The following is a 144,179-nucleotide window of genomic DNA, read 5'->3' on the forward strand; positions in this document are numbered from 1 at the left end:
TTCCATATTCTCACTGCTCTTACCGTAAAGAACCCCTTCCTATGCTGGTGCTGAAACCTTTTCTCTTCCAGTCTTAGTGAATGCCCTCTTGTTACCGTAATATCCCTCCTTTTGAACAAATCCCGGGCAAGATCTCTATACTGTCCCCTAACATATTTGTACACATTTATTATGTCCCCCCTCAACCTTCTCTTTTCCAGGCTGAATAGTCCTAGTTTTGCAGTCCCTCCATTCCCTTTATTAATTTTGTTGCCCTCCTTTGTACCTTTTCAAGCTCATTTATATCCTTTCTATATATTGGGGCCCATAACTGAGCACAGTATTCCAAGTGTGGTCTGACTAGTGCTTTGTACAGTGGAAGAACAATGTTCTCATCCTTTGCAGCTATACCTCTTCTGATAGATCCCATTACCCTGTTTGCCCTTACAGCAGCGGCCTGACTTTGGGCACTCCAATTTAGTTTGCTATCAATCAAGATGCCCAAGTCCTTCTCCATCTCTGAATTCCCCAATGGTTTCCCATTCAGTGAGTACTGGTGACTTCCATTTTTCCTTCCCATATGTATGACCTTACATTTCTCCTCATTAAACCTCATTTGCCATTTAATGCTCCACCTACCCAGCTTATCCAAATCCCTCTGTAGGTCTGCACTGTCCTCTTTTGTATTAATTGTTTTACATAACTTTGTGTCATCTGCAAATATTGATATTTTACTATTTATCCCGTTGACTATGTCGTTAATAAAGATATTAAATAACATTGGGCCTAGTACAGACCCCTGTGGTACCCCACTAGTGACGCTTACCCAATCTGAGTATATTCCATTTATAACCACCCTCTGCCTTCTATCCTTTAGCCAGTTAGCTACCCACTTGCAGACATTTTCCCCCAGCCCCATCATTCTCATTTTGTATACCAACCTATTATGTGGCACGCTATCGAACGCTTTTGAGAAGTCGAGATACACGACATCCACTGGTTCCCCCTGATCTACTCGAGAGCTAACCTCCTCGTAGAAGTCAATCAGGTTTGTTTGGCAGGAGCGATTCCTCATGAATCCATGTTGGTTCGGGATTAGAAGATTATTAGCATCAAGATGCTCCGTAATTGCCTCTTTAATGAAGCTTTCAAAAATTTTGCCCACAACGGATGTCAGACTCACCGGCCGATAGTTTCCGGCGTCACTTTTCGCTCCCTTTTTGAATATTGGCACTACATTCGCCTGTCGCCAATCAAGTGGTACAGACCCAGTCTCAACAGAGTCCTTAAATATAAGATATAACGGTCTGTCTATCACATTACTTAGTTCCCTTAGTACCCGTGGGTGTATGCCATCAGGTCCTGGTGATTTGTTTATTTTAATGTTACTGAGGCATTTCTGTACCCCAGCTTGGGTTAGATTTGTCATACTTAGTGGAGGATTAAGCTTGTCACTTCTCATTTCTCCTGTTAGTTCTATTTCCTTTGTGAAAGTTGTCGAAAAAAAAATATTTAATAGATTAGCTTTATCCTCATCTTTCTCTATGATTTTGCCTTCCTCACTTTTTATCGGTCCAATATTATCCGATTTAATCCTTTTACTATTTATATACGTAAAGAACAGTTTGGGATTTGATCTACTTTCCCTAGCAATACGTTTCTCTGTTTCCTCCTTCGCTATTTTTATTTGTTTTTTGCAGGTTCTCGTTTTTTCCTTGTAACACATTAGTGCCTCCTTACTGTTTTCCTGTTTTAATCTCTTGAATGCCTCTTTTTTGCTATTTAACGCCCCTTTTACGTTCTTGTTCAACCATATTGGTTTCCTCTTATTTCTGGCCCTTTTATTCCCATACGGTATATACCTCTCGCACTGAGTATTCAGAATTCTTTTGAAGGTTTCCCATTTACTATTCGTATTCCATTGATTAAGTACTTTGTCCCAGTCAATAAGTTGAAGGTTTTCTATCAGCTGATCAAACTTCGCCCTCCTAAAGTTTAATGTTTTTGTTGTTCCCTTATTGATAACCCTACTGAAGGGCATTTTGAAGTCGATAATATTATGATCGCTATTCCCTTTTTATTGATTGTGCCACAGTCTGGGGATGTCAGTGCAGAGGTCTTTATAAACCTGTACTTACCATGTCATGACTGTGGGCATGAGTGGCGCTCAGGTCTGATGCCTGCCATGTCATGACTGGGGGCAGGAGTAGCGCTCTGGACTGGTGCCTGCCATGTCATGACTGTGGGCAGGAGTGGCGCTCAGATCTCATGCCTGCCATGTCATGATTGGGGGCAGGAGTGGCGCTCTAGTCTGGTGCCTGCCATGTCATAACTGGGGGCAGGAGTGGAGGACTGGTCTGGTGCCAGCCATGTCATGTCCAGGTGTAGGAGTGGCGCTCTGATCTGATGCCTGCCATGCCATGTCCAGGGCAGGAGTGGCGCTCTGGTCTGGTGCCTGCCATGTCATGACCGGGGGCAGGAGTGGTGCTCTGGTTTGGTGCCTGCCATGTCACGACTGAGGGCAGGAGTGGAGCTCTGGACTGGTGCATGTCATGTCCGGGGGGAGGAGTAGCGCTCTGGTCTGGTGCCTGCCGTGTCATGACCAGGGGGCTGGAGTGGCGTTCTTGTCTAGTGTATGGGAGACATTGTACGGAATAACCTTGGTGAGGCTGGGGCGCTTACACCCCGGCTCACTGCACATGACTAAGGCATTCTAAGCCTGGACCCTAATGCTCTGTGCTCACAATAAGGATTTGGTGAGTTTTTGATGCTGCAGATTTTCTGCACCCATTAGGTGACATATTTTTATTGCATTTTTTGCTTTGCTTTTTGTCTCTTTCGTGTCATGTTATAAATAAAGCTGCTTTGTTTCTCATACTTCCATGTATTTGGCTTTGACAGCACTATAGTGATATAGTCATTTGTCGATTACATGCTTTTTTAATGCATTTTTGCAAAGTTCACGCATTGAAAATACATGTGCATCTTTTATCCTTTGGATTTTCCGCATCTAATGCAATTCTATGGAGAAAACTGCAAAAACAACCAAAAACTCAAAGTTCCAGAAAGATAAATGGACAGAAAAGGCCAGTGTGCATGAGTATTCTATAAATCCCATCCACTTTGCTGGAATTGTAAGACAATGCGTTTTTACAAACGAGGAGGTAAAGTTTTTGTTGACTACAGGACTCCATTAAAACCAGTGTGTACTCGCCTCTTACAGCAGCGCCATTCCAGCTAGGTCAGCGCCACTGTCCCCAGAGAGTGACGTGACATTGCTGTGTAATGTGCTGCTGTCCCCACTGAGCAGCCGCTATTTGCCTGCAGCTCATCAGTATTCCATAAGGGCAGACATCCGCTTGGGCTGGGAGAGAGAGATAAATATGTGCTGAGCATTATTTTGACATCATACTCAGGGTCATGATGAATAAAAAAAAAGATGAAAACACTAACTACTTAAATGCCTCAGTCAGTAGAAACCAAGGCATCTAAGCAGTTTTCTCTTCATAAATGAATAATACAAGCAAAAATAACAAAACTTTGTAGTATATCTTATCTGAGAAATCAGGTTTTTTTCTCCTGTAGGACTGTTCATTTGTTCTCAATTCTAACATTAAAGGCCAAGTTCACAAGTTCAGTATTTTACATCAGTATTTGTAAGCCAAAACCAGGAGTGGGCGAAGAATGCAGAAGTGGTGACGTGTTTCTATTATGCTTCTCCTCTGATTGTTCCTCTCCTAATTTTGGCTTACAAATACTGATGTAAAATACTGAACGTGTGAACGTGGCCAAATTCTGTCTTCAGTACAGACATATTTTCACATTACTGAGGGAGGAGATAACACTGCTGTGAAGACCCGGGTCTTCCGTAGGTGTAACACTACTCAGACAACACAGGGTGAGGGTAAAACAGCGTGGCAATACTTTATTGAACCACAAAAGTGGACAATAAACACACAGAACAGTCCCAGCTAATACCCAAGATGGTACAATATTACAGTCTCACCCTTCTGCTCCGCCGGCCTGGGATAGAACCGCTGCAACTTTGGGACTTCCAGGGCCAACTACCTCAACTAGTGGCCCCCCGCTTCTGGCGGGCCCCCACAGAGAGAAGGTAGCGGCAAGCTTAGGAAACTACCATCGAGGTACAAGGCGAGGAGACCAGAGGGTCCCACCCTGGCCTCTCTGAGAGTTTCCATGGGGCCAGGTGATCGGTAGTTCCCAATCTGGCTTCTCCGAATGTCTCCATGGGTTCCAGGCGACCGGTGGGTCCCTTCTGGCAACCCTAAACAACATATCCATGGGGCCAGGTGACTTCTTCGTCCCAACCTGGTCTCCCCAAATGTATCCATGTCTCTCTGATAGTCAATGGAGCAGATCCGTATCTTTCCGTCAGGGCCATACCCTTAGGCCAGAATCATGTAGAATACAAATCTGTGTCTCTTTGGTTAAAGCTATACTACCAAGCTGATGGTGTGAAGAGAGACTGATCTTTGACTCTCCCTGTAAAGTCTCTTTCCAATTTCTGTTCCAAGTCTCTCTGCTACAGAAGCACATGTCCTTTTTACATACACATCCACAGGTTGGGGGGGAGGGCAGCCTCATGTCTCATTGTTTGAGCATTTAATGAATTTGCTTAGTTTGTCCTCCTGTCTTGTGAGTCAATAAGCCAAAGGGTCAACAAAGGTTAATCAATTCACATAGTTGGCATACAGTGGGCTCTTTAAATCAACATCATTGTTTCAGAATCAAAGAGGAGACAATAATCAGGGTTATACAAATACTGGTCTGTTCTTATTGACCAGGCACATAAATACACATACATTCACAAGTCAACAGAAACACAATAGTGTATATCTCTTGGATTAACAAATCTAAACGTCTGGGTTATTAGGATTATAGGTTGTATTGTCACAGCTGCTTATGGATAGGGGTTCAAGATGGAGGACCTAGATGCAGGGACAGATAGGCTGCTGCAAGTTCACCTGAAAGCGGAGAAAGAGGCTCTGCTATGAGATGCTACCTCTGCTCTGGACTGTAAATCAAGGAGTGTAAGGCACTGCCAGTGGGGAAAAGTTAGGAATTGCCGAGGACTGTGCATTGATGCCTCCACCAGTGCCTTTGTGAGCCTATTGTTTATCCCCTTTTAGTATGTGCTCCATTGACAGTGCTACCAGGTGTGCGTCTTGTGATATGTATGCATGCCTGAGGACAAGAAAAAAGACACTGCATGAAGATGTACACACCTAGTATCATGTAATATGCAGAAAAGTTTATTAAACCACAAAACACTACATTAAAAACATTTAAAAACCAAGCAATGGTGCACAGAACATCCCCAAACAACAATTAGCCCATGTAATATACAGCAGTCTCCATAGACCAATATTGTGGAGAACAATATCCCCAAATGTTTAGCGTGGCCTAAATATTTAAAGCATAAACAGCGGTATCCGCAGCCTTAGGAATAGAGGCTGTGTAGCATCGGCGTCTCTGCCCCGTACTAGGCAGAGACGCCGTCCCTCTCACCTCCCCGCTCCTGGCGCGGCGTCCTCCAGCGCTTCTCTCCCCGCTGCTTCCGGCACGCGCTCCTTCCCCGGCAGTGCTTAGGGCGCGCGCGCGCTCCCCCTCTCTTAAAGGGACCGCGCGCGCCGTCCTAAGGAGTCCCCGGCCAATTGCCGGAGGACCTCCCATATTTAAGGCACCTCCTCCAAAATGGAGGTGCCCGAGCAATGTTGTTGCAAAGCCTTCACTCTGCTTCAGCCCTCAGGTCCCGTTACCAGTTACCAGCCAGTCACCTGCCAGATTCCTGCTTGTTACCTGCCAGTCACCTGCCAGATTCCTGCTTGTTACCTGCCAGTCACCTGCCGGATTCCTGCCTGTTACCTGCCAGTTACCTGCCTGATTCCTGCTTGATACCTGCCTGATATCCGTTTACCTGCTTGCAAGCCTGCGGTCCGACGGTCTGCTTTCCTACACCTGTCAGTCTGTCTATGGACCAGCCTGCTCGCTCACCTGGGAACGCTCATCTGCTACCTGCCTGCTAGCCTACCTGGAGGCTCCGCCGTCACTTGCCGTGACCACCTGCCTGTCCAGAGACTCTCGCCTGCTCACCTGGGAGCGCTCATCTGCTACCTGTCTGCTAGCCTACCTGGAGGCTCTGCCGTCACTTGCCGTGACCACCTGCCCGTCCAGAGACTCTCGCCCGCTCACCTGGGAGCGCTCACCAGCCACCTGCCTGCTGTCCTTCTACCCAGAGACTGTCCCTGTCACTTGCCGTGAGTACCCGTCCTTTTACCCAGAGAATGTCCCTGTCACTTGCCGTGACTACCTGCCCCTCTACCCAGAGACTGTCCCTGTCACTTGCCGTGACTACCTGCCTGTCTTCCCTGGGAGCCACCCGCTTCCTTACATGGACTGCCCCCTTGTATAGTTGCACAGAGGTTCCACCTCCCAGACCCGTTACAGTTTGCTCGGGCCATTGCATTTTGCCAGAATTTGTTGGTTTTTGTTTGTCCACCCGTCTCTTGATGATTGACCACAAGTTCTCAATGGGATTAAGATCTGGGGAGTTTCCAGGCCATGGACCCAAAATCTCTATGTTTTGTTCCATGAGCCATTTTGTTATCACCTTTGCTTTATGGCAAGGTGCTCCATCATGCTGGAAAAGGCATTTTTGGGCGCCAAACTGCTCTTGGACGGTTGGGATAAGTTGCTCTTGAAGGACATTCTGGTACCATTCTTTATTAATGGCTGTGTTTTTAGGCAAGACTGTGAGTGAGCCGATTCCCTTGGCTGAGAAGCAACCCCACACATGAATGGTTTCAGGATGCTTTACAGTTGGCATGAGACAAGACTGGTGGTAGCGCTCACCTCTTCTTCTCCGAATAAGCTGTTTTCCAGATGTCCCAAACAATCGAAAAGGGGATTCATCAGAGAAAATGACTTTGCCCCAGTCCTCAGCAGTCCACTCCCTGTACCTTTTGCAGAATATCAGTCGGTCCCTGATGTTTTTTCTGGAGAGAAGTGGCTTCTTTGCTGCCCTCCTTGAAACCAGCCCTTGCTCAAAGAGTCTCCGCCTCACAATGCGTGCAGAAGCACTCACACCAGCCTGCTGCCATTCCTGAGCAAGCTCGGCACTGCTGGTAGTCCGATCCCGCAGCAGCTGAAACAGTTTTAAGATACAGTCCTGGCGCTTGCTGGTCTTTCTTGGGCGCCCTGGAGCCTTTTTGACAACAATGGAAGCTCTCTCCTTGAAGTTCTTGATGATGCGATAGATTGTTGACTGAGGTACAATCTTTGTAGCTGCGATACTCTTCCCTGTTAGGCCATTTTTGTGCAGTGCAATGATGGCTGCAAGTGTTTCTTTAGAGATAACCATGGTTAACTGAAGAGAAACAATGATACCAAGAACCAGCCTCCTTTTAAAGTGTCCACTGATGTCATTCTTACTTAATCATGACTGATTGATCGCCAGCCCTGTCCTCATCAACACCCACACCTGTGTTAATGGATCAATCACTAAAACGATGTTAGCTGCTCCTTTTAAGGCAGGACTGCAATGATGTTGAAATGTGTTTTGGGGGTTAAAGTTCATTTTCTGGGCAAATATTGACTTTGCAAGTACAGTAATTGCTGTTAAGCTGATCACTCTTTGACATTCAGGAGTATATGCAAATTGCCATTACAAAAAATGAAGCAGTAAACTTTGGAAAAATTACTATTTGTCTCATTCTCAATACTTTTGGCCATGACTGTATGGGGAGTTAGCTGTGTGTGTCTGTGATGTGTACAGGGTGGAACTCTGGATGTGTGATGTGTACAGGGGAAAAGCTGTGCGTTATGTACAGGTCAGTGGCTTGAGTCTGCGCGTTCTGTGTGTATGGGGCGAAGCAGTGCATGTGCGCGATGTGTATGGGGCAGAGCAGAGTATGTGCGCGATGTGTATGGGGCTTAGCAGAGTATGTGCGTGATGTTATGGGACGGAGCCATGCAAAAAAATTGCAAAAAAATAACGTTTACATTTTTTTTTTTAAGGATGATCTTTATATCTCTTTTTTTTTGTTGTGGCTTAGTAGAAGGGTGTGGTCATCATTAGCCCATCAAATTTACTGTAATTTACTCCAGAAAGTGCCGTATGGCTGTGTGCCCACGATGCGTTTTTTAAGCGTTTCCGCAGCGGCAAAAACGCTGCAGAAATGCTTAAAAAACGCATGCTAGAAGGCCTGCCATGTTCCCCAATGATAATCCGCATGTGCTGTGCACATGCTGCGGAAATTTCCGCTGCGGATTATCATTGCGGAAAAAAACGCAGCACTACCAATTATTTTGCGGAAGTGCTGCGTTTTCGCCGCCATTGACTTACATTAGAACACATGGATTCCGCATCTCTGTATATGTAGATGCGCATTCCATGCGTTCCAATGTGCGGATGGTACCCAGGTCTAGAGGAGAGGAGACTCTCCTCCGGACCCGGGTACCATAGCAACTGTGAAAAAAAGAATAAAATAAAAAATAAATATTATACTTACCTTCTGACGGCCCCCGCTGCACTCGTCCTTTCATCCCGGCAGCTAGCGATGGACTGAAGGACCTGCGCTGACGTCATAGTCATGTGACGCGTCACGCGACGCTGACGTCGGCAGGTCCTTCAGTGTACCGCTGCTGGCAGCCAGGACGGAGGGAAGCAAGGCTGCGGGGGCCATCAGAAGGTAAGTATAGATTTATTTTTTTACCATTCTTTCGGTCACAGTATATAAATCCATGCCATTTGCATGGATTTATATAGTGTGACCAAGTTGTCAAGCACTTTCCAAGAGATGCTAAAATCGCTTGGAAAGTGCTTGTCAACCCGCATGCGGAAATGCATGTGAGGAACGCTTCACTTCCTCATGTCCCTGGCAGGAAAACGCATGTACAATCCGCATGCATTTTTTTCTGCCAGGGAGATGCAGAAACGCTCAGGAAAAAATCCAGAGCATTTCTGCATCGTGGGCACATAGCCTAAATTATCACCGGACCCTACAGAAAATACGTCCATTCATAGTAACATAGTAACATAGTTTGTAAAGCCGAATAAAGACTTGCGTCCATTAAGTTCGACCTGTTAGTTCTGTAATTGCTAAAGTTGATCCAGAGGAGGGCAAAAACCCCAAATGATTTAGCCAATCTTCACCTGAGGAAAAATTCCCTCCCGACTCTGAAACCAGCAGTCAGAATAAATCCCTGTATCAACCTACTATTTTATTTTATTTTTAAGTATATGCTGAAATCTGCTTGATATCTAGAAATGCATCCAGTCCCCGCTTGAACTGGTGTAGTGAATCTGACATTACCGTCTCCTCACTCAATGAATTCCATATTCTCACTGCTCTTACCGTAAAGAACCCCTTCCTATGCTGGTGCTGAAACCTTTTCTCTTCCAGTCTTAGTGAATGCCCTCTTGTTACCGTAATATCCCTCCTTTTGAACAAATCCCGGGCAAGATCTCTATACTGTCCCCTAACATATTTGTACACATTTATTATGTCCCCCCTCAACCTTCTCTTTTCCAGGCTGAATAGTCCTAGTTTTGCAGTCCCTCCATTCCCTTTATTAATTTTGTTGCCCTCCTTTGTACCTTTTCAAGCTCATTTATATCCTTTCTATATATTGGGGCCCATAACTGAGCACAGTATTCCAAGTGTGGTCTGACTAGTGCTTTGTACAGTGGAAGAACAATGTTCTCATCCTTTGCAGCTATACCTCTTCTGATAGATCCCATTACCCTGTTTGCCCTTACAGCAGCGGCCTGACTTTGGGCACTCCAATTTAGTTTGCTATCAATCAAGATGCCCAAGTCCTTCTCCATCTCTGAATTCCCCAATGGTTTCCCATTCAGTGAGTACTGGTGACTTCCATTTTTCCTTCCCATATGTATGACCTTACATTTCTCCTCATTAAACCTCATTTGCCATTTAATGCTCCACCTACCCAGCTTATCCAAATCCCTCTGTAGGTCTGCACTGTCCTCTTTTGTATTAATTGTTTTACATAACTTTGTGTCATCTGCAAATATTGATATTTTACTATTTATCCCGTTGACTATGTCGTTAATAAAGATATTAAATAACATTGGGCCTAGTACAGACCCCTGTGGTACCCCACTAGTGACGCTTACCCAATCTGAGTATATTCCATTTATAACCACCCTCTGCCTTCTATCCTTTAGCCAGTTAGCTACCCACTTGCAGACATTTTCCCCCAGCCCCATCATTCTCATTTTGTATACCAACCTATTATGTGGCACGCTATCGAACGCTTTTGAGAAGTCGAGATACACGACATCCACTGGTTCCCCCTGATCTACTCGAGAGCTAACCTCCTCGTAGAAGTCAATCAGGTTTGTTTGGCAGGAGCGATTCCTCATGAATCCATGTTGGTTCGGGATTAGAAGATTATTAGCATCAAGATGCTCCGTAATTGCCTCTTTAATGAAGCTTTCAAAAATTTTGCCCACAACGGATGTCAGACTCACCGGCCGATAGTTTCCGGCGTCACTTTTCGCTCCCTTTTTGAATATTGGCACTACATTCGCCTGTCGCCAATCAAGTGGTACAGACCCAGTCTCAACAGAGTCCTTAAATATAAGATATAACGGTCTGTCTATCACATTACTTAGTTCCCTTAGTACCCGTGGGTGTATGCCATCAGGTCCTGGTGATTTGTTTATTTTAATGTTACTGAGGCATTTCTGTACCCCAGCTTGGGTTAGATTTGTCATACTTAGTGGAGGATTAAGCTTGTCACTTCTCATTTCTCCTGTTAGTTCTATTTCCTTTGTGAAAGTTGTCGAAAAAAAAACATTTAATAGATTAGCTTTATCCTCATCTTTCTCTATGATTTTGCCTTCCTCACTTTTTATCGGTCCAATATTATCCGATTTAATCCTTTTACTATTTATATACGTAAAGAACAGTTTGGGATTTGATCTACTTTCCCTAGCAATACGTTTCTCTGTTTCCTCCTTCGCTATTTTTATTTGTTTTTTGCAGGTTCTCGTTTTTTCCTTGTAACACATTAGTGCCTCCTTACTGTTTTCCTGTTTTAATCTCTTGAATGCCTCTTTTTTTGCTATTTAACGCCCCTTTTACGTTCTTGTTCAACCATATTGGTTTCCTCTTATTTCTGGCCCTTTTATTCCCATACGGTATATACCTCTCGCACTGAGTATTCAGAATTCTTTTGAAGGTTTCCCATTTACTATTCGTATTCCATTGATTAAGTACTTTGTCCCAGTCAATAAGTTGAAGGTTTTCTATCAGCTGATCAAACTTCGCCCTCCTAAAGTTTAATGTTTTTGTTGTTCCCTTATTGATAACCCTACTGAAGGGCATTTTGAAGTCGATAATATTATGATCGCTATTCCCTTTTTATTGATTGTGCCACAGTCTGGGGATGTCAGTGCAGAGGTCTTTATAAACCTGTACTTACCATGTCATGACTGTGGGCATGAGTGGCGCTCAGGTCTGATGCCTGCCATGTCATGACTGGGGGCAGGAGTAGCGCTCTGGACTGGTGCCTGCCATGTCATGACTGTGGGCAGGAGTGGCGCTCAGATCTCATGCCTGCCATGTCATGATTGGGGGCAGGAGTGGCGCTCTAGTCTGGTGCCTGCCATGTCATAACTGGGGGCAGGAGTGGAGGACTGGTCTGGTGCCAGCCATGTCATGTCCAGGTGTAGGAGTGGCGCTCTGATCTGATGCCTGCCATGCCATGTCCAGGGCAGGAGTGGCGCTCTGGTCTGGTGCCTGCCATGTCATGACCGGGGGCAGGAGTGGTGCTCTGGTTTGGTGCCTGCCATGTCACGACTGAGGGCAGGAGTGGAGCTCTGGACTGGTGCATGTCATGTCCGGGGGCAGGAGTAGCGCTCTGGTCTGGTGCCTGCCGTGTCATGACCAGGGGGCTGGAGTGGCGTTCTTGTCTAGTGTATGGGAGACATTGTACGGAATAACCTTGGTGAGGCTGGGGCGCTTACACCTCGGCTCACTGCACATGACTAAGGCATTCTAAGCCTGGACCCTAATGCTCTGTGCTCACAATAAGGATTTGGTGAGTTTTTGATGCTGCAGATTTTCTGCACCCATTAGGTGACATATTTTTATTGCATTTTTTGCTTTGGTTTTTGTCTCTTTCGTGTCATGTTATAAATAAAGCTGCTTTGTTTCTCATACTTCCATGTATTTGGCTTTGACAGCACTATAGTGATATAGTCATTTGTCGATTACATGCTTTTTTTAATGCATTTTTGCAAAGTTCACGCATTGAAAATACATGTGCATCTTTTATCCTTTGGATTTTCCGCATCTAATGCAATTCTATGGAGAAAACTGCAAAAACAACCAAAAACTCAAAGTTCCAGAAAGATAAATGGACAGAAAAGGCCAGTGTGCATGAGTATTCTATAAATCCCATCCACTTTGCTGGAATTGTAAGACAATGCGTTTTTACAAACGAGGAGGTAAAGTTTTTGTTGACTACAGGACTCCATTAAAACCAGTGTGTACTCGCCTCTTACAGCAGCGCCATTCCAGCTAGGTCAGCGCCACTGTCCCCAGAGAGTGACGTGACATTGCTGTGTAATGTGCTGCTGTCCCCACTGAGCAGCCGCTATTTGCCTGCAGCTCATCAGTATTCCATAAGGGCAGACATCCGCTTGGGCTGGGAGAGAGAGATAAATATGTGCTGAGCATTATTTTGACATCATACTCAGGGTCATGATGAATAAAAAAAAAGATGAAAACACTAACTACTTAAATGCCTCAGTCAGTAGAAACCAAGGCATCTAAGCAGTTTTCTCTTCATAAATGAATAATACAAGCAAAAATAACAAAACTTTGTAGTATATCTTATCTGAGAAATCAGGTTTTTTTCTCCTGTAGGACTGTTCATTTGTTCTCAATTCTAACATTAAAGGCCAAGTTCACAAGTTCAGTATTTTACATCAGTATTTGTAAGCCAAAACCAGGAGTGGGCGAAGAATGCAGAAGTGGTGACGTGTTTCTATTATGCTTCTCCTCTGATTGTTCCTCTCCTAATTTTGGCTTACAAATACTGATGTAAAATACTGAACGTGTGAACGTGGCCAAATTCTGTCTTCAGTACAGACATATTTTCACATTACTGAGGGAGGAGATAACACTGCTGTGAAGACCCGGGTCTTCCGTAGGTGTAACACTACTCAGACAACACAGGGTGAGGGTAAAACAGCGTGGCAATACTTTATTGAACCACAAAAGTGGACAATAAACACACAGAACAGTCCCAGCTAATACCCAAGATGGTACAATATTACAGTCTCACCCTTCTGCTCCGCCGGCCTGGGATAGAACCGCTGCAACTTTGGGACTTCCAGGGCCAACTACCTCAACTAGTGGCCCCCCGCTTCTGGCGGGCCCCCACAGAGAGAAGGTAGCGGCAAGCTTAGGAAACTACCATCGAGGTACAAGGCGAGGAGACCAGAGGGTCCCACCCTGGCCTCTCTGAGAGTTTCCATGGGGCCAGGTGATCGGTAGTTCCCAATCTGGCTTCTCCGAATGTCTCCATGGGTTCCAGGCGACCGGTGGGTCCCTTCTGGCAACCCTAAACAACATATCCATGGGGCCAGGTGACTTCTTCGTCCCAACCTGGTCTCCCCAAATGTATCCATGTCTCTCTGATAGTCAATGGAGCAGATCCGTATCTTTCCGTCAGGGCCATACCCTTAGGCCAGAATCATGTAGAATACAAATCTGTGTCTCTTTGGTTAAAGCTATACTACCAAGCTGATGGTGTGAAGAGAGACTGATCTTTGACTCTCCCTGTAAAGTCTCTTTCCAATTTCTGTTCCAAGTCTCTCTGCTACAGAAGCACATGTCCTTTTTACATACACATCCACAGGTTGGGGGGGAGGGCAGCCTCATGTCTCATTGTTTGAGCATTTAATGAATTTGCTTAGTTTGTCCTCCTGTCTTGTGAGTCAATAAGCCAAAGGGTCAACAAAGGTTAATCAATTCACATAGTTGGCATACAGTGGGCTCTTTAAATCAACATCATTGTTTCAGAATCAAAGAGGAGACAATAATCAGGGTTATACAAATACTGGTCTGTTCTTATTGACCAGGCACATAAATACACATACATTCACAAGTCAACAGAAACACAATAGTGTATATCTCTTGGATTAACAAATCTAAACGTCTGGGTTATTAGGATTATAGGTTGTATTGTCACAGCTGCTTATGGATAGGGGTTCAAGATGGAGGACCTAGATGCAGGGACAGATAGGCTGCTGCAAGTTCACCTGAAAGCGGAGAAAGAGGCTCTGCTATGAGATGTTACCTCTGCTCTGGACTGTAAATCAAGGAGTGTAAGGCACTGCCAGTGGGGAGAAGTTAGGAATTGCCGAGGACTGTGCATTGATGCCTCCACCAGTGCCTTTGTGAGTCTATTGTTTATCCCCTTTTAGTATGTGCTCCATTGACAGTGCTACCAGGTGTGCGTCTTGTGATATGTATGCATGCCTGAGGACAAGAAAAAAGACACTGCATGAAGATGTACACACCTAGTATCATGTAATATGCAGAAAAGTTTATTAAACCACAAAACACTACATTAAAAACATTTAAAAACCAAGCAATGGTGCACAGAACATCCCCAAACAACAATTAGCCCATGTAATATACAGCAGTCTCCATAGACCAATATTGTGGAGAACAATATCCCCAAATGTTTAGCGTGGCCTAAATATTTAAAGCATAAACAGCGGTATCCGCAGCCTTAGGAATAGAGGCTGTGTAGCATCGGCGTCTCTGCCCCGTACTAGGCAGAGACGCCGTCCCTCTCACCTCCCCGCTCCTGGCGCGGCGTCCTCCAGCGCTTCTCTCCCCGCTGCTTCCGGCACGCGCTCCTTCCCCGGCAGTGCTTAGGGCGCGCGCGCGCGCGCTCCCCCTCTCTTAAAGGGACCGCGCGCGCCGTCCTAAGGAGTCCCCGGCCAATTGCCGGAGGACCTCCCATATTTAAGGCACCTCCTCCAAAATGGAGGTGCCCGAGCAATGTTGTTGCAAAGCCTTCACTCTGCTTCAGCCCTCAGGTCCCGTTACCAGTTACCAGCCAGTCACCTGCCAGATTCCTGCTTGTTACCTGCCAGATTCCTGCTTGTTACCTGCCAGTCACCTGCCGGATTCCTGCCTGTTACCTGCCTGATTCCTGCTTGATACCTGCCTGATATCCGTTTACCTGCTTGCAAGCCTGCGGTCCGACGGTCTGCTTTCCTACACCTGTCAGTCTGTCTATGGACCAGCCTGCTCGCTCACCTGGGAGCGCTCATCTGCTACCTGTCTGCTAGCCTACCTGGAGGCTCTGCCGTCACTTGCCGTGACCACCTGCCTGTCCAGAGACTCTTGCCTGCTCACCTGGGAGCGCTCACCTGCTACCTGTCTGCTAGCCTACCTGGAGGCTCTGCCGTCACTTGCCGTGACCACCTGCCCGTCCAGAGACTCTCGCCCGCTCACCTGGGAGCGCTCACCAGCCACCTGCCTGCTGTCCTTCTACCCAGAGACTGTCCCGGTCACTTGCCGTGAGTACCCGTCCTTTTACCCAGAGAATGTCCCTGTCACTTGCCGTGACTACCTGCCCCTCTACCCAGAGACTGTCCCTGTCACTTGCCGTGACTACCTGCCTGTCTTCCCTGGGAGCCACCCGCTTCCTTACATGGACTGCCCCCTTGTATAGTTGCACAGAGGTTCCACCTCCCAGACCCGTTACAGTTTGCTCGGGCCATGGAACCCGGTGGCCCCCAGATCTCCGATCTGCACCAGGAAGTCTTACGTCAGAAAACTCAGCAGGAGGTGGTACTGTCCTATCTACGGTCCGTTAACTCTCGTCTAGGCGCATTGTGTGACTTGTCTATGTCTACCTCTGGTCCAGCCGTGCCCATTCCTGCGGTACCGCAATCCAGTCCCTTCATGGTACCCGACTATGGACCTCGGCTTCTGGCACCTCCACGCTTTACCGGCGAACCTACTTTAGCTCGGGGTTTCATAAACCAGTGCACCCTGCACTTTGAGCTATTGGCATACCAGTTCATCTCCGACCGAGCCAAGGTGGCCTTCATCATGTCCCATCTTACTGGGGAGGCACTGGCATGGCTAAATCCCCTGTGGGAGAGAGGGGATCCCCTGGTGTCCGACCTGCCGTCTTTCCTCGCTGCTTTCTGGAAAGTCTTCGATGAACCTGGACGGAAAACCTCTTCTGCCTCCTCACTGCTACGTCTCCGCCAAGGGAGTCTCACCGTGGGCCAATATGCCATACGGTTCCGCACCCTCGCTTCTGAGCTTGCCTGGGAAAATGAGGCTCTGGTGTCCGTCTTCTGGGAGGGTCTTTCCGTTCGAATTAAGGACGAGTTAGCTGGTCGGGACATTCCTACCACTCTGGATGACCTGGTGTCACTAGCTACCCGGATTGGCATTCGGTTCCAAGAACGTGCCAAAGAGACTACCTGGGAGAAAGACTTTTCTTGCTCTGCTCCTACTTCCCTGAGACCTGCCTCTCAATCAGTCACTCCGCGGGCGCCCTCGCCTGAACCTATGCAGATCGACCAGACCAAGATGGTCAAATCTCGCCAAGAATCTCGCCGAGCCGAGGGAAGCTGTTTCTATTGTGGCAGTATGGAGCACTTCATCCGTTCCTGCCCGGAGAAGCCGGGAAACGCCAGTGTCTAGGACAGCTCGGAGAGGTCGTCCTAGACAAAAGTAAGCCCTCTCCGTCTCTGACTTTACCGGTCTCTATTGCTTGGGGAGAAAACCGTCACTTTGAACTTGCCCACCTGGATTCTGGAGCTGCTGGAAACCTCATCTCCCAGTCTCTGGTAGAGAGATACCGTATTCCCACCAAGTCCCTGGCTGAACCATTATCAGTCGCCTCTGTGGATGAAAGACTTCTCTCGGAGACCATCCTGCTCGTCACTGAACCCATAACCCTGCAGGTGGGAATGCTGCACTCTGAGGAAATCTCATTCCATGTGTTGTCCGGACTTTCTCACTCCCTGTTGCTAGGTCTACCTTGGCTCCAGACACACGAACCCGTATTGAACTGGCGATCCGGTGAAGTACTCCGATGGGGTCCAGACTGCCATAGGACCTGCCTGGTTCCGGTCCGCCCAGTTCGCCCTCCGCCTACTCCAGCTAATTTTCCAGGTCTCCCGGCTCCTTACTGGCCCTATGCGGACGTCTTCGGTAAGAAGGAAGCAGAGACGTTGCCACCCCATAGGCCATATGACTGCCCGATCGACCTGGTACCTGGCGCCACTCCTCCCCGTGGGCGTATCTACCCGTTGTCTGCAGCCGAGACCCGGGCCATGTCTGAGTACATTGAAGAGAATCTGGCTAGGGGATTTATCCGGAAATCTACCTCCCCGGCTGGAGCCGGATTCTTCTTTGTCAAAAAGAAAGACGGCTCGCTACGCCCCTGTATTAACTATAGAGGACTCAATCAGATCACGGTTAAAAATAAATACCCCCTTCCGCTCATCTCTGAGTTATTTGATCGTCTTAAAGGCGCCAGGATCTTCTCCAAGCTGGATCTACGTGGAGCTTATAACCTGGTCCGTATCCGTCAGGGAGACGAGTGGAAAACAGCATTTAATACCCGGGACGGACACTATGAGTACCGTGTGATGCCCTTCGGTCTCTGCAATGCTCCCGCCGTCTTCCAAGAACTGGTCAACGACATCTTCCGTGACCTTCTTTACTCCTGCGTGGTGGTATACCTGGACGACATCTTGGTCTTCTCTCCGGATCTTCCCACACACCGGAGGGATGTTCGTCAGGTCCTGCTTAGGCTCAGGCAGAAACACCTCTATGCTAAATACGAGAAGTGCCTTTTTGAGCAGACCTCTCTTCCTTTCTTGGGCTATGTTATCTCCCAGACAGGCTTGCGAATGGATCCCGAGAAGCTCTCTGCTGTCCTAAAGTGGCCCCGTCCGGAGGGCTTGAAGGCGATACAGCGATTCCTGGGCTTCGCTAATTACTATCGTCTCTTCATTCCTCACTTCTCGTCACGGACTGCGCCCATATCTGCGCTCACCCATAAGGGAGCAAATCCCAAGGTATGGTCATCCGAAGCTGAGGAGGCCTTCCTTTCCCTGAAACAAGCCTTCTCCTCTGCCCCTGTGCTGCACCGTCCGGACTGCAACAAACAGTTCTACCTGGAGGTTGATGCCTCCTCCTCTGGAGCCGGAGCGGTGCTCACCCAGAAGTCTTCCTCCGGGAGAATGGTAACCTGCGGCTTTTTCTCTAAAATCTTCTCCTCCTCTGAGCGCAATTACTCCATAGGAGACCGAGAACTGCTTGCCGTTAAATTGGCGCTGGAGGAGTGGCGTTACCTGCTTGAAGGGGCTCTATACCCGGTGATCATCTATACGGATCACAAGAACCTGGCATATCTCCAAAATGCCCAGAGACTTAATCCACGTAAAGCCCGGTGGTCTTTGTTCTTTGCCCGCTTCGATTTCATCCTTCATTTCCGCCCGGCGGACAAAAATGTCAAAGCTGATGCCTTGTCCCGATCCTTCCTGTCCTCCGACCAAGAGGAGGAGCCTATGCACATTATCGACCCCTCCAAGGTGATGAATGTGGCCCCCTTGGATTTGACTCGTCTTCCACCCGGCAAGACGTTCGTGGCACCTCCAGACCGTGAGAGGGTTCTTCGCTGGGGTCATTCTTCTAAACTAGCTGGCCATGCCGGCCAAAAGAAGACCTTCCTACTCATTTCCCGGCATTACTGGTGGTCTACCCTGCGTAAGGATGTGGTAGACTTCGTCTCTGCCTGTTCATCTTGTGGCCGCAACAAAATTCCCAGACACTTACCAGCTGGTCATCTCCTGCCGCTTCCCATACCTGTTGCCCCGTGGCAACACATCGCTATGGACTTCATTACCGATCTTCCTGTCTCTGCCGGGTGTACTGTCATTTGGGTGGTCGCAGACCGCTTCTCTAAAATGGCCCACTTCATTCCCCTGCCTGGTCTTCCGTCTGCACCTGAGCTGGCTAAGGACTTTATTCGCCATATCTTCCGTCTCCATGGCCTACCCCTCCACATCGTGTCGGACCGAGGGGTTCAGTTTACCTCACGCTTCTGGAGAGCCACATGTAAACTGCTGGACGTCACCCTGGACTTCTCCTCCGCTTACCACCCTCAGTCCAATGGTCAAGTGGAGCGGATCAATCAGATCCTTACCAGCTATCTCCGGCACTTTGTTAATGCCCACCATTCTGATTGGGTGGACCTCCTTCCTTGGGCCGAGTTCTCTTATAATAACCACGAGAGCGAATCCTCTTCCAAGTCCCCGTTCTTTATTGTCTATGGCCAGCACCTCCGGATTCCGCTCCCTGTCTCCGTTTCTGTGGACAACCCTGCTGCGGAGTCTCTTGTCAGCGAATTTTCTACTATTTGGGAGAGTACCAGGTCCACTCTTCTTCTGTCCTCTGAGCGGATGAAGAGATATGCTGATAAGAGACGTCTGGATCCGCCTCAATTCCGTCCGGGAGACAAGGTTTGGCTCTCGTCCAAACATGTGCGGCTCAAAGTACCCTCCTTCAAGCTGGGCCCTCGATTCATCGGTCCCTTCGAAGTCCTCAGGCAAATTAACCCTGTGGCCTACAAATTAAAACTCCCGGCCACCCTACGGATTCCCAACTCCTTCCACGTATCTCTCCTCAAACCCGTTGTCTTTAACTCTTTTTCCAATAATCCAGGTGCCTCTCCTGCTCCGGTTTCCGCTGATGACGTCTTTGAGGTAGAGAGTATTCTGGCCTCCAAGAGGGTAAGAGGAAAGACCTTTTTTCTGGTAGATTGGAAGGGGTTTGGTCCTGAGGAGAGAACTTGGGAACCCAGGGAGAACATCAACGCCCCGCTTCTCCTTGAAAAATTTCTTTCTGGCCAAAAAAAGAGGGGGCTTAAAGGGGGGGGTACTGTAGCATCGGCGTCTCTGCCCCGTACTAGGCAGAGACGCCGTCCCTCTCACCTCCCCGCTCCTGGCGCGGCGTCCTCCAGCGCTTCTCTCCCCGCTGCTTCCGGCACGCGCTCCTTCCCCAGCAGTGTGCTTAGGGCGCGCTCCCCCTCTCTTAAAGGGACCGCGCGCGCCGTCCTAAGGAGTCCCCGGCCAATTGCCGGAGGACCTCCCATATTTAAGGCACCTCCTCCAAAATGGAGGTGCCCGAGCAATGTTGTTGCAAAGCCTTCACTCTGGTTCAGCCCTCAGGTCCCGTTACCAGTTACCAGCCAGTCACCTGCCAGATTCCTGCTTGTTACCTGCCAGTCACCTGCCAGATTCCTGCTTGTTACCTGCCAGTCACCTGCCGGATTCCTGCCTGTTACCTGCCAGTTACCTGCCTGATTCCTGCTTGATACCTGCCTGATATCCGTTTACCTGCTTGCAAGCCTGCGGTCCGACGGTCTGCTTTCCTACACCTGTCAGTCTGTCTATGGACCAGCCTGCTCGCTCACCTGGGAGCGCTCATCTGCTACCTGCCTGCTAGCCTACCTGGAGGCTCCGCCGTCACTTGCCGTGACCACCTGCCTGTCCAGAGACTCTCGCCTGCTCACCTGGGAGCGCTCATCTGCTACCTGTCTGCTAGCCTACCTGGAGGCTCTGCCGTCACTTGCCGTGACCACCTGCCTGTCCAGAGACTCTTGCCTGCTCATCTGGGAGCGCTCACCTGCTACCTGTCTGCTAGCCTACCTGGAGGCTCTGCCGTCACTTGCCGTGACCACCTGCCCGTCCAGAGACTCTCGCCCGCTCACCTGGGAGCGCTCACCAGCCACCTGCCTGCTGTCCTTCTACCCAGAGACTGTCCCTGTCACTTGCCGTGAGTACCCGTCCTTTTACCCAGAGACTGTCCCTGTCACTTGCCGTGACTACCTGCCCCTCTACCCAGAGACTGTCCCTGTCACTTGCCGTGACTACCTGCCCGTCTTCCCTGGGAGCCACCCGCTTCCTTACATGGACTGCCCCCTTGTATAGTTGCACAGAGGTTCCACCTCCCAGACCCGTTACAGGCTGGATGATATAGCTCACTGTGGAGACTGTGCCAGCCTTTCAATTAATAAGTATAACATCCGACTATATCAATATTGTAAGTGTGCAGACCGTGTCAAATAAAAAATATAATAATGAAATCCATAAAAATCCAACTAGCATACACTATGTCCAATGATGGTCAAAAACAGTTGTCCAAGCTATAATAAAGTGACCAATAGTCAGAGAAATATTAGTATCAATGCATATACTGCTTGTGCATGTCTTCATCCTCTCCTGCCTCGACTACTGCAACATCCTCCTCTGTGGCCTACCTACTAACACTCTTGCACCTCTCCAGTCTATCCTTAACTCTGCTGCCTGATTAGTTCATCTCTCTCCTCACTACTCCTCTTCTATCCCCCTTTGCAAATCCCTTTACTGGCTCCCAATTCCGCAGCGTATCCAGTTCAAACTACTAACACTGACCTACAAAGCCATCCATAACTTTTATCCTCTGTACATCTCCGAATAAATCTCCTAATATCTTCCCTCTCGTAATCTCAAGTCCTCCCAAGACCTTCTGTCCTCCACACTTATTCATTCCTCACCCAATCGCATCCTCTGGAATTCTGTGCCTTAACAAGTCCGATTAGCCACCGCATTCGTATCCTTCAGACAGAACCTGAAAACCCACCTCTTCAAGAAATCTTGGCCACGTCACCTCACCAACACTGGAGCTGCTGCAACCTCCCGTCTCCTTCCCAATCATCCTGCAGAATGTAAGCCTGCAAGGGCAGGTTCTTCTTCCCTCTGTATCAGTCTATCCTTGTTAGTTCATTTACTGTAAGTGATATCTGTACTTTGTATGTAACCCCTTTCTCATGTACAGCACCATGGAATCAATGGTGCTATATAAACAAATAATAATATAGTCCCCAATAGCTACGGAGTTTGAATAACCCAGAGTTGAGGTATAGGACGAAGGAGAAGATACTAAAAAAGTTTGTGGATAAATATGAAATAATAATCTTTATTTTTATATAGCACCAACACATTCCGCAGCGCTTTACATACATTATTGTCGCTGTCCCCATTGGGGCTCACAATCTAAACTTCCTATCAGTATGTCTTTGGAATGTGGGAGGAAACCGGAGAACCAGGAGGAAACCCACGCAAAAACAGGGAGAACATACAAACTCCTTGCAGATGTTGTCCTTGGTGGGATTTGAACCCTGGACCCCAGCGCTGCAGTGCTAACCACTGAGCCACCGTGCTGCCCCTAAATGATAGTGAAAGCACTGACAGAGTAGAAAAGAAGTAGAGTGGAAAAAGTCGGAGTATACCTGCTGGCATCTACATGGTAGGTACTGAATGGTAGGTAGGAATGAAGAGGGATGTAGGTGCACGTAGGGAGAACCCCACATGTATTGCAATGACGCGCATGGCTTCATCAGGGGAGTATGGTCTCCCAAGTGGTTGAGCAAACATTTATATGCTATCCAAATTACTTAAGTACATATCGGTGGCAGAGTGTGCAGCAGGGATCCAGCGACCGGAAGGGGTCCTAGTGAAACACTCATTAGAATGATGTTCAGCTGTTCATGACAGGTGTATCGTATGCACACTACATGATGTGCGCAGAAGAGGTGGGCCATTAGAGCACCGATTCAATTCCTAGTAAAAATACAGGACGAAGCGCTCGGACGAAATTCAGGCAGTGTGCTTGCACAACACAGAAGGACGGCTAGACATCCCCATATGGTCGGCGCACATTTCTCAGGGATGCGTGAGCACAGCAAGTGAGGGAGGTGGCATGATCGCATGATGTAATGGGCGTGACCATCGCCTATACACAAAGTTCCACATAGTCAGGACTCTTGCTACTTAAGTGGTGGTATCATACGGTTTATTTCCGTTTTTTTGTCAGATGCCATACATATAACTGTAAATTATTTGATAGTGGAACATTACCTCCTTGAACGTATTAAATCTAACGGGTGGCGATCATATGAGACGACTGCGCACCAGGGAAGCTTTTTGGATTTACAATCTGGGCTTGTATGTTCCACTGGGTCTAAACTTGCGCAGAGAGGTAATGTTCCACTATTAACTAATTTAGAGAGATACACTACCGTTCAAAAGTTTGGGGTCATTTAGAAATTTCATTATTTTTGAAAGAAAAGCACTTTTTTTTCAATTAAGCTAACATTAAATTAATCAGAAATACACTCTATACATTGTTAATGTGGTAAATGACTATTCTAGCTGCAAACGTCTTGTTTTTATTGCAATATCTACATAGGTGTATAGAGGCCCATTTCCAACAACCACCACAGCAGTGTTTTAATGGTACACTGTGATTGCTAACTGTGTAAGAAGGCTAATGGATGTTTAGAAAACCCTTGCACAAGTATGTTAGTCCAGCTGAAAACGGTTTGGCTGATTTGAGAAGCTATAAAATTGACCTTCCTTTGAGTTAGTTGAGAATCTGGAGCATTACATTTGTTTGTTCTATGAAACTCTCAAAATGGCCAGAAAGAGAATTTTCATGTGAACCTCGACAGTCTATTCTTGTTCTTAGAAATGAAGGCTATTCCATGCGAGAAATTAACAAGAAACTGAAGATTTCCTACAACGGTGTGTACTACTCCCTTCAGTGGAGAGCACAAACATACTCTAACCAGAGTAGAAAGAGAAGTGGGAGACCCCGCTGCACAACTGAGCAACAAGACAAGTACATTAGAGTCTCTAGTTTGAGAAATCGACGCCTCACAGCTCATCAACTGGCAGCTTCATTAAATAGTACACGCAAAACGCCAGTGTCAACGTCTACAGTGAAGAGGCGACTCCGGGATGCTGGCCTTCAGATCAAAGTGGCAAAGAAAAAGCCATATCTGAGACTGGCTAATTAAAGGAAAAGATTAATATGGGCAAAAGAACACAGACATTGGACAGAGGTAGATTGGAAAAAAGTTTTATGGACAGACGAATCAAAGTTTGAGGTGTTTGGATCACACAGAAGAACATTTGTGAGACGCAGAACAACTGAAAAGATGCTGGAAGAGTGCCTGACGCCATCTGTCAAGCATGGTGGAGGCAATGTGATGGTCTGGGGTTGCTTTGGTGCTGGTAAAGTGGGAGATTTGTACAAGGTAAATGGGATTTTTAATAAGGAAGGCTATCACTCTATTTTGCAACGCCATGCCATACCCTGTGGACAGCGCTTGATTGGAGCCAATTTCATCCTACAACAGGACAATGACCCAAAGCACACCTCCAAATTATGCATGAACTATTCAGGGAAGAAGCAGGCAGCTGGTATTCTATCTGTAATGGAGTGGCCAGAGCAGTCACCAGATCTCAACCCCATCATTGAGCTGTTGTGGGAGCAGCTTGACAGTATGGTACGCAAAAAGTGCCCATCAAGCCAATGCAACTTGTGGGAGGGGCTTCAGGAAGCATGGGGTGAAATTTCTCAAGATTACCTCAGCAAATTAACAGCTAGAATGCCAAAGGTCTGCAATGCTGGAATTGCTGCAAAGGGAGCATTCTTTGACGAAAGCAAAGTTTGAAGGACAAAATTATTCTTTCAAATAAAAATCATTATTTCTAACATTGTCAATGTCTGGACTATATTTTATTCATTTTTCAACTCATTTGATGAATAAAAGTATGAGTTTTCATGGAAAACACAAAATTGTCTGGGTGACCCCAAACTTTTGAACGGTAGTGTATGTACCGTATTCTCTTCTTGTCTCTATGTTTCTCCTCAGATGGGGTCTTTGGATGTTTTTTATACTCATTCTTATTCTTATTTGTCAATTGTATATTTGTTTCTTATTTTTGTATCTGCACTTATTGACCATGTGCCACTGCATATATATGTTTGAGTTTCCTTCTGGCAGCAATGTCGGCTTAAAATCTGATAATGTGAACTAATTATTCCACCAGTATGCAATTCTTGAGCGTACTCATGATACAATGGTCCGGAACCTACGTTGATTTCCTTCCAGTGACGATGTCTGTGGACATGCTTAGCCATGTGATTAAATCAGCAGACTAGATTGTATTCATCAATGGAATTTAAGATGTACCGACACGCTGCTTCAGAAGCAGTGATAAAAAACGCTAGATCGTTCAAAACGCGTAGCACTGTCCACCTACCCCACATTCCCTTTTCTTATAGATGTCATTTTTAATATGGACTAATTAAATGCATGTTTTTACTTGGAGCTAGATACTACAATTTTCTTTAGCATGTCATGGTAACTGGGGATACCGAACATAAATGGGGCATGTTTAAGGAAATACTACTAGAATCTGGTAGAAAACTTACACCCTCTGGTAATAAAATGTCAAGGAATAAAAAGAAACCATAATGGATTAATAAGGCAGTACAAAGTTTAAAAAGACAAAAACAAAGGCATTCAAAATCTTGAAGGCCAAGCATACAGAAATAGCATTTCAGGAGTATAAAGATCTAAATAAGAAATGTAAAAAGAGATCATGCTAGTAAAAAGAGATCATGCTAGCAAAGTTATCTACAGAGAAACAAATTGCCAGCGACCTTAAAATAAATTCCAACAATTTTTATAAATACATCAATGCCAAAAAGAAAAAAAAACAGATAGCATCTGCCCCTGAAAAGACGATAATAACAAGATAAGTATAGAGGACAAAGAAAAGGCTGAGATATTGATATGAAATTTTCATACATGTTCACCAATGAACTGTTTGTTCCAGGGATCTTTCAACAAGGCAAAAATCACCACCTGATTATAAGTAGTTTAACAAAAGAAGAAGTACGCCTGCATCTGAGCAAATTAAACATTGATAAATCCCCTGGCCCAGATGGCATTCATCCACGGATACTGAGGGAATTGAGCTCAGCAATTGACAGACCACTGTATCTCATATTCTTAGACTTTCTTGTAACGGGTGGTGCCTCAGGATTGGAGAATTGCTGATGTAGTACCGATATTTAAGAAAAGTAAGAAAGTTGATCCAGGTAACTACCGTCCAGTAAGTCTGACATTGGTAATGTGCAAAGTTTACGAGGGCATCAAAAGAGATGACCAGAGTTATATCACAAAGAATAATATAATAAATGATAACCAGCACGGATTCATGAAAAATAGGTCGTGTCTAACCAACATGTGGGGGTTCTATGAGGAGGCAAGTGCAAATATGGATGTTGGTAATGCGGCTGATGTGATTTATCAGCCTTATACTGAAGCTACAGAAGCAAGGGCTATGGGGAACTATATGCAGATGGGTAAAGAATTGGCTAAATGACAGGAAACAAAGAGTGGTAATAAATGGTACATTCTCTAAATGGGATATAGTCAGCAGTGGGGACCCCAGGGATCTGTGCTAGGACCGATTTTTTTAACCTCTTTATTAATGACCTGGTGGATGGGATTGAGAGTAAAGTGTCAGTCTTCGCTGACGACACCAAATTATGTAGGATATTAAAATCTGATCTTTACATTACAATATTGCAAAATGATCTGGATAAGATGACTGAATGGGCAAACACTTGGCAAATGAGGTTTAATGTAGGTAAATGTAGAGTAATGCACCTAGGACTGAGTGATCCTATTGCTGCATATACATTAAATGTCTTTCCTGTCCTTTCTAAATGTAGTGTATCCCTCCATGTTTGTCACGCAGTCATGGCTTTCATCCAGCCAGGTTTCCGTAATACCCACCACATCGTATTCTCTGACCAACAATGGAGTGTCCAGTTCAGCCATTTTGTTTGGTTGGACCTTCCACTTCCCTCTAACTTTGTCATTAGTACGGATGTGTACCAAGACCACTGGGTTTTCCCCAGCCCCATCCAGCAATCTGTCTATCTGATCCGCAATATGTCGAACCCGAGCACCCGGCAGACAACACACTGTTCGGCATTCACGGTCTCGGCGGCAGATGACCCTGTCTGTCCACCTTATTACAGAGTCCCCTACCACCCTCATCTGTCTGGCCTTTGCTACACTCCTATTTCCCTCCTTCCTACAGTAGTCGTCTTCCTGGTTGCTAGGAGCAACGTTCTGCTGCAGTGCTGGGCCTGCATTTCTAATATCAGCCATAGCCAATAACATAGTTTAAAGCAAGATCATAGTTTGGTGTTTTCCTTGCTTGCCTTCTATTTAGTTTTTCCGCTTTTACCTGTATTGTTTATCCCCATTTAATATGTGCTCCATGGACAATGCTGCCAGGTGTGCATCTTGTGAGATCTATGCATGCCTTGAACAGCCGTTTGAGGGTGAATATGTCTGCGCTCAATGTCAGCGGGTTACATGTTTGGGGCCAGTGATATGGAGGAGGGTGGAGGTGGGGAAGATCAGGACCCAGAAATAGGTACCTGGGTAACAGTTAGAAGGGGTAGGTGGGAAAGTGCCAGGGAGCCCAGCCCTGATCTGGCACAACCTAGTAAATATGCCTGTTTGGCTGATATTAGGAATGCTAGCCCAGGGCTGGGAACACTGCAGCAGGACGTTGCTCCTAGCAACCAGGAAGACGACTGATGTAGGAAGGAGGGAAATCGGAGTGAAGCAAAGGCCAGACAGATGTAGGTGGTAGGGGACTCTATAAGGCGGACAGACAGGGTCATCTGCAGCCGAGACTGTGAATGCCGAACAGTGTGTTGTCAGCCAGGTGCTCGGGTTCGACATATTGCGGATCGGATAGACAGATTGCTGGGTGGGACTGGGGAAAACCCAGCGGTCATGGTACACATCGGACAAAGAAAAGGCTGAGATATTAAACAGGCACTTTTCATCCATGTTCACCAATAAACCGTCCGTTCCAGGGATCTTTCAACAAGGCAAAAATCACCAACCTGGTAACAGGGAGTAGTGTCACAGGATTGGAGGATGGCCGATGTGGTACGATATTTAAGAAAGGTAAAAAGGTGGATCCAGGTAACTACCATCCGGTAAGTCTGACATCAGAAATGTGCGAAGTTTTTGAGGGCATCGTAAGAGATTACTTGCAGAGTTATATCGCAGAGAATAATATAATACATGATAATCAGCATGGATTCATGAAAAATAGGTCATGTCTAACCAACATGTTGGAGTTCTATGAGGAGATAAGTGCAAACCTGGATGTTGGTAATTCGGCGGAAGTAATTTATCTGGACTTTGCAAAGGCATTTGATACTGTGCCACATAGCAGCCTTATACTCAAGCTACAGAATCAAGGACTTGGGGGAACCATATGCAGATGGGTAAGGAATTGGCTAAATGATAGGAAACAAAGAGTCGTCATAAATGGTACGTTCTCTAAATGGGATATAGTCAGCAGTGGGGTGCCGCAGGGATCAGTTCTAGGACCGCTTCTTTTTAACCTCTTTATTAATGACCTTGGGGATGGGATTGCGAGCAAAGTGTCAGTTTTTGCTGAAAACACCAAACTATGTAGGATATTAAAATCTGATCTTGACATTAGAATATTGCAGAACGATCTGGATGAGATGACTGAATGGGCAAACACTTGGCAGATGAGGTTTAATGTAGATAAATGTAGAGTAATGCACCTAGGACGGAGTAATCCTATTGCTGCATACACATTAAATTGGAGTATACTCGAAACTACAGAACAGGAGAAGGACTGGGTATTCTGGTTACAAGTAAGCTGAGCAGCAGTACTCAATGTCAAGCAGCAGCCACAAAAGCAAATAAGATTTTAGGATGTATAAAAAGAGAAAAAAAAATCATCCTGCGATCCCAATGTACTGTCACCCCTTTATAAATCACTGGTGAGGCCACATCTGGAATATGTGATCCAGTTTTGGGCTCCACATTTTAAAAAGAATATTCAGAAGTTAGAGTCAGTTCAAAGGCGGGCAACTAGATTATTACAAGGCATGGAAGGCCTCTCATATGATGAGAGGTTGAAAAAGTTGAGTCTGTTTAGCTTAGAAAAGATACCTCAGAGGAGATCTCATTTACATGTATAAATATGTGTGTGGTCAGTACAAAGGACTAGCACATGACTTATTCCTTCCAAAGACCATACTAAAGGACCAGGGCGCAGTCATTACGGTTGGAAGAAAGGCAATTCCGGCACGTAAACAGGAAAGGGTTCTTTACAGTCATAGCAGTTGGACTGTGGAATTCCCTACCACAAGAGGTAGTAATGGCCGACACTATAACAGCTTTCAAAAAAGGGTTGGACGATTTCCTAGATACACATAACATTGTGGGCTACAGTTAAATTAGACAAAATATTACACCTATAGTAGTACATTTAATACAATAATAGTAATTGCATAACAAGTATCATAATTAGGTTTGATCCAGGGTTCTAGGACTGATCGCCTTTTCTCGGGGTCAAGAAGGAATTTTTTCCCGTGATGCAAATTGGCTGAATGTGTTCTGGGGTTTTTACCTTCTTTTGGATCAACAGATTTAGGCATAGGGATTTTAGTAATACCATTAATAGAATCACAATAGTAATACAAAATATAAAACAAATTAAAAAATTATAAACGGGTTCATTTTTAATTGTAATAGTGCATCAATAATAAAAATGGTAATAATACATTTGTGAGGCCTAGCCCCAGTAAGTTAGTTAGTGTAGGGAGTACAATTGGGGGAGAAAGATTGAACTGGATGGACCTAGGTCTTTATTCAACCTATGTTACTATGTGGTTAATATAATTTGTAGTAAAAATTAATCTGGTTAGTCATATTGGACTGCTATTATTTTGAACACTAATGTATATTAATAATTTCATAAGTTTTAATTCAAATGTAAGTTCTAACTTAGTTTCTTGTTTACTTCTTTGTCATTACTTTGATTCTATTATGTATTTTCTTGTACAGTTTGTCACAATTATACGGTTTATACCTGTGTGAGAGTTTTCCTTTGCGGTCAACAAAATATGATTTTCAAGTAAAACATTTCCCACCTTCTAGGTATGATAATGGTTTCTCAATTTGTGAGATATTTGATGTCTAGTAAGATTCCTTTTGTTGGTAAAATATTTCTCACATTCTAAACATGAAAATGGCTTCTCTCCTGTGTGAGTTCTCTGATGAGTAACAAGATGTGATCTATTGGCAAAACATTTCTCACATTCTGAACATAGAAAAGGCTTCTCTCCTGTGTGCGTTCTCTGATGTTTAATAAGGACTGATTTATTTGCAAAACATTCCCCACATTCTAAACATGAAAATGGCTTCTCTCCTGTGTGAGTTCTCTGATGTACAACAAGATTTGATCTTTCTGCAAAACATTTTCCACATTCTGAACATGAAAATGGCCTCTCTCCTGTGTGAGTTCTCTGATGTGTAACAAGATGTGATCTTAATGCAAAACATTTCCCACATTCTGAACAAGAAAATGGCTTCTCCCCTGTGTGAGTTCGCTGATGTGTAACACACTGTGATTTCTTTGCAAAACATTTCCCACATTCTGAACATGAATAAGGCTTCTCCCCTGTGTGAGTTCTCTGATGTTTTATAAGAGTTGATTTATCTGCAAAACATTTCTCACATTCTGAACATGAAAATGGCTTCTCCCCTGTATGAACTCTCTGATGTCTAATAAGATGTGATTTTTTGTTAAAATATTTCCCACATTCTGAACATGAATATGGCTTCTCCCTTGCATGAACACTTTGTCTAACATGCTCTAATTTTGGGTTAAAATATTTCCCACACTCTGAAGAAGAAAATGTTTTCTCCTCTATGTTAATTTTTGGATGTGTAAAAAAAGTTTTTTTAAGGGAAAAACTTTTTTCATATTCTACATTTGAAAATGGCTTTCTTGCTATAAGAGTAGTTACATTTTTAACTCCACTTTTGTGACTTTTTTTTTTTTTATTAGTCTGTAATGAATCAGAAGATAGGACTTGTTTAAAAGGATCAGATGATAGATCTTTGCTGTGAAAGAATGACTGTATTTCTGGAATAGTGGCATAGACGTCAGTTATATCTTGAGAGATATCAAGGTCATCGGATTTAAAAATTGAAGATGTCAGTTCTCCCTCTGATCTCTTGATGCAGTCACCTGCCAAGAATAAAGATTATTTTTGAAAAAAAGATGCTGAATTATATTTTTATAACGTTTCCAAAATACCCAAAGAAATTGAAAGTTATGTAGGAAAATCAAATTATTTACCAAGACAAAAATAGTTAATAATTTAACAGTGGACCTTGAAAAGCAACATGGCTTCCAGGAACCAATCCAGCAAAATCGAAGCCAAATATTCCCCTTGCTTCTGAGTCCTGCTGTGTGCCCAAATACTGTTACCGTCCACATTTTTAGCATTGATGTAGAAGAAAGATACCACTTAAAAATTGATGGTGGTCGTGTCTCCAGAAGAACAAGCTGGGCACTAACCTATTGGGCATAAAGTGGCTTACATGCAATTTTCACTCTCCAGCATTCACGGCGTGCTAGTTTCCCAGACATTACCGCTGGAGTCAAAATAGTCACTATTCCTAAACTACTATTTGATCAGCTGTGTTGTGCCCCTAACAGCCGTGGGTGGAATCGCGATCCACCCATGGCTGTTAACTAGTTAAATGCCGCTGTCAATCTCTGACAGCAGCATTTAACATCGCTGCGCCGGAAGCGCGTCACAAGTCCCGCCCATCAGCGCCTGTGTCACATGACCGGGTCTGCGCTTATAGCAAGTGAGCATTTCTGCAACACACAGCAGGGCTCAAGTCCTGCTGTGTGTTGCACTGGCAATCAGACGACCGCAGGTTCTAGTCTCATATGGAGACAATTGAAGCAAGTGTAAAGTAAAAAAAAAAAAAGATTTTAAAAAAATATACAGTTAGTCCTCGGGTTACGACGGTCTCGAGTTACATCGTTTCGTGGTTACGACGCTTTATACGACGCTCATTCCTACTTACGAGGCCCCTCTTGACTCAGCTGCCCCAGTATCTCCAGCACCTTCTGCAGCTTCCTCCCAATAAGTAAGCCTGTTCTCTCTTTGGAATTGTTATCTTTGTTTATTATAGTACTGTACACTGTTTATTACTGGTACAGCACTACAGTACAGTATTTCATTCTTAAACGTACTGTACTGCACAATATTTTACTGTACCTATGTTTATTGATAATTATGTAGGGTACTGTGTTAGGATAGGTGTTTGGATAGGCTAAGTGTTTGCAGTACTGTACTATTATTATGGTACAGTACTGTATGAACTTATGATCCGACTTACGTCGAAATTCGGTTTACGACGCCGCGTAAGAACGGATCAACGTCGTAAGTCGAGGACTACCCGTAAGTTCAAATCACCCCCCTTTTGCCCCATTCAAAATAAAATAATAACAAAAAAAAGTCAATTATACACATACTTGGTATCGCCACGTTCAGAATCGCCCGATCTAGCAATATAAAAAAATAATTGATCGCATCGGTAAACGGTATAACGAGAAAAGAAATCAAAACGCCAGAATTACATTTTTTTGGTTGCCGCAACATTGCAATAAGATGCAATAACAGGTGATCAAAAGATCGTATCTACTCCAAAATGGTATCAATAATGTCAGCTCGGTATGCAAAAAATAAGCCCTTATCCGGCCCCAGATGCTGAAAAATGGAGACGCTACGAGTCTTGGAAAATGGGGACTTTTTTTTTTTTTGCAAAGTTTGGATTTTTTTTTCACCACCTATACCTATACATGTTTGGTATCCACGAACTCTTAATGACCTGGGGAATCAAAATGGCAGGCCAGTTTTAGCATTTAGTGAACATGGTAAAAAAAAAATTAATTGTGGAATTGCACTTTTTTTTGCAATTTTACCGCACTTTGAATTTTTTTCCTGTTTTCCAGTACACTATATGGTAAAACCAATGGAGTTGTTCAAAAGTACAACTCGTCCCGCAAAAAACAAGCCCTCACATGGCCATATTGATGGAAAAATAAAAAAGTTATGGCTCTAGGAAGACAGGGAGAAAAAAACAAAAATGCAAACAGTGAAAAACCCAAGGTCGCAAAGGGGTTAAAGCTTAAAAATCCTCAAAACTTAGATTTGAGATTATGAAAAGGACTTGGCAAGTTTATGCTGCAAAAACTCAGTTTAAGTTGGCGTGTGTTCATACTGATTTTTTTTGGGGAGCAGAAACTCTCCAAGTCCTCCTCAAATACTCAAAACTTGGTTCTAGTGATGTATTAAATGTTTTTTGTGGCCCTTGTTCAGTATGGCAATGCAGCCTATGGAGCAAAAAATGTGCACCCCTAAATTAGAGTATGTATAGTACTTGGCAATCCAAACTATCGTAGGGGACAATATTTTATGTTTGATGAGTTGTTTTTTTTTTAAGATATATTAGACATTTAGAGAGAACCTTTCAACATAGTGCACTAATCCGGAGTTGCACTCATTTATGATGGACCATTGGAGCTACTATAAGTCCTGACTAGAAAGGTAGAAAAAGTGTTAGTGCTCCTCATTTTAGGAGAGATTGTGCAGTAATTTTCATTCCTTAGGATCGAAAACATCATGAAATTCATGAAGTAGAGTCATTACGGTCCTCTCTCCTCCTGTACCAGTCGCCAACGCATTTTTGCTCAAATTATTGTACTTGTTGTTTGTTATGTATACCCCTTTTAAACATGTAAAGCGCCATGGAATTAATGACGCTATAATAATAATAATTACAGCCATCAACCACGCACAGCTTAGAGATATATCATAGCATAGGTGTAATGTGTTTAGTGTAGATTATCGTGAACCTCTCTGAAGTTAGACAAGTCTTTTTTTCACAGAAACTGAATAGTCAGGAAAAAGGGAAACTCTGGTAATTTTTATTTTCAGGTCTTGCAGATTCAACAATGGATGGCTCCTGTACAACTTCTTATTTACATACTCAAATTGATAGGGTGGAGGAGCATGCAGTGGTATAGTGGCAGAAAGGTGAACTACACCGCCAATAAAGCAGTGACAGCCAGGGACTGAGGAGAATTTGTGACTTCTCTGCATTTATTAGTTACTACTCACCTGGGTCATTATCTGTAGGAATCTCCTCTTTACACCACTCATCACCTCTCATATTTATCTCTGTAGTATTAATATGGGTCAGATCTTCACCCTGAAACAAATATTGTAAAAGTCACAGACAGATGTAGAAGTCACATCTATGATCTGCTCTAATCCTGCCATCTCCACCGTTCTCATTACACAAGTATAAAACATATAATACTGGTGGATAAAACAAGACTGAGCACAAGACCTTCACAGATGTCTACACATCATAGGGGAGATCTCATGACACCTTCTCTCCATCTACCTGATGTTCCTGAGGAACATTGGGATCTTCTTGTTTACAGTCCTGTGGGAGAAGAGGACGGGGACATCTCTCTGGTGTTATCCTCTTACTGGATAGAACTGGAGGAAACACATACAGGAACTGAATTCATTCTTTACATACAGATCATTATAGGCCATGTGTATTTAGTCCTGTCTATTACCTGTTGATGTGAGGGGCTCGGGAACCACCATCATGACGTCCTTGTACAGATCTTTGTGTCCTTCTAAATACTCCCACTCCTCCATGGAGAAATAGATGGTGACATCCTGATACCTTATAGGAACCTGAAACAAACAAAGATACCGTCATCCCCCTGATCCCTTCATAGCATTACTGTATAATGTCCCAGCATTCCCAGCAGTGTCACCTCTCCAGTCAGCAGCTCAATCATCTTGTAGGCGAGTTCTAGGATCTTCTGGTCATTGATGTCCTCATATATCAGGGAGTGAGGTGGAGGTCTTGTGATCGGCCTCAGGGGTGTTCCCCATCCCTTAGATACAGGGGCCTGGCAGCACTCACTAGAGGTCTTCTTCACTACTGTGTAATCCTAGTAATGGAGAGACACATTAATAAATCCTACTACAGATATTTCCAGAGTCATTACCTCTCCAGTTCTGTCCATCTGTTATTCCCATAGATAAGAATGATGCAATGTGACGTCATCAGAATCTCTCACCTCTCCAGTAATCCGGAAGAGGATCTCTAGGGTGAGGTGTAATATCCTCTCCGCCATCTTCTCCTTGTCCATATCCATCCTCGACGGATCAATTAGGAATATGCTGTTATATTGAAAATCTCTGCTGACAGGATCCGATATTGTAAGGACCTAAATGGGGAGAAGATGACTATGTAACATCATAAAGATCCCATGTAAAAACACAATTACAGGAGATAAGGGGAACATACTGTGCTTCTCACAAAATTAGAATATCATCAAAAAGTTTGAAAAAAAAGTGCTTTTCTGTCCATTTATCTTTTTTGGAACTTTGAGTTTTTGCAGTTTTCTCCATAGAATTGCACTAGATGTGGAAAATCTACAGGATAAAAAACGCACATATACAGATGCATCTCACTAAATTAGAATATCATCAAAAAGTTAATTTATTTCAGTTCTCCAATACAAAAAGTGAAACTCATATTATATAGAGTCATTACAAACAAAGTGATCCATTTTAAGTGTTTATTTCTGTTAATGTTGATGATTATGGCTTACAGTCAATGAAAACACAAAAAGTCATTATCTCAGTAAATTAGAATAATTAACAAAAAAAACATCTGCAAAGGCTTCCTAAGCATTTAAAAAGGTCCCTTAGTCTGTTTCAGTAGGCTCCACAATCATGGAGAAGACTGCTGACTTGACAGATGTCTAGAAGGCAGTCATTGACACACTCCACAAGGAGGGTAAGCCACAAAAGGTCATTGATAAAGAAGCTGGCTGTTCAAACTGTGCTGTATCCAAGCATATTAATGGGAAGTTGAGTGGAAGGAAGAAGTGTGGTAGAAAAAGGTGCACAAGCAACAGGGATAACCACAGCCTTAAAAGGATTGTTAAGAAAAGATCATTCAAAAATTTGGGGGAGATTCACAAGGAGTGGACTGCTGCTGGAGTCATTGCTTCAAAAGCCACAACACACACACACACACAAACACACACACACGTATCCAGGACATGGGTTACAAGTGTCGCATTCCTTGTGTCAAGCCACTCATGACCAATAGAGACAAGGCCAGAAGCATCTTACCTGAGCAAGAGAGGTGTTTTTTGTTAATTATTCTAATTTACTGAGATAATGACTTTTGTGTTTTCATTGGCTGTAAGCCATAATCCTCAACATTAGCAGAAATAAACACGTAAAATCGATCACTCTCTGTTTGTAATGACTATATAATATATGAGTTTCCCTTTTTGTATTGAAGAACTGAAATAAATTAACTTTTTGATGATATTCTAATTTAGTGAGAAGCACCTGTATGAGGAGATAGAACGTGTAGATATTGTATTCTCAGATCGTATAAACTGGAATGTCATAAACATCACCCACTTGCTGCACTCGTGACTTAGATGTGATTGTAAAAGGACACTCCACTTCTCACAATCACTTGTTCATTTAACTAGCACAATAGTGAGATTAGCGCACCCTACACTCATCTCACACATCCACACCACACTTCCACACTTCTTGCAGCCACCATTTGCCATTTTGATAGGCCACCAAGACTCCTGCCCTGGATGGCACACTAGCGCACACACACACAGCTAACTTTTCGAAGCACCCGATAAGTACTTCTTGCACTTTGGCATACACTGGTTAAAAAAAACAAGCTATACTTTTCCTCTTTGATGTGGGTGTGTTTAGAACAGAAAGGATCAAACTTATTAAACTTTATATTTAATATATAAAAAATAAAGTACAGTGCTTAAAAAAAATGACAAATAAATGAAATGATAAGATTTACATACAAGGAAAAAACAGTACAAAAATAAACGCGTTGAACACAGAAACGTTTTATGAATGAACAGTCTTCTGGCGGAGGAGATCACCGCAGAAATTAGGACAGAACTGCATTTCTTGTTGTCCCCCCTGGATCTCACAATTTTTCTAGAGGAGATATTGTAAAGGGTCTCAGGTGAGAAGAGGATGGTTAATTGTATGCACAGAAAGATGGTAGAAACACTTAATATTATATTTTGGGGTTTCCAAGGCTGAAAATTCTGTCCGCTTTAACCCACAGAAGTAATGATGTCTCCAGACTACAGATATATCCGTGGATACTGTTGGTTATCAGATTTTTGATAATATGTGTCATAGAAAATATTAAAATCTCTGAAACCAGTAGAGAAGGGGCATTCACCCCCTCCCTCCTCCACTATCACAGAGATTTCCAGTAAGGAAATCAAGGGCTGACAGCATGCAATCTCTTAGACTTAAACAAAGGACATAAAGAAGTAGTAAATTGGGAAGTGACGATCTTAATTACATGTAGGCAGATCCTTTCTAAAGTGAAAGCCCCCAGGTCATTTCCTTTCAGTCAGTGTTTGAAAATCAATAAAAATTTACTTGATTTAAAAAAAGTGAAAGACCCCGGCAGTACCAACGTTTGGACAGGTAATTGAGATTTAGAATATACAGGAGAAGTCTTTTCAGAGGATTGGACAACAACAGGGTACCTGTGTTTACACATAAATAGCAAAGTGGAAGGGTCTTTGTCCCTTGGAAATGCATTTTAAATTCAAGTGACACTGTGGTTTACGGTAGGGGAAATGCTACAATAGCCGGCCCAGATGTATGTCTCTGAAAGAATATTAGGAATCTTGGAATTTGTATAAATCTGACAGTGATGGGACATACATTTTCAGTTTCAGGGCGAATAGAGGAAGAATATGCATATTTCTTCATAACTGTAACCCCTGCCCCTAGGCCACAAATTGATAATGCGCAAATCGCTGACAGCAGCCATGTCATATTTGGTCTTGGGGTAATGGTAAAATCCCAATAAAAAATATGGCGTCGATTTTAAACTTCTGCGATCACCCTGAGAGAAGTTATCACATAAGTTGAGAATTTAATTAAATTCTGAAGGGCTGAGAACAATACACAACCCGGCCTATGTGAGGTTATCAAAGGGGGTGTGTGGATGTAACTCAGGTATTGATTAAAGGTCACACCAAATTATGATCTGGGTTCCTGTAGAGAGAGATACACAACTGTGTATGCATGAATCCCGCTCCCTGAACGTCCCCAATCAAAGTGCTCTCCTTCGGCTAAGTTGACTCATCTCTTGTGAGCGGCGTAGTAAGTTTCCTTCCTTACTCTTTTTTATTTTATGCAATTGCACATGCTGTATTTTTTGGCCCCTTTGTAAAATCTATTGGATATTTTTTTATAAACACTGCCTATCGTTTAGATTAAATATAAAATTTAATAGTTCTGCTCCTTTTGCTCAATAAACCACACCTTGAAGCCATACCTACCAGGCGTCCACTCGGAGGGAATATAAAAAAAAACAACTGGTGGTGGCAGCTATTAGTCTTTCTTGGGTTATTGTGGAGTTCGCAGTGACCATATCGGAGGTATATACATATATTCCATGCGTTGGAATCGGAAGTGTATATACCATACACTCACTGTTAGTTCCTCAATAACCGGCCTATTAGCAGCCTGCAGCCTCCTCAGTTAATCATCAGACAATTGAGTAATTTTCCGGATGACAGGGGCAGCAGAGAGCTGCTCGCTCCAAAGACAACAGCGGGTAGGTAGAGATACAATTCCCCTGGCTGCGATTATCTTGACAAAATGGCATCAAAATAATGCATTTCTATTGTGCCATATGATGCTACAGATGTCCAGTCTGCCTTAGGGACAATTATCTTCACCATTGATGTAGCACCTATTTGATAATGAGGAAGTACAAAGTAAAAGTTTGTTCTTCCAGAAACTGTCAGCTGCTCGCTAATTTATTAATTTACACACAGAGGATGCGGCTTTAGTGATTTAGAATTTTGTTTGATTTATCTGATCCTTAACTCATACAGTGGTGTAAAAAAGTGTTTGCCCCCTTCCTGATTTCTTATTCTTTTGCATGTTTGTCACACTTAAATGTTTCAGATCGCAAAACAAATTTAAATATTAGACAAAGATAACACAAGTAAACACAAAATGCCGTTTTTAAAATGAAGGTCTCTATTATTAAGGGAAAAATAATTCCAAACGTGCAGGGCCCTGTGTGAAAAAGTGATTGACCCCTAAACCTAATAACTGGTTAGGCCACCCTTAGCAGCAACAACTGCAATCAAGCGTTTGCAATAACTGGCAATGAGTCTTTTACAACGCTCTATAGGAATTTTGGCCCACTCATCTTTACAAAATTGATGTAATTCAGCCACACTGGAGGGTTTCCGAGCATGAACCGCCTTTTTAAGCAGGGCTGTGGAGTCGGAATCTGTATAAAATGGACCGCCTCCGACTCATAAAATATATAATAAATTGGGTACAGTAGTTCAATGCAGTTTGTGGGGAATATTTTTTCATAAGAATTTGGGAAAGTTATGAAATGTCCTATAAATGTCTGTCCTATTGCTGACTTAAGGGTCTAGACTTTTAGCTGAGATGAATCTGTGCTACAGTAAATTTATCACTTAAACATGAGCCATGTATGAGGGAGTTGGAATCGTGGAAACGGAGTCGGTGTCATGGAAATTGAGGAGTCGGAGGTTTGGCTTACCGACTCCGCAGCCCTGTTTTTAAGGTCATGCCACTGCATCTCAATTGGATTAAGGTCAGGACTTTGACTAGCTGGTGTGTTATGGATCATTGTCCTGCTGCATAACCAAAGTGCACTTCAGCTTGAGGTCACAAACAGATGGCCAGACATTCTCCGTCAGGATTTTTTGGTAGACATAAGAATTTATGGTTCCATTTACCACAGCAAGTCTTCCAGGTCCTGAAGCAGCAAAACAGCCACAGACCATCACACTACCACTACTTGGTATGATGTTCCTTTTCTGAAATCCTGTGTTCCTTCTACGCCAGATGTAATGGGACATACACCTTCAAAAAGTTCAACTTTTGACTCATCAGTCCACAAAGTATTCTCCCAAAGTTCTTGTCGATCATCTAGATGTTTTCTGGCAAAACTGAGATGAGCCTGTATGTTCTTTTTGTTCAGCAGTGGTTTTCATCTTGGAACTCAGCCATGCATGCCTTTTTTGCCCAGTCTCTCTCTTATGGTGGAGTCATGAACACTGATGTTAACTGAGGCAAGTGAGGCCTTTAGTTCTTTGGATGTTGTTGTGGGGTCTTTTGTGGCCTTTTGGATTAGTCGTCGCTGTGCTCTTGGGGTAATTTTGGTCGGCCGGCTACTCCTGGGAAGGTTCACCGCTGTTCCATGTTTTCGCCATTTGTGGATAATGGCTCTCACTGTGGTTTGCTGGAGTCCCAAAGCTTTAGAAATGACTCTATAACATTTTCCAGACTGATAGATCTCAATTACTTTGTTTCTCATTTGTTCCTTAAAGGGAATCTGTCACCCCCTGGGACCTTCAAACCGCTAATATCGGCATACAGGTGATAGAAATGTGAATCTATACTTACCTGTATGGCCCATATTAGCGGTCTGGTTGCTGTGTAATAGCAGAAATAATTTAATAAAAAAAGCTAAGCTTCACATCCCCCGCCAAAAAATCCCTGCCTACTAGCCCTATTTCCATACTCACTCCACCTCCCCTGCATGTCAGAGGGCCCTGTGACGTGCAGTTCCCGGCCGGATCCCGCTCCTGCGCTGTTTCCTCTGTACAGTTGGCGCTCTTCTCCCTACCGTCAGTGTAGTGTTTTGCAGCAGGGAACTTGTGCGCAGGCGCTGGGAAGCCAGAGTGACTCACTGTGACGTGCAGGGGAGATGGGGTGAGTATGGAAATAGGGCTAGTAGGCAGTCATCTCTTGGCGTCCGGGGCACAAGAAACTTAGCTTTTTATTAAATTATTTCTGCTATTACACAGCAACCAGACCGCTAATATGGGCCATACAGGTCAGTATAGATTCACATTTCTATCACCTCTATGCCCATATTAGCGGTCTGAAAAGTCCCAGGGGGGTGACAGATTCCCTTTAATTTCTTTGGATCGCAGCATGGAGTCTAAGTTTTGAGGATTTTTTGGTCTATTTCACTTTGTCAGGCAGGTCCTATTTAAGTGATTTCTTGATTGAGAACAGGTGTGGCAGTAATAAGGCCTGTGTGTGGCTAGGGAAATTGAACTCAGTTTCCCAAAGATGTAATAAACCACAGTTAAATTTTGATTTAAGGGGGAAGGGCAATCACTTTTCCATACAGGGCCCTATAGGTTTGAATTTCTTTTCCCCTTAATAACAAAGACCTTCATTTAAAAACTGCATTTTGTGTTTACTTGTATTATCTTTTAAATTTGTTTTGTGATCTGAAACATTGAAGTGTGACAAACATGCAAAAGAATAAGAAATCATTAAGGGGGCAAATACTTTTTGACACCACTGTATGTCACACAGTGACAAGAGACTGTGGGCACATAACCAATCCCTCGAACTAAGGGTGCCCTAGGCTATCCCTGTGTGACGGGGTATGCGGCAGAGCAAGAAGAGACCACCGGACTAAGAACGATCCAACGGGATTTATTAAGGCAGGCAGCATACCAAATCAAAAATCCATGTTATTCCTAAGGTCCATAATAAGTCCACAATCACCGACGGGCGTGAGGTCTTGCCGCAGCTAAGAGCCCCCACACTTCTTCCTCCAGAGATCTACCAACACAACACTGGTCACGCATAAGTCCATTGTCTTGGGCTACCGGGAACAGCCCAAGGGTAGGGGAGGAGAGGTTTCCCCCCTCCTAGTCGATGGTTTAGTCCATGGCATGGCTCCGATGTGTCTATAAAGATGTGTACTGTGAGTTCTCCCTCTGCTTAAGAGAACAATGGGGAGTCCTCTAGCGGTGTTGACACAAGCCCAAGTTAAATTATGGTTGAGGAACAAAGATCTGGGAAAGGGCATGGGTACTTACATCACATCATGACATTTTATACAGAAATGCAGGATAGGGAAAACTATGTACCATGACAATTCCTTCCCCTCCAATTTTGTGTACGTACGAGGGACCTCTACAGGTCGCTTGTTAAGTACACACAGGCAGGGCTGACCGGACTCGGGGCTCCTTCTGCCTGGACAGTCCATCAGCATTTTGGTGTTGGCTGCCTCTTCTATACTGTACTGTAAAGTTATAGGGCTGCAGAGCCAGGCTCCATCGTAGTAAGCGTCCATTGTCCCCAGAGGCTCTGTTCAGCCAAGTGAGGGGATTGTGATCAGTAACCACAGTGAATTCTCGTCCATACAGATACGGCTTTAGTTTCCGGAGGGCCCACACTATAGCCAGACATTCTTTTTCCACAGTTGCATAGGCCACTTCCCGGTCCAGCAGTTTCCTGCTGAGGTAGGCGACGAGGTGCTCGTCCCCCGCTGCATTCACCTGGCTGAGTACAGCTCCCAATCCATAAGCAGAGGCTTCCGTCTGCACAATGAATCGCCTCTTGTAGTCCGGAGCAGCCAGAACAGGGTCACAGACCAGGGCGTCCTTCAGCCGGTTAAAAGCCTCCTCACAGGCTGGAGTCCAGATTACCAGCCTGGGCATCGTTTTCTTGGTCAGGTTGGTAAGAGGCTTGGCCACAGTGCTAAAATGAGAAACAAATTTTCGGTAGTAGCTAGCAGTGCCCAAAAAAGCCATAACTTGTTTCTTAGTTTGGGGTACAGGCCAGTCTCTAATAGCCTGGATTTTTGCAGGTTCTGGACGGAGCTTCCCTCCCCCTACTCTATGCCCTAGGTACTGGACTTCACCCATCCCCAATTGACATTTTTCGGTTCGAATGGTTATGCCGGCTGCAAGAATCAGGTCAAGAATAACGGCTACTTGATTCAGATGTTCCTCCCACGTCTGGCTGAAGACGGCGATATCATCTAAGTAGGCACAAGCAAAGTCCCCACATCCCCGGAGGATCTGATCTACCATTCCCTGGAAGGTTGCCAGGGCATTTTTCATTCCAAAAGGCATGCTTAGAAATTCATACAGACCAAAGGGGGTTATAAAAGCGGACCGTCCTCTCCCTTCCTCCGTCAGAGGAATTTGCCAGTATCCCTTACTGAGATCTAAGGTAGTGACATATCGGGATCCAGCCATTCGGTCTAGAAGTTCGTCAATACAGGGCATTGGGTAAGGATCACTGACAGTATGGTCATTAAGTCGTCTGTAGTCCACACAAAATCGAGAACTCCCATCCTTCTTTGGTACTAACACCACAGGAGAGGCCCAAGGGCCATGAGAGGCCTGGATTACCCCCAGCTGTAACATCTCCTCTAGTTCGTGCTGCATGGTGTTTCGAACTGATTCAGGTACCCGGTAAGGAGTCTGTTGTATGGGACGGATACCCTGAGTGTCTACATGATGTTGGGTGACGGTGGTTCGACCTGTTTGAGATGAGAAAGCAGCCCATCTCTGTTGAAGCACTCCCAGCATCTGGTCTTTCTGTAAGGGGTCCAGGTGATCTCCCAGAGGAACCTGTTCCACAGTGGACGGGGCTCTCGTGGCTTCCACGAGATCCAGTAGGGAGTCCTCTTCCTCGGGACCGTCTTCTGAAGCTAGCCGACAGCTTGCTATCATTGGAAGGTTCCGGTTGTGGTATTCCTTAATCATATTCACATGGACAGTCTTTTGTCTTAGTCCCTGATCATATAGAGCAAGAAGGTAATTGGTGTCATTTAGTTTCTTGAGAACCCGGAAGGGACCCTCCCACGTGGTCTGCAGTTTATTTTGTGGATGGGGAATAATCATTAAGACCGGTTGTCCTTCTACAAACTCCCGATAGCGTGCTTTACGGTCATACCAGGTCTTGAGCCATATGCACATGACTCTGGGCGAAACTAGCAAGTTGACCCAGGGTTTCTCGCAGCTTTAGGACATAAGGGACAACAGGGGCTCCTGTATCTTCAACTTGCCCCGCCCAGTATTCATTGAGCAGAGTTAAGGGTCCTCGGACCTTTCTTCCATAGAGGAGTTCAAAGGGGAAAAACCCGGTGGACTCCTGAGGAACTTCCCGATAGGCAAACAAGAGATGGGGTAGGTACTTCTCCCAGTCTGAATCTCTGTCCGTGAAGGCCCTCAGCATATTCTTCAGAGTGCCGTTAAATCGTTCACAAAGTCCATTTGTTTGTGGATGATACGGTGTCGTTCGAATCGCTCGTACTCCACAGGTGCGCCACCGACACTGGACTAGTTCTGACATGAACTGGGAGCCTTGATCCGACAAGATCTCACTGGGAAATCCTACTCTGGTGAAAATGGTAACCAGGGCCTCGGCCACCTTGGCTGCAGAAATACTGGACAAGGCCACAGCTTCCGGATATCGGGTGGCGTAGTCCACAACAGTGAGAATGTACTGCTTTCCTGATCTAATTGGCTTAGCTAGAGGCCCAATGATATCGACAGCTATTCTTTGAAATGGCTCTTCTATGATAGGGAGTGGTTGCAGAGGGGCCTTTGGGTGATCTCCGGGTCGCCCTCTACGCTGACATATATCGCAAGTTCGGCAGAAATGCGCCACTGCCTAAGAAATCCCTGGCCAATAGAAGGTTTGAGTCAATCGTCTCTCGGTGCGGGTTTTGCCTTGATGGCTAGCAGTAGGGATATCATGAGCAAGGTGTAGTAGGGGAATCCTGTATTTCTCAGGAACAATCATCTGTTTGTTACAAGTCCAGGGCTTATCTGGGGAGGCAGCATTGGTAACCCTATACAAAAGTCCATTTTCTCGGATAATCCTTTCCCTGTTCTCCCCTAACTGCCCTGTCTCAGCTTGTGCTCTAAAACTAGCTAGGGTGGGGTCAGTATCAACCTCTTGTCGAAACTGAACTCTATCCCAGGTATCACTCACATTGTCCCCACAAGAAGAATCACTCACCGGCGGTGTCGGCGGTTCTGGTGGCCTCATTTCCATGGATGAGTTGTATGCGTCCCCATCTGCTGCTTTCTTGGCTTGACTTCTGGTTACCGCACCGACGAAGTGGCAATGCAGATGTCCCACATCATTTCCTAAAAGAACGTCTGCGGGGTGGCCGCTCATCACACCGACCACGCATTGTTTGGCCCCAAAGCCATAATCCAGGGTCACCCTCACTCTTGGAATATATCTCTGGGTGCCTCCAGCCAATTCAATGGCAATTCCTGGTCCCTTTTGAATTGCTTCTGGCTGAAGTACGCGGGGATCAGCTATAGTGAGAAAAGCCCCAGTGTCACGGAAGCCGGCAACCTTTTGGCCATCCAGCACGACCTCCTGTAGATGTTTGTGCTGACGGTCAGAAGAACAGGTGGCTGGGGCTCACACCCCATAGACTCCTGGTATGGGAGCCAGGGTATCAGAGTCACTAGTTGCTAGGGAAAGTAGATCAAATCCCAAACTGTTCTTTACGTATATAAATAGTAAAAGGATTAAATCGAATAATATTGGACCGATAAAAAGTGATGAAGGCAAAATCATAGAGAAAGATGAGGATAAAGCTAATCTATTAAATAAATTTTTTTCGTCAACTTTCACAAAGGAAAAAGAACTAACAGGCGAAATGAGAAGTGACAAGCTTAATCCTCCACTAAGTATGACAAATCTAACCCAAGCTGGGGTACAGAAACGCCTCAGTAACATTAAAATAAACAAATCACCAGGACCTGATGGCATACACCCACGGGTACTAAGGGAACGAAGTAATGTGATAGACAGACCGTTATATCTTATATTTAAGGACTCTGTTGAGACTGGGTCTGTACCACTTGATTGGCGACAGGCGAATGTAGTGCCAATATTCAAAAAGGGAGCAAAAAGTGACGCCGGAAACTATCGGCCGGTGAGTCTGACGTCCGTTGTGGGCAAAATTTTTGAAGGCTTTATTAATGAGGCAATCATGGAGCATCTTGACGCTAATAATCTATTAACCCCGAACCAACATGGATTCATGAGGAATCGCTCCTGCCAAACAAACCTGATTGACTTCTACGAGGAGGTTAGCTCTCGAGTAGATCAGGGGGAACCAGTGGATGTCGTGTATCTCGACTTCTCAAAAGCGTTCGATAGCGTGCCACATAATAGGTTGGTATACAAAATGAGAATGATGGGGCTGGGGGAAAATGTCTGCAAGTGGGTAGCTAACTGGCTAAAGGATAGAAGGCAGAGGGTGGTTATAAATGGAATATACTCAGATTGGGTAAGCGTCACTAGTGGGGTACCACAGGGGTCTGTACTAGGCCCAATGTTATTTAATATCTTTATTAACGACATAGTCAACGGGATAAATAGTAAAATATCAATATTTGCAGATGACACAAAGTTATGTAAAACAATTAATACAAAAGAGGACAGTGCAGACCTACAGAGGGATTTGGATAAGCTGGGTAGGTGGAGCATTAAATGGCAAATGAGGTTTAACGAGGAGAAATGTAAGGTCATACATATGGGAAGGAAAAATGGAAGTCACCAGTACTCACTGAATGGGAAATCATTGGGGAATTCAGAGATGGAGAAGGACTTGGGCATCTTGATTGATAGCAAACTAAATTGGAGTGCCCAAAGTCAGGCCGCTGCTGTAAGGGCAAACAGGGTAATGGGATGTATCAGAAGAGGTATAGCTGCAAAGGATGAGAACATTGTTCTTCCACTGTACAAAGCACTGGTCAGACCACACTTGGAATACTGTGCTCAGTTATGGGCCCCAATATATATAAAGGATATAAATGAGCTTGAAAAGGTACAAAGGAGGGCAACAAAATTAATAAAGGGAATGGAGGGACTGCAATACCCAGAGAGGTTGGCAAAACTAGGACTATTCAGCCTGGAAAAGAGAAGGTTGAGGGGGGACATAATAAATGTGTACAAATATGTTAGGGGACAGTATAGAGACCTTGCCCGGGATTTGTTCAAAAGGAGGGATATTACGGAAACAAGAGGGCACTCACTAAGACTGGAAGAGAAAAGGTTTCAGCACCAGCATAGGAAGGGGTTCTTTACGGTAAGAGCAGTGAGAATATGGAATTCACTGAGTGAGGAGACGGTAATGTCGGATTCACTACACCAGTTCAAGCGGGGACTGGATGCTTTTCTAGATACCAGGCAGATTTCTGCATATACTTAAAAATAGAATAAAATAGTAGGTTGATACAGGGATTTATTCTGACTGCTGGTTTCAGAGTCGGGAGGGAATTTTTCCTCAGGTGAAGATTGGCTAAATCATTTGGGGTTTTTGCCCTCCTCTGGATCAACTTTAGCAACTACAGAACTTACAGGTCGAACTTGATGGACGCAAGTCTTTATTCGGCTTTACAAACTATGTATCACTATGTATCACTAGGCAAGTCGTCAGGGACTGAATCCAGCTCTTCTCCTGGTGAGGGTGTCTGTAGATAATGAACCGGTAAAGGCGGTCTGTAGCTGTCCTGCCTCCGAACACCTGGACATTGGAATTGTAGATGCCCAGGCTGCCAACATCTATAACATCTGTGCTCTGGGACTCTTCCTCCACGTTGTAGTCCCGAAGGCGGAGCAGGAGTAATGCGAGGCACAGTCACACGAAGGTCACCATGAGTGGATGGTCTATTGGGATGGTGAAGGACCAGGGGCCGCCATCGTCGGGGGGCTGGTAGTTCTTTTCTCACTGAGTAGTAGTTTTTTCCATTGAGGCTTGATGGTGAGAGCCTCATCCGCTAGAGCTGCAGCTTCCTCCACCGTGGCTGGTCTCCTTTCATGCACCCATTCTCGGATCTCAGCGGGACACTTGAAGTAAAACTGCTCTTTCAAGATGACCTGGAGGAAGGCCCCCCAAGTTAAGGCCTCCTCTCCCTCCAGCCAGCGATGACATATTTGTTTGAGTCTGTGGGCATACATCTTGAAGGCCACCTCCTCATCACAGGCCAAAGTACGAAACTGGGTCCTATAAGTGTCTGGGGTCACAGCGTAGTGTTCCAGAATAGTCCGTTTAATGTCTGCATACTCACAGTCCCCCCGAGGGTCCATAGCTCTATAGGCTGCGGCAGCTCCACCTTCTAAGAGCCCCACCAGATGTCGGACTCGCTCCCTTTCTGGGACTTCCATTAATCGACACTGAAGCTCAAAGTCCTGGAAGAAGCCCTCAATGTCACCTACAGCCTCCTGGAACGGCTTGAAATCTTTGCGGGACACTCTGGGGAGTTCCCTCATGGTGGGTGCTGGGGTTACAGTCTGTCTGGCGCTTCTAGCTGCTTCCAAAGCTATCTGCCTCTCCAGCAATGCCATCTCCTTAGCTCCTCGCATGACCTCCATCTTATAGTCTATGGAGACCTCCTCTCCCATCATTGCCATCTCCTCCTCGTACCACACAGCCCACTGACTTTTTTGGGTATTTATCTCTGCCTGTCACCTTTCCTCCATTGGCCGTGAAGGTGCTTCCTCAACGTCCTCTTGCAGGCGAACTCCTTCCAAAGCCTCAGTTAGCTGCTCCATTGAGAGTCCCTTGTAGCTGACCCCCAATTCACGGGCCTTTATTTGTAAGCTCACCACAGTCCAGTTCTTGTACTCTGAGGCTCTGGTTCCAGCAGTTGATGGGCCGTTGTCCTCCATTCCTTCTGCTCTGATCCCACCGCTGCCAACCAGTTTGTGACGGGGTATGAGGCAGAGCAAGAAGAGACCACCGGACTAAGAACGATCCAACGGGATTTATTAAGGTAGGCAGCATACCAAATCAAAAATCCATGTTATTCCTAAGGTCCATAATAAGTCCACAATCACCGACGGGCGTGAGGTCTTGCCGCAGCTAAGAGTCCCCACACTTCTTCCTCCAGAGATCTCCCAACACAACACTGGTCACGCATAAGTCCATTGTCTTGGGCTACCGGGAACAGCCCAAGGGTAGGGGAGGAGAGGTTTCCCCCCTCCTAGTCGATGGTTTAGTCCATGGCATGGCTCCGATGTGTCTATAAAGATGTGTACTGTGAGTTCTCCCCCTGCTTAAAAGAACAATGGGGAGTCCTCTAGCGGTGTTGACACAAGCCCAAGTTAAATTATGGTTGAGGAACAAAGATCTGGGAAAGGGCATGGGTACTTACATCACATCATGACATTTTATACAGAAATGCAGGACAGGGAAAACTATGTACCATGACACCCTGTCCCCCCGGATAATCCTGGATGGTGGAGATGTTGTGGTCTCGCACCTTGTTATATTTCTATCTTACCCTTATCTGGTCCCTTCCCCATCCAGGGAGGTATGAGGACAAAGTGTATAGGCAAACACTAACCAGACAGACAGGGGAAAACAGACAGGGATAGATGAAAACTACAATCATACAAATACACTCACAAAACAATTGTCACAGGTTTACCACGATAGAGAGGGGCCAGAAGACCGCTGTCTGATTTCTCGTACTCCTGCACTTCTTAGAAGCACTTCACTTTCCTATTAAACAGTGCCGGCTTCTGCTAGCAGTGCAGGGGTTAATCTGTTCAGCTGAGAGATCCTGGAAGATTTCCTGCTTTGATGGTCTCAGCTGTTCAGTGTTGGCCACTACCCTCTCCAAATATACTCGCCTCTGGCAAGCAGAGATTGCCTCTGTTAGTTTTATACAGTCTGGGACTGGAGTTGAAGGTTTGGTAGTTTGAGGAGGTGTTTGGAGTGTTGTTCTAAATATAGTTGCTTGGTGATTGATCTGTGTGCATATGCTCATCTTCTCCTATTTGGTTTTTCGTCCTATACTTCCCAGTGTTCCTCTGTGTTGTTCGTAAGTGCATATTTGAATAATTGGTATTTTTATTTATCCCTGTACGTCTACCCTTGCTATTCCCTAGTTCCCTGCTGGGGGAGTGGACAGATAAGGACTGATTTAGGAGCTCAGTAAGGCATGTGGCCCCAGTGTCTTCACCATCAGAAGGAACCAGGGAGCAGGGATAGCTAGATCGCCCCAGCTTTAGAGATAGGGAAGGAGGCCCTAGTCCCGGGATCTATGGCAACTGTGCTGTGATAACATAGAGCCGTGAAAAGAAAAGAAAAAAAACACATTTTTCCCACAAAAATGTTCTTTTAGCCCCATTTTTGTTTATTCTCACAAGGGTAACAGGAGAAAATGGACCACAAAATTGTAGTGCAATTTCTCCTTAGTATGCCGATTCTCCATATGTGGGTGAAAACTTCTGTTTGGGCGCACGGAAGGGCTCAGAAAGGAAGGAGTGACGTTTTGGAATGCAGAATTTGATTTAATGGTCTGCGGGTGTCATGTCGCGTTTGGAGAGCCCCTGATGGGGCTAAAAAGGAGAAAACCCCCACAAGTCATCCTATTTTGGAAAGTAGACCCCTCAAGGAATTAATCTAGATGTGCTTCACAGAATTTTACAACGTTGATCTATGAAAATAAAAAATATCTTTTCATTTTCACAAGGATAGCATGAGAAAATGGACCCCAAAATTTGTTGTGCAATTTCTCCTGAGTACACCAGATGATACCCTATATGTGATCGAAAACTACTTTAGAGCAAAGCTCAGAAGGGAAGAAGTGCAATATTGGAGTTCAGATTTCGCTGGACTGGTTTGAGGGTGCCATGTCACATTGGCAAAGCCCCTAAGGTGCCAGAACAGCAGAACCCCCCATAAGAGACCCCGTTTTACAAACTACACCTCTCAATGAATTCATCTAGGGGTGCAGTGATCATATTGACACCACAGGTGGGTCACAGAATAAATTTTTACCAGTGACCAGTACGTTGTGCCCAGCTCATGCTTCTGGAGACACGCACCCGTAAATTAAGTGTACCCTCATCGTTTAGTCACACTGGGGCTCAGAAGGGAGGAGGGCATTTGGATTTGGGAGTACAGAACTTGCTGAATTTGTTTTGGGGAGCGAGGAGCCATTTAGCTTTTCCAAAGCCTTTATGCTACCAGTAAAGTGGAAGCCCCTTGTATTTCCATTAACAGATGACAGACCTTAGTGTGGACTTGCTTTTTTTGATCATTAATTTGAATCTTTTGTTGGAAACATTTTTAATAACATTTTAGATCACATTTATCCAGCGCTCTACGATGAGCACTTATATCGGGGTTTCCATCTAAATCTCTGAGCGACGTGATTCAGATGAAACTCCGGAGGGATCCATTCACTATTATGAGGCAGCAGAGTTACTATGGACCCTTATCTGGCCTCTGTTCAGCGTTGTCCTTTTTTTCAAAAATGCACACAAAATTATGGCGGACAGCACTTTTATGTATGTCTAAAAAGATGGACAATGCCAGATCACAGGTCAGACAGCGTCACAGTGCCTCCATCTGCCTCATTACAGGGAATCTTCCGCCTGTGGTTCTGCCTGAATTACGTATTTCAGAAATTTACACGAAAACCCTGGTGTAAGCGCTTAGCATAGAGCGCAGGATACTGCAATTTTTGGGAGGCAAAATGTACAAATCAGCAACAGGAGAAGAATTGGTTTTATTTATTGCTTTTGTGAAATGCAATAATATGTTCCTGGTCATTAAAGCCCAGGGCACAGGGACGTATTATTATGGCTCATGTCAGAAAGGGGTTAAAATGCATCAACTACTAAGGACTCTCAATTGTGATTATTTGCTATTTGTTCGGAGGCGCACAGAGGGGAATGCATGTTCCCATCAACACACCCCAATATATCACCATTTAATTTTTCATAATAATATTTATTATATTTTATTATTATTTTGTGTTTTTTAAGAAAAAAATGTTACAACTTTTGGTTTATTTTTTTTCTCACTATTTTACTTAGTCCAACTATGGAACTTTAACGTTCTGCACTTTGATCGCAGTTATAAGGCATAGCAGTGCAGGATCACTGACATACCTTATAACCTGTCAGTGATGCAGACACAAGATAGTTTGATCATGTACTGCGCATGATCAAACCACCTTGCTAGTGCCTGGTGACCCGAATGTCATCAGGACATTGGGTCACCATGGCAATGATCGGGACCCCGTGGTGACGTCGCGGGGTCTCCCATCCAAGAGCAGAGGGGTTTTTGTCCCTCTGCTCACTCGCTAAATGCTGTTATCGCAGCATTTAGGGGGTTAAAGTGCCAGGAGCTGTGCGCATACCGCTCCTGGCACTGAGTGCCGGGTGTCAGCTGTCAGAATCAGCTGACACTCGGCTGGGATCGCGCCCGCACATCTTCTGTGAGACGCAATAATACGTCATTAAGGCCCAGGGCACAGGGACGTATTATTACGGCTCACGTCAGAAAGAGGTTAAAATGCATCAACTACTGAGGACTCAATTGTGATTATTTGTTATGTGATTGAAGGCGGCAGAGGGGGAGGCCTGTTCCCATCAACACACCCCAATATATCGCCATGACAGCCGGGGCCTAACAATGGGGTCCTAGAACAGCGTCATTAAGAATATAAGGTGAAGAAAAAGCTAAAATCCAGCGACATTGTGTAAAGACCTAACAAGTTCTATTTCTGGGATAATCTGTCCCCAGAATGTCTCCATTACAATGTACAGCTCCTACCGCAGATAACAGCCCCTCATACATCTATAGCACCGGCCCCCAGGCCAGGGCCACATCTTCAGACCTGGGAACCTGATCCAGGAGGTCGGTGCTGTGTCCCGGGGTCTTCTGTATCAGGAATGGGGAGAGGGGGCATTTATTTATTAGCCGGTGGGGTGGGGGGTACCGTACTGTGGGGGCATCTTGTAGTATCAGAATGTGTGTGTGGGGGATGGGGGAACATTATACTGTGTGTGTCAGACAGGGGGCGCTGTACTATGGGGCAATATGTGTTTCCTGATGCTTCATAGTTGGGTCGTATGTATCTATCAGAGGAGAGGAAGGAAAGCGTTATAATACTTAGTAATGGGGAATCTCCACATACCTCCACCTGCAGAGCCGCCACCACATATATGGCTGTTCTGTGCGCACAGGACCTGTGATGAGGTCACAGGAGGGGAGGAGTCAGGGGTCACATGATCAGGGGCCTCAGTGGATGCAGGACTCTGCTGTGCTGGTTGTCATGGTGCTGGATGAGGGGAAGGTTATGTGTGGGGTCAGGAGGGGTTTACAGTGTGGATGTAGGAGAGCCGCGTGTGTACGAGGTGTACGGAGCGGAGCCGCGCGTGTACGAGGTGTACGGAGCGGAGCGGCGCGTGTACGAGGTGTACGGAGCGGAGCCGCGTGTGTACTAGGTGTACGGAGCGGAGCCGCGTGTGTATGAGGTGTACGGAGCGGAGCCGCGCGTGTACGAGGTGTACGGAGCGGAGCCGCGCGTGTACGAGGTGTACGGAGCAGAACCGTGTGTACGAGGTGTACGGAGCTGAGCAGTGCGTGTACGAGGTGTACGGAGCGGAGCCGCGCGTGTACGAGGTGTACGGAGCGGAGCCGCGCGTGTACGAGGTGTACGGAGCTGAGCCGTGCGTGTGTACGAGGTGTACGGAGCGGAGCCGCGCGTGTGCGAGGTGTACGGAGCGGAGCCGCGCGTGTGCGAGGTGTACGGAGCGGAGCCGTGTGTGTACGAGGTGTACGGAGCGGAGCCGCGTGTGTACGAGGTGTACGGAGCGGAGCCGCGCGTGTACGAGGTGTACGGAGCGGAGCCATGTGTCTACGAGGTGTACGGAGCAGAGCCGCGTGTGTACGAGGTATAAGAGGCGGAACCGTGTATGTAAGAGGTGTATGGAGTGGAGCCGCGTCTGTACGAAGCGGAGCCGCATGTGTACGAGGTGTACGGAGCGGAACCTAGTGTGTACTGAGCGGAGTGTGTATGAGGTTACGGAAGAGAGCCGTGTGTGTATGAGGTGTATGGAGCGGAACAGTGTGTGTATGATGTGTACGGAGCGGAGCCGCGTCTGTACGGAGCCGCGTGTGTACAAGGTGTACGGAGCGCAACAGTGTGTGTATGATGTGTACGGAGCGGAGCCGCGTCTGTACCGAGCGGAGCAGCGTGTGTACGAGGTGTACGGAGCGAAGCCGCGTGTACGACGTGTACGGAGCGGAGCCGTGTGTGTGTGGAGCCGTGCATATACAATGAGTGCAGATGTGTGTAGGATGTGTGCGTACTTGTTTGTGCATGTCAGGATGATGAAAAAGCTTTATTCATTAGAAGTGTTATATTTATTTTTTTACGGTGTTCATCATATAAAACTGCATCTCACTAAATTAGAATATCGTCAAAAAGTTAATTTATTTCAGCTCTCCAATAAAAAAAGTGAAACTCATATATTATATAGAGTCATTACAAACAGAGTGATCTATTTCAAGTGTTTATTTCTGTTAATGTTGATGATCATGGCTTACAGCCAATGAAAACACAAAAGTCATTATCTCAGTAAATTAGAATAATTAACAAAAAACACCTGCAAAGGCTTCCTACGCATTTAAAAAGGTCCCTTAGTCTGTTTCAGTAGGCTCCACAATCATGGGGAAGACTGCTGACTTGACAGATATCCAGAAGGCAGTCATTGACACACTCCACAAGGAGGGTAAGCCACAAAAGGTCATTGATAAAGAAGCTGGCTGTTCACAGAGTGCTGTATCCAAGCATATTAATGGAAAGTTGAGTGGAAGGCAAAAGTGTGGTAGAAAAAAGTGCACAAGCAACCGGGATAACCACAGCCTTGAAAGGATTGTTAAGAAAAGGGCATTCAAAAATTTGGGGGAGATTCACATGGAGTGGACTGCTGCTGGCGTCATTGCTTCAAGAGCCACCACACACAGATGTATCCAGGACATGGGCTACAAGCAGGGCTGTGGAGTCTGTATAAAATGGAGCAACTCTGACTCCTAAAATTTATAATAAATTAGGTACAGTAATTTAATGCAGTTTGTGGGGAATATTTTTTCATAAGAATTTGGGTAAGTTATGAGATGTCTGTCCTATTCCTGATCTAAGGGTCTAGACTTTTAGCTGAGATTAATCTGTGCTACAATAAATTTATCACTTAAATATGAGCCATGTATGAGGGAGTCGGAGTCGGTGTCATGGAAATCGAGGAGTCGGAGGTTTGGCTTACCGACCCCACGGCCCTGGCTACAAGTGTCGCGTTCCTTGTGTCAAGCCACTCAATAGACAACGCCAGAATCGTCTTACCTGGGCCAAGGAGAAAAAGACCTGGACTGTTGCTCAGTGGTCCCAAGTGTTGTTTTCAGATGAAAGTAAATTTTGCATTTCATTTGGAAACACTAAATTACTTACCGGTAATGTGATTTTCCGGAGCCCATGACAGCACCACAAGGAGAGAGGGGATCCGCCCTTCCAGGACAGGAAACCTGCAGATTAAAAGGGCAGCGCCTCTCCACCACCTCAGTTGTTTACAGAGCATGAGAGGACACTACTTAATAGTTATATATCCCATGATTTTTCCTTCTACACACCGCGGGAATCAAACACCACAAAGGAAATGAAGTGATCAACTTCTACAAGTGATGGGAGGGAATATAAGAGTGCTGTCATGGGCTCAGGAAAATTACATTACCGGTAAGTAATTTAGTGTTTTCCTATCACCCATGACAGCACCACAACGAGAGATTTAGAGAAAAAACGTTATAGTTAGGGTGGGACCACAGCCTGTAGAACAGTTTTCCTAAAGGAAAAGACAGCAGTAGATCCCAGATCAAGCCTATAGTGTCTATAGAAGGTGTAAGGGGAAGACTGATTCGCAACCTTACATAATGCTTGATGGGGACATCTGCTTTCTTATTGTTCTGCCATGGATTCCTGGATTAGCACAAAAAGTAGGGTGCACAATTTCCTGACTTCTATGGAAATTGGAAGCCATCTTTGGAAGATAGGGTAGCTCCGAAACCGGCCCATCTTGTAGGATCTGTATAAACAAAGGATTGAAGCTTGAATGTCACTAACTTACCATGCTGAAGTCAGGGCCACCGGGATAATAGTCTTTAATGCGAAGACCCTGAATCCATGGGTTCAAGCGAAGGCTTGTTAGAGGCGTGCGCACTGGATTCAGATCCCAGGGTGCCATCTTTGGACTGAAAATGGGCCTAGATCCAAAACTCACTTTCACATTCCTTGCTTATTCAATGCAGGTTGGACACTGTTCCAGTTGTCTACGGCTAAAAAGGTCCACTTGCAATTCTTTTCCTCTTTATATGAGGTGCTGTTAAAGATAAAAGGTGAGACTTCGCCATCTGAATTTATTAGACATAAGTGTCATTAGGGATCTTGGCAGAGTTCCTCCATAATGGTTTACGTAAGATAAAGCTAGTCTGTTGTATGATAAGATCTTTAAATTGTGACCATGCATAGATGAATGGAGCTTTCTTATATACTGCCTAAAGCATCTTTAGGTTAGAGGAACCGGATCTTTAGAGGCAGCCCACGGGTGTGTACCAGTGACCATGCTACTACTGGAATGTAGGAGATTAGAGTTATTAACAGCAATATCGCCTTGTTCAGAGTTGTGGCCTGACTGCTTATTAATTTTGACATATAGCAGGACTCCTTATTCTACCTTGGAAGACCAGAACTCTTACTCACTGCCCAGTGAGTTCTGCAGCGCTCGATGGATCTGCCCATAATCCCGAAATAGTTGAGGTAAACTATTGTCAATGCCTCTTCCTTCGATATGAGAGTTGTCCTAACTACTATAATTCTCCATAAAGCATTAAGGCTCATTAACTTCTGCATGGAAGGATACAAACTGAAAGCCTAAATCCTCATTTTATGCCAAGAACTATTCTCAGGAAATTTGATGTTTCATGTGAATTGGAACCTGATTGTATACCTCCTTAAACGCCTATACTACTATATAGCAATCTGAAATTGCAGATTTACGAGCAGGTCTTATAGAGTCCATTTCCAATGATCTAACTCTCTGGAATCTGTACAGCCCATTCGAGTTGTAGCAAACCCAGGTAGGCCTGGGTTAAATAATAGCTTTACAGGTCTTGATTAGGGCACCTGGAGAGCTAAGCACCAGATCAGGCTAGGTATTCACCTTAGTCAGACTGCTGGAAAGCAGTGCAGGCGGTATGTATCTTTGAGCTAATCAGAGACACAGGCCAGACTCCACAAGTAACAGTGGTTGCCCTGGATAAATATTGTTTTGTTTGATCAGGCTGGGTTAACTGAGCTGTATATGAGTAGCCAGGGCATGTACTATTTAGTCAGAGCTTGGACAAGACCAGAAATATTAATGTTTATGACTTCTGTGCAACCTGTAAAAAGCAATAAAACTTCGCTCGATTGGCCCAAACCCACAATGGCTGTATGAGCACTACATGATGCCTCCTACCTTTAAGAGTGAAACCCTACAAGGTTTATTATTAACCAGCAAAACTAAGGAAGGGCTCTTATGGTCACTTGCCTCCAACCGGCATTCCACCTAGCCAGCTGAGCACCAGCCAGGGATACTGCCACCCTCTGTCTCAAAATAGAGGCTAGGATATTTTTCCCCCTGAATTCAGTAAGCTTGCCATGCACAGTTTACAGTCGCTGAACTTGATTTTGTCGGACATAAACTTAGTTGTGGAACCAGTACCTTTACAAAGAGGGACTATGAGGCACAGGGGAACTACAAGGCACAGACACCCTATAAAGCACTACAAGGCACAGGGGCACCCTGAAGCACCAAAAGACACTATGAGGCCTCATGAGGTACTAAAAGGCACTGTGAAGTACTAACAGGCGCTATACGGCACTATGAATGCACCATAAGGCACTATGATATGCTATGAGTCACTATGATATGTTATGCTATGAAGCGCTATGAAGAGCCATAAGGCGCTATGAAGTGCTATGAGGCACTATGCCATGAGGCACTATAAAGCACTATGAGACGCTATACGGCACTATGATGTGCTTTTAGACACTATGATGTGTTATGAGGCACTGTGAAGTGCTATGAGGGATTATGATGCGTTATGAGGCACTATAATGTGCTATGAGGCACTGTGAAGCGCTATAAGGCACTGTGAGATGCTATGAGGCACTATTATGTGCTATGAGTCACAGATTTTTCATACTATGAGTCATTATGCTATGTGCAACGAGGCACTATGAGGCACTATTAAGTGAGATGAAGCGCTATGCTATGAGGCACTATGATGTGCCATGAGGCACTATACTATGATGTGCCATGAGGCACTATGCTATGATGTGCCATGAGGCACTATGCTATGATATGCCATGAGGCACTATGCTATGATGTCCCATGAGGCACTATGCTATGAGGTACTATGATGTGCCATGAGGCACTATACTATGATATGCCATGAGGCACTATGCTATGATGTGCCATGAGGAACTACGCTATGATGTCCCATGAGGCACTATGCTATGAGGTACTAAGATGTGCTATGCTATGATGCACTATGATGTGCCATGAGGCACTATGCTATGATGTGCCATGAGGCACTATGCTATCACGCACTATGATGTGCCATGAGGCGCTGTGAGGCACTATGATGTGCTATAAAGTACTATGCTATGAGGCACTATGCTATGATGTGCCATGAGGCACTATGATGTGCTATGAAGCGCTATGTTATGAGGCACTAAGATGCGCTATGATGTGCCATGAGGAGCTGTGAGGCACTATGATGTGCTATAAAGCGCTATGCTATGAAGCGCTATGATGTGCTATGAGGCACTATGATATGCTATGAAGCGCTATGATGTGCCATGAGGCGCTGTGAGGCACTATGATGTGCTATAAAGCGCTATGCTATGAAGCGCTATGATGTGCTATGAGGCACTATGATATGCTATGAAGTGCTATGATGTGCCATGAGGCGCTGTGAGGCACTATGAGGCGCTATAAAGCGCTATGCTATGATGCACTATGATGTGCCATGAGGCACTATGCTATGATGTGCCATGAGGCACTATGATGTGCTATGAAGCACTATGATATCACGCACTATGATGTGCCATGAGGCGCTGTGAGGCACTATGATGTGCTATAAAGCGCTATGCTATGAGGCACTATGCTATGATGTGCCATGAGGCACTATGATGTGCTATGAAGCGCTATGTTATGAGGCACTAAGATGCGCTATGATGTGCCATGAGGAGCTGTGAGGCACTATGATGTGCTATAAAGCGCTATGCTATGAAGCGCTATGATGTGTTATGAGGCACTATGATATGCCATGAGGCGCTGTGAGGCACTATGATGTGCTATAAAGCGCTATGCTATGAAGCACTATGATGTGCTATGTAGAACTATGATGTGCCAAGAGGTGCTGTGAGGCACTGTGTTGTGATATAAAGCGCTATGATGTGCTCTTTGTGAAGTGCAAAGAGGCTTTATAAGGCACTGTGAGGCACTGCGCTCAGATTTTTATTTAAAAGAGTAATCCATCGAATGAAGGATAAACCTTTCCTTTGGGTGGTAAATCTCAATTGTCAGACTAGCCCCACCCGAAGGAGCCAACTGATGAGACGCAGCTGGACAGCAGACCTTCACAGAGACCATGTGCTGTATTAACACCATGTGCCGTCCTATGGATGGAGTAAACAGACTGGAGGACAACAGTAAAAACCTCTGAGTGTTACTTTAAGGCTGTGTGCCCACGATGCGTTTTTTAAGCGTTTCCGCAGCGGCAAAAACGCTGCAGAAACGCTTAAAAAACGCATGGTAGAAGGCCTGCCATGTTCCCCAATGATAATCCGCATGTGCTGTGCACATGTTGCGGAAATTTCCGCTGCGGATTATCATTGCGGAAAAAAAAGCAGCACTACCAATTATTTTGCAGAAGTGCTGCGTTTTCGCCACCATTGACTTGCATTAGAATGCATGTATTCCGCTTCACTAGATAAGGACATGCAGAATGCATGCGTTCAATGTGCGGATGGTACCCAGGTCTAGAGGAGAGGAGACTCTCCTCCGGACCCGGGTACCATAGAAACTGTGAAAAAAAGAATAAAATAAAAGATTATATTTACCTTCTGGCGGCCCCCGGTATCCTTGTCTGTGCTTGCTGGCAGCTAGCGATGGACTGAAGGACCTGTGCTGACGTCATAGTCATGTGACGGGTCACGCGACGCTGACGTCAGCAGGTCCTTCAGTGTACCGCTGCCGGCAGCCTAGACGGAGGGAAACCAGACACCGGGGGCCATCAGAGGGTAAGTATATATATATATATATATATATATATATATATATATATATATTTTACCATTCTTTCGGTCACTGTATATAAATCCATGCCGTTTGCATGGATTTATATAGTGTGACCAAGTTGACAAGCACTTTCCAAGTGATGCTAAAATCGCTTGGAAAGCGCTTGTCAACCCGCATGCAGAAATGCAAGTGAAGAACGCTTCATTTCCGCATGTCCCTGGCAGGAAAACGCATGTACAATCCGCATGCATTTTTTTCTACCAGGGAGATGCAGAAATGCTCAGGAAAAAATCCTGAGCATTTCTGCATCGTGGGCACATAGCCTAACATTTACTGAGCTGATTGAGGCTCATTTTTGTGGTAAATTCTGAAGCCCAATTATGAGGCTCTGTGCGGCCCAGACATCTGGCTAACTTTAGCCTAGAGGCAGAGGCGTACCGCCAATGGCGGCAGACCACGCGACTGCTATGGGGCCCGTGAGCCGGGGGGGCCCCATAGCAGTCCAGGGGTGGATATACCGCCGCCGGTGCAGCTGCGTCGGGTCCCCACCATGCAGCTGCACCAAGGGGCCCGCAAGGTGCAGCTGCTCCCTGCACGCGGCAGTCAGGGAGCGATCCCTGCAGCTCTGCTGCTGTCAGGAGGAGAATAGCAGCGGAGCTGGAGGGTTCGTCCTCTGCATCCTCCCTGACTCAGGCGCGCGCAGCTTGATGACGTCTTCATGCAGCGCGCGCCTGGGTCAGGAAGAAAGCTGCCGGCAACCAGGAGGATGCTGCTGCGGGGGAGCGAGCTGAGGTAAGTTGTTGTTTTTTTTTACTGAAATGCTGGGGAGGGGAGGGGAGGTGGGGGGAGAGCAACGGTGGGGCTGGGAAGAGCAATAATGGGGCTGATGGGACTGGGGAGATAAATATTGGGGCTGGGGAGAGGGCTGATGGGGCTGAGGAGAGGAATAATGGGGTTGATGGGGCTGGGGAGAGCAATAATTGTTAGAACTCTCCTGTTAGGTTTTTTCTATTTTGCTGGTCACATGACCTTTTTTGCCTATTTAATCCTGCTCCGCCCTTTTGGCCATGCTGGACTTCATTGTAATTTCTACTCTTAAACTAGCCAGGTGCTTTGTAACCTTTCTCAGTCAGTTTAGCTAGGTCTTTTGACCTCTATGTTCTATGTTGTTTGTTTGTCTTTTTACTGCTACAATTTCTGCTAGGAGGTGTCCATCTTTCTCCCAGTCCCTAGTTCTTGTAGGGATCCCTCCCTCACATCTATAGGTCTTCGTTCAGACTAGCTGAGGACTTTAGCGGGTCTGATTGCAGGATCAGGTTCCCCGTGACATCGTAGGGAGCTAGCTTAGTTCTATTGTAGGGCCAGATCTCCTGTCTTTCCTTAGTGCTTGTAGCCGATCATAACAGTAAGTCCAGCCGTAAAATATCTCTAAGGAAAGACCTCCAGTTTCCATCATGGTGTCGGTTCAGGATTTGGCTCAACGCCTGCAGGGACTCTCTCTGGAGGTGGCCGAGCTCCAACAAAACGTGAGTAGCTGTTCTGGAGCGCATTTTGTGGAGCCAAAGGTACGATTGCCTGATTTATTTTTTGGTGAACAACAAGATTTTTTTTCCTTTAAAAATGCTTGTTTAATGTATTTTTGTTTGAGACCCAGATCCTCTGGTGATGAATCACAGCGCGTAGGGTTCATAATGTCACTTTTGCGCAAAGAACCTCAGGGATGGGCCTTTTCTCTCCAACCTAGTGATCCGTGCTTTAGATCAGTGGATAGTTTATTTTCTGCTTTGGGGTTGTTGTATGATGATCCTGATCGTGTCTCATCAGCTGAGACGGAATTGAGACTTTTGAGGCAGGGATCAGGTAATGTGGAAAATTATTGTACTCACTTCCGTCGGTGGTCTGCTCAGGTGGGGTGGAACGATTCAGCTCTGAAAAGTTTGTTTCTTGCTGGGCTAGGTGAAAGGGTTAAGGATCTGCTTATTGCTTATCCTACACCTGGAAACTTGCAGGAGGCAATGCAATTAGCTATACGGGTGGACAGGAGACTGCGTGCAAGGGTTAATGAGAGTAAATCCTTTGCCATGTCAGCTCCTAGTCTTGAGAGGGTCTGTACTGACATTGGAGAGCCGATGGAGATTGGGGCGATGTCACCCCGCTCTCAGGAAAAAGACCGCAGGTTTTCTGAAGGTTTGTGCTTTTATTGCGGAAAATCTGACCATTTCATTAAGAACTGTGTGCTTCGTATGAACAAAGAAAAAAAAAAAGGTCAGTTACGCCCGTATAGCCTGTTTAAACACTATGGGGGTATTTCTTTCTGCTACTACTGCAGCTCAGGAAGAATTAATTGAATTTCGGGTATTTGTGGATTGTGGTTCTACTCTGAATGTGATTGATGGGGGATTCTTGGAAAAACTTAAATTAAAACCTAAACGTTTGTCATCCCCTATTGCCGTGGTTTCTGTCGATGGCTCTCCCTTGAAATGTGTTACTCACAAGGTTTATGAATTTCCCCTCACTATTAATGGTATTCACCAAGAAAATTTGGATTTGGTAGTATTAAATAATTTGCCTTCTCCAGTAGTTTTGGGGTTACCCTGGTTAAAATTGCACAATCCTGTACTGGATTGGTCTACTAATGAAATTAAGTCCTGGAGCCCTAAGTGTTATGACAAGTGTTGTAACGGGTGCATTGCTGCTGTGGATAAAGGGGAACTACCTGTACCTATTCAGGATTTTTGGAAAGTTTTTTCTGAGGAGGAGTCGCAAATTTTGCCTCCCCATAGAGACTATGATTGTACCATTGAATTTGTCCCTGGAGCGACTCTTCCTAAAAGTCATTTATTTAATCTTACTATTCCTGAGAGAAAGGCTTTGGAGGAATACATACAGACGAGCTTGGCCGCCGGTCATATCAGACCCTCTAAGTCACCTGTGGCTGTTGGATTTTTTTTTGTTAAAAAAAAGGACGGCGGTTTACGTCCTTGTCTGGACTTTCACAAGATTAATAAAATTACTGTACGCAATCCCTACCCACTGCCATTGATTCCTGATTTGTTTAACCAGTTAGTGGAGGCCAAGTGGTTCTCTAAAATTGATCTCCGGGGGGCATACAATTTGTTGCGCATGAAGTAGGGTGATGAATGGAAGACTGCTTTTAACACTCCTGTGGGTCATTTTGAGAATCTGGTTATGCCTTTTGGTCTTACCAACGCACCAGCATTTTTACAGAATCTTATTAATGACATCCTTAGACCTTTGATCGGCAAAAATGTGGTTGTGTATTTGGATGACATTTTGATTTATTCGCCTGATCTGGAGTCTCATTGGCGGAGCGTACGTGAGGTATTACAGTTATTAATTGACAATTGGCTTTTTGCTAAGCTGGAGAAATGTGAGTTCGCTGTACAGAGAATTAGATTTTTGGGCTACATTATCTCCAGTGAAGGTTTTGAGATGGACCCGGTTAAAGTTCAAGCTGTGCAGGAATGGCCTAGGCCTATTGGTTTGAAATCGATACAGAGGTTTTTGGGTTTCGTCAATTATTACAGAAAATTCATTAAAAATTTTTCTATTATTGTTAAACCACTGACCGATCTCACCAGGAAAGGTGCTAATACGGTTCAGTGGACTACTGAGGCCATTGAAGCGTTTGTGTTTCTAAAGGAGAGGTTCAGCTCTGCCCTCATCCTTATGGAGCCTGATGTGAATAAGCCGTTTTTGGTTGAGGTTGATGCTTCTTCTATGGGGGTCGGTGCGGTGTTGTCTCAGGAAAACAAGGATGGAGTACATCCCTGTGCCTTTTTTTCAAAAAAAATTTCTGAGACTGAACTTAATTACGATATTGGTAATCAGGAATTGTTGGCTATTAAACTCGCATTTGAACACTGGCGTCATCTCTTGGAAGGTGCTGAATTTCCCATTCAGGTTTTCACTGATCATAAAAATCTGATCTATCTTGATGCTGCCAAGCGCTTGAATGCCCGTCAGGCTAGGTGGGCTCTTTTTTTTTGCGGTTTAATTTTTCCGTTACTTACATCCCGGGTACCAAGAATGTTAAAGCTGATGCTTTGTCTCGCAGCTTTTCTCCCATGGTCGGTGCTGAGGAGGAGGAGAGCATTTTACAAGAAGGTGTTGTGATTGCTGCATTGGACTCCGTTTTGGAAGATGAGATTCTTAAAGCACTGGAGAATGCCCCATCTAACACTCCCCATGGGAGGTTGTTTGTGCCTAGGACCTTTAGGAGAGATTTGTTTGTTGAGTGTCATGAGTCTCGGTTGGCAGGTCATCCAGGAATTTCTGAGACCAAAAGACTTGTGGGTCGCAGTTTTTGGTGGCCTGGAAGGCAGAAGGAAGTCATTAAGCGGGTGCGTCAATGTACTGTGTGTGCTAGATCTAAGTCTTCTCATACTCCTGCTGCGGGGTTGCTTTGCCCTCTGGAGGTTCCTAGTGCACCTTGGACACATCTGGCTATGGACTTTATTACTGACCTTCCCTCCTCTGAGGGTTTCACGGTCATCTGGGTGGTCGTGGACCGTTTTAGTAAGATGTGTCACTTGGTTCCCTTCATCAAACTGCCCTGCGCTAAGACACTCGCTAAGGCCTTTGTCAAGGAAATTGTCAGACTTCATGGTGTTCCTACTGACATTGTTTCTGATAGGGGACCTCAGTTCGTGGCTCGTTTTTGGCGTGCCTTTTGTGACAGGTTGGGAGTTCATTAGTCGCTTTCATCTGGATATCATCCTGAGTCTAATGGCCAGACAGAAAGGAAGAATCAGGATGTTGAGCAGTTCTTGCGTTGTTTTGTGGCAGACAATCAAGAGGGGTGGTCTGAGTTTCTGCCGCTTGCTGAATTTGCTCTTAACAACCATACATCCTCTCCTGCTGGGTTGTCGCCTTTTTTTTGTTGTTCTGGGAGACATCCGTCTTTTGGGTCATTCTCCAAATTGGTATCGGCTGTGCCTGAGGAGGAGAGTTTTTCCGGTGATTTGGAGAGAGTTTGGACGGATGTGCGTGGTAATCTTCAGGAGGCTAACAAAAAATCTAAGAGGTACTTTGACAGGAAACGTCAAGAGGTTTTGTTTACGGTTGGTGACATGGTTTGGTTGTCCTCTAAGAATCTGCAGTTGAGGATTCCTTCTAAAAAATTGGGTCCCAAGTTTGTAGGGTCCTTTAAGGTGCTTCAGGTAGTTAACCAATCTGCTGTTAGGTTGGAAGATTAATCCGGTGTTTCATGTTTCTCTATTGAAAAAAGCTGATGTATCAGATAGAGACGCCACTGCCACTGTTCCTCCGGTGGTGGAGGACGGGGAATATGAAATTTCCAGCATCCTTAATTCTAGACAGTATAGGGGGAGTTTGCAGTATCTCGTCGCTTGGAAGGGTTTCGGTCCCGAGGATAACTCATGGGTGAGGGCGGATGATGTTTATGCTTCCAGACTTGTCAGAGCGTTTCACAAGAGGTTTCCTGATAAGCCTGGGCCTAGGGGATACGGAGGCTCCTCATAGAAGAGGGGGTACTGTTATAACTCTCCTGTTAGGTTTTTTCTATTTTGCTGGTCACATGACCTTTTTTGCCTATTTAATCCTGCGCCCCCCTTCTGGCCATGCTGGACTTCATTGTAATTTCTACTCTTAAGCTAGCCAGATGCTTTGTAACCTTTCTCAGTCAGTTTAGCTAGGTCTTTTGACCTCTATGTTCTACGTTGTTTGTTTGTCTTTTTACTGCTACAATTTCTGCTAGGAGGTGTCCATCTTTCTCCCAGTCCCTAGTTCTTGTAGGGATCCCTCCCTCACATCTATAGGTCTTCGTTCAGACTAGCTGAGGACTTTAGCGGGTCTGATTGCAGGATCAGGTTCCCCGTTACATCGTAGGGATCTAGCTTAGTTCTATTGTAGGGACAGATCTCTTGTCTTTCCTTAGTGCTTGTAGCCGATCATAACAATAATGGGGTTGATGGGGCTGGGGAGAGGAATAATGGGGTTGATGGGGCTGGGGAGAGCAATAATGGGGCTGATGGGGCTGGGGAGAGGAGTGATGGGGCTTGGGATAGGAATAATGGGACTAATGGGGCTGGGAAGAGCAATAATAGGGCTGGGGAGAGGAATGATGGGGCTGGGGAGAGGAATAATGGGATGGTGGGGCTAGGGAGAGCAATGATGGGGCTGGGGAGAGGAATGATGGGGCTGGGGAGAGCAATGATGGGGATGGTGGTGCTGGGGAGAGCAATGATGGGATGGTGGGGCTGGGGTGAGCAATAATGGGGCTGATGGGGCTGGGGAGAGGAAGAATGGAGTTGATGGGGCTGGGGAGAGGAATGATGGGGCTGGGGAGAGCAATAATGGGGCTGATGGGGCTGGGGAGAGGAATGATGAGGCTGGGAAGAGCAATAATGGGGCTGGGAAGAGCAATAATGGGGCTGATGAGAGGAATGATAGGGCTGGGAAGAGCAATAATGGGGCTGATAGGGCTGGGGAGAGCAATGATGGGGATGGTGGGGAAGGGGAGAGCAATGACGTGTTGCTGGGAGAGAGCAATGATGGGGGTGCTGGGAGCGAGCAATGATGGGGGTGCTGGGACAAAGCTATGGTGGGGGGCTGGGAGAGAGCAATTATGTGGGGCTGGGAGAGAGCAATGATTGAGGTGCTGGAACAGACTAATGATGGGGGTGCTGAGAGGAAATGATGGGGGTGCTGGGAGAGCGCAATGATGGGGGTGCTGGGAGAGAGCAATGATGGGAGTGCTGTGAGAAGCAATGATGGAGGTGCTGGGACAGAGCAATGATGGGGGGCTGGGAGAGAGCAATGATGGAGGTGCTGGGACAGAGCAATGATCAGGGTGCTGGGACAGAGCAATGATTGGGCTGGGAGAGAGCAATGATGGGGGCTGGGAGAGCAATGATGTGGGTGCTGGAAGAGAGTAACGATGAGGGTGCTGGGACAGAGCAATGACGCGGGTGCTGGGAGAGAGTAATGATGGGGGTGCTGAGAGAGAGCAATGATGGAGGTGGTGGGAGACGGCAATGACGGGGGTGCTGGGAGAGTGCAATGACGGGGGTGCTGGGAGAGAGCAATTATGGGGGTTTCACTTTGCTTGTACTGTGAAGCCTTGTATGTTTTCCGTGTGCACATAGCCTTACAGTTAATTGGGGAGAGTCACAGAGACTGAATAATTTATATTATTGGCCGGTGCAGATTATAGTTAATGGGGAGCACAGTGCTGCTTATCACTTTATATTTTGATTACTAAGTGGCTAATAGTATATTAATGGGGGGGGGGGTTACATATCTGTATTCGAGGACACAGAGCGGGGGAGACACATGTATGCATACAATATGTGACCTTGTTATTTTCTAGGCTGGAGATCATCGTGACAAGACGAGTCGTGGCTGGGAGATGTCGACATGAAGGTCTGACCAGATGGAGAAGAAGCAGCAGAAACCATCTCTGATCAGATGAGACGTCAGCGGTGAGTGCCTGGATGTAAATATTATTCTGTATCTGCACTGTGTGACTTGGAGTGATAACATTATCTGTAAAATCCCTTAGGCCACATTCTCACATTTGTGTGAAATGTCCGTGTGCTGCCAGATCTTTTTATCGGATGGTCCACGGACTCGTACAGTTTTATAGATCCATTCACACATCCATGAAAATCACGTATCTGAGAATGAGATCTAAGAGGGTCAGAGAATGTCCTGTTCTGATCCGATTTTGAGGTTTAGAATAGGACATGCTCAATGCGTCAGTAAAACAGGGCAGCACACTGACACTGCACACAGATGCAGGAATGTAGCCTTATTATGTATAGCACAGTCCCTTAGTATATAGTGTACTCACTTATTATGTATAGCGCCATCCTTAGTTATATACAGTGCTGGCCAAAAGTATTGGCACCCCTGCAATTCTGTCAGATAATACTCAGTTTCTTCCTGAAAATGATTGCAATCACAAATTCTTTGGTATTATTAACTTCATTAAATTTGCTTGCAAGGAAAAAACACAAAAGAGAATGAAGCAAAAATCAAATCATTGATCATTTCACACAAAACTCCAAAAAAGGGCCGGACAAAAGTATTGGCACCCTCAGCCTAATACTTGGTTGCACAACCTTTAGCCAAAATAACTGCGAACAACCGCTTCCCGTAACCATCAATGAGTTTCTTACAATGCTCTGCTGGAATTGTAGACCATTCTTCTTTGGCAAACTGCTCCAGGTCCCTGATATTTGAAGGGTGCCTTCTCCAAACTGCCATTTTGAGATCTCTCCACAGGTGTTCTATGGGATTCAGGTCTGGACTCATTGCTGGCCACCTTAGAAGTCTCCAGTGCTTTCTCTAAAACCATTTTATAGTGCTTTTGGAAGTGTGTTTTGGGTCATTGTCCTGCTGAAAGACTACATTATGCCGCAAAATTTGTTGGTAGTCTTCAGACTTCATAATGCCATGCACACAGTCAAGCAGTCCAGTGCCAGAGGCAGCAAAGCAACCTCAAAACATCAGGGAACCTCCGCCATGTTTGACTGTAGGGACCATGTTCTTTTCTTTGAATGCCTCTTTTTTTTTCCTGTACACTCTATGTTGATGCTTTTTCCCAAAAAGCTATACTTTTGTCTCATCTGACTAGAGAACATTCTTCCAAAACGTTTTAGGCTTTCTCAGGTAAGTTTTGGCAAACTCCAGCCTGGCTTATTTATGTCTCGGGGTAAGAAGTGGGGTCTTCCTGGGTATCCTACCAAAAAGTCCCTTTTCATTCAGACGCCGATGGATAGTACGGGTTGACACTGTTGTACCCTCGGACTGCAGGGCTGCTTGAACTTGTTTGGATGTTGGTCGAGGTTCTCTGTCCACCATCCACACAATCTTGCGTTGAAATCTCTCGTCAATTTTTCTTTTCCGTCCACATCTAGGGAGGTTAGCCACAGTACCATGGGCTTTAAACTTCTTGATGACACTGCGCACGGAAGACACAGGAACATTCAGGTCTTTGGAGATGGACTTGTAGCCTTGAGATTGCTCATGCTTCCTCACAATTTGGTTTCTCAAGTCCTCAGACAGTTCTTTGGTCTTCTTTCTTTTCTCCATGCTCAATGTGGTACACACAAGGACACAGGACAGAGGTTGAGTCAACTTTAATCCATGTTAACTGGCTGCAAGTGTGATTTAGTTATTGCCAACAGCTGTTAGGTGCCACAGGTAAGTTACAGGTGCTGTTAATTACACGAATTAGAGAAGCATCACATGATTTTTCAAAGGGTGCCAATACTTTTGTCCACCCCCTTTTTTAGGTTTGGTGTGGAATTATATCCAATTTGGCTTTAGGACAATTCTTTTTGTGTTTTTTTCATTGAAGACAAATTAAATGAAGAGAATAATACAAAAGAATTTGTGATTGCAATCATTTTCAGGAAGAAACTGAGTATTATCTGACAGAATTGCAGGGGTCCCAATACTTTTGGCCAGCACTGTAGTTTCCTCTTTTATTATGTATAACGCCGACCCTTATTATGTACCATCCTCTCTAGTGGCTCACAGTTGGGGGATCATACTGTGTTGGGGTCAGCATACTTTACCCTGGGAGTTGAGGTGGGGTACAGTAGGGTCATTATACTGTGCATGTGGAGGAATTCACCATGGGGGTTTCATACTGTGTTTGGGGGGCCCTTTTATTGGCATCACACTTTATGGGGCAATGAAAGAGAGACCTAGGACGTCAGCTGGAGGAAAATTACTATGTAAAGGATGAAAAGTTGTGAGATCTGATCTTTGGTGACCCCGACAATTATTTAAAACATTTTTTTTGGGGGGGTGACCAATTAGAGCTTCTGCTATGGGGCCCCATGATTCCTATGTAAGCCCCTGCCTAGAGGTCTAAGGTCCAGCTTCCGTCCTGAAGCCAAATTTAAAGCACGAGGCCCTTGGCCCAGATGGGGTCTTATAGAGCGCAGACACACCCATTTTTGAGTTTTGCGCTAACATCCTTCAGCCTTTCCTAGTAACCATAACAAGGAAAGGGTCCCATAAACAAGGTAAACATTCACGAAGATCACTCACCACCAGCTGTACGGATTCAGAGGCTGGACCAAGTCACAGGCCTGTTCCTGTCCATCCGGCCATGCCTGAGAAATACTGGGGTGGTTAATCCCAGGCAGGGGCGCCTCCAATAGTGCACCGATCAAAGCTGGAGCTGCTGGCCCCAGGCAGGGGCGCAGCTCAACAGGTGCTCCCATTGATGTGCAGAGCTGGAGCTGCCGACCCCAGACAGGGGCGTAGTTCCACAGCAGCTTTTCCACTGATGCACAGAGCTGGAGCTGCCGACCCCAGGCAGGGGCGCCGCTCAGTCATATCCGGATCTTCAACAGGTAAGCCTGTCTAAGGTTCTCCCATCAAGGATCCTCCGGTACGCTCGTCATCAGGGCCGCAGGCTGGTACAAAACAGTAGCCGGAAACATGTTAGAAGACATGGCTCTCCGCTACTTCTTTTTTCACCAGCGTGCATTTTAGGGCACGATTTCCTGGATTGCGTCCTGCGCCTGCGCAACTGGGATGCGCGGCTGCCAGGCCACCATAAGGTAATGGTGTGGCTGCTGCTCGCGCCCGTCCGACGGAACAGGCCCCTTTGGACCCACCATGGCGCTTCCAGGTCCCTTGCGCTGGCCGCAGCAGAGACTGTGCCTTGTTGGAAACCGACCGGCCCAGGTCTGGGAATAATCTTCTCTTCTTCCTTCTGCCTCCATTTTAACAAGGTTCCCCCTCAAGGACAGGAAACCAACTGAGGTGGTGGAGAGGCGCCGCCCTTTTATTCTGTAGGTTTCTTGTACTGGAAGGGCGGATCCCCTCTCTCGTTGTGGTGCTGTCATGGGTGATAGGAAAATCAAGATCCCAGAGTCTGAAGGAAGAGTGGAAAGACACACAATCCAAGTTGCTTGAGGTCTAGTGTGAAGTTTCCACAATCAGTGATGGTTTGGGGAACCATGTCATCTGCTGGTGTAGGTCCACTGTGTTTTATCAAGACCAAAGTCAGCGCACTCGTCTACCAGAAAATTTTAGAGCACTTCATGCTTCCCTCTGCCGACAAGCTTTTTGAAGATGGAAATTTCATTCTCCAGCAGGACTTGGCACTTGTCCACGCTGCCAAAAGTACCAATAACTGGTTTACAAACAACAGTATCACTGTGCTTGATTGGCCAGCAAACTCGCCTGACCTTAACCCCATAAAGAATCTATGGGGTATTGTCAAGAGGAAGATGAGAGACACCAGACCCAACAATGCAGACGAGTTGAAGGCTGCAATCAAAGCAACCTGGGCTTCCATAACACCTCAGCAGTGCCACAGGCTGATCGCCTCCATGCCACGGCGCATTGATGAAGTAATTGATGCAAAAGGAGCCGCGACCAAGCATTGAGTGCATTTACTGAACATACATTTTAGTAGGCCAACATTTCAGATTTTAAAAACATTATTCACGCTGGTGTTATAAAGTATTCTAATTTACTGAGGTAATGACTTTTGTGTTTTAATTGGCTTTAAGCCATAATCATCAACATTAACAGAAATAAACACTTGAAATAGATCACTCTGTTTATAATGACTCTATATATGAATTTCACTTTTTGTATTGAAGAACAGAAATAAATTAAAATTTTGAGGATATTCTAATTTAGTGAGAAGCACTTGTAACTCTCTAGATACTGCTGTCACTATTGACAGCGGCATTGGAGGGATTATATGGCTGTGATCAGTACGGACACAGATCGCAGACGTTGCAGCACCTTAATAAGTCGCAATTCTATTGTGCATCTCGGTAGACTATTGCAACATTTTCAGTAGTACAAGCAGGGGACCAACGTCAGTTAAAGAAGATGCTAACCTCATCCTTACTGTTAAGCCACGGCCCCACTATCAGTATTTGGTCAGTATTTTTTCTCAGGAGTGGGAGCCAAAACCAGGTGAGGAAAAATCAGAGAAAAGGTTTAATAGAAACAAGTCACCAATTCTGCATTTATCAGCCGCTCCTGGTTTTGACTTCCACTCCTGAGAAAAAATATTGACCAAATACTGATAGTGGGGCCGTGGCCTTACAGAATAAGTGGTGCTCTGTCCACAGCAGCTTTGAGTGCACTAACAGCAGATACAGCTCTTGGATCGGAGACTTCAGTGAAACTCCATTACATCTGCCTTCACTTACACTGCTACTGCTACATCCGAGAGCGAAGGAAGTGCCAGAATTCCACCCGCACTCTGCCCCAGGCCAATTCACATCTCTCTGCCTTCATTATAATGACACAGTGCAGGATTCAAGATATATCTTCAGAGAGGAAGAGGAGCTGAACTCTAGTGCCACTTATGAGAAGTAACAGTCCTAAAAGTCAATATAGACCCTTTAACGAGCCTTGCCACATGACTTAGGTTAAAAGTTAAACCAGAAACTCTATTTGTAGACACATGCTGTGGGATTATAAATACTTTTTTAGAGTTATTGGAATTCTGTAATCATAATTGGCAGGTTTGATAGGAGACACCAAGGTATTTTTTATTAGGGAATGTAGAAGAACTGACACTGGACACACAAGGTAAAACTGTGGTAGGACATGTATTGTTTCTTCTACATAAATTGATAACATATAGATGGATTCAGACAAACCTTCCTACAAAACGTGATTAACAAAGCCATTACTACAAGACTGTATGAATCAAAACCTACAAAAGACAAAAATATATCTCATACCCTACCATCATTATATATAAATGTAAAGCAAAGTTGCATAATAAATATAGGGTACTTAGTGAACTATTTTTGATCAAAAAAAGTATACAAGCCGTCCCACCAGCAGCAAGGTGACCCTAAATTGGGACGGTACCTATACTGCCTATATTAAAAACCTTACTGTATATCAAAGTTGAAGTAATGCATATAAAAGGGTAGACAAATAGGACCGGGTCCCAACTCCAGACCACCTAGGCCCGTGGTAAGCTACATATATACTAATCAGCTCAACAAAGGGGATGCCACACCCTTAAATTGCACAGAATGCAAACAAGACAAAAAACCAAGCAATGTGAACTGAGGTCTAAGATGGTAGACATGCAAGAAATAAGAGCATGTTCACACTAGCAAAAAGAAGCAAAACCTACAAAAGACAAAAATATATCTCATACCCTACCATCATTATATATAAATGTAAAGCAAAGTTGCATAATAAATATAGGGTACTTAGTGAACTATTTTTGATCAAAAAAAGTATACAAGCCGTCCCACCAGCGGCAAGGTGACCCTAAATTGGGACGGTACCTATACTGCCTATATTAAAAACCTTACTGTATATCAAAGTTGAAGTAATGCATATAAAAGGGTAGACAAATAGGACCGGGTCCCAACTCCAGACCACCTAGGCCCGTGGTAAGCTACATATATACTAATCAGCTCAACAAAGGGGATGCCACACCCTTAAATTGCACAGAATGCAAACAAGACAAAAAACCAAGCAATGTGAACTGAGGTCTAAGATGGTAGACATGCAAGAAATAGGAGCATGTTCACACTAGCAAAAAGAAGCAAAACCTACAAAAGACAAAAATATATCTCATACCCTACCATCATTATATATAAATGTAAAGCAAAGTTGCATAATAAATATAGGGTACTTAGTGAACTATTTTTGATCAAAAAAAGTATACAAGCCGTCCCACCAGCGGCAAGGTGACCCTAAATTGGGACGGTACCTATACTGCCTATATTAAAAACCTTACTGTATATCAAAGTTGAAGTAATGCATATAAAAGGGTAGACAAATAGGACCGGGTCCCAACTCCAGACCACCTAGGCCCATGGTAAGCTACATATATACTAATCAGCTCAACAAAGGGGATGCCACACCCTTAAATTGCACAGAATGCAAACAAGACAAAAAACCAAGCAATGTGAACTGAGGTCTAAGATGGTAGACATGCAAGAAATAGGAGCATGTTCACACTAGCAAAAAGAAGCAAAACCTACAAAAGACAAAAATATATCTCATACCCTACCATCATTATATATAAATGTAAAGCAAAGTTGCATAATAAATATAGGGTACTTAGTGAACTATTTTTGATCAAAAAAAGTATACAAGCCGTCCCACCAGCGGCAAGGTGACCCTAAATTGGGACGGTACCTATACTGCCTATATTAAAAACCTTACTGTATATCAAAGTTGAAGTAATGCATATAAAAGGGTAGACAAATAGGACCGGGTCCCAACTCCAGACCACCTAGGCCCGTGGTAAGCTACATATATACTAATCAGCTCAACAAAGGGGATGCCACACCCTTAAATTGCACAGAATGCAAACAAGACAAAAAACCAAGCAATGTGAACTGAGGTCTAAGATGGTAGACATGCAAGAAATAGGAGCATGTTCACACTAGCAAAAAGAAGCAAAACCTACAAAAGACAAAAATATATCTCATACCCTACCATCATTATATATAAATGTAAAGCAAAGTTGCATAATAAATATAGGGTACTTAGTGAACTATTTTTGATCAAAAAAAGTATACAAGCCGTCCCACCAGCGGCAAGGTGACCCTAAATTGGGATGGTACCTATACTGCCTATATTAAAAACCTTACTGTATATCAAAGTTGAAGTAATGCATATAAAAGGGTAGACAAATAGGACCGGGTCCCAACTCCAGACCACCTAGGCCCGTGGTAAGCTACATATATACTAATCAGCTCAACAAAGGGGATGCCACACCCTTAAATTGCACAGAATGCAAACAAGACAAAAAACCAAGCAATGTGAACTGAGGTCTAAGATGGTAGACATGCAAGAAATAGGAGCATGTTCACACTAGCAAAAAGAAGCAAAACCTACAAAAGACAAAAATATATCTCATACCCTACCATCATTATATATAAATGTAAAGCAAAGTTGCATAATAAATATAGGGTACTTAGTGAACTATTTTTGATCAAAAAAACCTTAGACCTCAGTTCACATTGCTTGGTTTTTTGTCTTGTTTGCATTCTGTGCAATTTAAGGGTGTGGCAGATATATTTTTGTCTTTTGTAAGTTTTGCTTCTTTTTGCTAGTGTGAACATGCTCCTATTTCTTGCATGTCTAAGATTGCTTCTTTTTGCTAGTGTGAACATGCTCCTATTTCTTGCATGTCTACAATCTTAGACCTCAGTTCACATTGCTTGGTTTTTTGTCTTGTTTGCATTCTGTGCAATTTAAGGGTGTGTCATCCCCTTTGTTGAGCTGATTAGTATATATGTAGCTTACCACGGGCCTAGGTGGTCTGGAGTTGGGACCCGGTCCTATTTGTCTACCCTTTTATATGCATTACTTCAACTTTGATATACAGTAAGGTTTTTAATATAGGCAGTATAGGTACCATCCCAATTTAGGGTCACCTTGCCGCTGGTGGGACGGCTTGTATACTTTTTTTGATCAAAAATAGTTCACTAAGTACCCTATATTTATTATGCAACTTTGCTTTACATTTATATATAATGATGGTAGGGTATGAGATATATTTTTGTCTTTTGTAGGTTTTGCTTCTTTTTGCTAGTGTGAACATGCTCCTATTTCTTGCATGTCTACCATCTTAGACCTCAGTTCACATTGCTTGGTTTTTTGTCTTGTTTGCATTCTGTGCAATTTAAGGGTGTGGCATCCCCTTTGTTGAGCTGATTAGTATATATGTAGCTTACCACGGGCCTAGGTGGTCTGGAGTTGGGACCCGGTCCTATTTGTCTACCCTTTTATATGCATTACTTCAACTTTGATATACAGTAAGGTTTTTAATATAGGCACCGTCCCAATTTAGGGTCACCTTGCCGCTGGTGGGACGGCTTGTATACTTTTTTTGATCAAAAATAGTTCACTAAGTACCCTATATTTATTATGCAACTTTGCTTTACATTTATATATAATGATGGTAGGGTATGAGATATATTTTTGTCTTTTGTAGGTTTTGCTTCTTTTTGCTAGTGTGAACATGCTCCTATTTCTTGCATGTCTACCATCTTAGACCTCAGTTCACATTGCTTGGTTTTAAGACTGTATGGATAAGGGATTTATTCTAAAAGAAACACTAGAGCCAAAAATTTGAGAATTTGGGCACCGTGGCTGGATACTTCGGGTATGGCTTCCAGCGTATTGGACAAGACAGAGTCTTTGTCCCTGGAGCTTCTCTATTTGTTATAATGAGACTCACTGATCTTCTAGTTATATAGAGCGTGTGAGTAATATAGAAACTGCCTAAATATGAGAACCTATCGCGTTCCTGCCCTTGAAGACACCAATCGTGTCAATGTTGTGTGTTGTGAACAGTGTCATGAGTCTTTTGTAAATATTGTGATTTAATATTTTTGCCTGGGTATTGTAAAGTATGATATGCATAGCAATATGCAATGTATAGGTAATGTTAGTTATGTATAATATAGGATGTGACAGTGTAGATTGTAGACGATAGGGTAAGAGAGTTAATGTTTGGGATTAGCCGACAGAGGGGGGTGATATTTGTTAGGGAAAGATACTGCTTCCCGCTAGTTAGGTAGATAGGGTTTGGACTGCAACATGAGCAGAGCTGCATTGAGGGTGACGCTGAGTGAGAGAAGACCAAAGGCGAGGGATAGCGAGATCCTTAAGATGAGTGACTGACGATACAGAGTGGCCATCTGGAGAAGAGTCCTTGGAGAGGATGCCGAATCACAAACCTTGAGGTTGTAATGCAGAAGGCAACGGGCCTTAGCAGGACTGAGAGATGGGGACTAGTGAAGGATTCTTAACGGGAGATCCAGGGCACCAGTAGTGGAAAGAAATAGGATGCGGAACAAGCAAGTAAGGAGACTTGCTGATCAGGAATGCAGCTGTGACGCTGAGTCACTTTTCACGGCCAGGCCATGAGGCGGAATAGTCAAGGAGTCCGAAGTCAAAGCCAGGAGGGTACGTCATAAACAGAGGGAAGAGGCAAAGGCATAGTCGGGTAACGTTCTGTAGATCAGAATACCAGGAAGAAAGCAGATCAGAGCAGAAGGGGTTAAACAGACGGATGGTCAGAACAAGGTCCAAGCTCAGGCAACAGAAGATCAATAAACAGAACTCAAGGCACAGAGAACAAACCACACACTAGCTGAATGTACGTCTGGCAGAGATCTGAGGGAAACAGCTCAGTTAAGTAGCCAGGCATTCAACTGGGATAATGAACAGATAGCCAGTGCCTCCCAGTCTCAGATTGGACAGCTGAGCTGTCAATCACCACACTGACAGCTATTGCACGCCCCTGTAGCAGATTGGATGGTCGAGCTGTCACAGTATTGACAGCTCCAGCAAGCCCCTGTACAAGATTGGACGGCTGAGTTGTCAGTAACTGCATCCCAGACACAGTGAGGGGTGGAACCGTGACAGCAGCATTAAAGCTGGGTTGTGGCGAAGTAAGGGGAAAACAGTGTGCCTCACTAGCCCTGGGGTAGGGTAAGTCAGAAGTGACTGTCGCCCTGCAGTTGGTTGCAGGAGAGCTATGCGTTTGGCATTACAGACATCTAAGATGAGAGGCTGTCTTTAGGACCCAGTGGCTAGCTCCCTCTGCCTAATTAGCTCTCTGGTCTGGGTGTATAAATACCTGGTGTGTCTGAAAGGGAGGTGCCAGCTATATTCATTTCTAATTGTGAAGGCTTAGCAAGAGCAGTACTTCGTCCTCTCTGGAACTTGAGGCCGAGTTCGCATTTGTCTGGAGTCATCTAAAGCTAAGCTATCTCCCCCTGTTTGTCTACCCTTGTTGTCTATAGAGTTTAGTGGAGATTGACTAGTGCTCATCTCCTCCCATTCCTAGCCTTAGCCATACGCCAGGGAAAGACAGGGTGAGGCACGCGTGCGGCGACTGCTGAAGAGGCAATATAGGGACGGTAGTTGAGACAGGTATAAACGTATGGCTGACAGAAAACGATAGCCAGATCCGGACCGAAATGTGAATGACTTTGTGTGGGTGTTTACCAGGAATATAAGATTTAAAAGTTTCCTCTTGGAAGCTAGGACCTAAGTTTATTGGTCCCTATAAAATAACCGCCGTCATTAACCCAGCAGCGTTTTGTCTTGAACTTCCTCAGGCCCTTAAGGTTCACAATGTGTTCCACAGGTCCGACTCCTTACTCAAAAAGTATGTGGAACCTCTTGAGCCCTCACCTCTGCCACCGCCCCCAGTAATGGTTGATGGTAATCTGGAGTTCCAGATTTTGAGGATTGTAGATTCTCGTCTCCAACGTCGTTCTCTACAATACTTGGTGCACTGGAAAGGCTATGGTCCAGAGGAGAGGATGTGGGTTTCAGCGTCGGAGGTGAACGTTCCCAGATTGGTTCGCTCATTCCACACCTCTTTTCCTTTGAAACCTGGTCCTGAGTGTCCGGAGGTCATTCGTAGAGGGGGGGGAGGAGGGGGTACTGTCACGGGTATGTCAGAAGTGACAGACAGTCACCCTGCAGTTGGTTCCAGGAGATCTGCTAAGCTATCTCCCCGTTTGTCTACCCTTGTTGGCATTAGAGTTTAGTGGAGATTGACTAGTGCTCACCTCCTCCCATCCCTAGCCTTAGCTATATGCCCGGGAAAGACAGGGCGAGGCACGTGTGCGGCGATTGCTGAAGAGGCAATATAGGGACGATAGTTGAGACAGGGTGACACTAGACCAAACTAGGTGGTCTCAACTCCCCCCTTTCCCTAGAGTCTGGGCTCCCTTTCTCTCGGTGTTGCACTTAGTCTTTCCCACTCCTGGCGTGACAGATACCGTGTAAAAATGCTTTGTACTGTAAAAGGAACGTCCATAAGACTTTGTACCAGATATCCCTTGTATATATATAACCCTTATCAAGTTACCGTTAAGTAAAGAAGTTATTTTGAAACTGCAGTCTCTTTCACTGAACTGTGAACCATCTGGTCAAGCTCACATCACCGACTACAAGCGGCCTGCGCGGGAATAAGTCCATACACCCTGCCAGGACCCCTACTTTCATGTAGCGTGCCGGGGTGTGGGAGACGAGCACCTCAGCCACTGCTACTACCACGCTACATATATACTACGCTACATATATATCATTGTATAAAGAACTATGGAGATAGCGCTATTCTTCTGTACAAAATATGTGATATTGCTGTATTTTATTTTAATTGGAATGGATAATACCAGATGTTCTAACAAAGAAGGAATAGATCGTACATGTAAATAGTAATTTGCAATATGTACATGTTAAATATTGTAGTATAGAAAATTTAAAGACTTTGTTCACACATGGAGATTGTGGATTGAAAGAAACTGATGAATGGCAGATCACTGAGATTGGGAGATAGAAAGAAGAGGAAGGAGGAAATATTGGGTATTTTTTGGGAGATGTTGCAATAATCTTATCCATATAGTGAATAAATACATATACAGTATATACAGTACAGACCAAAAGTTTGGACACACCTTCTCATTTAAAGATTTTTCTGTATTTTAATGACTATGAAAATTGTACATTCACACTGAAGGCATCAAAACTATGAATTAACACATGTGGAATTCTATACTTAACAAAAAAGTGTGAAACAACTGAAAATACGTCTTATATTCTAGGTTCTTCAAAGTAGCCACCTTTTGCTTTGATGACTGCTTTGCACACTCTTGGCATTCTCTTGATGAGCTTCAAGAGGTAGTCACCGGAAATGGTTTTCACTTCACAGGTATGCCCTATCAGGTTTAATAAATGGGATTTCTTGCCTTATAAATGGGGTTGGGACCATCAGTTGTGTTGTGCAAAAGACTGGTGGATACACAGCTGATAGTCCTACTGAATAGACTGTTAGAATTTGTATTACGGCAAGAAAAAAGCAGCTAAGTAAAGAAAAACGAGTGGCCATCATTACTTTAAGAAATGAAGGTCAGTCAGTCCGAAAAATTGGGAAAACTTTGAAAGTGTCCCCAAGTGCAGTTGCAAAAACCATCAAGTGCTACAAAGAAACTGGCTCACATGAGGACCGCCCCAGGAAAGGAAGACCAAGAGTCACCTCTGCTTCTGAGGATAAGTTTATCCGAGTCACCAGCCTCAGAAATCGCAGTTTAACAGCAGCTCAGATTAGAGGCCAGGTCAATGCCACACAGAGTTCTAGCAGCAGACACATCTCTTCAACAACTGTTAAGAGGAGACTTTGTGCAGCAGGCCTTCATGGTAAAACAGCTGCTAGGAAACCACTGCTAAGGACAGGCAACAAGCAGAAGAGACTTGTTTGGGCTAAAGAACACAAGGAATGGACATTAGACCAGTGGAAATCTGTGCTTTGGTCTGATGAGTCCAAATTTGAGATCTTTGGTTCCAACCACTGTGTCTTTGTGCGACACAGAAAAGGTGAACGGATGGACTCTACATGCCTGGTTCCCACCGTGAAGCATGGAGGAGGAGGTGTGATGGTGTGGGGGTGCTTTGCTGGTGACACTGTTGGAGATTTATTCAAAATTGAAGGCATACTGAACCAGCATGGCTATCACAGCATCTTGCAGCGGCATGCTATTCCATCCGGTTTGCGTTTAGTTGGACCATCATTTATTTTTCAACAGGACAATAACCCGAAACACACCTCCAGGCTGTATAAGGGCTATTTGACCAAGAGGGAGAGTGATGGGGTGCTACGCCAGATGACCTGGCCTCCACAGTCACCAGACCTGAACCCAATCGAGATGGTTTGGGGTGAGCTGGACCGCAGAGTGAAGGCAAAAGGGCCAACAAGTGCTAAGCATCTCTGGGAACTCCTTCAAGATTGTTGGAAGACCATTTCCAGTGACTACCTCTTGAAGCTCATCAAGAGAATGCCAAGAGTGTGCAAAGCAGTCATCCAAGCAAAAGGTGGTAACTATGAAGAACCTAGAATATAAGATATATTTTCAGTTGTTTCACACGTTTTTGCTAAGTATATAATTCCACATGTGTTAATTCATAGTTTTGATGCCTTCAGTGTGAATGTACAATTTTCATAGTCATGAAAATACAGAAAAATCTTTAAATGAGAAGGTGTGTCCAAACTTTTGGTCTGTACTGTATATATCTATGTAACTGCGAAATATTCAGACGAATATTGCATTTCATTTGATTTTTAGATAATAGAACAATATTAATAACTGTTTTAATTCAACTGTAAGTTCTAAGTTACTGTCTTAAACTAAAAAAAAAAGAAAGGAAGAGTAGAATGTACAGTATATAATGTTATCAATCAATAGCATATAAGGAAGACCCATAAAGACCAAGGGATAGAAAACTATTAACAATATTTAATAATTCAATTTATATACATCATAAGAATCCCAACATAGAAATTGGTGAAAAAAGACGGCTAAGAGATAGCAGGAGGTGGAGCTTAAACCAGCCAAAAGAGACAACCCTCTCAGTTCACAGGTCTCCCCAGGGGATCAGTTATATCTGATCTTATAGATAGTACTATGCATTATTCGTTATAACCATCAGACTGCATCTGTCTGTTTAGTAATTACCACCTTAGGGCAACACCTTACAGGCATCTATCTAATAACAGTGCCGATATAGCATCACGGCAAAATAATAGCAGTAGTATAGCACATATTGTATATGTCTCAATAACCAGATGCTCTGATAGTTATAGATAACTGAAAATGGGGTAACAACTCATCTGGAAATACACTATGTCTGCAGGTGATTTGATAGATATAATGCTAAAATAGCGATAGGATATCGTTACCTTGAGACATTGTGAGTATAGCGTGGGGGACACATGGAGAGAGGTATAGCACCTCAACACACGTTTCGCCCATGTGACTTCGTCAGCAGTCCAAGTTACTGTCTTGTATACTTCTTTGTCGTTACTTTGACTTTATGTGTTTTTTTTTGTAGAGTTTGACAAAAATATATGGTTTATATCTGTGTGAGTTTTCCTTTGTGGTCAACAAAATATGATTTTCAACTAAAATATTTTGTACTTTCTAGGTATGAGAATGGCTTCTCCCTTTGTGAGATATTTGATGCTTAGTAAGATTCCTTTTGTTGGTAAAATATTTCTCACATTCTAAACATGAAAATGGCTTCTCCCCTGTGTGAGTTCTCTGATGTGTAACAAGACATGATCTATCTGCAAAACATTTCTCACATTCTGAACATGAAAATGGCTTCTGTCCTGTGTGATTTCGCTGATGTTTAAAAAGACTTGATTTATATGCAAAACACTTCCCACATGCTAAACATGAAAATGGGTTCTCTCCTGTGTGACTTCTCTGATGTATAACAAGATATGATTTATATACAAAACATTTACCACATTTTGAACATGAATATGGCTTCTCCCCGTATGAGTTCTCTTATGTCTAACAAGATATGTTTTATCTGCAAAACAATTACACATTCTGAACATGAATATGGCTTCTCAACTGTGTGAGTTCTCTGATGTTTAACAAGATTTGAACTATTTACAAAACATTTCTCACATTCTGAACATGAAAATGGCTTCTCCCTTGAGTGAACTCTTTTTTGTCTAATAAGCTCTAATTTCGGGTTAAAATATTTCCCACACTCTGAAGAAAATCTTTTCTCCTCTATGTTAATTTTTGGATGTGTAACAAAAGAGGTTTTGAAGGAAAAACATTCACATTCTGCACTTGATAATGACTTGTTTGCTGTAAGAGCAGTTCGATTTTTAACTCCTCTTTTGTGACATTTATTTTTTTTAATAGTCTGTGATGAATCAGAAGATATGACCTGTTTAAAAGGATCAGATAGATCTTTGTTGTGAAAGGATGACTGTATTTCTGGAAGAGTGGCATATATGTCAGTTATATCTTGAGTGATATTAAGGTCATCTGATTTAAAAATTGAAGATGTCATTTGTCCCTCTGATCTCTTTGTGCAGTCACCTGCCAAGAATAAAGATTATTTTTCAATAAATTATGCTGAATTAGATTTTTATAACATTTCTAAAATACCCAAAGAAAATGCAAGTCATGTAGCAAAAATAAATTATTTACCAAGACAAAGACAGTTAACAATTTAACAGTAGACCTGGAAAAGCAAGGTGATCTTGAAAAGCAACATGGTTTCAATGAACCAATCCAGCAAAATTTGTGCTCCCAAAGCCAAATATTCCCTTAGCATTTGAGTCCTGATGTGTGCCCAAATACTGTTAGGCTGTGTGCCCATGGTGTATTTTTTAAGCTTTTCCGCAGCGGCAATTCCGCTGCAGAAACGCTTAAAAAACACTTGGTAGAAGGCCTGCCATGTTCCCCAATGATAATCCGCATGTGCTGTGCACATGCTGCGGAAATTTCCGCTGTGGATTATCATTGCGGAAAAAAAAGCAGCACTACCAATTATTTTGCGGAAGCGCTACGTTTTCGCCGCCATTGACTTGTATTGGAACGCATGGATTCCGCATCACTGCATCTGTACATGTGGAATCCATGTGTTTCAATGTCCGGATGGTACCCGGGTCCGGAGGAGATGAGACTCTCCTCCGGACCCGGGTACCACAGAACCTGTAAAAAAAAGAATAAAATAAAAAATAAATATTATATTTACCTTCTGATGGCCCCCGGTGTGCTTGTCTTCGCTTGCCGGAAGATCGCGGTGGACTGAAGGACCTGCGCTGACGTAATTTAGTCATGTGATGGCAGGTCCTTCAGTGTAACGCGAGCTGCTGGCAAGCCAGGACGGAGCAAATAAAGACTCCGGGGGCCATCAGAAGGTAAGTATATATTTATTTTTTACCATTCTTTCGGTCACACTATATAAATCTATGCCGTTTGCATGGATTTATATAGTGTGACCAAGTTGTCAAGCACTTTCCAAGTGAAGCTAAAATCGCTTGGAAAGCGCTTGTCAACCCGCATGCGGAAATGCATGTGAAGGATGCTTCACTTCCGCTTGTCCCTGGCAGGAAAAACGCATGTACAATCCGCATGCGTTTTTTCTGCCAGGGAGATGCAGCATTTCTGCATCGTGGGCACATAGCCTTACTGTCCACATTTTTAGCATTGCTGTAAAAGAACTTTATGGTGGTTGTGTTAACAGCTTGCACCACTTATTGGGCACTAAAATGGCAAATATGCAATTCTGAACATGAAAATGGCATCTATGCCATTTTCACTCTTCATCATCTACTGAATGTTAGTTTCTAGAGATTACCTGTGAAGTCAAAATAGTCACTACTCCAAAAGATGAATTCTATGAGGGTAATACAGTCACTCTATGCGGTTTTCTACTGTTCTGTTTTTCCGTCGTTCCGGCACCTTAAGTGATCTGCAAAATGTGCCCACCAACATTTCCACCAAAATCTGAATTCCCACAACCAAATTGCACTCCTTCCCTTCTGAGCCCTGCCATGTACCCAAACAGTATGATATTGTCCGATTCAGAAGTTGCAAAATATATTGTGGGGTCCATTGTTTCTCTTTCCCCTTGTAAAATTGAAAAAATTGGGGCTGCATGAACAATTTAGTGACTTTTTTTAAGTTTTGCATTTCAATTTTTGTTAATTATTGTGACACAGCTAAAAAGTCATAAGTTACTTACCGGTAACGGGATTTTTCGGAGACCATGACAGCACCACGAGAGAGGGGATCCGCCCACCAAGGACAGGAAACCTACAGGCTTAAAAGGGGGCGGCCCTCCCTCTCACCTCAGTTTGGATTACAGAGCATTGAGAGGACAGCCAGGTTAGTAGACATAGCAAAACAACCATAAAAATAACATTTTTATACAACACCACTAAGTGAGAAAAGATTGTAATTAATAGATGAGGAGTGCTCCCATAAGGTGAAGGGAGGGAATATAAGGGTGCTGTCATGGTCTCCGAAAAATCCCGTTACCGGTAAGTAACTTATGACTTTATCGGTCGACCATGACAGCACCACGAGAGAATTGCAGAGATGAAGAAGTCTAGGGAGGGACCACAGCCTGGAGCACCCTTCTCCCAAATGTGAGGTCGGATGAAACACCCAAATCCAGTCTATAGTGCCTATAGAACGAAGATGGAGAAGACCAGGTAGCAGCCTTACATATGTCTTCCATTGAGACACCAGTCTTCTCCGCCCATGAGGTTGTCACCAGCCGGGTAGAGTGAGCCTTCAACCCCTGTGGTGCTTCCTCACCGCTGGAGACATAGGCTAGAGTAATAGCCTCCCTGATCCACCTAGCTATGGTGGATTTAGTAACCTTAAGCCCCTTCCTCACCCCTTGGAAGGAGATAAATAAGGAACTATCTTTCCTGAAGGCCTGGGTGACCGACAGGTACTTAATCACACATCTTCTAACATCTAAGGTATGGAACGCTGCCTCTTTTTGGTTACTTGGATTAGGACAGAACGAAGGAAGTATTATTTCCTGGAGTCTATGGAAACGGGAAACTACTTTAGGGAGATATGCCGGGTCCGTTCTAAGAATTATTCTATCGTCCAGGATTTCAGTGAAAGGTGGGGATGAAGACAGAGCCTGGATATCACTAACCCTTCTAGCTGATGTTAGAGCTATTAGAAGCGCTGTTTTAAGGGAGATGGACTTAAGAGATGCTGACTCTATTGGTTCAAAAGGTGAACTAGTTAATGCTTTTAGAACTAAATTTAGATCCTAGGGTACTAAATTGCTTTTGATAACAGGTCTGGATCTAAACACAGCTCTGATAAAGCGAGAAATCCAGTAATTCCCTGCCAAGTCACAGTTATATAGAGCATCTAAGGCAGAGACTTGGACTTTAAGGGTCTTGTTGCCAACCCCAACTCGAGGCCCTTCTGTAAAAATTCTAAAATTTTACCAATTGGAGTTCCCCCACCCACTGTAGAACCAGAGAAAGATAAAAAAAAATTTCCAAGTTCTAGCGTAAATCCTGGTAGTGACAGGTTTTCTACTATGCATTAGTGTAGTCACTACATAAACCTCATTATGTAGGACGTCCCATTGCAGAACCCTGGAGTGGTATTGTGCCCACAGAACCCCAGGCATGCAAGATGACAGGGTACCCAACAGGGACATCGCAGCTCTAAGGGACATGACCGGGTTTGATAATGCTCTCTCTACCAGAATTTTAACCTTTTATTTTTTGACTTCCGGGAGGAAACATGTTTGAAGGTCTGAATCCAGCATGATACCCAGGAACTGTTGAATTTTTAAAGGCACAACCCTGGACTTCTCTAGATTTAAGATCCAACCCAGACTTTCCAAGATGGAGGATACTAATTTAAGATGATTATTACATTGGAAGGCCAAGTCTCCAACGATCAAGAAATCATCCAGGTAAGGGATAATTAAAATATCATGTTCCCTAATATGGGCCATGACTTCCTCTATAACCTTAGTAAATACCCTGGGGGCTATGGCCAGACAGAATGGTAAGGCTCTAAACTGGAAATGTTTAATTTCTCCATCTATGATCAAAGCCACCCTAAGGTATTTCTGGAAATCCATATGTATAGGTACATGGTAATAGGCGTCTTTCAGGTCTAACACTACCATGTAACAGCCTGAAAAAAGTAACTTTATTGCAGATGTAATAGATTCCATCTTTAAGGTGGGAACTAACAAAAATGTATTAAGGGCTTTAAGGTTGATGATGCACCTAAAAGACCCATCAGGCTTAGAAATCAAAAAGAGAGGCGAGTAGAATCATAGCCCCCTTTCTGCTGCCGGGACTTCCACTAGGACTGCTTTATGCACCAAGTTCCGGACTTCCACTTGTAGGGCCATCTGCTCTAATGCTGAGGAACGGTTTGGGGTTAAGATGAATCTCCCATGAGGAATCTGCCGAAACTCGAACCTCAGACCGGAACCTACCAGATCAAGGATCCAGTTACTCGAGGAAATTTTTGTCCAGGCAGGAAAGAAGCCCAACAGTCTTCCTCCTACCTGGGCTGCGAATCATTGACTCGGTTTCCGGGGGCCTTGGTTAGAGGACGAAGAGCCGAACAGGAGCCCTCTACCTTTCGGTCTGCGGTCTTCCCATTTCTCCTGACCCTTCTGATGTCTTTTCCATAGAAATCTTCTCCTATGGAAAGGACATTTATACGTGGGGATAGACAAGCTAGGGAAACCTTTCTTTTTGTCACTCACTTTATCCAGAAGTTCATCCAGGACCGGCCCAAAAAGATGCTCTCCTTCACAAGGAATAGTGCAGAGTCTCATTCTTGCTTGAATATCCCCCGACCAACATTTCAGCCACAAGGCTCTACGGGCTGAGTTGGACATGGCGGCCGACCTCGCTGCCAATCTGACAGAATCCGCAGAGGCGTCTGCCAGGAAAGCCGCTGCCCCCTGTAGAAGTGACATATCCGATAAAATCTCTTTCCTGGCGGTGTTATTTCTCAGATGGGACTCAAGTTGGTCCAGCCATATCATTAGGGACCTGGCGGTACAAGTAGCGGCAACCGCGGGTTTTAAGGCCCCCACCGAAGTTTCCCAGGTACCTTTGAGAAAAGTGTCAGCCTTTCTATCCAAGGGGTCTTTAAGAGCCCCCATATCATCAAAGGGGAGAGAGGATCGTTTAGATGCCTTAGCTATAGCCACATCTATTCTGGGGCCTTTCTCCCAGGAAGAAGAAGCTGATTCTTCAAAGGGGTATTTTCTTTTGAAGAACGGAGGCAGAGTACCTTTTCTCTCAGCCTTTTTCCATTCTCTACGTATCAAGTACTGAATTTTTTCGTTAAAGGGAAAGCTTCTTCTTTTCCTTTGTCCCAGCCCCCTGAACATAACATCCTGGACTGATTTTTCCGGTCTGGCATCTGTAATACCCATGTTTGACCGAACCACTTTAATTAAACCATCTACCCTGCTAAAGGGAAAACAATTCTGACCCACACCACTATCAGAGGAAGTGGATGAGAAAGAGGCTGCGTCGTCCGAGTCCGACTCATAAGCTGAGGACTGTGTTCACCTTTCCTTTAGTTTTTTTGGAGAGGATTTTATTAATTTCGGATTTGACCAAGGTTTTTAATCCCAATGTCAGGCTAGGGGTTTCCTCTGCCAGCGTTTGGTTTATACAAGACTGACACAACTTTTTAGGGAATGATTCAGGGAGGACGGAGTTACATAATGCACACTGAATATGCTTGGCTTTGGAGGTACACTTCTTCCCCTGTTAAAATTAGAAGGGCAGAAGGGATACTCCATTACTAAGTGAATTTTCTCAAAAATCACTTACTCAGGTGGCTCAAAAAGGCTGGTACCGATTTGGAGGAAGGACCCTTCTCAGCCAGGGGATCATCCCTGGAGGTTGCAGATTCGTCCATCCTGCTGGAGCCGTGATGACTGGACTTAGACGCCGAACCTCGATTTCCTGAGGACCGGGTATTACCAGAAACACGCGGGCGATGCACCTTTTGGGGCTCCCCAAACAGCCGCTGAGATGGTGGAGATGGCGGCTGCTCAATTTGCTGCTGCAGTAGCTGCTGCTGCTGCTGTTGCTGTTCACTATCAAACTCCATGATAGGGAGAATGAAGCTGGGAAGCCCTGAACAGTGGTACCTGGCCAGTTAAATAGGCCTTGATCCATCCCTCCGCCATTTTAATCAAATTCCTCTTTTTTTTTTTTTCTTCTCCGTGGAGTCAAACTCATGACCACCTGTTCACAAGTCAGAGATATTAACCCTGTAAGTCACTGGAAGATCACGTTTTTTTTGCAGGGACGCATGCACCGCGGTTAATACCGCACTAACAAACAGATGCCGGTAACCCGACTTCCGGGTGACGTCATCAGGCCGCGACTTACAGGAGGACGGAAGTGCGTGCCCGCACGAGCCTCGTGCGAGGATGCCTCATACACCGCCGGCGCTCCCAGGTAGGCCCTGCCCATAGCTATGGCCTGCTACCTCGGAACGGGGAGCCGCTCTCCCGCGGCCCGCTCCTGGTCGGGGCGGAGGTTCGCATACGGCCTCAGACCCGGCGCGCCGACCTCCGCCGGGTGTCGATGGGGACAACACCCCACGCAACTCGCATCTCCAGGGCGATGGTGGGCTTGCCACCCCAGATAGGGGCGCAGTCCCACTGCAATCCGGATCCCAACCAGGGCAGACTCCTCCACAGAAAGCTCAATCTGGCTGAAGCAGATAAAAGGGCTGCCACCCCAGATAGGGGCGCAGCTCCCCTGCATATCCGGTGTAAAAAAATGCTGTGCCTCTCCCAGATAGGGGTGCACTCGCATAGGCAGAACGCTGGAGCTGCAGATCCCAGATAGGGGCGCTGCTCGACAGCCGTCGCCATCCAGATATTCCATGAGCCTGCAATAGGTTCCCTTCATCAAGGGCAGGAAACCAAACTGAGGCGAGAGGGAGGGCCGCCCCCTTTTAAGCCTGTAGGTTTCCTGTCCTTGGTGGGCGGATCCCCTCTCTCGTGGTGCTGTCATGGTCGACCGATAAAGTTACATTTCCTGGATGCTTCATAGTTTTAAGGTTTTAAGGTTGAAGTTAGACTCAAGTCAATTGAGTTCAACCTACAGCCTAACATGTTGATCAAGATGAAGGCAAAAACCCAACGGGGCAGACACTAATGGCTCCTTATTAAGGAAAAATTCCTTCCCGACTCTACATACAGCAATCAAACTAGTTCCCTGGATCAACATCCCATCTCAAAATCTTGCACCCATAAACTGTAATATTATATTTTTCAAGATAGGCATCCAGGCCCTTCTTGAGTTTTAGTAGTGAATCAACCATTACAACATCATGTGTCAGAATGTTCCCTAGTCTCACTGCTCTTACAGTAAAGTATCACAGTGCAATGATTACTGTAGACAAAAACTGTGACATCTCTGGAGTAATTAGAGCAGGCCTGCACAAATATGGCCGCATACGGCATGCCAAAGAATGTTGTGCAGGCAGCAGAGATGACCAGGAGACGCAGCTCCCTTTTTCCCATATTCAAATGTATTTTTATATTTTAGACGCGAATACATTTGTACTCTGTGGCACCAAGTCAGGAGCAGCACAGCGCTTGTCAGCCCCCGCCCAGATGTGCATTGGCATGATGACGTCAGCTTACTACTGACTTCATCACATTGCTGCATGCGCAAGGCTGCAAAGGTGGCGAGGACGAAGCAGGCACCGGTAAGCTCTCCAGGAGGAGTCAAAAAAAGAGGAAATGTGTTTGTTTTGTGTTACTTTAACTGGGATATTATGGAGCAATGAGAGACATCAGTGGGTGTTATGAAAGGAGGCAAAGTGCAGTGTACGGTGAAAGAGTGTACGGTGAAAGAGACTATATGCAGAGAGACAGTGTGGGGAGATATTATGGATAAGTGCAGGTTGGGTAAGGGCATTATGGAGAGCAGCAGTTTGAGAGAACATTTTGGAGAGGGGCCGTGTGTGGGGATATCATGGAGCGGACCAGTGTGGGGGACATATTATGGAGAGGGGCAGTGTGTGGGCGACATTACGGAGAGGTGCAGTGTGGGGGTGGGGTATATTATTGAGAAGGCAGTGTGGGGGCACTATGGAGAGGGGCAGTGAGGGGAGATATTTTCGCAGGAAACACAGTAAGGTGGCAATTATATAATCGGGCGTAGCATGGGAGATATTTTATATTTATGCAGCAGTATAATGATACTTTTATTTCTAAGGACATCGTGTCAAGAAGTGCTGCTGAAGAAGGAGAAGAAAAGTCTGCAGAGACCAGCTCTGGGCGTGAAATCATGAAGTCTGTACTACATGGAGACAAAAGGAATGGGAACGACTTGAATCAGAGAAGATGTCACCTATTAGGTATGTGGATATAAATGCATTTTTTGTGATCCTGCCTGTGTAGCGCCCCGAGGGTTCGGCCGCTGCAGGGGTATTGCACCTCTGCCAGAGGTGTGATATTCCACTCCCGGGTAAGGATGGAGTATGGACCAGGGCTCAGTTAGCTGCATGCATCACACACACCCCATTTCCGGGGGACAGCTCAACGGTGCTCCCATTTAAACAGTAATGCAGGCACGACAGACCATGTCCCTGGCTGGAGTGGGGAGGGGGGAGGAAAACCCAGCGATGTAGGAGCAGAGGGGGACCGTTTCTGAGCATAGGTAGGAGCTCATTGGGTGCTGGTCACCTGAGCTCACACTCAGAGGGGAGGTATAAAAGGTGGGAACCATCTTAGATCAGGGTTCAGTCCAGTCAGTTCAGAGTGAGAGGAGAAGACAGGGAGCGGAGGCTCTGTAGGAGCTCTGCTCAAAAGCAGGCCTAGGGTGAAGGCCGGACCCTGGGAGGAGAAGGAGAAGTGGGCCTGGAGAAGAGGCAGAGGGAAGGAGGAGACGAAGGAACAGGAAAGGAGGAGAAGTGACAGAGAAACAGAAGGGCTCAGAAACAAGAAGGCAGAAGGGACCCTAAGGACCCAGGAAATTACGGGTGACGGGTCAGGCAGGAAAAGGGTACCGGATCTCAAGTTGGTGGAGGCAAATAATCCTCAGCCAAGAACCGGAGGTCGTGATCATCACTTGGTGCGACCCCCTGCTAAACCTTGCTAGGAAGGCACCATATAGGATAGTGGGAAACGGGGCCCACGTTTACCCACATAGATCCGAGGCAGCTGGACAAAAGCTTGGTCACTGGTGGGGCACGAGCCAGAGGAAGGATAGAAGGGAGTCCTGTGCCATACTCCTGAATTGCCTGGGGGTTGACCGAGCCCCTCACCTGGTGGACGCAGCACGGCTTGGGCAGTCATAGCTGACAGAAGTGACACGGATAACAACTGTGAGTAAATGACCCTGGACTGAAACACGTTGTCTTTGTGCTTTTTACTTCGCCAGCACTAACGGTACTGGGACTCCCTGCACCATCACCCCCACCATCTACCACATTGCCCTGGGGCTACACTCTTCCCGTGGGGAGTTATACTAACTCAGCTGCACACACCAGCAGCCTCAGGGGACTGCCTTGCAGCGGCGGTTCATGATAGCCGCAATCCACGAGTGGCGTAGTCGGACATTACCTAAAACATATAAAAGGCTGCCACTGGTCTGACCACCCTGAGCCACGGGACCGGGTCGCCACTACTACCCCCATCGTTACACTGAAGCCCGGTTCCGAGTGCCCCAAGGCCCAGGGGGCGAGTCACTTGCATCTCATCAGTACTGTGTCTACTGCATGGAGCAACAACTCCCAGCATTTCCTTAGCATTGTTAAGGACTTACTGGGAATTATAAGTTTAAGCAATACAATTATATATGGGGCAGACCTGACATTACAATTGATGGCTGTACTAAGCTTGGTGCTGCATACATGTACTGACGGTGATTCTGGCACTGCATTCATGTACTGATAGGGACAATTTTGGGTGTAGGAGCATGCAGTGGTATAGCGGCAGAATGTGATAAGGTCGGACTACACCGCCGGTAAAGCAGCCAGTGACTGAAGAGAATCTGTGACTTCTCTGCTTTTATTGTGTAATGGCAGTGCCGGAGCCTCTGCACGATCCCTCTTCCTCCTCCTGGCAGAGAGCCGATGTGCTAACTTGTTCTGCTATGGTCCCAGCTGCGTCTGCTTCCTCCCAGGACGTGCGCACAGCGTGTAGGTCTCCTGGGAGTGAGCTTAGGGCAGGCGGTCGTGCTCTCCCTGGTCTGTGGCACAGTGGTCCTACAACCAACAGTATGACATAGTGGTTACTACTCACCGGGGCGGTTATCTGTAGGAATCTCCTCTTTACACCGCTCATCACCCCTCATATATGTCACTGTAGTATTAATAGGAGCCAGACCTTTACCCTGAAACAAATATTGTAAAAGTCACAGACAGATGGAGAAGTCACATCAATGATCAGCTCTAATCCTGCCATCTCCACCGTTCTCATTACACAAATATAAAACATATAATACTTTTTGAGAAAACAAGACTGAACACAAGACCTTCACAGTCGTCTACACATCAAGGGAATATCTCATGACATATTTTCTCCATTTACCTGATGATCCTGAGGAACATTGGGATCTTCTTGTTTACAGTCCTGTGTGAGAAGAGGACGGGGACATCTCTCTGATGTTGTCCTCTTACTGGATAGAACTGGAGGAAACACATACAGGGACTGAATTCATTCTTTACATACAGATAATTATAGGCCGTGTGTATTTAGTCCTGTCTATTACCTAGTGATGTAAAGGGCTGGGGAACCTCCATCATGACGTCCTTGTACAGATCTTTGTGTCCATCTAAATACTCCCACTCCTCCATGGAGAAATAGACTGTGATGTCCTGACACCTTATAGGAACCTCACAAATATAATGATAAAGTCATCTCCCCGATCCCTTCATAGCGTTACTGTATAATGTCCCAGCATTCCCAGCAGTGTCACCTCTCCAGTCAGCAGCTCAATCATCTTGTAGATGAGTTCTAGGATCTTCTGGTCATTGATGTCCTCATGTATCAGGGGGTGAGGTGGAGGCCCCGTGATTGGGCTCAGGGGTCTTCCCCATCCCTCAGACACAAAGGCATGACAGTGCTCACTAGAGGTCTTCTTCACTACTGTGTAATCCTGGTTATGGAGAGACACATTAATAAATCTCACTACAGACATTTCCAGAGTCCTCACCTCTCCAGTTCTGTCCATCTGTTATTCCCATAGATAAGAATGATGTAATGTGACGTCATCAGAATCTCTCACCTCTCCAGTAAGCCGGAAGAGGATCTCTAGAGTGAGGTGTAATATCCTCTCTGCCATCTTCTCTTTGCCCATATCCATCCTCAACGAATCAATCAGGAAGATACTCTTACATAGAAGATCTCCACTGAGAGGATTCACTATTGTAGAGACCTGAATGGGAAAAAGATGACAATGTAAAATCATAAAGATCCCATGTCATAAGACAAACAGAGGAGATAATAAGGAGAACATATGAGGAGATAGAATGTGTAGATGTTGTATCCTCAGATCGTATAAACTGGAATGTCATAAACATCACCCACTTGCTGCACTCGTGACTTGGATGTGACTGTAAAAGGGGGACTCCGCTTCTCACAATCACTTGGACCACACAGTATTCTCACATCCACACCACACTTCTCAAAGCCATTCCTTGACATTTTGATAGGACACCAAGATGCCTGTCCTGGGTGGGACACTAACTAGCTCACATGCACAGCTAACTTTTCAAAGAACCGGTAGTTACAGTACTTCTTGCACTTACTGGGTAATATACTGGGTAAAAAAAACCAATACTTTTCCACCTCGATGTGGGTACGTTTAGAACAGCAAGGAACCAACTTATTAAACTTTAGACTTAATATTTAAAAAATAAATTAAATAAGATTTTTATACAAGGAAAAAACATTACAAAAATAAACGCGTTAAATACAGAAATGTTTTATGGATTGAACCTTCTGGCGGAGGAGATCACTGCAGAAATTAGGACAGATCTACAATTCACGTTGTCCCTCCTGGATCTGACAATGTGAGTTTTTCTGGAGGAGATAGTATAGAGGGTCTCAGGTGAGAGGAGGATGGTTACTTGTATGCACAGAAACATTGTAGAAACACTTGATATTATATTTCTGTGGATTCTTGAGACTGAAAATTCTGGCTGCTTTAACCCACGGAAGCAATGATGTCTCCCGATTACAGATGTATCCATGGAGGCTATTGATGTCAGATTTCTGATAATAAGGCATCAAACTATAGCCATAATAGCTGGAGACGTCCAGTCTGCCTCAGGGACAATCATCTTCACCTTTGATGTAGCACCTATTTGCTAATGAGGAAGTACAGAGTAAAAGTTTGCTCTTCCTCAAACTGCCAGCTACTCACTAATTTATTTATCTGCACACAGAGGAGGAGACTTTAGTGATGTAGAATTTTATTTATCTGATCTTGATCACAATTCATAACATGAAACATACAGTGAAGGAAATAATTATTTGATCCCTTGCTAAGTTTGTAAGTTTGCACACTGACATAGACATGACCAGTCTATAATTTTAAGGGTAGGTTCATTTTAACATTGAGAGATAGAATATCCCCCCAAAAAATCAAGAAAATCACATCGTATACATTAGATTTTTTTTTTTTGAATTTTGCAGTGAGAAATAAGTATTTGATTCCTCTGGCAAACAACACTTAATACTTGGTGGCAAAACCCTTGTTGGCAAACACAGGAGTCAGATGTTTTTTGAAGTTGATGATGAGGTTTGCGCACATGTCAGGAGGAATTTTGGTCCACTCCTCTTTGCAGATCATCTCTAAATCATTAAGATTTTGAGGTTGTCGCTTGGCAACTCAGAGCTTCAATTCCCTCCATTAAGTTTTCTATGGGATTAAGGTCTGGAGACTGGCTAGGCCACCCCATGACCTTACTGTGCTTCTTTTTGAGCCACTCCTTTGTTGCCTTGGCTGTATGTTTTGGGTCATTGCGTTGCCTAAAGACCCAGCCACGACCCATCTTCAATGCTCTTACTGAGGGAAGAAGGTTGTTGGCCAAAATCTTGCGATACATGACCCCATCCATCTTCCCTTCAGTCCCTTTGCATGAAAGCACCCCCAAAGTATAATGTTTCCCCCACCATGCTTCACGGTTGGGACCATGTTCTTAGGGTTGTGCTCATCCTTCTTCTTCCTCCAAACGCGGCGAGTAGAGTTAATGCCAAAGAGCTCAATTTTTGTCTTGTCTGAACACAGCACCTTCTCCCAGTAACTCACAGAATCATCCAGGTGTTCATTGGCAAATTTCAGACGGGCCTGCACATGTACCTTCTTGAGCAGGGGGACCTTGCGGGCACTGCAGGATTTTAAACCTTTAAGGCGTAATGTGTTACCAATGGTCTTCTTGGTGACTGTGGTCTCAGCTGCCTTGAGATCATTAACAAGTTCCCCCATGTAGTTTTAGGCTGATCTCTCACCTTCCTGATGATCAAGGATATCCCACGAGGTGAGATTTTGCATGGTGCCCGAGATCGATGTCGATTGACAGTCATTTTGTATTTCTTCCATTTTCTTACTATTGCACCAACAGTTGTCTCCTTCTCACCCAGCGTCTTACTTATGGTTTTGTAGCCCATTCCAGCTTTGTGCAGGACTATGATCTTGTCCCTGATATCCTTAGAAAGCTCTTTGGTCTTGCCCTTGTTGTAGAGGTAAGAGTCTGACTGTTTAATTGAGTCTGTGGACAGGATTCTTTTATACAGGTAACTACACTGCTCAAAAAAATAAAGGGAACACTTAAACAACAGAATATAACTCCAAGTAAATCAAACTTCTGTGAAATCAAACAGTCCACTTAGGAAGCAACACTGATTGACAATCAATTTCACATGCTGTTGTGTAAATGGAATAGACAATAGATGGAAATTATTGGCAATTACCAAGACACCCTAAATAAAGGAGTGGTTCTGTAGGTGGGGACCACGGACCACATCTCAGTATCAATGCTTTCTGGCTGATGTTTTGGTCACTTTTGAATGTTGGTTGTGCTTTCACACCTGTGGTAGCATGAGACGGACTCTACAACCCACAGAAGTTGCTCAGGTAGTGCAGCTCATCCAGAATGGCACATCAATGCGAGCTGTGGCAAGAAGGTTTGCTGTGTCTGTCAGCTTAGTGTCCATAGGCTGGAGGTGCTATCAGGAGACAGGCCAGTACACCAGGAGACGTGGAGAGGGCCGTAAGAGGGCAACAACCCAGCAGCAGGACCGCTATCTCCGCCTTTGTGCAAGGAGGAACAGGAGAAGCACTGACAAAGCCCTGCAAAATAACCTCCAGCAGGCCACAAATGTGCATGTGTCTGCACAAACTGTTAGAAACCGACTCCATGAGGTTGGTATGAAGGTCCGACGTCCACAGATGGGGGTTGTGCTCACAGCCCAACACCGTGCAGGACGCTTGGCATTTGCCACAGAATACCAGGATTGGCAAAGTCGCCACTGGCGCCCTTTGCTCTTCACAGATGAAAGCAGGTTCACACTGAGCACACGTGACAGAGTCTGGAGACGCAGTGGAGAGCGATCTGCTGCCTGCAACATCCTTCAGCATGACCAGTTTGGCAGTGGGTCAGTAATGGTGTGGGGTGGCATTTCTTTGGAGGGCCACACAGCCCTCCATGTGCTCGCCAGAGGTAGCCTGACTGCCATTAGGTACCAAGATGAGATCCTCAGCCCCCTGTGAGACCATATGCTAGTGCGGTTGGCCCTGGGCTTCTCCTAATGCAGGACAATGCCAGACCTCATGTGGCTGGAGTGTGTCAGCAGATCCTGCAAGATGAAGGCATTGAAGCTATGGACTGGCCCGCCCGTTCCCCAGACCTGATTGAGCACATCTGGGACATCATGTCTCGCTCCATCCACCAACGTCACGTTGCACCACAGACTGTCCAGGAGTTGGTGGATGCTTTAGTCCAAGTCTGGGAGGAGATCCCACAGGAGACCATCCGCAACCTCATCAGGAGCATGCGCAGGCATTGTAGGCAGGTCATACAGGCACGTGGAGGCCACACACAATACTGAGCCTCATTTTGACTTGTTTTAAGGACATTACATCAAAGTTGGATCAGCCTGTAGTGTGTTTTTCCACTTTAATTTTGGGGGTGACTCCAAATCCAGGCCTCCATTGGTTAATAAATTTGATTTCCATTGATGATTTTTGTGTGATTTTGTTGTCAGCACATTCAACTTTGTACAGAACAAAGTATTCAATGAGAATATTTCATTCATTCAGATCTAAGATGTGTTATTTGAGTGTTCCCTTTATTTTTTTGAGCAGTGTATGTAAGACAGCTGTCTTTAATGCAGGTAATGAGTTGATTAGGAGCGTCTAACTGGTCTGAAGTAGCCAGAACTCAATGGTTTGTAGGGGATCAAATACTTATTTCTCACTGCAAAATGCAAAAAAATTATCTAATTTATATATTGTGATTTTTTTTATTTCTTTTTTGGGATATTCTATCTCTAAATGTTAAAATTAACCTACCCTTAAAATTATAGACTGTTCATGTCTTTGTCAGTGGGCAAACATACAAAAACAGCAAGGGATCAAATAATTATTTCCTTCACTGTAAGTTGAACTGCTGAATATGAAGTCTCCTCCATGCTCCCAATCGCTGGCTATGTTGATCATTGCATCAGCCACTGATTGGCTGTAGAGATTACGTATGTTAAGATTGACCAGAAAATACAGAATGTGAAGAATAATGGAGATATAATTCCATGTCAATCATTTGTATCCTGATTGGCATGGGATTATAAACACCCCTTCAGTGTGCAGTTGTAACAGAACAGCTAGCAGCAATAGGGGCGGTCAAGAGTCAAAGGGCTGTGAGTGACAGATCTCACACCTTGACCAGCAAAGCTCAGAACAAAGGGCTTGCCTGCCATGTGGATACAATGCGGTCTGCTTTGTTTAGACAGCTATAATTTCATAAGGAAAAATATGGACTTATCATACATCCTAGCCATACATTGTGTACATTTCTGAGATCCCCAGTCCGCACATCGCCCAGTGTCCCGATCCATTCTGGCCTCACAGGGTGGGGAGATACGTAGACTAGCTAGTAGAAAACAGATAGTACAGCTGTGTTTAGTCTCCATGCGTAGCAGGGGCCCGGATGGATCCGATGACACTTGAACCGCCTCCCTAGGACCGTCTATTAAGGAGGTCTGACCCATCTGAAGTTTTGTATTTATTATCTGCCAGGGGCACGGGGAGGGGACTCAGGTTCACCCCAGAGGGCAGAAGGGGAGTTACCCGTAGGAGATATAAGTTAGAGTAAGGCCATGTGGTCTCTCTCACTCTGATGCAAGAGGTCCACTTTGAACAGGGGAACACACGTCGACTAACGTGCTGTGAAGGACCTAGGAACCCGCTGGAAGCTCAGGCCCCCATGAGGCCCAGCATACACATGGTCAGACATCACCGGTAATTGACATGATTCATCTGCTTATATCTTTTGTCCCACCACTATTGTATTTGCATATCTGACCATTATATATGTAAAACCCTTGTGTATATAGCGTATGGTAGTTGTTACTTTGCAGCAGGGCCCATTGCCTAATCTCCAGTACGGATGCACTATAGACATATGTATTAGTCCATAGCTCACATTTGTTTTGGGTCTTCTATTATCATATCATTTATTAGGAACATTATTATATATTGTGCCATCTGGGATATTTATACATATATCCTTTACCGGATCTATGCAATATTGTAGCGTCGGCGTCCCTGCCTCCTACTAGGCAGGGACGCTGTTCCCCTCACCTCTCCGCTCCGTGCCCGGCGTCTTCCTCCCGCTCTGCTGGCAGCGCGCGCTGCTTCCCGGCCACTGTGCTTAGGGAGCGCGCGCGCGCACTCCCCCTCTCTTAAAGGGGCCGCGCGCGCCGTCCTAAGGAGTCCCCGGCCAATGGCCGGAGGACCTCACCATATATAAGGCACCTCCTCCAAAATGGAGGTGCCCGAGCAATGTTGTTGCATAGCCTATCACTCTGCTTCAGCCCTCAGGTCCCGTTACCAGATACCTGCCAGATTCCTGCTTGATACCTGCCTGATACTTGTCTATCTGCTTACATTCCTGCGGTCCGACAGTCTGCCTACCAGCCCTGCCAGTCAGTCTATGGATCTGTTTGCCCGCTCACCTGGGAGCGCTCATCTGCTACCTGCCTGCTAGCCTACCTGGAGGCTCTGCCGTCACGTGCTGTGACCACCTGCCTGTCCAGAGACTCTTACCCGCTCACCTGGGAGCGTCCGCCTGCTACCTGCCTGCTAGCCTACCTGGAGGCTCTGCCGTCACTTGCTTTGACCACCTGCCTGTCCTGAAGACTCTTACCCGCTCACCTGGGAGCGTCCACCGGCTACCTGCCTGCTAGCCTACCTGGAGGCTCTGCCGTCACCTGCTGTGACCACCTGCCCGTCCAGAGACTCTTGCCCGCTCACCTGGGAGCGTCCACCTGCTATCTGCCTGTTAGCCTATCTGGAGGCTTAGCCGTCACTTGCTGTGACCACCTGCCTGTCCAGAGACTCTTGCCCGCTCATCTGGGAGCGTCCACCTGCTACCCTATCTGGAGGCTTAGCCGTCACTTACCGTGACCATCCGCCTGTCAAGAGACTGTCCCCGTCACCTGCCGTGACCTCCTGCCCTTCTACCCAGAGACTGTCCCCGTCACTTGCCGTGACCTCCTGCCCTTCTACCCAGAGACTGTCCCCGTCACTTGCCGTGACCTCCTGCCCTTCTACCCAGAGACTGTCCCCGTCACTTGCCGTGACTACCTGCCCGCCTACCCTGGGAGCCACCCGCTTCCTTACAAGGACTGCCCCTTTGTATCGTTGCCCAGAGGTTCCACCTCCCAGACCCGTTACAAATATTTTGTATCCATCATGTTTTACAATCAAGTAATTCTTACCGATCTATTGTACCCATGAAACCTACGTTTTCCTGTGATTTGTTTTCTGTGTGTTGTTTATTTATTTATTTTACTCACTTAAATAGCACCATTAATTCCACAGCGCTTTACAGACATTACGGGCACTGTCCCCATTGGGGCTCACAATCTAAATTCCCTATCAGTATGTCTTTGGAGTGTGGGAGGAAACCGGAGAACCAGGAGAAAACCCAAGCAAACACAGGGAGAACATACAAAGTCCTTGGAGATGTTGTCCTTGGTGGGATTTGAACCCTGGACCCCAGCGTGGTAGTGCTAACCACTGAGCCACCGTGCTGCCCCTAAATGACAGTGAAAGCGATGACAGAGTAGAAAAGAAGTAGAGTGGAAAAAGTCAGAGTATACCTGCTGGCATCTACATGGTAGGTGCTGAGGAATGAAGAGGGATGTAGGTGCACGTAGGGAGAACCCCACATGTATTGCAATGACGCGCATGGCTTCGTCAGGGGAGTATGGTCTCCCAAGTGGTTCAGCAAACATTTGGAGACCCACGCAAACACAGGGAGAACATACAAACTCCTTGCAGATGTTGTCCTTGTTTTGATTTGCTTATTGGCAGCTTTTAATAATGAACTAATAAAAATACTTTTTTATTATTATATTGGTGTTTTTCTACTTAATTTGTTGTACATATATAGTGTATTGTCTAGTGTGCCCTTAACGTGATTAAATATATAATTTAACCTTGGGCTGCTCTTTTAGCTCTATCCACAAATCCACACGTCTGTTTCTTGGTTTAATTCCCATGCTACCGGGGCTGGTTTCTGGCCCGATATAATTCCCGTTAATGGACTGGGCTTATACCAAATAGGAACTGGTGGCGGCCCTACCGGGCTGATAAGGTTCTGTTTCACTCAGGCTAGAGAAGAGGGCCTCTCAGTCTGTCAAAGGTGTGGGCGAGTGTTGTGCCACGTCAGTGACTGTGTGGGCCACCTCTTTTCACTTCCTGTACCTTCCTGAGCCCGTGAGGATAGGAGGTTTCTGTGTAAAACTGTACTAATCTAGGCTTATGTGTTCCCAAGGGGTGCGGAAGGTATTGTTGGTGCAAAGTGTGGATCCGTATCAAGCGATCCGTCTGAAGTAATAGTGACGTCAAGTGGGGTGGAGAGGTGTGGATTCCTCACAAAGAGACTGGCGTGGAACCCAAACAGTTGTGGTACAGGAGTTGTGAAGGATCATTAATGTAACTATTACTATTTTTACTATTTTACTGTAAAAGTTTGGCCACCTCTGGTCAAAATTGCTGTTATATATAATGCCTAAAGTAAAAGATGACACGTTTCCTTTGTATTTTAGCCAATAAATTTATATAGTCCTCTTTTACATTTTAAAGTGAAAAAGTTTGGGCACTTGGCATGGTTTGTACCTATTTGCACCCCCTTTTGAAAGTATCACAGCTTGTAAACGCTTTTTATAGCCAGCCAAGAGTCTTTCAATTCTTGTTTGAGGGATTTTCATCCATTCTTCCTTGGAAAATGCTTCCAGTTCTGTGAGATTCCTAGGTCGTCTTGCATGCACTGCTATTTTGAGGTCTAGCCTCAGATTTTCAATGATGTTCAGATCAGGGGACTGTGAGGGCCATTGTAAAACCTTTAGCTTGCGCCTTTTGAGGTAGTCTATTGTGGATTTTGCCCTTTTTTCTCCACAAATACCTTTGATCCTTGTGGTTAAAGAGCTCTATTTTAACCTCATCGGTCCACAGGACTTGTTTCCAAAATGCATCAGGCTTGTTTAGATGTTCTTTTGCTGTTTCTGAAGCTGAATTTTATGGTGATGATGCAGGAGGTTTTCTTCTGATGACTCTTCCATGAAGGTCATATTTGTGTAGGTATCTCTGAACAGCAGATCAACAGCAGAGCAACAGCAGCGCAACAGCAGAGCAACTTACCATAACTCCAGAGTCTGCTAAATCTTTCTGAAGGTCTATTGCATTCAAGCGGGGGTTCTGATATTTCTCTTTAGCAATCCTACGAGTTGCTCTCACTGAAATTGTACTAGGTCTTCCAAACCTTATCTTGACCTCCACTGTTCCTGATAACAGCCATTTTTTAATTACATATCGAACTGAGGAAAAGGCAAATTGAAAACGCTTTGCTATCCTCTTACACACTTCTCCTTTGTGGGTCTATACCATTTTCATTTTCAGAGTACTAGTCAGCTGCTTAGAAGAACCCACGGCTGCTGTTTTTGCCACAAGGTTAGAGGAAGCTGGGTTTTTATAAAGCTGGGAAATTTGCATCACCTGGCCTTTCCTAATAATGACAGTGAACAAGCCATAACCGTAACAGGCTAATTAAGCTCTGAAACCTTAGTCAAAGTTATCTGAACACACAAATCTCCAAGGGTGCCCAAACTTTTGCATTGGACCATTTTTCCTTTTTGTAATTTTTAAAATGTAAAAGATGACAATATACATATTTTGCCTAAAATACAAAGGAAATGTGTCATTTTTAACTTTAGCCCTTTTAGAGATCATTTCAACTTGATTAACTGTTCACAATAAGAGTAATTTAGACCAAGGGTGCCCAAACTTTTAAATGCCACTGTACTAATATAACCTATATACTTTAGGCCACACACACAACAAGCAGTTTCTTCCTTGAACTCTTCAGCTGAATATGTTTCTCATAGACTCATCTTCCATAACGGTAATTTGTGTCCCATTTACTGACACTGGAATCAGCATTAGCAATACTGCAGGAGATATTCATTACACGTGACATAAGAAATAACTACTTCATGATGAGGATAACCTCTTCATTTTTTATTATGGTTCTATAAACATATTTAGTCAGAGTCCGTCACTGACTACATTACTATCAGCCGCCTATATGAATGTTTGTGTGTATGGGGGAGTCAGGAGAGAGAGCCGTCAGCCGAATGATCATTCAGCCAACAGTTATCTAATGTGTATGGGGCCGTTAGTGTTACCCTGACAGGCAGGAATAATACACCGCACTACAGTAGTGCAGTGCATCACCTGAGCGATATCATTGGTTTACATGTTGTATGAGTGTCATTGAAGAAAGTTTAAAAAAAGGTTTTAAGTGAAAAAATATCACAGTTTTGCAAACAGAAAGAGAACATCCACAATCATGATGAAGACAGAGAAGGCATTCTCTATATCTGAGTTACTCAAAAGACAGTGTCCTTTATTTTATCTGAGGCAGAAAGATAGATAGATAGATAGATAGATAGATAGATAGATAGATAGATAGATAGATAGATAGATAGATAGATAGAGCCTCCTCCATCTTATCTCACTGGAAAAATCTATCTTTGTACCTTGTTATCCAGTAGATAGAAAATCACCATAGCTGAGAGTCCTCAGTGGTTAATACCTTTTAATGGCCGACTGAAAAGAAGTCAACAACAAATATAATATAAAGTGATGAAGAAACCGGAGGAGTCTGGAGAGCGGCTATTTGTTCCCATCTTTTCAGTCATTAAAGGCATCAACTACTGAGGACTCAACTGTGATTATTTGTTATGTGATCGGAGGCGACAGAGGGGGAGGCCTGTTCCCATCAACACACCCCAATATATCGCCATGACAGCCGGGGCCTAACAATGGGGTCCTAGAACAGCGTCATTAAGAATATAAGGTGAAGAAAAAGCTAAAATCCAGCGACATTGTGTAAAGAACTAACAAGTTCTATTTCTGGGATAATCTGTCCCCAGAATGTCTCCATTACAATGTACAGCTCCTACCACAGATAACAGCCCCTCATACATCTATAGCACCGGCCCCCCGGCCCGGGGCCACATCTCCAGACCTGGGAAACTGATCCAGGAGGTCGGTGCTTTGTCCCGGGGTCATCTGTATCAGGAATGGGGAGAAGGGGGCATTTATTTATTAGTCGGTGGCGTGGGGGGTCCCGTACTGTGGGGGCATCTTGTAATATCAGAATGTGTGTGTGGGGGATAGGGGAACTGTGGGGACATTATACTGTGTGTCAGACAGGGGGAGCTGTACTATGGGGGGAATATGTGTTTCCTGATGTTTCATAGTTTGGTCGTATGTATCTATTAGAGCAGAGGGAAGAAAGCGTTATAATTAGTGATGAGCGAGCATACTAGCAAGTACTCGGTACTCGCCTGAGCATCTCAGTACTCGAGATGCTCGGAGCTCGCTGAGTAATTGCGAGATGCTCGGGCGGATGCTCGGGTCCCATCCCTGCATGTTTGGCGCTCTTTAGAGTGCCAATCAACATGCAGGGATTGCCTGCCATGGTGGTTGTGGCATTATAGTGATTGGCTGGCCGCACAGTGTCATCAGGTCTCTATCAGACCTGGCGCTGCTGTGCTCGTCACAGTCACTCCGGAATCAGGCAGAGTAGGGAGAGGTGCTGCTGCGTCAGGGAGAGATTTGCTTGTGTATTAGGTAGTGTTGGGAGAAAAACCGTACATTACACATATCCATCTTAAAAACCGTCCTTCTGAGGACTAATCCATCTGCAGAGATATCAGGCAGGCAGGGTGTATAGGCAGGCAGTGTATATAGCAGACTGCAGTGCATATAGCACAAGAGGCTCCATTCCAATTCTGACTTCTGCTGCTGTTAGATATTTCTATACAAATGCCCAGGTCTCAGGGGCCAGGAATATTTTTCTTTGGATCTTAATCCTCATTATTTGCTTAAAAAGCAATCCAGAGAACATTGTTTTTCTGCGCCATTTGCTTGTTGACATTGCAGAATACAGCCAGGTCCTTTCTATATTACAGCGCTAGAAATACAGCTATTTAAAACTCTCTTTTCTCGGTCACACGGATCACATATATACGTTGTCAGAAAATACTGCCATTTTTGGCCTCCATTCCAATTTTTTTTCACTGTGTCAGCGAAGTTTTGGACACCAGTTTTCTGTTCAAACTAGTTGCCTACAGGCCCGGTATTTAAAACTCTGTTTTCTCTGTCATACGGATCACATATACGTTGTCAAAAAATACTGCCATTTCTGGCCTCCATTAAAAATTAAAAATTTCTTTCAGTGTGTCAGTGAAGCAATTCACACCAGTTTGCTGTTCAAACTAGTTACCTACAGGCCAAGTATTTAAAACTCTGTTTTCTCCGTCACACGGATCACATATAAGTTCGCTCCAAACTCAGTCATTTGTAGTGAGCGTGGAAGATACTGTCCTCCATTTAAATTGGGCAAGGCACGTGGCAAGGGACGGGGAACAGTGATGGTGATGGTGCATGCAGAAGCCGAGGACAAGCTGAAATTGTGCCACAACAAACACCCACATCTTCTCGCCCGACCTTCCTGTCCCAATTCCTAGGGGACCGCAGCACACTTTCTTCCTCCCACCATGCCAAGTGCCCGGAGGCAACTGATCCCACACTTGGACACTCTGAAGAGCTGTTCACTTTTCCATTTATAGATTCAGGCTTCTCGCCTGGTCCACTTGAAGTGGGGCAAGAGGAGATTGCATGTAGCGATGCCCAAATATTTGAGCAGCCACGGTCACACAAAGACGACGGTGGGAAAGTGTCACAAGAGTTGGACAATGATGAGACACAATTGCCAGAAAGTCAGGAGGAGGACCAGGGTGCGGAAGGGGAAGACGAGGTGGTGGATGATATAGTAACTGACCCAACCTGGCAGGAGGACATGCAGAGCAAGGACAGCAGCACACAGGGGGAGGTAGGCAGAGCACCCCAACAGGCAGGAAGAAGCAGTGTGGTGGCCACAGACAGAAGGCAGGCAACCGTCCCCATAACATCAACACGAAGGAAGTTGCAAATACAACTGTTAGGTCTTCCAGAGTCTGGTTGTTTTTTAAAGACTCTGCCGATAACCCCAAAAAAGCCATTTGCACCACCTGCCAGGCCAGCATCAGCAGGGGTGGCAAAACGACCATCCTGACCACCACCAGCATGATCAGGCACATGGCAGCAAAGCACCCGACTTTGTGGGACGAACCCCAGGGTCCAGGAACAGTGTCTGCGGGTGGCACCATTGATTCTACCGCTGTTGTGCATGCAAGCCAATCCCCTGTCCTTGGTGCACGCGAAGATGCCTCCTGCCCTGCACCTGTCGTTGCACACTCTCAAGTAGCAGCATCAGGAAGCACGTCTATGTCCTCGTCCCAGCGCAGTGTTCAGTTGTCCATACCCCAGTCCTTGAAACGCAAGCGCAAATATGCAGCCAACACCCCACAGGCCACACTACTAAATTCTCACATTTCACGACTGCTTGCGCTCGAAATGCTGCCTTTTAGGCTTGTGGAGATGGAAGCATTCCGCAACCTGATGGCTGCGGCTGTCCCTCGGTACTCGGTCCCCAGCCACCACTATTTCTCCCGGTGTGCCGTTCCCGCATTACACAAGCGTGTGTCCCAAAACATTAGCCGTGCCCTCAACAACGCAGTTACCGGGAAAGTCCACCTAACCACGGACACGTGGACAAGTGCTTGTGGGCAGGGACGGTACATCTCGCTGACGGCACACTGGGTTAACATAGTGGAAGCCGGGACCCAGTCGGACCTTGGGACGGAACACGTCCTCCTGATGCCAAGGATTGCGGGCCCTAGGTCAATCAGGGTTGCCCCCACAGTCTACAGCTCCTGCACCTCCTCCTCCTCTTCAGCCTCCATCTCCGAAATGACCACATCAGTCACAAGCTGGAAGCACTGCAGCACTGCCTCGGCCAAGCGGCAATAGGCTGTGCTGAAGCTAATATGCTTAGGTGACAAACCGCACAATGCTGAAGAGTTGTGGACAGCTCTGAAAGAGCAGGCAGATCTATGGCTCACGCCGCTGAACCTACAGCAAGGCATGGTCGTGTGTGACAATGGACGGAACCTGGTGGCAGCTCTGAGGCGAGGCGAGCTCACACACGTACCATGCCTGGCCCATGTGCTTAACCTCGTGGTTCAGTGGTTTCTCAAATCCTACCCGGAGCTGCCGGATCTGCTTGTTAAAGTACGCCGCCTGTGTGCGCATTTTAGAAAGTCACTTACCGCTTCCGCTGCCCTTGCCGTGTTTCAGCAGCGTTTGCAGCTTCCGGCTCACAGATTGGTGTGTGATGTCCCCACGCGTTGGAACTCTACACTGCAGATGTTGGGAAGGATTTGTGAGCAGAAGAGGGCAGTTGTTGAGTACCAGCAAGGCCGTCGGTATTCAGGTCAGACTCCACACATAAAACTTCAAGAGTGGACATGGATATCAGACATCTGTACCATCCTCCAAAACTTTGAGGACTCCACCAAGATGGTGAACGGCGATGATGCCATAATTAAAGTCACCATCCTGCTTCTCTGTCTTCTGAAATGCTCTCTGCTCACAATCAAAGAGGGAGCATTGCAGGCGGAGCCCAGCCTCATCTCATCCCAACTTGGATTGGGTGACAATGAGGAAGAGGAGGAGGAAGGACAGGAGCTAGTTTCATGCGCTATAAATGGTACTACCTGCACAGCTGTCATACTGTCTGTTCAGCGTGGATGCCAGAGGACATAGAGGAGGAGGAGGAGAGCATGGTCAGTCATCGTCTTGGTGAGGACACGGAAGTCTTGCCTGTTAGTAGTCTGGCACACATGGCTGAGTTTATGTTACGCTGTCTTTCCCATGACCCTCGCAGTTTCAAAATTTTGGGTGACAGTCATTACTGGTTGGTGACACTTCTAGACCCACGGTACAAGGAGAACTTTATATCTCTTATTCCTGAGGCGGGCAGGTCTACAAAAATGGGGTTGTACTGTTGCGGAACTATTAAAAAAAATTCCCATCTGAAAACGCTGGCGGCAAAGGGCACACTTCGTTGGACAACCAAGGAGTACAGGCGAGAGAGACACAACTTCAATCCAGCAGAGGCAGGAGAACACTGTCAAAGTTCTGGGAGAATTTTCTGAGCCCCTGATTATGGCTATTTGCTCTTGTCCTCCTCCTTCTCCTCATCCTCCACCACCATATCACCAGGGTGACCGTGGTCCGTGATGCAACACCCACATAATTTTTTTAAAGGATGTTTATGATGCCTGTAAAAAAAAATTTTTATACAGTATGTTCATGTAAACCCCCCAGGGGTAAATGTTTGTCAGCCCATACACTTAGTGCATGGGCATTACAAGTATAGGAGGCCCCCATTTTTTATGAGGCCCTCCTCCATGTCTCTTCCAAGGGGCATTGGAGTGCCTCCAAATTTTTGGCACCCCTTGCATTCACGGCATAGGTCAACACTATGGGAGACCCACTTCCTAATAATGGGAACATTGTTTTGAGGAGGCTCTCTGACCTCCATGTCTCTTCCAAGGGGCATTGAAGTGCCTCCAAATTTTTGGCAACCCTTGCATTCACCGCATAGGTCAACACTATGGGAGACCCACTTCCTAATAATGGGAACATTTTTTCATGAGGCCCTTTATGTCTCTTCCAAGGGGCAGTGGAGTGCCTCCAAATTTTTGGCAACCCTTGCATTCACTGCATAGGCCAGCACTATGGGAGACCCACTTCCTAATAATGGGAACATTGTTTTGAGGAGGCCCTCTGACCTGCATGTCTCTTCCAAGGGGCATTGGAGTGCCTCCAAATTGTTGGCAACCCTTGCATTCACTGCATAGGCAAACAAACTGGGAGACCCACTTCCTAATAATGGGAACATTGTTTTCAGGATGCCCTCTGACCTCCACGTCTCTACCAAGGGGCATTGGAGTGCCTCCAAATTTTTGGCAACCCTTGTATTCACTGCATAGGCAAACACAATGGGAGACCTACTTCCTAATAATGGGAACATTGTTTTCAGGAGGCCCTCCTCTAAGTCTCTTCAAAGGGGTATTGGGGTGCATCCAAATTTTCAAAGTGGTATTGGGGTGCATCCAAATTTTGGGCAGCCCTGGCACCCACTGCATATGCAATAACAGTATAGGAAACCCACTCTTTAGTAATGGGAACAATAAAACATAGCCGGCTGATGGCTCTCTAAGAACAGTGAGGGCCGACGGCTGGTCTTTTAAGAATAGTAAAGGCACCTGATGGCCCTATAAAAATAGGTTTTGTGACTTTTAGAGTCCCTCCTTCATAAATGAAACACGATGTGTCTGATGATATCTCACACACCACATGGCCAGATGAGGTTGTAAAATGTTAAAATGACATTTCCTGGTGAATGCATTTGTCACGGTTGAAAGCAATGTAAAAGTGAAAAAACGCATCAAAAACGCTATGTGTGAACATAGCCCAAGGTGTGGAGGAGCATTTTTGTTTTTGGTTATTTATTTTGCTTTATATACAAATCATTACCCTGGAAAGGATGTTCCTTAACATATTTCCCAGGAAAATCCATTTTGGTTTTGTTTTGGTATGTTTTATTGTGAGTCCGTAAAAGTGGCGTAATACCGCTGACAACGTTGTTGACAGAAGTGACCTGGGAGTCAGAAATGCTTCCAGGGGTCTTCCCCATGTCATCTGAGCACTGTTCCCATCGATTTGGGCAATTTTTAGGCCCTCTGCAGACCGCCGGGGGGAGACGCCTGAAAAATGCTCGAGTTTCCCATAGACTTACATTGGGCTCGTTGCTCGGGTCGAGCAACAGAGTATTCCAATGTGCTCGACCCGAGCAACGAGTACCCGAGCATTTTAGTGCTCGCTCATCACTAGTTATAATTCTGTGTGCCCACTATGCGTTTTTTAAGCAATTCCGCTGCACTTAAAAAACGCTTGGTAGAAGGTCTGCCATGTTCCCCAATGATAATCCACATGTGCTGTGCACATGCTGCGGAAATTTCCACTGCGGATTATCATTGCGGAAAAATCCGCAGCACTACAAGTTATTTTGCGTAATCGCGGCGTTTTCGCCGCCATTGACTTGCATTGAATCGCTTAATATCAGCATGACTACATGTGCACATGCGGATATTAAGCGATTCTATGTGCGGATCATACCCGGGTTGGGAGAAGAGGAGACTCTCCTCCAGACCCAGGTACCATAGTACCTGTAAAAAAAAAGAATTAAAATAAAAAAAATACATTATACTCATCCAGTCTCGCTTCCGGTCTTTTGTACGGCTCGCGGTGGTGTGGAAGGACCTTCCATGATGTCATTTAGTCATGTGACAGGTCACGCAATTGCTGGCGTCGGCATTTGTGTGACCTGTCACATTCACATGACTAAATGACGTCATGGAAGGTCCTTTCACACCACCGCGAGCCATACAAAAGACAGGAAGCGAGACTGGACACAGCGGAGAAAAGACTGCGGGCCATCAGAAGGTATTTTTTTTTATTATTTTTTACCATTTTTAATCTTTTTTTTGCCAGCTGCATGGATTTATATAGTGTGACCAAGTTGTCAAGTACTTTCCAAGTGATGCTAAAATCGCTTGGAAAAGCGCTTGTCAATCCGCATGTCCCTGGCAGGAAAAATGCATGCACAATCCGCATGTACAATCCAGAGCATTTCTGCATAGTGGGCACTTAGCCTTAGTAATGGGAAATCTCCACATACCTCCACCTGCAGAGCCGCCACCACATATATGGCTGTTCTGTGCGCACAGGACCTGTGATGAGGTCACAGGAGGGGAGGAGTCAGGGGTCACATGATCAGGGGCCTCAGTGGATGCAGGACTCTGCTGTGCTGGTTGTCATGGTGCTGGATGAGGTGAAGGTTATGTGTGGGGTCAGGAGGGGTTTACAGTGTGGATGTAGCAGAGCCGCGTGTGTACGAGGTGTACGGAGCAGAGCCGCGCGTGTACGAGGTGTACGGGGCGGAGCCACGCGTGTACGAGGCGTACGGAGCGGAGGCGCGCGTGTACGAGGCGTACGGAGCGGAGGCGCGCGTGTACGAGGCGTACGGAGCGGAGGCGCGCGTGTACGAGGCGTACGGAGCGGAGGCGCGCGTGTACGAGGCGTACGGAGCGGGGCCGCGCGTGTACGAGGCGTACGGAGCGGAGGCGCGCGTGTACGAGGCGTACGGAGCGGAGGCGCGCGTGTACGAGGCGTACGGAGCGGAGGCGCGCGTGTACGAGGCGTACGGAGCGGAGGCGCGCGTGTACGAGGTGTACGGAGCGGAGGCGCGCGTGTACGAGGCGTACGGAGCGGGGCAGCGCGTGTACGAGGCGTACGGAGCGGAGGCGCGCGTGTACGAGGCGTACGGAGCGGAGGCGCGCGTGTACGAGGCGTACGGAGCGGAGGCGCGCGTGTACGAGGCGTACGGAGCGGAGGCGCGCGTGTACGAGGCGTACGGAGCGGAGGCGCGCGTGTATAACGTGTATGGAGCGGAGCCGTTTGTGTATGACTTGTGCGGAGCGGAGCCGCGTGTGTACGAGGTGTACGGAGCAGCGCCGCGTGTGTACGAGGTGTACGGAGCGGAGGCGCGCGTGTACGAGGCGTACGGAGCGGAGGCGCGCGTGTACGAGGCGTATGGAGCGGAGGCGCGTGTGTATAACGTGTATGGAGCGGAGGCGCGTGTGTATGACTTGTGCGGAGCGGAGCCGCGTGTGTACGAGGTGTACGTAGCGGAACCGAGCGTGTACGAGGTGTACGGAGCAGCGCCGCGTGTGTACGAGGTGTACGGAGCGGAGGCGCGCATGTACAAGGCGTACGGAGCGGAGGCGCGTGTGTATAACGTGTATGGAGCGGAGGCGCGTGTGTATAACGTGTATGGAGCGGAGCCGTTTGTGTATGACTTGTGCGGAGCGGAGCCACGTGTGTACGAGGTGTATGGAGCGGAGCCGAGTGTGTACAAAGTGTGCGGAACGGAGGCGCGTGTGTACGAGGTGTACAGAGCGGAGCCGCTTGTGTACGAGGTGTTCGGAGCAAAGCCGCGTGTGTACGAGGAGTACGGAGCGGAGGCGCGTGTGTACGAGGTGTACGGAGCGGAGGCGCGTGTGTACGAGGTGTACGGAGCGGAGGCGCGCGTGTACGAGGCGTACGGAGCGGAGGCGCGCGTGTACGAGGCGTACGGAGCGGAGGCGCGCGTGTACGAGGCGTACGGAGCGGAGGCGCGCGTGTACGAGGCGTACGGAGCGGGGCAGCGCGTGTACGAGGCGTACGGAGCGGAGGCGCGCGTGTACGAGGCGTACGGAGCGGAGGCGCGCGTGTACGAGGCGTACGGAGCGGAGGCGCGCGTGTACGAGGCGTACGGAGCGGAGGCGCGCGTGTACGAGGCGTACGGAGCGGAGGCGCGCGTGTACGAGGCGTACGGAGCGGGGCAGCGCGTGTACGAGGCGTACGGAGCGGAGGCGCGCGTGTACGAGGCGTACGGAGCGGAGGCGCGCGTGTACGAGGCGTACGGAGCGGAGGCGCGCGTGTACGAGGCGTACGGAGCGGAGGCGCGCGTGTACGAGGCGTACGGAGCGGAGGCGCGTGTGTATAACGTGTATGGAGCGGAGCCGTTTGTGTACGAGGTGTACGGAGCAGCGCCGCGTGTGTACGAGGTGTACGGAGCGGAGGCGCGCGTGTACGAGGCGTACGGAGCGGAGGCGCGCGTGTACGAGGCGTATGGAGCGGAGGCGCGTGTGTATAACGTGTATGGAGCGGAGGCGCGTGTGTATGACTTGTGCGGAGCGGAGCCGCGTGTGTACGAGGTGTACGTAGCGGAACCGAGCGTGTACGAGGTGTACGGAGCAGCGCCACGTGTGTACGAGGTGTACGGAGCGGAGGCGCGCATGTACAAGGCGTACGGAGCGGAGGCGCGTGTGTATAACGTGTATGGAGCGGAGGCGCGTGTGTATAACGTGTATGGAGCGGAGCCGTTTGTGTATGACTTGTGCGGAGCGGAGCCACGTGTGTACGAGGTGTATGGAGCGGAGCCGAGTGTGTACAAAGTGTGCGGAACGGAGGCGCGTGTGTACGAGGTGTACAGAGCGGAGCCGCTTGTGTACGAGGTGTTCGGAGCAAAGCCGCGTGTGTACGAGGAGTACGGAGCGGAGGCGCGTGTGTACGAGGTGTACGGAGCGGAGGCGTGTGTGTACGAGGTGTACGGAGCGGAGGCGCGTGTGTACGAGGTGTACGGAGCGGAGGCGCGTGTGTACGGAGCGGAGACGCGTGTGTATAACGTGTACCGAGCCGGGCCGTTTGTGTATGACTTGTACGGAGCGGAGGCACGTGTGTACGAGGTGTACGGAGCGGAGGCGCGTGTGTATAACGTGTACCGAACGGAGCCGTTTGTGTATGACTTGTACGGAGCGGAGCCACGTGTGTACAAGGCGTACGGAGCGGAGCCGCGCGTGTACGAGGTGTACGGAGCGGAGCCGCGCGTGTACGAGGTGTACGGAGCGGAGCCGAGCGTGTACGAGGTGTACGGAGCGGAGCCGAGCGTGTACGAGGTGTACGGAGCGGAGCCGAGTGTGTACAAAGTGTGCGGGGCGGAGGCGCTTGTGTACCAGGCGTACAGAGCGGAGCCACAGGTGTACGGAGCGGAGGCGCGTGTGTACGAGGTGTACGGAGCGGAGGCGCGTGAGTACGAGGTGTACGGAGCGGAGGCGCGTGTGTACGAGGTGTACGGAGCGGAGGCGCGTGTGTATAACGTGTACCGAGCGGAGCCGTTTGTGTATGACTTGTACAGAGCGGAGCCACGTGTGTACGAGGCGTACGGAGCGGAGCCGTGCTTGTACGAGGTGTACGGAGCGGAGCCGAGTGTGTACAAAGTGTGCTGGGCAGAGGCGCGTGTGTACGAGGTGTACGGAGCGGAGGCGCGTGTGTACGAGGTGTACGGAGCGGAGGCGCGTGTGTATAATGTGTACCGAGCGGAGCTGTTTGTGTATGACTTGTACGGAGCGGAGCCACGTGTGTACAAGGCGTACCGAGCGGAGCCGCGCGTGTACGACGTGTACGGAGCGGAGCCGAGCGTGTACGAGGTGTACGGAGCGGAGCCGAGTGTGTACAAAGTGTGCGGGGCGGAGGCGCGTGTGTATGAGGCGTACAGAGCGGAGCCGCAGGTGTACAGAGCGGAGGCGCGTGTGTACGAGGTGTACGGAGCAGAGGCGCGCGTGTACGAGGTGTACGGAGCAGAGGCGCGCGTGTACGAGGTGTACGGAGCGGAGGCGCGCGTGTACGAGGTGTACGGAGCAGAGGCGCGTGTGTACGAGGTGTACGGAGCAGAGGCGCGTGTGTATAACGTGTACCAAGCGGAGCCGTTTGTGTATGACTTGTACGGAGCGGAGCCGTTCATGTACAATGAGTGCAGAGCGGAGCTGTGTGTAGGGTGTGTGTTGAGTATTTTGTGCTTGTCAGGATGATGAAAAAGCTTTATTCATTACGTGTTTTATATTTCTTTTTTATGTTGTTCATCATATAGGATGAATAATGGAAGACCTTTATAGATCGGTTCATTCCGGAAATGGTGATTTCCAGTATGTGTACATTTTTATTTTATTTTTACATAAAACATTGATTTTAGTGACTAAATATTTTCCAGGACATTTTAGTCTTATGTGTGAAAAAAGAAAAATTAGAAAACGGAAGTGTTCTTCTTTTGATCTTTTTTTTGCCAGCTGCATGGATTTATATAGTGTGACCAAGTTGTCAAGTACTTTCCAAGTGATGCTAAAATCGCTTGGAAAAGCGCTTGTCAATCCGCATGTCCCTGGCAGGAAAAATGCATGCACAATCCGCATGTACAATCCAGAGCATTTCTGTATAGTGGGCACTTAGCCTTAGTAATGGGGAATCTCCACATACCTCCACCTGCAGAGCCGCCACCACATATATGGCTGTTCTGTGCGCACAGGACCTGTGATGAGGTCACAGGAGGGGAGGAGTCAGGGGTCACATGATCAGGGGCCTCAGTGGATGCAGGACTCTGCTGTGCTGGTTGTCATGGTGCTGGATGAGGTGAAGGTTATGTGTGGGGTCAGGAGGGGTTTACAGTGTGGATGTAGCAGAGCCGCGTGTGTACGAGGTGTACGGAGCAGAGCCGCGCGTGTACGAGGTGTACGGGACAGAGCCACGCGTGTACGAGGCGTACGGAGCGGAGGCGCGCGTGTATGAGGCGTACGGAGCGGAGGCGCGCGTGTACGAGGCGTACGGAGCGGAGGCGCGCGTGTACGAGGCGTACGGAGCGGAGGCGCGCGTGTACGAGGCGTACGGAGCGGGGCCGCGCGTGTACGAGGCGTACGGAGCGGAGGCGCGCGTGTACGAGACGTACGGAGCGGAGGCGCGCGTGTACGAGGCGTACGGAGCGGAGGCGCGCGTGTACGAGGCGTACGGAGCGGAGGCGCGCGTGTACGAGGCGTACGGAGCGGAGGCGCGCGTGTATGAGGCGTACGGAGCGGAGGCGCGTGTGTATAACGTGTATGGAGCGGAGCCGTTTGTGTATGACTTGTGCGGAGCGGAGCCGCGTGTGTACGAGGTGTACGTAGCGGAACCGAGCGTGTACGAGGTGTACGGAGCAGCGCCGCGTGTGTACGAGGTGTACGGAGCGGAGGCGCGCGTGTACGAGGCGTACGGAGCGGAGGCGCGCGTGTACGAGGCGTACGGAGCGGAGGCGCGTGTGTATAACGTGTATGGAGCGGAGGCGCGTGTGTATGACTTGTGCGGAGCGGAGCCGCGTGTGTACGAGGTGTACGTAGCGGAACCGAGCGTGTACGAGGTGTACGGAGCAGCGCCGCGTGTGTACGAGGCGTACGGAGCGGAGGCGCGTGTGTATAACGTGTATGGAGCGGAGGCGCGTGTGTATAACGTGTATGGAGCGGAGCCGTTTGTGTATGACTTGTGCGGAGCGGAGCCACGTGTGTACGAGGTGTATGGAGCGGAGCCGAGTGTGTACAAAGTGTGCGGAACGGAGGCGCGTGTGTACGAGGTGTACAGAGCGGAGCCGCTTGTGTACGAGGTGTTCGGAGCAAAGCCGCGTGTGTACGAGGAGTACGGAGCGGAGGCTCGTGTGTACGAGGTGTACGGAGCGGAGGCGTGTGTGTACGAGTTGTACGGAGCGGAGGCGCGTGTGTACGAGGTGTACGGAGCGGAGGCGCGTGTGTACGGAGCCGAGACGCGTGTGTATAACGTGTATCGAGCCGGGCCGTTTGTGTATGACTTGTACGGAGCGCAGGCACGTGTGTACGAGGTGTACGGAGCGGAGGCGCGTGTGTATAACGTGTACCAAACGGAGACGTTTGTGTATGACTTGTACGGAGCGGAGCCACGTGTGTACAAGGCGTACGGAGCGGAGTCGCGCGTGTACGAGGTGTACGGAGCGGAGCCGCGCGTGTACGAGGTGTACGGAGCGGAGCCGCGCGTGTACGAGGTGTACGGAGCGGAGCCGCGCGTGTACGAGGTGTACGGAGCGGAGCCGCGCGTGTACGAGGTGTACGGAGCGGAGCCGAGCGTGTACGAGGTGTATGGAGCGGAGCCGAGCGTGTACGAGGTGTACGGAGCGGAGCCGAGCGTGTACGAGGTGTACGGAGCGGAGCCGAGTGTACCAGGCGTACAGAGCGGAGCCACAGGTGTACGGAGCGGTGGCGCGTGTGTACGAGGTGTACGGAGCGGAGGCGCATGAGTACGAGGTGTACGGAGCGGAGGCGCGCGTGTACGAGGCGTACGGAGCGGAGGCGCGCGTGTACGAGGCGTACGGAGCGGAGGCGCGCGTGTACGAGGCGTACGGAGCGGGGCCGCGCGTGTACGAGGCGTACGGAGCAGAGGCGCGCGTGTACGAGGCGTACGGAGCGGAGGCGCGCGTGTACGGAGCGGAGGCGCGCGTGTACGAGGCGTACGGAGCGGAGGCGCGCGTGTACGAGGCATACGGAGCGGAGGCGCGTGTGTATAACGTGTATGGAGCGGAGCCGTTTGTGTATGACTTGTGCGGAGCGGAGCCGCGTGTGTACGAGGTGTACGTAGCGGAACCGAGCGTGTACGAGGTGTACGGAGCAGCGCCGCGTGTGTACGAGGTGTACGGAGCGGAGGCGCGCGTGTACGAGGCGTACGGAGCGGAGGCGCGCGTGTACGAGGCGTACGGAGCGGAGGCGCGTGTGTATAACGTGTATGGAGCGGAGGCGCGTGTGTATGACTTGTGCGGAGCGGAGCCGCGTGTGTACGAGGTGTACGTAGCGGAACCGAGCGTGTACGAGGTGTACGGAGCAGCGCCGCGTGTGTACGAGGTGTACGGAGCGGAGGCGCGCGTGTACAAGGCGTACGGAGCGGAGGCGCGTGTGTATAACGTATATGGAGCGGAGGCGCGTGTGTATAACGTGTATGGAGCGGAGCCGTTTGTGTATGACTTGTGCGGAGCGGAGCCACGTGTGTACGAGGTGTATGGAGCGGAGCCGAGTGTGTACAACGTGTGCGGAACGGAGGCGCGTGTGTACGAGGTGTACAGAGTGGAGCCGCTTGTGTACGAGGTGTTCGGAGCAAAGCCACGTGTGTACGAGGAGTACGGAGCGGAGGCGCGTGTGTACGAGGAGTACGGAGCGGAGGCGCGTGTGTACGAGGTGTACGGAGCGGAGGCGTGTGTGTACGAGGTGTACGGAGCGGAGGCGCGTGTGTACGAGGTGTACGGAGCGGAGGCGCGTGTGTATAACGTGTACCGAGCCGGGCCGTTTGTGTATGACTTGTACGGAGCGGAGGCACGTGTGTACGAGGTGTACGGAGCGGAGGCGCGTGTGTATAACGTGTACCGAACGGAGCCGTTTGTGTATGACTTGTACGGAGCGGAGCCACGTGTGTACAAGGCGTACGGAGCGGAGTCGCGCGTGTACGAGGTGTACGGAGCGGAGCCGCGCGTGTACGAGGTGTACGGAGCGGAGCCGAGCGTGTACGAGGTGTACGGAGCGGAGCCGAGCGTGTACGAAGTGTACGGAGCGGAGCCGAGCGTGTACGAGGTGTACGGAGCGGAGCCGAGTGTGTACAAAGTGTGCGGGGCGGAGGCGCTTGTGTACCAGGCGTACAGAGCGGAGCCACAGGTGTACGGAGCGGAGGCGCGTGTGTACGAGGTGTACGGAGCGGAGGCGCGTGAGTACGAGGTGTATGGAGCGGAGGCGCGTGTGTACGAGGTGTACGGAGCGGAGGCGCGTGTGTATAACGTGTACCGAGCGGAGCCGTTTGTGTATGACTTGTACGGAGCGGAGCCACGTGTGTTCGAGGCGTACGGAGCGGAGCCACGTGTGTACGAGGTGTATGGAGCGGAGCCGAGTGTGTACAAAGTATGCGGAACGGAGGCGCGTGTGTACGAGGTGTACAGAGCGGAGCCGCTTGTGTACGAGGTGTTCGGAGCAAAGCCGCGTGTGTACGAGGAGTACGGAGCGGAGGCGCGTGTGTACGAGGTGTACGGAGCGGAGGCGTGTGTGTACGAGGTGTACGGAGCGGAGGCGCGTGTGTACGAGGTGTACGGAGCGGAGGCGCGTGTGTACGGAGCGGAGACGCGTGTGTATAACGTGTACCGAGCCGGGCCGTTTGTGTATGACTTGTACGGAGCGGAGGCACGTGTGTACGAGGTGTACGGAGCGGAGGCGCGTGTGTATAACGTGAACTGAACGGAGCCGTTTGTGTATGACTTGTACGGAGCGGAGCCACGTGTGTACAAGGCGTACGGAGCGGAGCCGCGCGTGTACGAGGTGTACGGAGCGGAGCCGCGCGTGTACGAGGTGTACGGAGCGGAGCCGCGCGTGTACGAGGTGTACGGAGCGGAGCCGCGCGTGTACGAGGTGTACGGAGCGGAGCCGCGCGTGTACGAGGTGTACGGAGCGGAGCCGAGCGTGTACGAGGTGTACGGAGCGGAGCCGAGCGTGTACGAGGTGTACGGAGCGGAGCCGAGTGTGTACAAAGTGTGCGGGGCGGAGGCGCTTGTGTACCAGGCGTACAGAGCGGAGCCACAGGTGTACGGAGCGGTGGCGCGTGTGTACGAGGTGTACGGAGCGGAGGCACGTGAGTACGAGGTGTACGGAGCGGAGGCGCGCGTGTACGAGGCGTACGGAGCGGAGGCGCGCGCGTGTACGAGGCGTACGGAGCAGGGCCGCGCGTATACGAGGCGTACGGAGCGGAGGCGCGCGTGTACGAGGCGTACGGAGCGGGGCCGCGCGTGTACGAGGCGTACGGAGCGGAGGCGCGCGTGTACGGGGCGGAGGCGCGCGTGTATAACGTGTATGGAGCGGAGCCGTTTGTGTATACTTGTGCGGAGCGGAGCCGCGTGTGTACGAGGTGTACGTAGCGGAACCGAGCGTGTACGAGGTGTACGGAGCGGAGGCGCGCGTGTACAAGGCGTACGGAGCGGAGGCGCGTGTGTATAACGTGTATGGAGCGGAGGCGCGTGTGTATAACGTGTATGGAGCGGAGCCGTTTGTGTATGACTTGTGCGGAGCGGAGCCACGTGTGTACGAGGTGTACGGAGCGGAGGCGCGTGTGTACGAGGTGTACGGAGCGGAGGCGTGTGTGTACGAGGTGTACGGAGCGGAGGCGCGTGTGTACGAGGTGTACGGAGCGGAGGCGCGTGTGTACGGAGCGGAGACGCGTGTGTATAACGTGTACCGAGCCGGGCCGTGTGTGTATGACTTGTACGGAGCGGAGGCACGTGTGTACGAGGTGTACGGAGCGGAGGCGCGTGTGTATAACGTGAACTGAACGGAGCCGTTTGTGTATGACTTGTACGGAGCGGAGCCACGTGTGTACAAGGCGTACGGAGTGGAGCCGCGCGTGTACGAGGTGTACGGAGCGGAGCCGCGCGTGTACGAGGTGTACGGAGCGGAGCCGCGCGTGTACGAGGTGTACGGAGCGGAGCCGCGCATGTACGAGTTGTACGGAGCGGAGCCGAGCGTGTACGAGGTGTACGGAGCGGAGCCGAGCGTGTAGGAGGTGTACGGAGCGGAGCCGAGCGTGTACGAGGTGTACGGAGCGGAGCCGAGTGTGTACAAAGTGTGCGGGGCGGAGGCGCTTGTGTACCAGGCGTACAGAGCGGAGCCACAGGTGTACGGAGCGGTGGCGCGTGTGTACGAGGTGTACGGAGCGGAGGCGCGTGAGTACGAGGTGTACGGAGCGGAGGCGCGCGTGTACGAGGCGTACGGAGCGGAGGCGCGCGCGTGTACGAGGCGTACGGAGCGGGGCCGCGCGTATACGAGGCGTACGGAGCGGAGGCGCGCGTATACGAGGCGTACGGAGCGGAGGCGCGCGTGTACGAGGCGTACGGAGCGGGGCCGCGCGTGTACGAGGCGTACGGAGCGGGGCCGCGCGTGTACGAGGCGTACGGAGCGGAGGCGCGCGTGTACGAGGCGTACGGGGCGGAGGCGCGCGTGTATAACGTGTATGGAGCGGAGCCGTTTGTGTATACTTGTGCGGAGCGGAGCCGCGTGTGTACGAGGTGTACGTAGCGGAACCGAGCGTGTACGAGGTGTACGGAGCAGCGCCGCGTGTGTACGAGGTGTACGGAGCGGAGGCGCGCGTGTACAAGGCGTACGGAGCGGAGGCGCGTGTGTATAACGTGTATGGAGCGGAGGCGCGTGTGTATAACGTGTATGGAGCGGAGCCGTTTGTGTATGACTTGTGCGGAGCGGAGCCACGTGTGTACGAGGTGTATGGAGCGGAGCCGAGTGTGTACAAAGTGTGCGGAACGGAGGCGCGTGTGTACGAGGTGTACAGAGTGGAGCCGCTTGTGTACGAGGTGTTCGGAGCAAAGCCGCGTGTGTACGAGGAGTACGGAGCGGAGGCGCGTGTGTACGAGGAGTACGGAGCGGAGGCGCGTGTGTACGAGGTGTACGGAGCGGAGGCGTGTGTGTACGAGGTGTACGGAGCGGAGGCGCGTGTGTACGAGGTGTACGGAGCGGAGACGCGTGTGTATAACGTGTACCGAACCGGGCCGTTTGTGTATGACTTGTACGGAGCGGAGGCACGTGTGTACGAGGTGTACGGAGCGGAGGCGCGTGTGTATAACGTGTACCGAACGGAGCCGTTTGTGTATGACTTGTACGGAGCGGAGCCACGTGTGTACAAGGCGTACGGAGCGGAGTCGCGCGTGTACGAGGTGTACGGAGCGGAGCCGCGCGTGTACGAGGTGTACGGAGCGGAGCCGAGCGTGTACGAGGTGTACGGAGCGGAGCCGAGCGTGTACGAGGTGTACGGAGCGGAGCCGAGTGTGTACAAAGTGTGCGGGGCGGAGGCGCTTGTGTACCAGGCGTACAGAGCGGAGCCACAGGTGTACGGAGCGGAGGCGCGTGTGTACGAGGTGTACGGAGCGGAGGCGCGTGAGTACGAGGTGTACGGAGCGGAGGCGCGTGTGTACGAGGTGTACGGAGCGGAGGCGCGTGTGTATAACGTGTACCGAGCGGAGCCGTTTGTGTATGGCTTGTACGGAGCGGAGCCACGTGTGTACGAGGCGTACGGAGCGGAGCCACGTGTGTACGAGGCGTACGGAGCGGAGCCGTGCGTGTACGAGGTGTACGGAGCGGAGCCGAGTGTGTACAAAGTGTGCTGGGCAGAGGCGCGTGTGTACGAGGTGTACGGAGCGGAGGCGCGTGTGTACGAGGTGTACGGAGCAGAGGCGCGTGTGTATAATGTGTACCGAGCGGAGCTGTTTGTGTATGACTTGTACGGAGCGGAGCCACGTGTGTACAAGGCGTACCGAGCGGAGCCGCGCGTGTACGACGTGTACGGAGTGGAGCCGCGCGTGTACGGAGCGGAGCCGAGCGTGTACGAGGTGTACGGAGCGGAGCCGAGTGTGTACAAAGTGTGCGGGGCGGAGGCGCGTGTGTATGAGGCGTACAGAGTGGAGCCGCAGGTGTACAGAGCGGAGGCGCGTGTGTACGAGGTGTATGGAGCAGAGGCGCGCGTGTACGAGGTGTACGGAGCGGAGGCGCGTGTGTAGGAGGTGTACGGAGCAGAGGCGCGTGTGTACGAGGTGTACGGAGCAGAGGCGCGTGTGTATAACGTGTACCGAGCGGAGCCGTTTGTGTATGACTTGTACGGAGCGGAGCCGTTCATGTACAATGAGTGCAGAGCGGAGCTGTGTGTAGGGTGTGTGTTGAGTATTTTGTGCTTGTCAGGATGATGAAAAAGCTTTATTCATTACGTGTTTTATATTTCTTTTTTATGTTGTTCATCATATAGGATGAATAATGGAAGACTTTTATAGATCGGTTCATTCCGGAAATAGTGATTTCCAGTATGTGTACATTTTTATTTTATTTTTACATAAAACATTGATTTTAGTGACTAAATACTTTCCAGGACATTTTAGTCTTATGTGTGAAAAAAGAAAAAATAGAAAACGGAAGTGTTCTTCTTTTGTCTACATAGAAAACAACCATTTCAGTGGCTCAACATTCTTCCTTTTTTTTATTTTTTATTTTATTTTGTAGGAGTTTTACATGTATTTTTCAAACTTTATTTTGCTTTTTTTTTAAATAATTTGTCCCAGTACGGGACTTCAACTTTCACTCATCTCATTACTTGTTTTTTTTTATCCTTAAAACCAAAGAAATGAGCCGGACTATAAGCTTGTATAAGTGCAAAGTGTAAGAGCACGTTCACACTGTGGCCATTTCACAGACAAAACCGAAGAAAAAATAAGCATATACCCTACAGCAATTAAATAGTAATAGTACATGTAAACAACATATGGTACTTAGTTAATGCTATTTTTATTAAAAAAAAGCATAATATTAATATTGTCATTGAGGTTGTTACTTGGCCTGGGGTCTCTAATTGACAATGTGCCATTGTGAGTTGCCTATGGGAATAAAGAGGGAGCCCCATACCTCATATAACCCTCTTGATACTGCTGTCACTATTGACAGCGTCATTGGAGGTATTATATGGCTGTGATCAGTACTGGCACAGATCACAGCTGTTGCAGGACCTTAATAAGTCACAATATTATTGTTCAACTTGGTAGACTATTGTGACATTTGGCATTAGTACAAGCAAGGGCATAGGAGCAACATGAGATGAAGGAGATGCTAACCTCATCATCATTGTTACAGAGTAAGTGGTGCTCTGTCCACAGCAGCTGTGAGTGCACTTACAGCAGATACATCTCTTGGCTGGGAGACTTCAGTGAAACTCCATTACATCTGCCTTCACTTACACTGCTATTCTACATCCGAGAGCGAAGACGGTGCCGGAATTCCACCCGCACTCTGCCCCGGGCCAATTCACATCTCTCTGCCTTCATTATAATGACACAATGCAGGATTCAAGATTAGTGATGAGCGAGCATGCTCGCTACTGCTCGGTGCTCGCCCGAGCATCTCACTGTTCGAGATGCTCGTCGCTCGCCTAGTATTTCCGGGTTGCTCGGGCGGGAACTCTGGTCCCCTCCCTGCATGTTTAGCGCTCTTTAGAGAGCCAATGAACATGCAGGGATTGCCTGCCATGCACTGTAATGCCGTAGCCATGTTATTTGTGGGCATTACAGTGATTGGCTGGCCGCACAGCGTCATCAGGTCTATATCAGACCTGGCGCCGCCATGCTCGTCACAGTCACTCCGGATCAGACAGTGTAGGGAGAGCTGCTGCTGTGTCAGGGAGAGATTTGATCATGTATTAGGTAGTGTAGGGAGAAAAAATGTACATTACACATATCCATCTTAACAAACAGTCCTTCTGAGGACTAATCCATCTGCAGAGATATCAGGCAGGCAGGGTGTATAGGCAGGCGGTGTATGTAGCAGACTGCAGTGCATATAGCACAAGAGGCTCCATTCCAATTCTGCCTTCTGCTGCTGTTAGATATTTCTATACAAAAGCCAAGGTCTCAGGGGCCAGGAATACTTTTCTTTGGATCTTAATCCTCATTATTTGCTTAAAAAGCAATCCAGAGAACACCATTTTTCTGCGCCATTTGCTTGTTTTGGGAGAGGTGCTGCTGCGTCAGGGACAGATTTGCTTGTGTATTGGGTAGTGTAGGGAGAAAAACCGTACATTACACATATCCATCTTAACAGTCCTTCTGAGGATTAATCTATCTGCAGAGATATCAGGCAGGCAGGGTGTATAGGCAGGCAGTGTATATAGCAGACTGCAGTGCATATAGCACAAGAAGCTCCATTCCAATTCTGCCTTCTGCTGCTGTTAGATATTTCTATACAAAGGCCCAGGTCTCAGGGGCCAAGAATACTTTTCTTTGCATCTTAATCCTCATTATTTGCTTAAAAAGCAATCGAGAGAACACCATTTTTTCTGCGCCATTTGCTTGTTGACACTGCAGAATACAACCAGGTCCTTTCCATATTAGAGCGCTAGCAATCCAGCTATTTAAAACTGTGTTTTCTCCGCCAAACGGATCACATATACGTTGTCAGAAAATACTGCCATTTCTGGCCTCCATTAAAAATTTCCTTTAGTGTGTCATTGAAGCAATTCACCGCAGATTGCTGTTCAAACTAGTTACCTACAGGCCAGGTATTTAAAACTCTGTTTTCTCCGTCACACGGATCACATATATGTTGTCAGAAAATACTGCCATTTCTGGCCTCCATTAAAAATTTCCTTTAGTGTATCATTGAAGCAATTCACCGCAGTTTGCTGTTTAAACTACCTACCTACAGGCCAGGTATTTAAAACTCTGTTTTCTCCGTCACACGGATCACATATATTCCTCAGAATTGAGTGATTCCATAATTTTTTCCCTCTGCTTGGTATGAAAAAAATTACCCTTACTGAGTACCACATTTTTTTTCTTGATTTCTTTTAGTGTTTCTTAAAGCCCTAAAGTTGCCATTTGAAATGACTTTAGTTTTGTGCCATGTCTGTGATCTGTTTTTTTTCAACAACATTAAACAACTGAATGAACATCCTCCGAACCCGGTAATTCCATAATTTTTGCCACGTGTTGTATTATTCTCTGCGATATAACTCTGCAGGTCATCTCTTATGATGCACAGGGAAAATTAGGAAATGTCCAGAGATAAAATAAAATAAAAGTATCTTTCTTTATTGATTCCTTTAAAATAATCCTGAATAGGACAAACCACACCAACACACTACAGCTCGATCTACGCTTTTCAACTTTAGCAAGTCTTAGTGATGATCTAACAAAATGTGGGATAGAGTCAAATTTATAGAGCAATGAAACCTCCCACCCAGCACAGGTGCATTAATTGCAAAATCAGGATCAGGCTTCCAGCCAGAGAGCCAGTTGTAGAAAAAAGCCGGGCGAATAACAAAATATATGGATCGAAAAAAAAAAACATGTTAAAGTCATAAGTTACTTACCGGTAACGGGATTTTTTGGAGACCATGACAGCACCACGAGAGAGGGGATCCGCCCACCAAGGACAGGAAACCTACAGGCTTAAAAGGGGCGGCCTTCTCTCTCGCCTCAGTTTGGATTACAGAGCATTGAGAGGACCACCAGGTTAGTAGACATAGCAAACAACCATAAAAATAATATTTTTATACAACACCAACTAAGTGTGAAATCTTTAATTAATAAATAAGGAGTGCTCCCATAATGTGAAGGGAGGGAATATAAGGGTGCTGTCATGGTCTCCGAAAAATCCCGTTACCGGTAAGTAAGTTATGACTTTATTGGTCGACCATGACAGCACCACGAGAGAATTGCAGAGATGAGGAAGTCTAGGGAGGGACCACAGCCTGGAGCACCCTTCTCCCAAAAGGGGGTCAGATGAAACACCCAAATCCTGTCTATAGTGCCTATAGAAGGTAGATGGAGAAGACCAGGTAGCAGCCTTGCATATGTCTTCCATCGAGACACCCGTCTTCTCCGCCCATGAGGTCGCCACTGCCCGGGTAGAGTGAGCCTTCAACCCCTGTGGCGCTTCCCCACCGCTGGAAGCATAAGCTAGAGTAATAGCCTCCCTGATCCACCTAGCTATGGTGGACTTAGCAACCTTAAGCTCTTTTCTAACCCCTTGGTAGGAGATAAACAAAGAACTATCTTTCCTGAAAGCCTGGGTGACCGAAAGGTACCTGATCACACATCTTCTTACCTCTAAAGTATGGAATTCTGCCTCTTTTTGGTTACTTGGATTAGGACAGAACGAGGGAAGGATTATTTCTTGGAGCCTATGGAAACAGGAAGCTATTTTAGGGAGATACGCTGGGTGAGTTCTAAGAATTATTCTATCGTTCAGGATCTGCGTGAAAGGTGAAGTTGAAGACAGAGCCTGGATGTCGCTGATCCTCCTAGCTGATGTTAGAGCTATTAGAAGCACTGTTTTAAGGGAGATGGACTTAAGGGTTGCTGAATCTATTGGTTCAAAGGGTTAACTAGTTAGTACTTTTAGAACTAAATTTAGATCCCAGAGTACTAAATTGCTTTTGATAACAGGCCTGGATCTAAACACGGCTTTGATAAAGCGAGAAATCCAATAATTTCCCGCCAAGTCACAGTTCTATAGGGCACCCAAGGCAGAGACTTGGACTTTAAGGGTACTTGTTGCCAACCCCAACTCGAGGACCTTCTGTAAAAACTCTAAAATTTTAGCAACTGGCGCCCCCTCACCAACTGTAGAACCAGAAAAAGATAAAAATTTCTTCCAAGTTCTAACGTAAATTCTAGTAGTGATAGGTTTTCTACTACGCATTAGTGTGGCCACTAGGTCCCGAGAGAATCCTTTGCGTTCTAACAGAGACCTCTCAAGTTCCACACCGTCAAGTGTAGGCCAGGAGCTTGAGGATGGACTATTGGACCCTGGCCGAGGAGATCCGGAATCTTGGGCAGGATCCAAGGATCGGAGATGGACATGTTCCTCAGGCATGAGAACCAGGGCCTCCTGGGCCAAAAGGGTGTGACCAGAAGAACCCTCGCCTTGTCTTCTCTGATCTTTCTTAGGACCATGGGAAGAAGATTCAATGGGGGGAAGGCATAGGCCAGGCTGAAATCCCAAGTTACTTGGAAGGCGTCCACTGCTAGGGGGGTTTTCTCTGGGATTTAGGGAACAAAAGTGCTCTGTCTTTCGATTTAGTTTCATGGCAAAGAGATCTACCACCGGAAGCCCCCATCTTCGGACTATTTGGGAAAAAATGTCCTGCTTTAGTTCCCATTCGCCCTGCCTCAGAGAATGGCGGCTTAAGTAGTCTGCTTTTATGTTTTCTTTCTCTTTGATGAGGAGGGCTGTTAAGGAAAGGAGATGATATTCCGAAATCTGAAAAAGATGATCCGTCACTCTCATCAGTGATCTTGAACGTGTACCCCCCCCGATGGTTCACGTAAGCTACCGCTATCCTATTATCTGAAAGGACCTTAACGTTTTGATCATGAAGGAAAGGCAAGAAATCATTAATCGCTTTATCCACTACTAGCACTTCTTTAGTGTTGGAGGAAAGTCCCTTTTCATCGTCTGACCAAGACCCCTGGACTACCATATCCCCCAGATGGGCCCCCCATCCATGGAAGCTTGCATCGGTGGTAATTATCTTAGTGACTCTAAACACCCAGGGAACCCTCGAGATAGGTTCGCTTTGTTCACCCACCACTGTAAGGACTCAACTGATCAGGGTGACAAGAATATTTGTCCTTCTAAGTGCCCATTCAACAAAACTTCATTATGTAGAACGTCCCACTGTAGAACCCTGGAGTGGTATTGTGCCCACAGAACCCCAGGAAGGCAAGATGATAGAGTGCCCAACAAGGACATCGCAGCTCTAAGGGACATGACCGGGTTTGCTAATGCTTTCCCTACCAGAATTTTTGACCTTTTGTTTTTTTGGCTTCCGGGAGTTAACATACTTGAAGGTCTGAATCCAGCATAATACCCAAAAACTGCTGTATTTTTGAAGGCACTACCCTAGATTTTTCTAAATTCAGGATCCAGCCCCGACTTTCTAAGATGGAGATTACTAATTTTAGTTGATTATTACATTGGGAGGCCGAGTCTCCAACTATCAAGAAATCATCCAAGTAAGGGATAATTAAAATATCATCTTCCCTAACATGAGCCATGATCTCCGCTGTAACCTTAGTAAATACCCAGCGGGCTATGGCCAGACCGAACGGCAGGGCTCTAAACTGGAAATGTTTAATTTCTCCATCTATGATCAAAGCTACCCTAAGGTATTTCTGGAAATCCATATGTATAGGTACATGGTAATAGGCTTCTTTTAAATCTAACACTACCATGTAATAGCCTGAAAAAAGTAACTTTATTTTTGATTTTATGGATTCCATCTTAAAGGTGGGGACTATCAAAAACTTATTAAGGGCTTTCAAGTTAATGATACACCTAAATGAACCGTTAGGCTTAGAAACCAGAAAGAGGGGGAGTAGAATCCTAGCCCCTTTTCTGCAGCTGGGACTTCCACTAGGACTGCTTTACGAACCAAGTCCAGCACTTCCACTTGTAGGGCCGTCTGTTCAAATACTGAGGAACGGATTGGGGTCAAGATGAATCTCCCACGAGGAATCTGCCGTTTGAAACTCGAACCTCAGACCCAAACCTACCAGATCAAGGATCCAGTTACTAGCAGAAACTTTTGTCCAGGCAGGTAAGAAGCCCAACAGCCTCCCCCTACCTGGGCTGCGAGTCATTGACTCGGTTTCCGGGGCCCTCGGTTAGAAGAAGAAGAGTCGAATAGGAGCCCTCTACCTTTCGGTCTGCGGTCTTCCCATTTCTCCTGACCCTTCTGCGGTATTTTTCGTAGAAATCTTCTATGAAAAGGACGTTTATAAGCGGGAACAGGCAAGCTAGGGAACCCTTTCTTTTTGTCACTAGCGTTATCCAGAATCTTGTCCAGAACAGGCCCAAAAAGATGCTCTCCTTCACATGGTATAGTACAGAGTCTCGTTCTTGCCTGAATATCACCTGGCCAATATTTAAGCCACAGGGCTCTACGGGCTGCGTTGGACATGGTGGCTGACCTTGCCGCCAATCTGACTGAATCCGCAGAGGCATCCGCCAGGAAGGCTGCTGCCCCCTGTAATAGTGACATATCAGATAATATCTCTTTCCTGGGTGTGTTCTTCTTCAGATGAGATTCAAGCTGGTCTAGCCATATCATTAGGGACCTGGCTGTACAAGTACCAGCAACCGCCGGCTTTAAAGCCCCCGCAGTCGTTTCCCAGGTCCCTTTGAGAAAGGTGTCAGCTTTCCTATCCAAAGGGTCCTTAAGAGCCCCCATATCGTCAAAGGGGAGAGTCGATTGTCTAGATGCCTTAGCTATAGCCACATCTATTTTTGGGGCTTTCTCCCAGGAGGAAGAAGCTGAGTCTTCAAATGGGTATTTCCTCTTAAAGAACGGAGGGAGAACACCCTTTCTCTCTGGTCTTTTGCATTCTCTACGTATCAAATCCTGAAGTTTATCATTAAAAGGAAAACTTCTTCTTTTCCTTTGCCCCAGCCCCCCTGAACATTACGTCCTGGACTGATTTCTCTGGTCTGGCATCTGTAATACTCATGGTTGAGCGAACCGCTTTAATCAAACCATCGACCCCATTAAGTGGGAAACAATGCTGACCCGCACCACTGTCTGAGGAAGTGGATGATGAAGAGGCTGAGTTGTCCAAGTCCAACTCATAAGTCAATGACAAGGAGTCATTAGGGGCTGCGGAGATCTCACAGTCTGTATCCACCATGCCCTTAGCCTTTTTAGAGAGGATTTTACTAATTTCAGACTTGACTAAGGTTTTCAATCCCGAGGCCAAACTAGGGGTTTCATCTGCTACCGTCTGATTCAGGATTGACACAATTTTTGGGGATACGAGTCTGGAAGGACGGTGTTACACAATGCACATTGAAAATGCTTGGTCTTGGAGGCACACTTCTTCCCCTATTAAAAAATAGAAGGGGAGAAGGGATACTCCATTACTAAGTGAACTTTCTCGAAGATCACTTACCCAGGCGGCTCAAAGGGCTGGTAAAGGTTTGGAGGAAGGACCTTTCTCAGCTGGGGGATCTTCCCTGGAGGCTGCAGAATATCCAGAGCGCCATACGCCACCGGGTGTCGATGGGAATAGCACCCCACGCAACCCGCCATAATTTTCAGGGCATTGGTAGGCTTGCCACCCCAGATAGGGGCGCAGTCCTACTGCGGTCCGGACCAGTCCAGGGGCAGCCTCCCCTCAGATAGGGGCGCAGTCCTAGCTGTAGCAGATGATGTTAGGGCTGCCACCCTAGATAGGGGCACAGCTCCCACTGCTATCCGGTGCAAGGATGCTGTGCATTCTGCAGATAGGGGTGCACATGCATAGCTGACGCTGGAGCTGCCGATCCCAGATAGGGGTGCTGTTCGACAGCTGTCGCCATCCAGTTTCATACGAAGATCTTCCATGAGCCTGCTATAGGTTCCCTCCATCAAGGACAGTAAACCAAAACTGAGGCGAGAGAGAGAGCCGCCCCTTTTAAACCTGTAGGTTTCCTGTCCTTGGTGGACGGATCCCCTCTCTCGTGGTGCTGTCATGGTCGACCGATAAACAAACTAACATATATCAAGACAGAATAAAAAAAAACAGTAAAATATATGAAGTGTTATAGTATGACAAGCAGTTCATAATTACACAAAAAACGGACCTTAAAATCAAGGGCTGCTACAGCTATTATCAGATCAAACTAATTATACTTCCGTATCAAGTCTAATATTTTACAATGATTGTTATTGATATAGGAAATAAATAGGGAGGAATCGCTCTTAAGATGTCCTGTATGGAATCTCTCAAGTTATATTTTATCTGAAAACCAAATAACATTACTTTCTTGAGGCTCAGGCTTTGCCCCTACTAATACATTTGATGTCTTTAAAACCTTGCTTGATATCAATAAATTTGCCAGGAATTTGACTTACAAATGTCATTTTCTTGAACAGAACATTAGTATATCTAAAGGACTCTAAGAGAATGATTTTGAAAACTCCAATATGTCACATTTATCTAATGATGTTTTTGCCCGACCCGAACCAGGGCGTCTCCGTGCGATATCATTCTCAACAAAGGACCACTTTATTCACCTGTGAGCTGGCTTTCATTTCTCCCTTTCCTATGCTTGGTATATTAATAAAATACAGCCAGAAAATCTCTAATAAAACACAATAATAATATTGACAAAAATGGGTGCTCCGTGCTGGAAAAGTCTTTAGTAAGTGGCCAGCTCCTCACAAAGATGAAAATAAAATAACCTAATCTCAACATTATAAAAACACCGACATATCGATTTTTTTCCTATGCTTGGTATATTAATAAAACACAGCCAGTAAATCTCTAATAAAACACAATAATAATATTGACAAAAATGGGTGCTCCGTGCTGGAAAAGTCTTTAGTAAGTGGCCAGCTCCTCACAAAGATGAAAATAAAATAACCTAATCTCAATATTATAAAAACACTGACATATCGATTTTCTCATTAAAGCCCAGAGGTCCTTGTGCTTTTGTTCGCATAATCCATTTGGTTTTCCTTCTTAATAAAAGTTTATCGTGGTTACCTCCATGCTCTGGTGAGTTAACCCTCTCTAAACCTGCAAATCCTAAAACCTCAGGATCAAAGTAATGAAAATCGCATATATGTTTTAGAAATCTGGGGGGATGCTTTTCCCGACATGATGAATTTAAAATGTTCCCTTAATCTGACATACAATGGCCTGAGGGTTTGGCCAATATAAAATATTATGTATACCACAAACTGAGTTATACAAGAGAAGAAGTCAGAGACCTGGTGAACTATCAAACCTATCTTCATTGGATTAGACGTTAGATGGAACTTGCAAAAGGAGCATCCCCCACATTTAAAATTACCGACCACCCCTGACTTATGCAGCCAGTTGTTAGATTCCAGTCTAAGTCGATTATGGACTAAAGTACCATATCTTAAATTAATGCATCTCCAGTATGTCAGAAGTGGTCTCTATGCCGCTACCTCCAATAATTTTTTATCATTACTTAATAAATGCCAATTCTTGTAGATGGCCGAGCCAATGAAGTCATCCATTAGGCCAAATCTAAAATTAAAAATACATCTCTTAATTTTTATGTTGATTAGTATTATACAGTACAATAGATCTTTCTGATTCTTAATTTTTGCCGTATCCAACGCCTCATCTAAAAGAGGGGCTTGATAGACCCTATCAGCAAACCTGTGTTTTAGTGCCTGATTCTGAAAGTGTTCCTGATTATTGTTTATTTTTCTCAATCGGAGGATTTGACTTCTGGGGAGTGATTTCCCCTCCTGTGAAAAGGGTGAGCAATATTATTATGTAAGAGAGAGTTTGTTGCAGTTGATTTTCTAAAGGCTTCTGTTGTCAAATCATCATCCCTAACACAAATTTTTACATCAAAAAATTCCAACTCAGAACCTCCATAAACAGAAGTAAACTGCATATTCATAGTGTTTGCCTCATTTAACTAATTAATAAATGAAGAGAACTGTCCTTTCATTCCCACCCAGATTATAAAATATCATCTAAATAACATAGGACTATAGAATCGTATTAACAGAAAAGCATGACAATATATAAGAACCATAGTCCCAAAATGCTTAGGGAACTCCCAAAGTATATCCTTCAAGATAATGCAGCAAAAAATCTCCAAAATATAAGTCATAATAAAATATGAATCATGTTCAATATTGAGATAAAAATATATCAAGTTTATTATATATCAAAAAGTACACAAAACGTGTCAGAGAACAGTTAGAGGTAGACAATTTGACATATAAAATAGTAAGTCAATACAAAAACACATAGTAACAACAGGGCAATGTCAATCCATAATAAGTGGGCATGAATATTATTCAATGTACAGTACAGACCAAAAGTTTGGACACACCTTCTCATTTAAAGATTTTTCTGTATTTTCATGATTATGAAAATTGTACATTCACACTGAAGGCATCAAAACTATGAATTAACCCATGTGAAATTATATACTTAACAAAAAAGTGTGAAACAACTGAAAATATGTCTTATATTCTAGGTTCTTCAAAGTAGCCACCTTTTGCTTTGATGACTGCTTTGCACACTCTTGGCATTTTCTTGACCAAGGAGGAGAGTGATGGGGTGCTACGCCAAATGACCTAGCCTCCACAGTCACCAGACCTGAACCCAATTGAGATGGTTTAGGATGAGCTGGACCGCAGAGTGAAGGAAAAGGGCCAACAAGTGCTAAGCATCTCTGGGAACTCCTTCAAGATTGTTGGAAGACCATTTCCGGTGACTACCTCTTGAAGCTCATCAAGAGAATGCCAAGAGCATTTCAGTTGTTTCACACTTTTTTGTTAAGTATATAATTTCACATGGGTTAATTCATAGTTTTGATGCCTTCAGTGTGAATGTACAATTTTCATAGTCATGAAAATACAGAAAAATCTTTAAATGAGAAGGTGTGTCCAAACTTTTGGTCTGTACTGTATGTCACCATTGTTAGGAATTGTGGTTTTGTGCTCACACCTGGTAATGGAGCAGGTCCAATGCTACGCTACTCCAGTCGCAGGCGCCGCCATTGTCCTGACCATGGTGGCGAAGACTATCCCAATCTTATGGAACACCACGTTCTGGTATTGTAAGATGTATGAGAATGCAGGACGCCGTGTATCTCACTGATTTCCCCGGTTGCCAGGCAACACAAGTCGCTGCTGTTTCTGGCACTAATCAGTGGTGGAATTATGTTCATTCTGTTGTAGCTAACAGGGACTGGCTGTCTGGGGATGATTAGGAGGTATTTAACACCTGATCATTAGGTGGGGTATTTAACCCTGCTCAGTGCTTTGCTGTTTATTGCAGTTCCTATGTGCTGTGGTAGTGAGTGGTGCTAGCATTAGTTTTGCTATCTTTTCAGGGGTTTTCTCATTTTCTCTTCTGGTTTCACTTGCAGAGGTACTCACCTGGTTCTTGACTAGGCACCAGCCGTGTCACCAGACGCCTGCTGTCTGGCAACAGTGGGCCTGTGAAGGGCTCTGCCAAAGTCCCCCTTCTATTTTCTGGGAGCTGGGTGAAGAGTATTCCTAGCCCTCAAGGGCTCACCTAGCTGGACAGCTTGTGCCAAGTGCGTCTGTGGCTGCGCCTTTAAATGGTTTGGTGCCAGTCTTGCTGGATCCCTCTGCAAAGCGCATAACAACCATTATTCCAAATCTGATATCAGAAAAATTCAAGCATAGTATGTAATAATATCATAATGCCAAATGATGGCATCAGAGTACAGAGTAAAGTTTCAATACTATGCTCGAGTCACTGAGAGATAACAGGTATGTGCATGATTAGAAACATGGATCCAAAAATGCTACCAAAGGAATAGTCACCAAGAATAAACATATTTGCATGGCTTACTCATGTGAAGTAATGTCCTGATGTGAGTCTGTAGCCACTATGCACTTTTCACGTAGCCTTCCTCAGAGGGGGGGGGGTGATGTGGAGTCATATGTAATGTGTGTATTTATATCCACCTGCTCACAGATGCATGTGTTTCCAGCCACAGTGATTCAGCCCATGTTCAGTGGTGCCCACACCGACGACCGCGTCAAATCCGGCCTATCCCAGTGACAGTGTGGGTGAGGGAAAATGTTCCCATGACGTCTGTGACCAACGGTGCTCTGTCTGGATGCCTTCCGAGACACATGCATATTAAAGTTTCACTGCGGCCATTTTACTTAAGGGAAAAGTTCAGGGTAACCATATGCATATATATGGTAGATAAGGATCAAAGCTAGGAGTATAAATGTGAATAGAGTGATATGATGAAGAGAAAGAAAAGAATATGGAAAAGAAAGAGGAAAAAGAAAAAGAAGAAAAGGCAAATATATGTGACCAAAATAAAATAATAAATATCAATAATAAGTGCAATTAATGCATGAATCGCACTACTATGCATGACAAATACAAAATAATACAAATAATAAATATTTAAATAGAACATAATAAATTCGCAAAATGAGTACAAAAAATCGTCCATGTAAGAAAAAATATAGAAAATACATATTGCATGTAACATCCCTGGTGGCGTGCTGGCATGGCTTACCATCTCCCACTATGCAAGACCGCCAGCTTACCTATCAGTCTAAGCTGTGCACTATTCTCCTTTACTTGCTGTGTGCATGTCTCTTGTCTGCTGGCTTAGGGCGGCGGAGCTGGCACTTCCTGATTCTTAAAGTTACAGCTTGCGCAGTCCTAATGCGTCCCCAGCCTATTGCTGTGAGCCACTGGATACTTAAACCTCCTCCACCCAGTGGGAGGTGCCTGAGCAACACTTTCTTTCAGTGTGTTCTTTGCAACTGAGTTGCTTGGTCCTGTCCTGTATCTTGTCTGTTTCCGCCACCCTGGGGGCTGAGTACCCAGGCCCGTTAAAAGGATCTGTGACTTCTAGTCTATTCCTGCCACCCTGGGGGCTGAGTACCCAGGCTCGTTCCTGTATCTCGTTCCAGTGTCAGTTCCTGTCTGAACTGTGTCCTAGCCCGTTACCTGTTTGTCTCTATGTCCGATCCTTCCATTTTCCTGCAGTGTCTGAACCAGTACCTAACTCCAACTCGTTGTCTCTGTACTTCTGTTTGTGAGTTTTGTGTCCACTCGCTACTTCATTGCAAGTACCTTGTGTGTATCTGGTTCTGCTTGCCCCGTTTCCCTGCCTCCGTTTCTACCTCCTGTGTTCTAGCTATCTTCCTGTGTTTCCCAGTCTGTTCCATGTGAAAAGAGCCCTGTCCTGTCTGCCTGCACCTGCGGTTCTGCTCCTCTTGCCCTCCGCACCTGCAGCTTTGCTCTGCTCTGCCCTGCTCTGCTTGTCCTCCGCACCTGCGGTTCCACTCTGCTCTGCATGCCCTCCGCACCTGCAGCTTTGCTCTGCTCTGCCCTGCTCTGCTTGTCCTCCCCACCTGCGGATCTGCTCTGCTTGTCCTCCGCACCTGCGGTTCTACTCTGCTCTGCTTGTCCTCCGCACCTGCGGTTCTGCTCTGCTCCGCTTGTCCTCCGTACCTGCGGTTCTGCTCTGCTCCGCTTGTCCTCTGCACCTGCGGTTCTGCTCTGCTCCGCTTGTCCTCCGCACCTGTGGTTCTGCTCTGCTCCAATTGTCCTCCGCACCTGCGGTTCTGCTCTGCATGTCCTCCGCACCTGTGGTTCTGCTCTGCTCCGCTTGTCCTCCGCACCTGCGGTTCTGCTCTGCTCTGCTTGTCCTTCTTTCCTGTATCCCAATCTGTACTGGTCCCTATCCAGCCTGTTTTCCTACCTGCCAGTACCGGCCCGTCTGTATACAAGCCGTACCTGCCTGTACCCGCCCGTCTGCATACCAGCCGTGCCCGTTCCTGCATTCCCTGGTGTGGGTCAACAGCTGTGACCGGGGTCTGACCTGGAGTAGCACCTGGGCCACCTCCCACGTCCCTCCTCGGACCACGGAGTCGATTAAGCCACCGTGTGTTCGTGGTCGGATCTGGCGAGGCGCCTAGTCATGCCCCTCCAGGCACTCCTCGGTTCGTGGCCCAGTGGGACCACTAACCACGCTCACGCCAGTCAGTCCGGGCGTGAGTGTAACATTACATATGTTGCTAAACTAGAATGACCAAAACCCAGGTCATCCATAGATGAAAAATGGTAACAATTCTGGAAATCTGACGATGAGCAGAAGAGGGGAAGAGGATGGTGTCCCAGGTTTATCACTACTAAAATAAAAAAAGAAAATAAAAACACACAATTAAAATCCAAAAAGAAAAAAGGTACTTTGTAAGAATGGAAGCAAGATGATGTGACGACACAGTGTTTAATCTTAATTATCCAGCCGTAAATTCAGTAGGCCAGGAGCCATATTCTTTTATCCTTATGTTGACTTTTGAATGTGTTTTTCTTTGGTTGATCAAAACAGACTATTGTTTGTTAGATGTTGACACTTGAGTTGATATTTACTGCAACTTCTTGTCTGTTATCTCTGGAGGACAGAGACACATGGTCATGGAATAATGATGTTTGCTAATATGCTGATTACATATTGTACCAGGTCAGCTAGATTGTTTATCTGCAGAGCAATGGAGTACAAACTATGCAAATTGATTAAATGATCAAACAATCAGACATGAGCCCCTGCCAACTTCCCCCCTGACCTATGAATGATGACCTGAGCCACAGATGTAAATATAAAAAGGGATTTCTATATTGCTGCAAGTAGAATCAGAGAGACTCTTCAGAATGAGAGTGAATTGCCAGAGCAACAGCTAGGACACATGTCTCCATCAAGAGGGACACAGATTTGGATTCCACAGGATGCCAGCTTAAGGGACCATGGCCCTGGCTGGAGGAATACAGATCTGCTCCTATCACAGAACCCATGGATACATTTGGGGAAACCAGGTTGGGACCGTCCGGTCACCTGATCCCATGGAATTTCTTGTTTGAGGTTGCAAGGTGTGCCCCTTTGGTCATCTGGAACCCATGGATACGCTCGGAGAAAGCCAGGTTGGGACAATCCGGTCACCTGGTTCCATGGATATGTTCAGAGAAGCCAGGTTGGGACCTTCGGGTCCCCTGGCCACGTACCTCAATGGACTGTCAGCTTCCTAAGCTTGTTACCTCCTCTCTGTCGGTGCCTGCCGAAAGCAGGGTGCCACTGGTGGGGGTAGTGGGCCGTGGAGGCCCTGATATCGCAGCAGCTAGTATTGTCACACTGTTTTACCCTCACCCTCTGTTGTATGAGTAGTATTTTGACCCCTGTGTCTCCACAGCTTAGCTTTTCATTAAGGCCGTGTGGGGTCATTGTGTCCAGGGTGACGATCCACCAACATTCAAGCTGCGCCAAAATTCAGTTGCAATCCCCACCTCTAATACCAAGGTGTACTTTGTCAATACCTTTAATTTTAAGGTCATTAGGATTGCAATTATGGCACAGCCTGAAATGTTGGGGGATGGTCTTGAGGGTCATAACATCCTCCATGTCTATGTCCCTAGGTGCCCTGACATGTTCTCTTGCATGGATAAGTCCCATATAACTGAGGTTACAAGTACATGTGGCAAGATATACCACATAACTGGTACTACAAGAAATGTAGCTACTAGCTTTAAAGTTTCAATAGTATGCTCGAGTCACTGAGAGGTAACAGGTATGTGTATGATTAGAAAGATGGATCCAAACATGCTACCAAATGAATGGTCACAGAGAATAAACATATTTGCATGGCGTACCCATGTGAAGGACCATGTGTCTTGACACTCTAGACACTATCGGACGCTTTTGCGGAGTGGATTTGTGTATTTTTGGTATAAAATATCAATTTGTTTTTTTGGGTATTCTGAAAACAATTTCAAAGCCTTTTTCTTTGATAGCATTTATGAATCAACCTGTTTTCTCAGAAAGGGGAGGCTGGAGCACTTAGGCCAAGGCAGTGGGTGGAAGCCTACATGACGTAGGTTTGGAGGTGGGGGCTAGGCAGGGGATTTATAAGGTGGCATGGGGTGGGGTTGGGTCACTTTCCCGCTCCCAGGACAAGAGAAGAGTCCCCAAGACAAGTGGATATTGACCTTTATTGCATCAGCTGAAGATTTGATGAAGGCCCTCCTGATGGCGGCAAGGGGACGTCACCCGGGATGGCTGGAAGGACAAGTGGCCGCCATAGTTGGATGAGAAGGACCTGCGGATGGAGCTGTTGAAGGACCACGACAAGGAGAAGATTCTGCTGATGGACCTTGACGAGAAGATTCTGTGGATGGCATGGTGGCAGGACTGCTGGAGCGTCTTGCATGAAGATCGCGCCCCCATTAAGTTTTTCCTCGGATGGAACGAGGACGAGGCGCCAGCATACGAGCCCCTCCAGGGACCCTCCGGCACAGGCTGCATCATCTTGGTATGCCCGCCGGCCCCAGGGCCGGAAATAAACAACGTGCGCTGCTTTGTCTGGCGGTGGTGAGCGGGCCAGAGCCAGTGGCACGTGTCTGGCACACCCACCTGTTACCACAGCGGAAGTGTATCGTCGTTTGCCACTTCTGGTCGCGGCGGTGGTGCGTCATCAGGGATCGCATCATCAGCCGCATCCGGTCGTCATCGTGTACCCTCCACAGCAGCAGGACCGGTCAGCGGCGGACCGGGCAGTGGCGGTGAGCTGGGGGTGCAGAAATGGTGAGGGCCTTCACAAACAATGGAGCTCCGTAGGAGGAGCAACAGGGGAGGAGGTGTGTGATCACTTTCATGAAAGGGAGGACCTGCGGCGCGTTCTCCCACAATGTGATATTACACAGGGGGTTGAAAAAAAGGGACCTACAAGGGAATACCTGTGTCACGGTATCCCAGTACATGAAGTTCCAGAAGGGGTTGAAAAATCAGGGACCTGCAAAGGAGGACCAGCGGCACGGTCTCCCAATTTATGACGTTCCACCAGAAGTAAGGGAGGACCTGTGGCGCGGTCTCCCCAGAGATGGAGCGGACAGCTGTAGGGGGATGAGGGCCCACCCTTTCATCTTAACGACAGCTTCCTTAGCATCATCATATGGATCACAGGCCCAAACTAATTTCTCCGGAGGAGGCTTTCAAAGCGGCCCCCAACACCACTCCGCATCCTCTGCAAGGGAACCCAGCTTTCAACAAGGAGCAACCACAAGAGGTGGCTCACCATCAACTTAGGATCGTCAGGATGCAGAATTTCTGGCCAGTGGGGTGGTTCCCCCCACACGGTCTGGTGAGTATGATTCTTTGTCTTGTCGGTTTTCACCAACATTACTATCTACAAATCATCTGGGTAGTCAGCATTTAAGAGAGGTGTTCCAAGTTAATATGGGCAGTCAGCAAATATGGGACGTGTCTAGGGGTGCAGGAATGGGCAATGTAGGGGGCACAGGGGTTCAAGATTTGCTATCTACCTTAAAGAAATGCTTAACAAGGTTAGAAGGGCCTCCGGCTCAAGTAAGTGCCTGGGTCCCCATGGGGGGGGGGGGGCATCAATAATGATGTGTATCGGTCTATCAGTGATAACCCCCAGGCACAAGGGCCGGCGTCCGTTTTAGTTCAGACTGAAGAGGATAAGAGGGAAAAAATTAATTTGGATGATAGGGCAAAGGGAGAAGTTTACGTTTGTTTTGAGAGACCGTTTGGGGCTCATTTAAAGAAGGAAGTAAAGGAATAAATATTCAGGGATGAGTACATGAAATATTTTCATTATTGCCGCTGGAAAAGTTTAACCTTGATCCCTCAAACGTTCACTAACTGGATGCAAGCGTTTGCAATCATGTCAAGCGTAATAGGCGAAAAGGCTCCAGAGAACTGCCCTGGCCTATTTTGCTATCTTGACTCTATTGAGGAAGCATACAGAGTTTATGGAGGCCAGACATGGTTGAGATATGACAAATAGTTTTGTAAAAAGAAGGCAGTTAGGCCAGCGATCAGGTGGGACCAAAAGGATATAGGCCTACGGTTGTGGGTCATGGCTCCAGTTAGGTTTGGACCCACATTTCAGGGTGGGGCCGGTTTATCCTGCCAAACAAGAACCTCAGGAGCTTCTAATCATTCAACCTAGTCAGCGTGTGTGCAAAAGCCGGGAGTATGCTGGCAGTTCAATGAAAGCCAGTGCAAATTTGGGAACGGTTGTAAGTTCAAACATTTCTGCTCCTATTGTAACGGTTCTTCCCATGGGGCTGGAAAATGTTTCAGGAAAGTCAAAGGTAAAGCACCTCCCGATCATTCCCAAGGGAGTGACGCCACTGAAACTACACGAAATGTGTCCATTTCTAGATAGATTACATGATAGGGCTGAGGCCGAATTATTAGTAGCCGGCCTTGAGGAAGGGTTTAGGATTCCAGCCCCACCTTTTGAAATCCCACTCACTGGAAAAAATCTACAGTCCGCTTACCGGCACCCCAAGCTGGTGGCAGAAAAACTGGAAAAGGAAGTTGCATAAGGCCGAATGGCCGGTCCTTTTCTTGATTTACCATTAGCTGATTTGGTTGTTTCCCTGCTAAAAGTTGTACCCAAAAAAGAGCCTAATAAGTATCGCTTAATTCACAATCTATCGTACTCAAGAGGGAGATCGGTGAATGATGGTATAGCTCCCGAATTATGCTCAGTAATATATACTTCTTTGATGAGACGACCCAAAGGCTTCGTAAGCTAGGAAAGGAGACTCTCATGGCAAAGACCGATATTGAAGCTGCTTTCAGGTTGTTACAAGTTCACCCAGAAAGCATACGGCTGCTAGGTTGCTTTTCGGACTGTAAATATTTTATCGACCGGTGCCTGCCTATGTGATGTTCCCTTTCCTGTTCAGTATTTGAAGCATTCAGTACTTTTTTAGAGTGGGTGGTGCATGACGTGTCTGGTGGAGCACCTATCATTCACCATTTGGACGATTTTATGTTTTCGGGCCAAAAGATACGAGATTGTGCGAGTCGACTCTGCGAATGATGGAGTAGGTGGCAAGACTGTTTTTAGTCCCGCTGGCTCCAGACAAAACAGAAGGGCCAACATCATGCATTCGTTTTTTGGCCATTGAGATTGACTTGGTTAATTGGGAGTTTCGCTGGCCACAAGAAAAAATTTCGGCACTAAAAAACGAGGTAGCTAAAGCAATGCAGGTAAAGAAACTAACTCTAAGAGAATTGCAATCACTGTTGGGTAAACTCTGCTTTGCTTGCAGAATTATGCCCAAGGGACACGTTTTTTCACGAAGACTAGCTAGTGCGACAGCCGGAGTGACGGCTCCTCATCATTACATTAGATTGTCAAAGGATCATAAGGACGACTTGGCGATATGGGCAAAATTTTTGGAATTGTACTATGGTCGCTCTTTGATGATGGATGAGATGGTGAATAATTCCGAGCTACAATTGTTCACAGACGCAGCAGGGAGTACTGGTTTTGGGGCGTATTTTCAGGGTCAATGGTGTGCAAGCGAGTGGCCCAAGGAATGGCGAGAGGTTAGTATATTAAGGAACGTAACTTTCTTGGAGATTTTCCCGATTTTGGTAGCCATTAAGTTGTGGGGAGTACGCTTCCATAATAAGTGAATACACTTTAATTGCGACAATATGGGAGTGGTCTTAGCAATAAATAGTATAACAGCTTCTTCCCCACCAGTGATTCGGGTACTGCTGTGTTTGGTATTAAAATGTCTATGGTTAAATGCCTGTATCACAGCCTCCCATGTATCAGGAGTTAAAAACTCGATTGCTGACGTGCTTTCTTGTTTCCAGTGGGATCGGTTCTGGTCGTTGACGCCCGACGCAAGCGAGAGAGGGTTGAAGTGTCCTCGGGAGTTATGGAACTTGACATTCGAGCAGCCCAACCTCTAATTGGCACATCATTGTCAAGTAGTATGTGGTCATCCTATCAAACCGTGTGGAAATCATGGGAGGAGCGATTGGGAGGAGTTAAACAACCGTTGTCAGGTGAGGATAATGTAGAACTGCTGCTTTTGTGGGTGAGTGAAGGAGCATCAGAAGGATGGTCGGTGTCTAATATGAATAGGTTACTAGCAGGTTTGTCTTTTCATTTTAAATTAAGGGGCTTGTCAAGTCACTATAAAATTTTTAGTGCGAAAAGCAATAAAAGGTTACCGTAGAGGTAGATCGTGTAAGGACAGACGACACCTGGTTTCATTTGACCTCTTGGAGCGATTAGGTTCTGAATTGATAGAAATATGTTTTTCTGAGTACGAACTGAGTTTGTTCCAGTTAGCTTTCTCATTAGACTTTTTCGGTGTGTTGCGAACTAGTAGCTCCGTCCAAGTAAAGATCAGGTGGCTTATTGGCAAAGGACGTAGTAAATACCAAAAAAGGTGTAGAGATATGGCTCAGGAGTTCAAAAAACGATCAAACGAGGAAGGTGAGAAAGGTTTAGGGACTGTAAAAATGTCTTTAATGTGTCCTTTTAAGGACTAAATTCGTTTTTAAAGGTAACTGCAAGGGGGGTGAAGGCCCGTTGCTATGCCATGAGGACGGATCCTTACTATCAAAGTACCAATTTACAGAGGTTTTCAGGAACGGTTTAAGTCGTTTGGGTCTAGACCCATTTAGTTTCGCTCCCCATTCTTTCCGGATAGGAGCTGCTATGGAAGCTGCCGTATGTGGTTTGAGTCCAGAAATTGTAAAAAGGATTGGAAGGTGGGAATCATGCCTCTTTCTGACATACAGTATGTTAGGCCTGATGCAGTAGTTACAATAAAGTAATTCTGTTTAATGTTACTGATACTAATTTGTTGTTTTGCACAAGTCCCCCATTTTTGGTCTGGATAATGGGACATTCATATGTTCATTGGGGCGCAATACGAGCCAACATGCGACGAGATGGAAAGCAAATCAGGTTGTGAAGAGACAAGGCCGTGGTTAGATGGCTCTGTTTTCGGGGTATGGGGTGGGATTGGGTGATGTGAGAAGTCCAAAATTTTGTGCGCTTAGATAGGTCCCCGGATGTTTTATGTTTTCATTTAGGAGGGAACAATCTAGGGGTGCATCCCTGCAGGGAATTGATACGTGACACAAAATATGATTTTCTGCGTATCTGGACATCCTTTCCTGGTTTAGTGACGGTGTGGTCAGAGATTGTTACGAGAAGAGTATGGCGGAATGCGCGATCTGCTGAAAAAATAAACAAGGCTCGCAAAATCGTCAATTTTGCCATTTCAAAATTTGTGATGTGACTCAGAATGGGGGGGTGGTGGCAGTAAGGCATCTGGACCTGGAAGATAGCTGAGGAAATTTCTGGCGAGTGAATGGAGTGCACCTTAATGACGTGAGGATAGATTTATGGACTCTAGCACTGGGAGGGGGCATTGAGCAAGCCTTACTCTTCAAAGAAAAAGGTGTTTGGAAGGGGGTCTCGAGCATTTGAGGGGATCAAAAGCTCTCGTGGTGGCGTGTATCAGGGTCCTTGAAGTTGGTAACATTTTTGTTAAGGGGGTTCAGCAAGGCTTGAATCCCATGGGATATCTGGATTTTTGGTCTGGTGATTTATGGGACTTATGGCAAAAGGAATATCGGGCCCTTTTGGTTTGGCGGTTATCCATTTATAACCCATTTTGGAATTGTGGGTGCGCCAGAGCCTGTGGTAGCGGCTGGGAGTAAGTGTTGGGTAGTTATTTTGTGGTCACCAGATTTCGAAGCTTCAAGGACCTTAGCACGTTCTAATAAACAATGTTCTTTTTCCATGTTTTCATTGTATACAATAAAGGGCCACTGTGGCGGATATTTATCCAACCTCCCTTGAGTTCGTTGTTGTTCTTTGTGAAA

The 144,179-nt window shown here is 46.4% G+C and overlaps 2 protein-coding genes across 3 annotated transcripts; both read right to left on the minus strand.

Moving 5' to 3' along the window:
- Positions 1–29,334: 29,334 nt before the first annotated feature.
- Positions 29,335–114,943, minus strand: LOC141271885 (uncharacterized). 2 transcript variants are annotated; one of them, XM_073682095.1, is made up of 7 exons: positions 114,883–114,943; positions 34,979–35,128; positions 34,670–34,849; positions 34,463–34,586; positions 34,282–34,379; positions 33,993–34,083; positions 29,335–31,039 (listed from the first exon to the last, which is right to left on the minus strand). In XM_073682095.1, exons 2-7 carry the CDS (start codon positions 35,054–35,056, stop codon positions 29,940–29,942), a joined length of 1,671 nt encoding a protein of 556 aa, XP_073538196.1. In that variant the 5' UTR covers positions 35,057–35,128; positions 114,883–114,943; the 3' UTR covers positions 29,335–29,939. The 2 variants fall into 2 exon arrangements, with proteins under 2 accessions (XP_073538196.1, XP_073538195.1); XM_073682094.1 differs by lacking the exon at positions 114,883–114,943 and adding an exon at positions 52,721–52,797.
- Positions 82,074–93,653, minus strand: LOC141271893 (gastrula zinc finger protein XlCGF66.1-like). Its single transcript, XM_073682111.1, has 6 exons — positions 93,508–93,653; positions 93,199–93,378; positions 92,992–93,115; positions 92,811–92,908; positions 92,523–92,613; positions 82,074–82,810 (listed from the first exon to the last, which is right to left on the minus strand). The coding sequence occupies exons 1-6, from the start codon at positions 93,583–93,585 to the stop codon at positions 82,212–82,214; spliced, it is 1,170 nt and encodes a 389-aa protein (XP_073538212.1). The 5' UTR covers positions 93,586–93,653; the 3' UTR covers positions 82,074–82,211.
- Positions 114,944–144,179: the final 29,236 nt, after the last annotated feature.

The sequence above is a fragment of the Phyllobates terribilis genome, unplaced genomic scaffold, assembly GCF_046119375.1.
Source record: "Phyllobates terribilis strain yellow unplaced genomic scaffold, ASM4611937v1 Scaffold_5__5_contigs__length_657084704, whole genome shotgun sequence".
Taxonomy (NCBI): Eukaryota; Metazoa; Chordata; class Amphibia; order Anura; family Dendrobatidae; genus Phyllobates; species Phyllobates terribilis.

Coding starts and splice junctions, on each gene's coding strand:
- LOC141271885 (XM_073682095.1), bottom strand. CDS start 35,056: ATGGATATGGACAAGGAGAAGATGGCGGAGAGGATATTACACCTCACC. Junction 34,380..34,462: donor CGAGCCCCTCACATCAACAG/GTAATAGACAGG, acceptor TGTTTCCTCCAG/TTCTATCCAGTAAGAGGATA. Junction 31,040..33,992: donor TCCTACAGATAATGACCCAG/GTGAGTAGTAAC, acceptor TATTCTTGGCAG/GTGACTGCATCAAGAGATCA.
- LOC141271893 (XM_073682111.1), bottom strand. CDS start 93,585: ATGGATATGGGCAAAGAGAAGATGGCAGAGAGGATATTACACCTCACT. Junction 93,379..93,507: donor TCTTCCGGCTTACTGGAGAG/GTGAGAGATTCT, acceptor CTCCATAACCAG/GATTACACAGTAGTGAAGAA. Junction 82,811..92,522: donor TCCTACAGATAACCGCCCCG/GTGAGTAGTAAC, acceptor TATTCTTGGCAG/GTGACTGCACAAAGAGATCA.